Source organism: Manis pentadactyla, chromosome X, assembly GCF_030020395.1.
Source record: "Manis pentadactyla isolate mManPen7 chromosome X, mManPen7.hap1, whole genome shotgun sequence".
In the NCBI taxonomy this organism is placed as follows: domain Eukaryota; kingdom Metazoa; phylum Chordata; class Mammalia; order Pholidota; family Manidae; genus Manis; species Manis pentadactyla.
This window is the reverse complement of record NC_080038.1, coordinates 141,984,327-142,101,084: the sequence shown is the minus strand read 5'-3', so window position 1 is coordinate 142,101,084 and position 116,758 is coordinate 141,984,327. Positions and strand designations below refer to the sequence as shown.

Sequence of the window (116,758 nt, the reverse complement as noted above, 5' to 3'; positions counted from 1 at the left end):
TCAACCATAAGAAAGGAATGAAGTACTCATGCATGCTACAACACGGATGACTCCTGAATGCATCATGCTAACTGAAAGAAGCCAGACACAAAAGGTCACATACTGGATGACTTCATTTATATGAAATATTCAGATCAGGTAAGTCTGCACAGACAGAACACAGATCGTTGGTCGCCAGGGTTTGAGGGAGAGGAGATGGGGCGCAACTGCTTAAGGTGTACAGAGTTTCCTTTGGGGATGATGAAAATATTTTGGAACTAGATAGACATAGTGAAGGTACAACATTGTGAATGCACGAAATCCCACCAAATTATTGACTTTAAAATGGTTAATTTCATGTGAATTTTATCTCAATACAAAAGTTAAAAAAAATAGGAGTAGACCTGCAATGGCTTAAGAATTCCACCACATTTCTGGAAGCTGCCATAAGTGGAAACCGATGAAGCCACAGCCTAGAATACCTACAAAGGCACTTCAGCTCAAGAGTGAACAAGCTTACCCTGAACAGTCTCCCAACTCAGAGACAGCAGGTACGTATGACAGAAGCAGGAGCAGGAAATGGGGCGTACACATGACACGACACATTAGTTGAAGGTTTCCATATGGATATTAGTCTCCCCTAGAAAGCCCAAAAGCCAGTGTTTAACCCAAGAATAAAACAAAAATATATAAGGATTCTTCTCTCAATGAATCATAGAAGTTGTCTGCAGAGGACTAGGAAAGCTGGAATGGGCCTTGGAAGCACCAAAACAAACCCGACAAAAACCCCAAACTCTCCATATGATGACATTTTGAAGGGCCACCAACAAAACTATCGGCACACTGCCTCTCTGACCTAAAACAAAGCCTGCAAACCAAAGCACCTCCCGACACACACACACACACACACACACACACACACACACACACACACACACACACACACAATTGCCAGTCAGCTTCATTCCTACGTGCAATCAGGTCAAACAGAGAAAGGCCAAACATGTGAGGATGGTGTATAAGATGACAGAGAAATATCAAGAAAAACAAATCAAAGCGGGGCTGGCCCTGGAGGAAGGAGATGATTAAGAGACAGAAAAGAAGAATGTTCAGAGGATAAACAAAAATAACTTTATTAATACCCCCAGGAAGATTTGAGAAGGTATTGAATACATAAAATAAGAACAGATTGCCGTGAAAAAGCTACAACACAACGTGAACGATCACTTGGATATCAAAACTATGATTTCAAAATTAAAAATGCAGTGAAAGCACTGAAAAGTCAACTTGAGAGAAACTTTAAAATGTAGAACAGAAGAAATACAGGAAAGGACAACACCCAGTGCTGGCAAACATGCAGAGTGCTTCAAACTCTCAGACACTGCTTGTAGAGTGTTCACTGGCACGAGCACTTTGGAACGCTTTGTGGCAGTCTGTACTAGAGCTAAAGCCGAACATGTGCCTACCCTGTGAAGCAGCAGTTCTACTCCAGTGCCTACACCCAACAGTGCAAGTACTCATGGCCACCAAAAGACATGTCGAAGAATATTCGTAGTAGCATTATTCCGAAGAGCCCCAAACTGGAAGCAGCGCAAATGACCTTCAACAGTATCCAGTAACTTGGATAGGACAAACTGTGATAAAAATCCCAACATGGAAAACAACGCAGCAACAGAAAAGGAAAGACTCCTGACACAGGCAGCGACGTAGTAGGATTCCAAAACCAGAATGCTGACTGGAAGGAACCAGGCATGAAAGAGTAAGCAGCATGTAAAAGTACACAGTGTGTAATTATATGAACTTCTAAAACAGCAAAGCTTCTCTATGGTGGTAGGGTCAGAAGAGTGGTTACCTTTGGGGAAGGTACTGACCAGGATGGGGGCAGGCAGAAGGCCTCAGGAGTGCTGGAAATGTTCTTGTATTTTGCCTGGTGAGCGGTTAGGTAAGTACATATGAAAAAAAATTAAGCTCTACACCTAAGGCTTGTGCACTCTACTGTATATCTCAATAAAATAAATAGGTGACACCTAAGGCTTGTGCACTCTACTGTATATCTCAATAAATATATCTCAATAAAATAGGTGACACGAAATCTAAGAAATATGAGCCAAGAAATGAGTCGATTAGGAAGGGCAACATGTTACTACGTTACAGATACGAAAAAGAAAAAATGGAGGGAGGAAACTCGTAGAGACACATCACAAAATTACCTTCAGAGCTAAAGAGAAACACTGAGTTCAGACTGGCATGGCTTAGTCAGTGCCTAGCACAATGAATGAAAACATACCCATGCTTAGGCATAGCTTTGTGAACGTTCTGAACACCAAAGATAAAGAAGATGCTGAAAATGTTTCAGAGATTGAAAAATTACATAAAATGTCACCATGAAGCGTTACACATAGCCAAAGTGCCAAAAAGGATGAGAATAGAATAAAGATGTTCTCAGATGTGCAAGAATTCAAAAATGGACCTTCTACTTGACTGACCCTTTATTAGGAGGGTACTTGAGGATGTACTCTGGCAACAGAAGGAAGTACAGGAAAACACCATCGCCACTAGCGCCACCAGAGCTAATCTATGTGTATCGCATAGGGGAATTATATATACTAGTTATGTGAAATTATTTAATTGTTAATTATATGCACATATGTTTCTTTAGGAAATTCTCCAGCAGGACAAGCGTGCGGCAAGCCTACAGAGTAACCAGTCGAGACCGAAACGGCAAGTTGGAGACACTGGGAGGAAGACCTCCAGGAAGTAAGGGATTTCATGCAGTAGGTAGTACAAACCGGACCATGGGAGAACTCAAGTGCATGCAAACAGCAGAGAGTGCCGACAGAACAACAGAAGTCTCTCCAAGTCTCTGGCCACATCTGGGAAAAGAAAGAAAACAAAGAGGCCTAAGAGAGAGATTACACACTCAGTATAGGAAACTAAGTTAAAACTGAGAAAACAATCAACCATCATATGCAAACTGGACGAGTTAAAAGGCTGTGACCCTACAGTGTCTTCAAAATGGCCTGAGAAAGGGACATAAGCAATGAGAAAGTTTACATTAGTGTAAGACTGCCTTCCAGGCTAGCCAATGCCACCACTATATTCTTTATTTCTGAAACCACTCAATTAATCAACAAAAATATATTAAGCATCCAGTATATATGAATCATCTTGCTATGAGCTGAAAATACAATGATTAGTATGACACATCCATCAGACTCAAGGAAAAGATACAGAAAAGAAAAAAGACTTAATGATCTTTACGGAAAACACAATATATGCATAATCTAAAATCTTCCAGTGAAATATTTTGGTAACAATTCCTTTGGAACTCAAATACCACTTTATTATTTACTGGAATAAAAACATTAAAGATGCTTAATTCTCAAAAGACACCTTCTCTTTACTAGGGAATTAAGGAGGTACTCATTCTCAGGGTCACGCTAGCACTGGCTCCACACTTGCACACACCCGAGAACACACGCCTACTTAAATTCTGTGCCCCAAGGGCCTCATTCCCTTCACCCTGGCCCTGGCCCTGCTCTCCACCTCTACACTCACTGTCCTCCCGGTAGACAGCGAGCTACTTAAAAAAACAAAAAGCCTTAAAAGCATCATGCTAATAGCACACTGGGATTTTCTATAAAATGCTAAGAAGAAATCTGACACAAATGGCTTGAAGACAGAACAAGACTTTAAGACCCAATGGTAGATGACCATATACTAGACGCAGAACACTTCTAGACATCTTTCTGATTTGCAGTTAATAACCACCTCAACTCCATACACCCCCAGCCCACTGATTTATTTTTTCTTCTAATTAGGATTTTGTTGGATGAGAGAAAATGATTAGACTATGCAAGAGAAAGTCTTAAAATTATAGGAAAATATAATAACATGCTTCTTAAAAAACATTTTTAAAAAATTTTTAAATAATTCGCATTTTTAAAAAACCTCTACTTTAAGGTTTTTCCCAAGCTACCTTCTTTTAAATAAAAGAGATCCAAACATAATCCCCATGTTTCCGAAGCATACAAATAAATGTGTCTACTCAGAAATATCCAAGTACACTCAGCAATTAGCAAATAAGAGTTTATGTTTTCCTACCTCTTCTGGCAAAAATAACAGCAATAAATGGGCAGGCATCCCAGGATGATCATGCTGGTAACACTAAGCACAAACATCTGGAACATCTGGATAACCTCTCTTGGGGTAATCATATCCTGTTACTTTTATGACTTAAGCAAGAGAGGCAAATCTGAGCTCTTTCATACAGTCTTTATTTAAAAAACTATTAGTTAATAAAGTAAAATAAGGGGGTATACTTATATGACAGGTAAATATCACTGCTCCTCTGTAAGTAGCAGACGTTTATGACATGTTCTTGATTACACATCCTCCAATGGAAGTCTTGTTATCAGATTATTATGATTCATACTATACATTTCTTCCCATGGCCCAAATGTGTTTTCTTCTCTGCACATATGTTATACATCCTAGAGCACTCAAGGAGTGAATGTATCTATGAATAGTTAACTTGATGAAGGAATGGCTTCTTAACTGTTTATTTCCAAATTATAAAACACTAAATTAAACCAGTAATCAAAAATTTGCAGGTGAATAAGCATACTTTATTCTTATATTAATTTGGAAATACATTCTAATATGATGTGGGAATTGTAAGTCACGGTTCAATTTTTACCTCTACAAGAACCAAATGTGTCTTCACACATAACATAAAGACTACACTGATGAATGAATTATAAATACCATGTGACAGTGTTAACACTGTAATACTATATTCATGATCAGGTTTCAGTTTCCATTTTTAATACTAGATGCTCAACACAGAGCTGTAATTGAATAGGGACTTTATTAACCTAAGGCATTGTTTTGCATGCATCCTTTTGTAGTATTTGTTGGTGTTTAGTCATATCAAATAAGTCTATCATGGAACCAACCGGTAATACATCCCCACTATCCAAATGAAGGAGCCAAAACAGATGGTCTAGTTCTCAAAAATTTGTGGAGGAAAAAAGTTTTAAGAACCTAATTCAAAAACAATAGAAAAAAAGAGAAACTAATAAAGAGACTTCAAGAAGAAACATTCAAGTCTACAGTCCCATACTGACATGCTGAAGACAAGTTAAATAGGAAGACTTCTCCTCAGGAAGAGAAGATGGGATAAGTAGAAGATGAGATAAGGCATGCCCAATGCTGCCTTCTCCCAGGCGTTGAGAATTACATTTCCTAGAGCCTGGAATGTTTGGGAAAAGAGAGATGATAACCAAAGCAAGAGAAAAGAGACTAATTTCAAATTGCCCAAGTCACATTTAAGGGCTAAGCAAAAAGTGCTCATGAATAGCGGCCTAAGCACATCAGGACTTCCTACAGACAGCATTGCTGTAGGGCTGGTTGCCCCCTTTAAGTAACCTGGGAGGTAAACTGGGAGATATGAATTTAAACGTAAGCCACTGTGAGCTGTTCGTCAGATTTTCTTAAATAGAACGATAAGAAATGTAAGAGGATGAACTTATCATCTTTTAAAGGGGCAAAACATCTGAAGCTGCTGGTCTGGGATGATGAATAACGGCATTTCTCTCTCAAACAGTCACACTTATTAAGATCTTTTCTCTCCCTGCAAGGCTTCGCCGCCTGACTCCCCTTTGGAATGCATGCTTCTGGAAACAGAATCCAAGAAAGAGAATCAGCACAGTTAATAAGTACTTTCCCTAATGAAATAATTACTGCAGGACAAAACACAAAAGAAAGAAAAACATTTAAGCTGGGCACACTTAAAGAAGTGATTGAATGGCGTATACAAACAGTGACGAACGCTGAAAAAATACAAGCTAAACAAGAAATTACCACAAAGTTATTTAACATAACATTTTCAATTCTAGATGAACTGCAGAAAAATATAAATTGTTAACAGATCACTGGTAAGTTAGTTTTAAGTGAAGGGATGGAAAAAGATATTTCATGAAACTAATAGGGAGAAAAAAGCTTGTGTTGCAGTGTTTGTGTCAGACAAAATAGACTTCAAAACAAAGAAAGTCACAAAAGACAAAGAAGCACATTATATAATGATAAAGGGGTCAATCCAACAAGAGGATCTAACCATTAGAAATATCTATGCATCCAGCACAGGAGCACCTACATATGTGAAACAAACACTAACAGAATTAAAGGGGGAAATAGAATGCAGTGCATTCATTTTAGGAGACTTCAACACACCACTCACTGTAAAAGACAGATCAATCAGACAGAAAATAAGTAAGGAGACACAGGCACTGAGCAACACATTAGAACAAATGGACCTAACAGACTTCTACAGAACTGTACACCCAAAAGGACCAGGATACACATTCTTCTCAAGTGCACATGGAACATTTTCCAGCATAGACCACATACTACGCCACAAAAAGAGACTCAGTAAATTCAAAAAGATTGAAATTCTACCAACCAACTTCTCAGGCAAAAAGGCTCACAAACACATGGAGGCTTAACAACATGCTCATAAGTAATCAACAGATCAATGACTAAATTAAAATAGAGCTCAAACAATATATGGAAATAAATGATAACAACAACACAAAGACCCAACTTTTGTGGGACGCAGTGAAAGCAGTTTTAAGAGGAAAGTATATAGCAACCCAGGCATATTTAAAGAAGGAAGAATAATCCCAAATGAATAGTCTAAAGTCACAATTATCGAAATTGGAAAAAGAAGAACAAATGAGGCCTAAAGTCAGCAGAAGGAGGGACATAATAAAGATCAGAGAAGAAGTAAACAAAATTGAGAAGAATAAAACAATAGAAAAAAATCAATGAAACCAAGAGCTGGTTCTTTGAGAAAATAAACAAAATAGATAAGCCTCTAGCCAGATATTAAGAGAAAAAGAGAATCAACACACATCAACAGAATCAGAAAAGAGAAAGGAAAAATCACAACAGACCCCACAGAAATACAAAGAATTATTATAGAGAATACTATGAAAACCTATATGCTAACAAGATGGAAAACCTACAAGAAATGGACAACTTCCAAGAAAAATACAACCTTCCAAGACTGACCAAGGAAGAAACACAAAATCTAAACAGAACAATTACCAGCAACGAAATTGAAGCGGTAATCAAAAGACTTCCCAAGAGCAAAACCCCCGGGATAGATGGATTTACTGTGGACTTTTATCAGACATACACAGAAGACAGAATACCCATTCTCCTTAAAGTTTTCCAAAAAATAGAAGAGGAGGGAATACTCCCAAACTCATTCTATGAAGCCAACATCACCCTAATACCAAAACCAGGCAAAGAACCCAACAAAAAAGAAAATTACAGACCAATATACCTGATGAACATAGATGCAAAAACACTCAACAAAATATTAGCAAAACGAGTTCAAAAATACATTAAACGGATCATACACCATGACCAAGTGGAATTCATCCCAGGGATGCAAGGATGGTATAACATTAGAAAATCCATAAATATCATCCACCACATTAACAAAAAGGACAAAAACCACATGATCATCTCCATAGATGCTGAAAAAGCATTCGACAAAATTCAACATCCATTCATGATAAACACTCTCAACAAAATGGGTATAGAGGGCAAGTACCTCAACATAATAAAGGCCATATATGATAAGCCCACAGCCAACATCATACTGAACAGCGAGAAGCTGAAAGCTTTTCCTCTGAGATCGGGAACAAGACAGGGATGCCCACTCTTCCCACTGTTATTCAACATAGTACAGGAGGTCCTAGCAATGGCAATCAGACAAAACAAAGAAATACAAGGAATCCAGATTGGTAAAGAAGAAGTTAAAGTGTCACTACTTGCAGATGACATGATATTGTGCATAAAAAACCCTAAAGACTCCACTCCAAAACTACTAGAACTAATATCGGAATTCAGCAAAGTTGCCGGATACAAAATTAACACACAGAAATCTGTGGCTTTCCTATACACTAACAATGAACTAATAGAAAGACAAATCAGGAAAACAATTCCATTCACAATTGCGTAAAAAACAATAAAATACCTAGGAATAGACCTAACCTAGGAAGTGAAAGACCGATACCCTGAAAACTATAAGACACTCTTAAGAGAAATTAAAGAGGACACTAACAAATGGAAACTCATCCCATGCTCCTGGCTAGGAAGAATTAATATTGTCAAAATGGCCATCCTGCCCAAAGCAATATACAGATTCGATGCAATCCCTATCAAATTACCAACAGCATTCTTCAACGACCTGGAACAAATAGTTCAATAATTCATATGGAAACACCAAAGACCCGAATAGCCAAAGCAATCCTGAGAAGGAAGGATAAAATGCGGGGGATCTCGCTCCCCAACTTCAAGCTCTACTACACAGTGACAGTAATCAAGACAATTTGATACTGGCACAAGAACAGACCCACAGGCCAGAGGAACAGAATAGAGACTCCAGACATTAACCCAAACATATATGGTCAATTAATATACGATAAAGGAGCCATGCACATACAATGGGGAAATGACAGTCTCTTCAACAGATGGTGCTGGCAAAACTGGACAGCTACATGTAAGAGAATGAAACTGGATCACTGTCTAATCCATACACAAAAGTAAATTTGAAATGGATCAAAGACCTGAATGTAAGTCATGAAACCATAAAACTCTTAGAGAAAAATATAGGCAAAAATCTCTTGGACATAAACATGAGCGATTTCTTCATGAACATATCTCCCCCGGCAAGGGAAACAAAAGCAAAAATGAACAAGTGGGACTATATTAAGCTGAAAAGCTTCTGTACAGCAAAGGACACCATCAATAGAACAAAAAGGTACCCTACAGTATGGGAGAATATATTCATAAATGACAGATCTGATAAAGGGTTGACATCCAAAATATATAAAGAGCTCACTCACCTCCACAAACAAAAAGCAAATAATCCAATTAAAAAATGGGCAGAGGAGCTGACCAGACAGCTCTCCAAAGAAGAAATGCAGACAGCCAACAGACACATGAAAAGATGCTCCACATCGCTAGTTATCAGAGAAATGCAAATTAAAACCACAATGACTTATCACCTCACAGCACTAAGGATGGCTACCATTCAAAAGGGAGGGAAGACAGGGAGAGAAGGCCTTCCTGGGGGATCTGAGGGAGGAAAGGCCTTTCTGGGGTCACTCAGGGAGGGAAGGCCTTTCTGGGGGAGCTGAGGGAGGGAAGGCCTTTCTGGGGGAGCTGAGGGAGGGAAGGCCTTTCTGGAAGCGCGGAGGGGAGAGAGGGAGGGGCGGGGAGGACTGGGGGTGGCGCCCGGGCAGCTCGAGGCCCCCTTCCCCCCTTCCCGCAGAGGCCGCCCGCCATCTGTCCTGGGCCCACATCTGCGACAGATGGCGTCGCGCCGAAGCCCTGAGGCCCTGCCGTGCGGCAGCCAGGACGGCCTGGCGCCGGGGCCCCTTGCGCCCCACGTGCGGCCTGGGGCCGGGCTGCTCAGCACTGCCGATCGCCTCAGGGTTCATCTGCCTGGAGTGCACTTCTGCCTGGGCGTCCCACCAGGAGTTGCCCTTCCACAGCTCTCCGTCAGAAGGCATGGCTCAGGGGCCCCTGGGTGAGGTGCCGCCTCAACACTAACGGTCGACCTGTAACCCAGAAGCCCCCGCGGCTGGGACGCCTACGTGGCCCCACCTCAGCGGCACGTGCCAGCAGTCAGCCCAGGCCCCGCCCTTTTAAACTGTCACCTCGTTCTCATGCTCCCCCGCCCCCACTCAAGGCCCGGCCCTTCTAGTGCTTGTTAAATGTCGTTGAATGAATGAATGGGGCCTGAATGAATGAGCGGGCCAGTAGCCCAGTAGGGTGACTTCTTGTCACAGACCAATAAAAAGTGCTTACTGGAATTCAGATGTAAGCCATGGCTGCTAAATCCTCCTCAGATTCAATCCTACGACAGGAACTGTAGCGCTATGGTCACTGCAGTCAGTCACTGGGTGCTTCCCACAGGAGGCTCTAGCCAAATGTGGTTAGTTAGATGCAAATTTTTGGTATACTTAGACGGAGTTAAGGAATCAGTTCCTCAGTCACACATGTCAAGTCCTCAACAGCCATAAGTAGCTCATGGCACCACATTGGACAGTGCAAATAAGGAGCACTTCCACCGTGGCAGAAGGCTGTGCTGGGCAGCACCGGATGTGCACAGTGACTAGGAAATGTGGTAGATGCTCAAATGTTATGATGAAGTAGGAGCTTTTAAGTGGATCAAAATGGTATTTGCCTTCACCGACCTTAAGGTTGAGTTACAGTTAAATGAAACAATAGGACACTCTGAGAACAAAGAGCATGTGAGGAACACTCAAGAGTGACTCAGAACATTTAGGTTGTGTTCCCATCATTTGCCAACAATGAACTGGAGGGGCCTTCAGTGCTTTCCTCCTGTTGAGTGTTGGGGCTGCATGGGTGACATGAGAGTTAGCATTAGCTGACTACAGTTAACTAACTTTATTCTAGTGTTCTTTCCATGTTAATTCCACAGGGGGAAGGAGGAAGATTTCCTATGCAAATAATTCTTGAAACTTAGCACACTCCACCCCATGCCCACATCCAGAAGCAATTCATAATGCTCTTGAGTTTATTAAAGGATCTGACAGGAAAAGAACCTACTTTCCTTTCCTTTCCTTTTTTTAATCATTCCTTTTTTTTTTTTACCTCAGCTTTTTCAAAACTAATTAGACCGAGGACACCTGTCCCACAAAACACTAACAGCGTCGGAAACTACTGCTTGCCACCGTGAGAAACTGTGAGGTATTATCTGAGATTTTACTCTACTTGCTGGTGACAAAGTAGCCTGCTGCAGTTTCATAGATGCTGGCACTACTGGGTCAAATGCAGGACTACCAGGTCAGAGACAAAGGACAGAAGCTCCCTGGAGACATGCAAAAACTTGAGAGACCCATGAACAATTGCCTCCCCACAGCAACCTTGTTCATGTTCATAGCACATGTGGAAAATGCTCACGGTCGGACACCATGCAATCACCCCGAGGGCCCATGGAATTAAATCAGAGCACAGGAACTGGGGACTCAGCTTCCAACCACCTCATGGGTTGTACTCTCTGAGCCTTAGTTTCCCTTTCTGCAAATTGTGGACCGAAGAACCTGACAATGAAGGTTCCTTTCAGCTCTGGCTTTCTATGATTTATACTTAACTGTGGCATTTGGGGTTGCTGTAAACAGGCAAGACACGGCAGTCTACAGCAGTGCAATAGTCCTGAGCAAGCTACATTATGCCATTGGAAACCCAAAATACTAACAGGAACTCGGGGGCACAAAATCCCTAAGGTTAGACCTGAGCACTCCCTGGATTACACAACACTAATTTGAGATTGCGGCCGCCAAAAGCTCTGTGAAGTGTTCATTGGTAGATGAGCAGATGCAGATTTAAAATCCTGCACTGGCTGTCTTCTTTTATCCTATATCCTTTAAGGGAGCTAAATTTGACACTGACCAGCCTAGACCTAATTCGGGAGGAAAATCTGTTGCATGGGCATGAATGCAAGAACTGCTTCATGAGATGGTACATAGCACTGTTCAGAATGGAACTACTGTTTATGTGAAAAACTGGAAATTGACAAAATTTTTTACATATCGTTACAGACAGACATGAAAAGGTGCTCACCCTCAGGTAATAGGGGAATGCAAAGTAACCAAAAATGAGGTGTTTTATGCTTGTCAGATTGGCAGAAACTACTAAATATTTACAAGAATGTGCAGAAATAGGAATTCAATCACTGTTGGTGGATGTGCAAATGGGCGTAAACACTTTGGGGAGCAATTTGACAACACTTTGTAAAGTTAAATATCCACATACTCTGTGACACAGAAATTCCACTTTTAGGTATCTATCTTGTCACCCACGAGTACAGGGAGACATGCACAAGGATGCTCATTGTTCACCGTTATAGTGAAAGCAGTGTAAATGATGCCTCTGTACAGAAATGGAAACAAACTGTAGTTCATTCCTATACTGAACTAATACATGGTACTTAATCATGCTCAGGACCCATCACTCTAACCAACATAGTAACTCTTATTTTGTTGATTTGCGTGCAGCGGCATGAGGTGGCCGTCTCAGCTTCTAGTTCAGTTGTTGTGTCCCCTGAAAGAAATATTCTTCTCTTGGATAATAAGTTTCTAAAATAGCAGAAACCAGAGTTATAAGAATGAGAAGCAAAATGAAGGATGTCTGCAAGTGGGTCATTACTTATTATCCTCCCCATGGCCTCTTAGTTCTTAGCCCCATGTATCGTGGCATGGGAGAAATTAGTTTGACCAAAAGACACCTGTCCCACAGAACACTTTTTAACAGCTTTGCAAACTACTGCTTTTAACTGTGAGGAACTGTGAAGTGTCTGAGATTTTACTCTACTTGGTAGTCACAAGGTACCCTGATGCAGTTTTGTGGATGCTGGCGAAAATGCAAGACTTACATGCTTTATGCTGATTACTGACCCGAGTTCAGAGTGCACAACACATCTTGTGGGACAGTACCCCAAACTCATAGGGCGTTTTCTCCTTCGTGGTCTCATAACTAGGTTATCGACAGAGGGTTTCATCATTCTATTAAGTCAACCTCCTTTGAGTTTTGAGGTGTAATTGACAAATAAAATGGTAAGATATTTAATGTGTATATGTAGTGATTTGATATGTGTATACATGGTGAAAAGATTCCCCCCACCTCATTAGTTAAGACATCCTCCTTAATTAATAGATAAATATATTCATCTATCTTTTTTATGAAAACATTTAAATTCTACTCCGCTAACAAGTAACCATTATACAATACAGTGTTATCAGCTAGAGTCACTATGTTTTACATTAGATCCTCACACTTTATTCATCCCATAGCTGAAAGTTTATATCCTTTTACCAACCTCTCCCTGTGTCTCCCATCCCAAACTCTGGCAACCACTTTTCTATTCTGCTTCTATTTCTATGAGTTTGACTTAGTTTTTTTTTTTTAGGTTCCACATATAAGTGTATTTGTCTTTCTTGGTCTGGCTAATTTCACTCAGCATAATGCTTTCAAGGTCCATCCATGTTGCTGCCAATAGCAGGATGTCCTTCTTTCTAATGGCTGAATAATATTTCACTGTAGCATATATACACATCCTTTTACCCACTCATTCCTTCACGGATACTTCGGCTGTTGCCATGGCTTGGCTCTTATGTATAATGCTGCAATGAACACGGGGGCGCAAGTATCTTCACTTCCTTTGGATATGTACCCAGAGTTGGAATTGTTGGATCATATGTAGCTCTGTTTAGGCCAACTTTTTCTGGGTGCTGTGGCACATGGTAAAACCAGTGAAACCAGCTGGCCTCAGTCCCCTGTTTTACTTCTACTGGAGTAATGTGAGTCCCCTTCATGGAGGCCATGTTATGTGACATACAGTGGTGGCACATAAGGTATTCAACAAACCTATGGATAGTTAGGCTAGCAGAGGTGTGGGGGGCAGGAAAGCAAATCCAATCCAGAGGGAGAATCTATTCCAGTAAAGAAATAAAATCACTGCCCATTACACAATAGAAGGGATCCAATATGATCCGCCTGTCTCATGGCGTCTGGATGCTACCTGTAGGTCATGATACCATTTCAGGGACCAAGGGCTGGAGGCTGTTGCTGGCAAATTGGGTACTCACGCAGCAGTGATCATCAGTAGCCCGTATTATGGAGCCCTACATGGCTTTCATCACTGCCCCCGTGGCCAGGACACGTGGGCCCAGCAATCAAGCACAGGATGATGGGGAAAGTCTTACGGACCTAATTATTTAGCACCTCTTCTATGAAAAAGAGAAACTTTCAGTGAATATTCACATGCAAGACAGATGTTATCAAAAGCTATTTTATGTCAATTCACCTACTTCTTTCCCAAATTTCCTTGTTGTCAATCCTGCAAACCTGCTCCTTCCAAGACCCTGACCATCCAGCTCAACAGCAGCCTCTGCCAGGTATCAGCATAGAGCCTTGCCACAGCCTCCCTTTATTTCTGGGCAAATGGAACGACTTTCAGGCCAAGGGGACAATCAGTTCTGCTGCTCAAAGTTCTGCCCACTAAGAAGACTTCCCTTGCCTCCTATCCTGTTCATCACTTGTGAGTGAGCTAGAAAGCTGCAGCAGTCCCCTTACTCTGAAGAGAGAAATATTGTCTTCTTTTCCTCAGATCACTGATGCTTCTGGATGAGCTGCAGGCTTTTCGCTACCAGTATAACGATGAAGTCAATACAGGGGATGGCAGAAGAGGGGCACAGGAAAAACCTGGGTTCCCCAATGACATTACTGAGCCAACCACAAACTTGACCCATATTTGAACTTCCGATTATGCAAGATAATTACTTGCCTGATAGTTTTAACTGCTTTGCATTAGCGTTTCTGTTTCTAGTAGCAAAATGCCTCCTGACTAATACAGTTGTCCATCCTGTCTCACAATGAAGGATAACGCAACGTGTACCATTTGATCACATAGCCCAGATTCAATGCTAGCAATAGAAAAAGCCCTAAATTTGAACACAACACAGATATAACTATATTACAGAGATCCATGTTAAGCATTTGTTGAACGAATGAATGAGCAAATAGGTAAATAAATGTTTTCAACAGCTATTGCTTTAAGCACATATCTCTGTTCCTCACTGTGTTAGTTAGGGATTAGCTGTAGATAACTGGAACTCATTCTAGTCAATTCAAGCAAAAACGAATTAAATACAGGGGAACAGGTGAGTAGGAAAGGCTGGAGGAGCAGGATCTCAGCTGGGTCTGGTTGGGGGGGAAATATTTTCCTCTACCCATCAAGGTTCTACTAAGTGGGCCTAAAAATTAAATCGACGTGAGACAGATGAACCAGAGAAGGTCAAACTGAATTACGTAGAAGGGGGAGTCCACAGACAGTGGGGCACAAGGAGGCCTGGCTGCCACCCCGGGCTAAGGAGCAGGTGGTGGGGCCTGGCCCTTCACAGGGAAGGAGGGCAATTCACCGGAAGATGAGAAAGAGAAAGAGTAAAGGTGTGATGAGCAGGTGCTCGCGGGGCCACACGGCAACAACGGGACCTGTATACAAGAGGAATTTCAGCAGACTTTGCTGGACTCCTCCCTGTCTACCACCCCAGTGCTTCTTGTAATGGAGTCTTCTAGAGCAACAGCTCTCTTGCAGGGGCAGGTCCTCTAGCTAAACTCTTTTCAGGCACTCGGGGAAGGTCAAAGGTTCTTTCTGAATATTCTGGGCCTTCCTGTTTTCAGCTCCTAAATAATCTGCATGCCAAAGTGGCACATTTCAGGGCGGCCTGCCCTCGGCCACTCTGTGACTTCCTAGATCACCCCATTTGGTCACAGCAGCCCGAGGGACTAAGGGAGGGGGGCAAGGGCGCTGCCGGGAGGCGGACACTTGGAGAGGGTCTCCATGTCCAAGCGATGTCGCCCAGAAGCTTGGGGAGCGGCTTGTGCTCTCAGAAGCACAAGGCTGCACCTGACCTCATTGTGGCCGGCGTGGGGTGACGTTCGCTGGGGTACCCAGAGCAGGCAGGCTCTAGGTGGCCAAACATCTGCTAGTCTGTTTGGAACACTCAGACGTGGGAGAATGTGAGGTGGGTGCCGACGGTCTCTGATACAATAGGACTCAGCCTGCAGTGAAGCAGCCAATATATGCCGCAGAACAATATATGCCGAAGCCCAGAATCCAGTGATCAAAAGGGAAGGTGCCAGAGCAGACCGAATCAGGAGCGGGAGGTCAGAAACCCGAGGGAGCAGAAGCCAAACTACTCCGCCACAGGGAGGAAACTGGGCTCCGGGATGGAGGCAGGCCGCCAAGGGGGGGGCTGGAGCCGAGTGTCTGGGGCAGCTGATTGGAAAGGGCCAACGCAGGTGGTCCCCAGGCCAGCACGTCTTGGGCAGTGAGAAGAGGTTCTATGGGGAGGAAATGGCAACTAAAGACAAGCACGTTGTGATCTGCAGAGGGACGAGATCTGGAGGCAAGCAGAGCTCAAGGGGAGCGTGCTAAGCACAGCAGAGGCACGGGGCCACCCGAGCACACGTCGGCACTGGGGGCCACCATGGGTCTGAGGGGCTGTGGCTAGCACCGAGGTCGAGGAGCTGCAGGAGCTCTCCCGCCCTGCTCGGCACAGCCCAACTCTGCGGACAACGTGACCCCAGCCAGGGGAAAGACTACAGGACTCTCTGTTTGGGCCCAACTCTGGTGTGAGCAGCACCGACCAAGCAGCAGGAGCAGATGAGCCGATGGAAGAGACCAAGCGGGGTTGCTTGGCGGGGGAGGGGAACGCGGGGAGAACGGGCGAGAGTAGGCTGACCTGCTCGTTGGGACCGCCACCCCCGGGAGGCACAGGACCCCCAGGACTCAACCGCCGTGGGCGGTCTTGGTGGTAGCCACGCTAGGACTAAACAGGGCCTGGCCCTTGAGCAAATCAGAGAAGGCAGCAACAGTACTCCCCCACCTCTAGGGGTGGGAGTGGGCACGGGATCATGGATTCCCAGCCCAGCTGGGTCCCGGCCTGTGAATGAAACTGGGTGCCTGGCAGCACATGGGAGCCCCCTCTGGGAACGCCAACCACACCGCGCCAGGCTTCTCCCAAAGACTGAAGTGGGGCGCCCCACACCCCTCCCCTCCCCCACTCAGGGCCAGGGCTCCTCTACAGGCCGGCCGGGAGCCACCTTTGTGACATCACGTGGCAGCCAGAGGACGATGACCTAAGCAGCGGGTTGCCCCCCTACCAAGACTCTAGAATGTCGTGGGCAGTATTCACTGGGCATCCCCGCTCTGAGCCAAGGTATTTCTGACTCGAGCGTTCTGGGGTTAGGTCTCGGGTAGAAAATGCTCCTGATCTAGATTACTTCCATGGCTAGCCAGAGTACCGACGAGGTACACAAAGCCAAGCCGGCCCTGGTAGGTGACGGAGAGCCGGACACAGGGGTCCCCCGATTCATGCCCGGATCCACGTTTGGGTTCCAGGGACACTGTGGAGCAGCACGGCGACCAAGCCGTAGGCCCACACCCAGGCACCACCAGCATGGGAGGCAGCAAGGACATTCTCAGGCTGCCCTTGCCAAGAAAGCTGTGGCTGATAGTACAGGATGACGCCTTCACGTCTGTGCACTGGAACGACCATGGAGATGCTGTGATCATCGAGCAAGACCTCTTCCAGAGGGAGATCCCTCACCGGAGTGGCTCAGACAGAATTTTTGAAATGGACAGCCTGACGTCTTCCATCCGCCAAAAGAACCTGTATGGATTCAGCAAAATACGCCCCGACGACCCTTGTGCGTGCTCTCCAGGGAACAAGAGGATGATGGTAAAGTAGAAAGTCCTTCCGTTCCCCGTGTTGTGTCACTCCCACCCCTCCCGAGTAGACCCGGGGGACCGTCACGCTCAGAGGGTTTAGCTCCTGAGGGTGACTTTTTTTCCTCGTGAGACGTTACTTACCGAGAGATGAGACGGTATGGATGGATCCTCAGGTTACACTACAGCCCCCTTAGAGATGACCTGCAGGTGTGACCACAGGCTGAGGCCAGTTAACCCCAACTAGTGACAGTAACACCTTAACTGCTGCATTGCTGATCTTTAGCGTACTTAGGCCGTAAAGCCTAATCCAACTTGCCAGCAGTTTAAAAAAGATGTCTTCTCCAGAGTGAAATGAGACCATTTGGACCGGGGGTGTGGGGGAGGTGGTGGTGTGGGGGAGGTGGTGGTGTGGGGGTGGGGGGAAGGATGGGAGGAAGGTGGTGGTGGGGGGAGGCAGGGAGGGAGGGCAGAGGCTGGGGGCAGGTGGGGAAGGAGGGAGTGGAGGGAGGGGGTGGGGGAAGAAGGAACATTCTCTCCTGGAATGACTGAAATGATTTTGTTCCAGGTCTATCGCAACTCCAACTTTCAGAGAGAGAAGCCTCTGCTGGTGGAGAATACGGTCCAGAGAAGAGGTTACCTGAGGAGCGCCACTCAGGCAGGGAGATGCGCCGCAGCTCCAGAAAAGCCGGTAGCCACTGTAAGAAGCTGTCTGTGCGTCTGCGGCAGGGAGTCCGCCAGAGCAGCCTGTGCAGAAGCCCAGCACAAAGGCCCAAGTGCTCAGGGGCCCAGCACCAGCCCCTCTCCTACCTTCCCTGGCGCCTGGTCTATGCACACTGCAGCCCGCTGTCCCACGCAGAGTTGCTCCCCTAGGGAGCCACAGGGCCCAAGCTGGGAGAGCATGTCCAGGAATGGGATGTGTGCCCCCGGCCACTGCTGGAAGCAACAGCGCAGGGGAGCCGCCCAGCAGCCCCCCAGCTGACCCAGATTAAGGCAAGGGTGATGGCCTTGTGCAGTAGCTGTTATTCCATCCTGCTGGCCCCCCTTATGTTCATGGCCCCAAAGGAGGCCCCCTGAAGGGCGTGAGCAGGAAGAGAGCTCCTCGGATTACAAGTGTATTCTGTAAGCAGTTCGAGGATAAGCCGGGTCCCTAATCTCAGAGGCCACTGGTGGTACATTAAAAAGAAAAGCAAAGAAAAACCCCACCATTCTGTAGCCATGAATCTATTTTTGCCTTTCATAAATGACAGCAAACCCCTGTGGGATCAAATAAACAATCGAATGGGAAGCCTTTCAGTCTGTGGTTCTTTCTACCTTGCTGTCCCACACAGACCTCAGTGTAAGCCCGAGGTGGCTGGAAATCCTGGCCCGAGACGAGCCTTGCCTCCTGCCGTCCTCTTAGACTCGGATCACCATGTGCACACCAAGTCCTCAGCCGAGGACTGGGCTGGGGCGCACTGAGGCAAGCTCATGGAAACCCTGTCCCCTGAGCCTGGGCTGCTGCTCAGGTGACACAACAGCCTCGCTCCTGACCTCGGGGGCATCTCCTTACTTTAGTCCCATATCATGACACACGAGGGTCTCTCCCCACGGCTGCCCCTAAGTTGTGCCAGGGCGCTCCTGAACAGCAGCTGAGCATCTCCATCCCACGATCCAGGAGCCTGGCAGAGAGGCCCACCTAAAAGCAGGGCCACCCCTTCTGCCAAGGGCTGTCCAACCCCCGTGGTCTGGCTCAGAAGAGAGACGGGCCATGCCCCAGCCAGCACCGGGGGCAAAGCCCATTGTCCTCATGGGTGACGCATCCTACCAACTTTGCTAAGAAACCACCCTAAAGAAAAGATGAAAAGGACCCCCACAACAGAAAAACCACCACCACCGAACACCTTTTCGTCAGAGCTGTATTTAGGGCCCCTTCCTTGGACATCAAGTAGTTGTGGGGACAGGTCCAGCACGCATGCTTCATGAGCCAGCAGAAACTGTCACAATGGGGCAAGAGTCACGAGCAAGGACAGCAGGGGCTCGCGCCACTTCTAAGCGTGATTTCCTCTCGCTCGTGAACGAGGCTGTCCATGGCTGGCCTCTCTCGGGCCATCATTCAGCGCACGCTTGTCCCCCGGGTGATGGTCGAGCCTTCCACGAGTTTTGACCAGAGAGGGGAGCGCACGAAGCAGGTCTCTTAAAACACACTTCTTTGTACGCTCCAGGAATCAGCCGGACCAAAATCGGTGGCAGAGCAAAGCCATTCACTGGCAGCTTTCCCTCTGCCCTAAAGGTCAGAGTCCCTGAGCCTCTGTCGCCAGCCCAGGGGGTGTCCCGCAAGGACAGTCCCGCTCCCCGGTCCCCTGCAGCCAAGTGGGGACCTGCTTAGGGCAGCAGCACACTCTGGGCAGTGCTGTCCATGGCGCTGCCGATCCAGCTCGCAGCCGACTCGAGTGTGCGCGGCGCGGGGCTGGCTGACGGGTCGTGATCGGCCTGCTCTCTTGGCAACCTTCCTCTGAGGCGCCCATGCTCATCAGGCCTCCCGCCCGAGGGGATCAGGTGCTCCAGGATGTCTACCTGGAAGACGTCCTTCCCGCCTCTCCTGCGTATGGGCTCCAGTAGCCACCTGGGGTTGGCCAGGGTGGTCAGGTACTTGTGCTTCAGGTCGGCCAGCACGGCTTGGCTTTCCAGGTGTGCAGCCTCGTCAGGAGGTAGGTGTTCTGGGCACCGCACAGTGTCCCCAACGTCCACGAGCCCTGTGCACAAACGGAGAGGCACCTGAAAGATTTTCCTCCGTAAGCCCAGGGCTGCCTGGGAGAGAATGTGCTCACTCAACTCACGCTACCCCCTCCAGGAGACTGACGCGGTATCGCCAAGCGGGCACGGAGGAGTGACCGGGGTGCCTCCCAGTCAGCATTTCCCACGAGCCAAAGGCTGCTCGGGGAGCTCTGTTCGAGGCCGCAGGAGACATAGAAGCCGAGAGCAGAGGGCCTCGTCCTGCACGACCCCACCCAAGTCACGGGCAGGCCCCAGCGACACTGCTGAGGGATGGTGGCAGTACCGAGGGGCCCCTGCAGGGGACAGGCACTCAGGTCCCTGAGCACTTCCCCAGGTGACATGGAATCTCGGGGGGGCAGGGGACATGGTGCGGCAGGCTGTGGGGCTGGGGCAGGCATGTGGAGCCAGGCAGGAAGCAGCCTGGGCCAGGAGGCACCTGGATCCCCTCTGTGCCATGCTGCTGCACATGCACACACACAGAGACGGAGGCAAACGCCACGTGCACACACGGACCTGGCCCTGCTTCTCAGAGCTGCACTGAGTCCCAGAGCGGAGAAAGGGCTAACCCGAGCTCCCGAGCTCATGGAAGCCCAGCTGCACCACCCGCAGCCCGGGGCCAGGTGCATCGCCACTTGCCAGCTACCACTCCACGGCCGTACTTCTCCCCTTCCCGAAGCAAGGCCTCGAGCTGAGCGGGGGTCACCCCCAGCCTGTCCACCAGCAGCTTCCTCCAGGTGGCATCTTCCCAGTCCCGGACAGCAATGTGGATGGCGATGGTACAGCTGCGGTAGCCGCTCAGCAGCGGATGCCAGCGCGTCTCCACCGTCTTGACCCCGTTTAATACGAAACCTGCATAAGGCTGCCGGAAGGACAGGCAGCCGAACGTCATCTTCCCAGAGCTCCTCGGACCTTCCACGGCCTGCGGAAGCAGAGAACCGTGGATGTCAATGAGCATCGTCCAGCAGCCCTCCAAGCTCACGGCCCATGGGCCTGACCTCTCCCCAGTGTCCCCTGGGTGCCGAAACCCCAGTGACCAGGATGCTGGGCGAGTGGAGATGGTTGCCTCCTCTCTTCCAGTGCCACGCAGTCAGCTGACAGGAAGGGAGGGGGTGCGTCACTGGGGGGGACTCATCCAGCAGATGGAGTCTCTGGGGAGCTCGTGAAGGTGGGTGGGGACAGTGAGAGAAAGGCACGGGCCCCAGAAGGCATGTGCTCTCTTCGAGGACCAAGTTCACTGAGCCCCAGGGCAGCTCAGAGAATGGAGGGTGGGCCCCTTGTTTTCACAGCCCAGCGCACCAGCTCTAGCCCTCTCCCAGCACAGACAGCCACAGTCCTGAGGTTCGCGTCTTCTCCCACCACCATCGGTACCCCAAACCCTTGGCTCCCTGGGCCTGCCACCGCTGAGGCCCTGCAGACCCCAATCTCCCCAGCCACTACCCCCAAGGCTGACGAGCACACATCCTCGGGGTGCGACCTCAGCTCAGGCCTGGGGTCACCCTGTGATCTCAGATGGCCTCTGTCACCTCACCTGTCTCCTCCCCAGCCCTCTGGGCGCCACCCTCCTTCAACTGACTCCCACAGCACTGTTCTAGCAGATGTCCCACCCCACGCGAGCCTACAAGGAGAAGTTGAAAGAGAGCAGGGCCATGTGACACCAGTGCACATGCACCCTCTCTGGGCCAGGTGCTGGGATGGGCACGACCCACAGGTCACAGAGTTTGATCCTCAAATAACCCGGTAGGGGCAGTGCTACTGTCACCCACTCCACTGCTGAGAAGCAGCTGCCGAGGAAAAGAGAGACGGCCCACGATTCCAGGGCACTTGAGTGCACGCCCTGTCCTCCCCTCCTGTCCTGGTGCCTGGAGCAGGGGTGGTGGGGTTCCGCCTCCTGGCTGGAGGACAGAGCTGTGCAGTGGGAGGAGCGGGGCCCCAGGCCTGAACCTCAGCTGGGTGGTGGCACCTCTCGGAGCCTCTGTCTCCACGTGACTGTGAGGACGGGAGGCAAGGTGCTGAGGGCACCTACCCCAGTACCTGGCACCTAACAGGACAGTCATAGATGGTGACCTCCCATCGTCGTCATGGTGTCCCACCCACGAGCACCCGCACCCTGCCTCCTCCCTCCTCCCTATCTTTCTATAGGCCAACCTGACCTCAACCACATCCTCTTGTTTAGGAAAACTCGCCCACTCCCCAGAGCCGGCCCCAGGTGCACCAAAGCTGCCTTGTGTTCACCTCTTTGCCATCCCACTGTCTTGCTTGCTCAAGGACCTTGCTCTGGCCACTGTCTGTCCCCGCTCTGGCAGCCTCACTCCCCTTACCCTACCAGTAGATTATGATTCCATCTTTAGAGGGCCAAGCCCGCACCCCCTTCACCATGGGGACAGAGACACCCACCCCCTGAGCCTGTGCCTCCAGAGGCCTCCAGCGTCTGCCTCATTGTCTAAACCTCCATGCAGCAGTCCTCAGCAGAGCTGTCTATGCTTGCAGCCTCTCCCTCCCCTCCACGCACTGTCAACCCTCAACTCCGCTAGTACACCCGTCACCACAGGCACCAGTGGCCCGCCCCACACCTGCTGCCTCCTCCTCTCACTCACCGCTCTGCAGCCCCTACACGGCTGACTGCCCCTCCCGCCCTTCCTCCCAGGCTTTCATGTCGCACGCTTGCCTGCTCTGCCTACCTCCACATGGGCCACAGCTGCTCGGCCTCAACTTCCATGGCCAGCACAGACTCAGGTCCCCAAATCCACTTCCCCTCCACCTCCATAAGTGGCTTTGCCACCAACCTGGTTGTTCTTGTCCCCAACCAAGCGGCTGCCCGTGCTCCCTTTCCTGCACCCACCACTCACGTCACATTGCTGCTATCTCCACAGCCTATCCTGAACCTGACCCCTTTCCCTCGTCCGCAGAGTCCCACTGCCTCTCCTGCAGTCTCCCCGATGGCCCCTGCCTGTCAGTGCCCCCACTGTGGCCAGAGTGGTTCTGGTCCAGGGGCGATGTGATCACGTCGCTCCCTTGCTGAGAGCTTCCAGGGGCTCCGTCCCCAACCAGCACGGACGCACGTCTCACCAGGGCCCACGGAGCCCCACGAAATCTGACTCCCCCCCCCAACAGCAGCCTGCTCTCCTCTCTCCCTTATTCACCACCCCTCAGCCACCAAGGCCTTCCATCCACCCCCAGAACATCTAGAGTTTGTTCCTATCTCAGGGGCCCTGTAGGTTGTGCTGCATTGCACTGTACTCATGTTCTGCCCCCACATACACCCCAGCCCCGCCATCCATGTATTGAAGTCTCATTCCCCAGTATGTCCGAACATGACCATATATGGAAAGGAATGGTATTTCCAGAGGTAATCAAGTTAAAATGAGACCATGAGGGAGGACCTAAAGGTGCCCTCCTGTCTCTGGAGGCACAGAGTACCTGTTCTGTGGACTTGGGATGACGCGCTTTCCCACTTGTCTTGGCTTCTTCACCTGCACAAAGACAAGAGGGATCGTGAGAACAGGTGGTTAGGTACAAGACAGCAATGTTGGCTAATGACCAGAAAAGTCTGGTACTCAGCGAGGATTGCAGACCACCAGGACCCAGGAGGGTCCATCTGATGGGAAACACCTCACTTGGCTCACGGTTGGATCCTGCTAATCATGGCAGTGGGTATCCCCCCACCCTCACTGGGCCAGGGTCCACAGGGCTGCCAACCAGCAGGCACAGAAAATCATTTCTTCTAACTTCAAGTGGAGGGTGTCCTTACAGCCCAGCAGACCCGGAGTCCAATAGGAGAAAACTGTCAAGACCCCCGCACTGTCCCACGGGCAGGATTCGGGGACCCTACAAACAATCCCGTTCCCCTCAACATCATCCTGGGTGTGCCCAGCCGGGAGGGGTGCCACGGGCAAGCAGCTGAACACCGCACAGCCAGGGGCCTCTGTGAGGCCACAGACCAAGGGCCATGCGGGAGGCGCTGAGCACAGGAAGAGCAGCGCACCGGTGCGCGTGGTCCTGCACACTGGCGTTTCTAGGCACAGACGAACGTCGCTGCTCCACGCCCGTGGAAGGATGGTGGGTGCGTGACGGTGGTGGAGTCGGGGCCGGGGCCGAGAAGGATGGCCTCCGCCACTCTGCTGGTGCTCCCAGGCACAGGGCCCGGGAAACCCCAGCCCAGAGGTAACCTTGCGCGCGGAGGGCAGAGCTGCTGGCATGCGCCTGACGGGTTCCGACTTCCTTCGGACGGGCGGAGCGGGTCCCGAGGAGCGAGTCGAGGGCCCGCTCGCCTGACCAGAAGGCGGCCACATAGCAGGACAGTCCTCCGCCTCCCCGTGGTCTCATGAGGACACCCGCGGCAGGACCACCGCCTCCCACGCCCAGGCTAGGAGACGACGCGCTCCGCGGAGAGAGGACAGAGCGCCCGGCCCGCGTCGTGGCTGCCTCAGCGCCGTCGACACTCCCTCCGCCGCCTGGGCACCGAGCACAGGGAGCAGCCGACAGCTGTCCTTCACCCGGAGGAGCTGGCGGAGATGCTGACGCCCCTCTTGTGCGCAGACTCGTACACTCGTACGTACGTACGCACGTGCAGGTGCGCAACCCTCACTTACGCAGCCAGGCAGGCTCTCAGCCGGGCAATTAATAGTCACGCGCCCACGTACACGCGCCCGTACGCTAGCAGGCCCTGTTGCTAACCGGCGTTGATGGGCTCGCTAGGCTCTGAGGCGCGCGTGATGACCCGGCTGGATCCGGGGCCCGCGATCGGCGGGCGAGAGCGGAGCGGGAAGGAGGAAAAGGAACGGGGGCGGGCAGGGCAGGAAGGGGAGTAGAGAGGCCATCGTGTGGGTGGAGCTGGGCTGCGGGAAGCTGGACGGGGGTGGAGCCGAGGGAGGAGCTGTGCCGAGTAGGGGGAGGAGCCAAGCTCCGAAACGAGTCGGTCAGAGCCCCAGCCAAGTAGGTGAGCGAGGAGTGGAGCGTAGGTGGCACAAAGCTGAAGACCAGGAGGTAGGGGAGGAGCAGGGCGTGAGTGGGGAAGGCGAGGGAGAGGCGGGCCTGGAACAGGAGCGGGGCGCAGGTTGGGGAGGAGTAGGGTGGAGCTGGGGGAATGCTGGGGCGTAGCTGGGCGAGGTGGGGCCGGGGGAAATCACGGAAAGATAAGCTGAGGAAGAGTGTGGTATAGCAGGAGAGGAGCGGCTTGAAACTGGGGGAAAGTAGGGTAGCGAGAGCTCAGGGAGGAGTGGGGCGGGGCTGCGAGAAAGAGCTGTGGTAGAGGGAGGAGCCGAGTCGAGCCAGGGAAACGCAGGTGAGGGGGAGCTGACTGTGGGTTGGGCTGGGCTGGCGAGCGCGTGGCGCCGCTGAGGAGGAGCTGGTTCGGGGTTGGCCTACGGGAGGAACGGGGTGGGGCTTGGGGCGGAGCTTGGGGGAAAGCCGCCTGGAGCTGGGGAAAAGCGTTGGCAGGATGAGCTGGCGGAGTGGGTCGGGGCTCGAGAGGAGTTGAGTGGGTGTGGAGCCAAGGGAGGAGCAGGGTGAGGCTTGGAGTGGCTGGGCGGCGGTGGAAAGCACTGGCGGAGCCGGGCGGGGCTTATGAAGCGGGCTGGGGCGAGCTTAGGGGGCAGCGGGGTGCGCCCGAGGGGGAGGGCCGGGTAGGAGCTGCGCGGCGGGAGGAGGCGGGTGGAGCCCTGGAGCCTGGGACCTGCGCAGCGGGTGGGCTAGACCTGTGGGGAAAGGCTTATGTGATTTTTTCTGCTCCCTCGGGTGGAGTGGGTGCACTAGCTCTTTATGGGAAAGAGTGGGCTGCTGCCACAGACTCAGAAGTTTCAGAGACGTCCGGGGAGTCCAGCTCTTCCAGGGCCTTCTCCCAGATGTCCTTGGTCCTCACGTCAGGGATGCAGGTTTTTGCAAGTGGGCTTCTGCTGGCATGACGGACCTGCCTTGGTTGACCATTCAAACATCTGTGAAGTTCAGCCACGCCTATCAAATCCTGGGTTTGACCTTTGTCCACTGCCTGAGATGGGGCTACTTTGGCAGTGACAAGGGAGACTCTGGGGCTCCCCCTTAGTTTTCAGTTTGTTAATCACCCTGAGCTTCTCATCCCCCTGTAGGTCCTCAACCCAGAGAAGTCACCTCAGTCCATTGCCACCGTCGTCCTCAGAATTGTCACTCCCCTGTGTTCCACATACCTGGATCTTCTCACCTACCAGGAAATTCCTTTCCACCTGCCGGACTGATGAGAAGGTCTAACGTGAAAATCCTAGCAGCTGAACTGTTGCCTCATGCTCAGGGCTGTCTGCACACCAGGGGTCCCCCGGCACGGGATCCTCCTTACCAAGCAGGGCAGGTGACAAGCAATCCTGTGCCTCGACCTCATCTTCCCACCGGCTTTTTGGACCACTCTGGAACCCTCTAGGTTGGGTCCTTGAGGCAGCGGAGCCTGCGAGGGAATCAGTAGGAGTGCTAAAGGCTGATTGTGAGCTGACGCCCACTGATGGAGCGGGAGGAAGTGGGCTTGGGCAGGGTGTCCTTTCCGATGGGCTGCCAACCTGACAGTCCGTACCAGCCCATCAGGTTGCTGCAGAGTGAGGGCCATGTCATCGTGAGAGGGCCTGTGCTGGGCCTGGGTGGTCAGGCCCTTGCTGTGCAATCCACGTTGACTGACTGGAAGAATCAGCACCCAGAATTGGTGCCCTGAGTGTGTGCCAAGCGGCATGTGTAGGGCATCAGCTGCCTCTGCAAGCAGAAGTGTGCTCTACCCTGCAAGAGGCCTAGTGGGAGGTGGTTTGGCCTCTCATGCACCAGAGAGCTGCTGGGTTAGGAAGGGCATTTGCTAGCCAGGCATGTGTTAGCATTGGTGTAAGCCTAGCCTGAGGGGAGAGGACAGATGAGGGTACAGAGCATCGTAAGGCAAAGCCAGTTTAAGTCAGTGTAAACGTAAACCAGAGGCTCTTTGACAGCGCGTGCTTACCTCCACATTACTCAGGGCTGGTCGGGGCCTCTTCCAGGCAGACCTGTAAGAAAGTGCAGACTCTGAATTCTGAGGCAGAGTGAGGTTGGCTAGGCGTGAGGAGGAAGGAACTGCCGACTCAGAGCAAGGGGCTGCTGCAGGCTTCATGGAGGAGGAGCTGCTTCCAGAAGGTAAATGGGCCTCCTCAGGCGGAAAGTGGGGGAAGGGTGCCTCAAAAAGGCCAGATACATGCAGGGAACTGAGGGGAGGTTTGTGGCCGCAGCAGACATGTTTGTGGAGAGCCCCGATCCTGGCAGTTTGGGCCCACGCTGCAGCTGCTGGCATAGGAGCTTCAGCGATTTTCCTATGCTGTGGAGTTTTCATTCACTGCCCGCAGAGGGAAGTGTGCATGTACACAGGGCTACCCAGGTGAGGCTGGTGAGGCTCCTGTCCCCCACAGGATGAGCCGGGCAGGAAGCACAAGCTTTGTTCTATGCCTCCAAACCTGGGACTGGTCTGTGGCACCACTACTGCTGGAGTAGGAGTCTAAGCAAATCCCATTACCTCTCTGAGCCTCAATTTCCTCATTGGAAAGGCAGGCACAATGTAGTAATCTCCCCTTAAGGAGTAATACTCTTCAGCCTACCTCGTGGGAGTGAGGATGACATGAGGTGGTCCGTGTGAGACTCATCTGTAACCCCTAAAGCGCTTTACTATGGATAGTGGTTGAAGAGGCATCTCTTTTTCCGAGAAGGCTTTTTGATAAAAAAGAGGAGGTGCTGGCCTGCACCTTGAAGCCTGCAGCTGGGAGCTGGGCAGATAGAAGCCTCTAGTTTGCAGTGGAGAAAGAAGAGTGGTTGACGGCATTGGCCCTCAGTCCCAAAGGTCCTACAAGATGTGGACTGGCTGGGGACTCAGGTGTTGTCCATGGATATCGAGCAGAGTGGCCAGTGGGGAGATACTGTGAACTTCTTCAGACTGACAGGGTTTGAGAATTGGAGGCTGTCTCAGTGCTAGGGCTCCACAGAGCCGGGAGCCTCTCTGTGTGGGAGTCAGGCAGTGTCAGCCTGCTGCCTCGGGCCATGCAGGTCTGCGACTGGCTATCCACAATTCCATCATCAAGTTTAGGCAACCAAAAGTGTTTGCATAAGCTTAACTTAGCACTGGGTGGTAACCCCAAAAATGGATGACACGAAACTATTTTACGGCATTCCGAATTTTATTTGTCCCACTTGGCGTTAAGAGTCGTATGTTTCTGTGCGGAGATGTCGATGTGTTTGCCAGGCCCTGCCCTTTTGCAAGATGAGGCATTGTGCAAATGCGATACTAACACCAATAAGAGCCAACGTTTAGGGTAAGTTGAGGATTTACGGAGGGCTAGGGCTCCTGGACGTGTGTCCTTTCTGCAGCCTCCAGCTAGCAGGGATGTCCTTCCCAGGACAGGCGGGACCGAGGCCCTGCCCCAGGCCAACCTGGGTGGCCAGGTACCTCACCTCCTGCCGACCTGCACCAGTATGTGAAATCTCCTTTGGGGCCAAGCACAGTTTTCCGTGGTGGCAATGGGGTGAACATAGAGCTAAAATTAGGAAGGCCCCTTGGCAAGCGTGGGTGTATGCCAGTTGTTTATGTCACTGAAAATTCGCCCACTCTGTTGCAGGCAATGCCAAGGCCCAGTGGTCTCCCAGTGCAGTCACACAAAGCCTGGGCCCACCCACACAATTCTGGGATGTGGCGTGACCTAGGAGCCTCCGATTCTGAGATGTAGGTGATGCCACAGGAAGCTTGGCAGCATCAGAGTCACCCTACTTTCATAGCATGCTCTTCTCACCAGCGCAAAGGCAAAAGGCAGCTGGAGGAGATGGGCAGAAAGGGCACAGTGCCGTGGCTTGTGCTAGTCACTCTGCTGTGTGGGCTGGCTTGCTCCCTGAGAGGCCTGTTGGTTAACTCTGCCTGGGATGGCAAGATGCCTGAAAGCAGCTTTCCAAGGAAGGTCTTTAATTGCCACGTTTCTGTTCATTGTCTCCACTTTCTCTGGAGAGATGTTTCCCCCGTCACCTCGAGGAGTCTGACTGGAGAGCGCGTCATCGCCAGCAGCTGATGTGAGCCAAGTGAAGGAGGCAAGGTGGTCAGGCACGGCAGGTGGCCTCCGAGCCGAAGCAGTCCGCACAGGGCCGAGCCTGGAGCAAGTGGTCGCTGCAGGTTGGTTTCCTCGCGCTTGTCCTGGTGACGTGGGCGTGGTGTTCTTCTTTGCCAGATGAGTACTGCTGAGTCGTGGGGCGAAGTGAGTGGGCTGGGCTGGAGTCCTTTCTTTGCCAGTCGTTGTCACTGACGAGCTGTGTGACCTTCGCTTACCTCCATTCAGGGTGGTAGAAGCGACACCCAGCATTGCCGGGATGTAAACTTCAGGCAGTGGCACACGGGCCTCACTCCATACCCGGTAGCTAATGGTATTATCAGTAGACTTCATCTGGGCCCTAAATTGCAAAGTACATGTTGTCCCTGAGCAAAATTAGGGTTTTCTGCCAGCCCATGACCTGGAAGCTCTCTCTTGCCTGCCCACCCCTGCTTCTGTGCCTTAGTGACCTTCCATGCACACTGGCTGCCCACGAGGGCAGAGGGTGATCACCGTCACAGCACAGGGCTGAGCAGCCCAGACCAGTGCCCTGGCCTGGGGCTGTCTGTGGCCATATGGTGTTGTGGCTAAGAGGCCGGGGTTTAGGTTCCAGCTCAACAGGCTGTGAGAGCTTGAGTCAGTGGTGACCCTTCTCCAAGCCTCAGTCTGCACATTTGTATGCTGGATATAATAACAGTGCACAGTCCTTGGGGCAGTGGTGAGCATTCAAGGACTTGGAAAGGCTGGGATTAATTTGATGCACAAAGATGTTTCGGGAGAAAGAAGCAAGAAGAGTGGTGCTGAGGTCTTTTGTCTGACTTTGGGCCCCACCGTGGGCTGATCATGATGTGAGAAGCGTTAATGCCACCCTCCCTCCTGCTTTCATATCACTCTGGGGGTTTCTTCCTTAAGCCGCCTGTCGTCAATGTAGAAGACAAGTTACACCGAACATGGAAAACCAGAATTGCCCTGATCGTAGTGCCATGAAAGGGGCACCAGGAAAATGCCCTAGGTGTTCCCAAGAGCCTGTCGGGCAGCTGGGTCATGGGCATCACCTGGATGAAGGCTGCAGCCTTCCATGCCGCAGGCTGCAGCTTCATAGCTGGAAAGCTTTCACTGGCCCAGCTGGCATCTCTCTGAAGCTCACAAGCCGTGGCGTGGGGCCCAGGAGAGCTGGTGATCGCTGCAGCCGTGCCCCAGAGGGACTGGAGCTAGGGCAGGCTGGGCAGGCTAGGTAGGCTGGGATCTGGGACTCCATGAGCTCGAGTCCAGCCAGGCAGGCAGAACCTGCTACCGACAGCCCGTTTCTTGAGTGCCCACTGGAGGCTGGGAATGGCCCCTTACGTGGTCTGTCTGTGAGAGTCACATTTCCCGATGAGGCCCAGGGAGTTTTAGCGGTGGGCCAAGGCCACACTGGGGCGCATGCTCTTTCCCCGTCCTGTCACGTGATGGCTCAACACACCGCTGCTCAGAGAAGGGGGGGGCCCGGCAGCCAGCAGGGGCCAGTCAGGCTGTCAGGGATGATAAGGTTTTGCAGCTGGTGGTGTCTGCCCAGGGTACAAGGTACAAGGTCAAGGCTAGGACTGGGAGTTTCAAGGCTTTGCTCCTGCCCAGGGCTCCAAGGCAAGTCTTGGGCTCCAGTATTCAACAGGGAGAAATCCCAACTTTGAGGACTTTTAAAATCCTTTAAATGTGAACAACACGTGGCCTTGAGCAACAGTCCCCTCTCCTGTGCCTTCCACCCCTGAAAAGTTGTTACTGTTGCCTTAGAGATTCTTAGAGAGATTTCCCATGTTGGTAGACTTTTCACTAATGTTGCAGAAATATCACGTCACGCCTCTTCCACAAGGGGTGATATCCACGGCTGCCCAAATGCCACATACCTTCAAGTAAAAAGCGGATGGCAGCATGTGGTATTTAGGGACATACTATCTTGGTAAAGACAGAATTGAAATTCTTGGCAGAGCGTGCCATCCCTTTTGATACTTAACCCATCATATCATACCAAATGAAGACTGATTTTCCCCAGCATGCCAGCAACTTTGCCGTCCTTACTGCCTTTTTTGGTATGAGCTACTACCTTCATGCTCACCCCTGTCTGATGAGGTACATGGTAATTGGGTGCACATCCCAAGGTTCCTCCTACACTTGTGTTTCCTTCCCCACAAAGGTGTTATATTTCAGGCTGTCTTTAGTTGTTCCTTCTATCGGTGTGTGAGTTCATGCCTGAGGTGTGTTCCGTAGGACACCTAAGAGAGGCAGGGTGGGCAGTGGGGAGGGGGTCCCTGGAGGAACATCAGCAAAGCCTTGCAGTGTTTCCCAGTCTGACTTGTCTGCAGCTTTTACGTTAGAAGTGCAGAAGGCCATGGGAGTTTCCCCGGCAATCCTGCTGTGGGCTCCCTTTTGCAAGAAGCATCTGCTTGTCAGTGCCTGAGGGTGCAAGCAGGCAGTGCCTGGCCTACAGTGGCCTGGCACCATGGGACAGGCTCTTGGGCTGCGACTGCAGACCCAAGGGACCAGAAGCCCCTCACCTTGCACACGGGAGCCCCCAACTGTGGGAGTCCTCCTTTATTCCGAGGCAGCTGTCGTCGTTTCCCTTTCCTGAGGCTCTTTGTAAAGCTAGATGTGGGGGGATAAGCAGAATTACTAAGTCACAGAGGAACAGGGAAAACCAGGAGGAAGGCGGGGTGAGACAGAGTTCAGCGTCGTCATTCAGGTGAATGTAACGCAAATGGAAAAAGAACTAGTCATACCTCACTTGGTGACAGAGAAATAATTACAAAGACCTGGTTGTGCATTTCTGTTTTGTTTTTCGCTTATGCTTTATAAAATGATGTATTTTGTAAAGGAAGTGAGTCACCTGTGAAGCCATCCGAGCAAACATGGGCGCTCGCGCGACCCCTGGTGGAGGCTTTTAGAAATTCTCTACCTCCAGGCTGGAGGGCGTTAGGGCTGTCTGCTCCCAGCTCTGCCTGTCCGCCCATCTGGAGCTGAGCTGGCAGAAGCAGTGAATGGCAGGATGGCAAAGTCTGGGAAAGGAAAGGGAAGGGGAGGGGAGGGGAGTGGGAAGGAGGGGAGGGGGACGGGGGAGGGAAGGGAAGGGAAGGAAAGATTGGTCGCAGGGTGGTGCAGGATGTCCAGAGGCCAACAGGGCTTTGACTAACCTCTTCCATAGGAGAGAATCCTCTCACCTCGTAAAGTCCTGGGCACACTGTGCGACACAGGCAGATGTCAAGGCTGTCGTGATAGCCAGCCTGTCCTCTGCTCCCTCGTGATCCACAGGACTGTACTTCTGCTTCAGTAGAATCAGATTCTGGTTGTGATCCAAGTCACTTTCACAGCTGCATCAGAAGCCGCAGGGCAGCCCAGATTCAGGCAGTTGGAGAGCCGAGTCCCAGCACTGCCTCACAGGTCCTGAGACGGCCACTTCTGGGAGCAGAGCCCTCAGTGCCCAGCAAATTTGGCGGCGGTCGTAGGTCACACCAGGCACCTCCTCAGAACCAGTTCACGGCCCCACGGAGACCAGGCCCCTGCCTGCCTCTTCTGCAGAGTGAGAGAACCCTTCCTGGCAGCAGGCTGAGTACACAGCCTGGGCCACTCTGCCTTTGCATCCAGGTAATTTCCATCATGCTTCTCACCCCAGTGGCCCCTTGGAACCCAGCAAACAGTGCTAGCCCTGGGGACATAGCAGCAAACGGAAGGGTGAGAGCCTGCCCGCTAGGAGTGCCCCTCTGAGGACCCCAGATCCTGAGTGAGAGACGAGTCCTGAAGTCTTCCCCGAACCCTCATCCCTGTGATGTGGCAGGGTTTTGCGGAATAGTTACCAGTTTGCTGATGTGTGCTGCCCTCAGCCCCTGGAGTTCGGGCCAGAGGTGGGAGTGTGGTAGAAGTCCAAGGGCGAGGAGGCTTGTGCTGCCATGCAGGATGGTACCTCCCCTCGCACCAGCTCAGCATGGCTCAGCTTCAGAAGTAGCTGGGGCAGCCTCCTGAGCTTTCTATGGCACTAAAGTGATGTGGTGCAACAGCCCCAGGAGGGGCTTGCAAGGGGTGTGTGTGTGTGTGTGTGTGGAGAGAGAGAGAGAGAGAGATAGAGAGAGAGAGAGAGAGAGAGGGAGGGAGGGAGGGAGGGAGGGAGGGACTCTCCAAGGATGTCGCCGGGGAAAGAGGTATGGACTGTGCACCAGGTTAGGATGATGACACCTCGCTGGAGGCCAGCACAAAGGGGTGCTGTGTCGGAGGGCCAGGTGAGACTCCAGGCTGCAGTGGATGCTGGCATGCACACTTGTCAATTCCAAGGACCAATGCCCTGCTCCCCCACCTCTCTCTGTCTGTCTCTGTCTCTCTCCAGATGCTATAAAACTAAGTAAGCCTCACAGAATTTAGGTGATAGGTTGGGGCCAAGGATGAGAAAATCCTCAATTGCTTGATAATGATAATTAGTAATTAGTAAGAAACCCCTGATTAACTGGGAAAATATGGACTTGACTAGGTTAAGTTATTTGTCATCTGGTGGAACTGAGGCCCAAGACAGGGCTCAACTGTGCTGCGTAGAATTCCATATAGCCCCCATGTTTCCTATCCCCCAGCATACGTGTCCTCATATAATCCCCTCCCCTGGCCCGTGTATGGGCAAAACGGACTACTTGCTTGTCAGCACTAGGATATAGCAAGGGTGAAGAGGTTTTGCAGTGGAATTGAGGCCCCTAATCAGTTGACTTTGAGTTAATCAGAAGGAAGACTATCCTGGGTGGGCCTGACCTGATTCAGGTGAGCTTTCCAGAAGAGGGCCAGCCATTCCCTGAAGTTAAGAGATTCCCCTGCTATGTTTTGAGAGCACCTGTGAGAGGGCCACCTGGCAGGAAACTGTAAGCCATCTCTAGGCTGACGTTAGGTACAAGATGGGGACCTGAGTCATACACGCACAAGGAACTGAACTCTGCCAACAACCTGAATAAACCTGGACGAGAACCCAGAGCCTCAGCTGAGAACACAGCCCTGGCCAGTACATTGACCGTGGCCTTGTGAACCCCTGAGCAGGAGGCCTTGCTAAGCTGCCGCCAGACGTTTAACCTATGGAAACTATGCAGTAATAAATTGATGTTTACAGCCACTGAGATTGTGGTAATGGGCTCCACAGCACCTCCTGGTTCTACTCTCTCATTCACTGAAGACACAGGCACTTGGCTCACACACTTCCCCGGCACCATGAGTCCTGCCATCCCTGTGGGCGACTTCAGTGTCTGCCTGGGCAGCCGGTGCCACTCGCAGCCCCTTGCCTTCTTCCTCACCTCTGACAATATCTTTGCCTGTCCACCTCAGCCCCCCACCTTTTCATTATCAGGATCTGCTCCGCCTCACACATCTTAAACTTCAGGATCTCATTCTTTGGCCAAAAACAGTTCTTTCACAGCCTCACTCTTAACCCCTGTCACCCAAACTGCTTTCTTACTGGCCTTCACTTGGTTTCACACTTGTCCTGCTGCTATTGGCCAGCAAAAAAAAAAAAAAGAGAGAGAGAGAAAAAAAAACCAGAACAGAGCTCTGCCAACGCTGCGTGCAGTTTTCTCTCACAGCCCATCAGTCTCATTGCATCTTGAAATGTTCTGAAGTTGTATTAGTTTGCTAGGGCCTTTGTGACTGAGTAGCACAAACTAGGTGACTTAGAACAACAGAAATGTCTTGTCCACGGTTCTGCAGGCCAGAAGTCTGAAAGCAAGGTGTTGGAAAAGTCCCGTTCCCTGTGAAACTAGTAGGGGCAGGATGCTTCCTTGCCTCTTCCAGCTTCTGTGGGCTACTGGCACTTTCTGCCGTTCCTTGGCTTGTAGAGCCATCACTCCAGTCCTCCGTTTCCCGCAGACATCTTCCTTCAAGGTGTGCTTGTATCTTTATCCAAACTTCCCTTTCTTTACGGACATCAGTCAGATTAGGTTCGACTTCATGACCTCATGTTAACTTGAGCACCCTGTAAAGACCCTATTTCCAAATAAGGTCCTCTGATGAGGTACTGCGAGTTAGGACTGCACCAATCTTCTGTGTGTGGGGGGGTGGAGGGGCAGGGGACACATTCAACTCACAGCAAGTACAAGAGAACCAAAGGCACAGAATACACAGCAGAGGCCCGCGCCCTACCCTCAGCGATCCGATGCTCATTTGAAATGTCTCTGGTTCCAGTTTTTCTAACAGTTTGCCTTTATCTTTGTAATACTCTGCTTGTATTTATATCACCTTTTGTGTGTTGTCACCTTTAGGCATTAGCTGTTGACTTCCTGCTTCGATAGGTGAGATTGTACTTCACGCATCCTTTCCTCTTTATATGTTTATATTTTAAACTCTTGATTACAGTAATTGAGCAAACATACACAAAAATACAGAAAATGGTATAATAAAGCTCACATGCTCATCACCACAGTTCATCAGTTATCAGCTCGTGACCAACTACTTCTCTCCTACCATTTTCCCCTTCTCTTCATTTATCGATATATTGCTATTTTCAGGTTTCCTGTTGGCTATTTTTGTATCTTCAAATGATATCTATATACCTCCTTCTCTTTTCCCATCAACTAGGGACAATAGCTACAGATTTTCTACTTTGTGAAGATGATTTAATGTGCCTGCGTGTCCTTCCTTTCTCCCTTCCCTCCCTCCCAACTTTGTCAGTTGGTGTTGCAGGTCAGTCTCCCGGGGAAGCAGGCTCGCAGCTGGAGATTAATGTGCAGGAATTTCTTAGGGAGCGTGGAAGGGAAGGGAAAGGAAGGGAGGGAATCAGGACGGGGCAGATGGAGGTGGACTATGATGCAGCCTCAAAGGAGGCTGTCCTCAGCCCCACAGGGATCTCTGAGGCTGGGATGGCCTTTCAGAGATGTCCCAAGTTGGGGCAGGAGGGGGACCTCTACCGCTCCAAGTTGGATCGCCGGGAGTGAGCTTCCTGAGTTCAAGTGTGACCTTGGCTGAGGTGACTGTCTATATCCAAGACAATTCCTGAGGGGGACTCAAAGCCAGCTAGGGAAATAAGAATCTTGCTCTTACGAGAGTCCCGAGGGGTGCATCAGAGAGTCGTCATAGCTATACTTGTCCTCTTCCATTGTCCATTGTCCTTTAACCATAATAAAGTTTTCTGGGGTTTGTTGATGGAACGTTAAAAAGCAAACAACTGTTTGCAGTATTGTGACTGTGGTAATTTCATTCATTACAGTACAGCGCAGGGTCAGGATTCCATTTCTATAGTTGCAGTCATGACCCCCATGCTGCTCAGATGAGACTTCAAATGGAGTCTCCTTTTTTTATACCCTTTACTTTCTGTCCCAAACCTTACCATGTTCTACTTTGCTTTATATTAAACCATGACCTTCCTTTGTGGTTTGTGTTTTTTTCTGTAGTTTCTGATCACATTTTCTTCTTCCTCCCTCCCTCCCTCCCTTCATCCCTCCCTTCTTTCCTTCTTCCTTTCTTTTCCTTTTCCTTTCCTTCTTTCCTTTCTTTGTCTTTTCTTTCTTTCATATGCCTGCTTATGGCCGCAGCCCGAATATCTTTTAGTTCCTTATTCCACTTATGTCTGGGAATCCGCCCTATTCCTATTGAAGGCCCCTGACTTCTGCTCCAGTTTGAACTGGCTGCTTACTATGTGGCCAGAGACTTGGAGAGACTTCTGTTGTTCTGTCGGCACTCTCTGCTGTTTGCATGCACTTGAGTTCTCCCATGGTCCGGTTTGTACTACCTACTGCATGAAATCCCTTACTTCCTGGAGGTCTTCCTCCCAGTGTCTCCAACTTGCCGTTTCGGTCTCGACTGGTTACTCTGTAGGCTTGCCGCACGCTTGTCCTGCTGGAGAATTTCCTAAAGAAACATATGTGCATATAATTAACAATTAAATAATTTCACATAACTAGTATATATAATTCCCCTATGCGATACACATAGATTAGCTCTGGTGGCGCTAGTGGCGATGGTGTTTTCCTGTACTTCCTTCTGTTGCCAGAGTACATCCTCAAGTACCCTCCTAATAAAGGGTCAGTCAAGTAGAAGGTCCATTTTTGAATTCTTGCACATCTGAGAACATCTTTATTCTATTCTCATCCTTTTTGGCACTTTGGCTATGTGTAACGCTTCATGGTGACATTTTATGTAATTTTTCAATCTCTGAAACATTTTCAGCATCTTCTTTATCTTTGGTGTTCAGAACGTTCACAAAGCTATGCGTAAGCATGGGTATGTTTTCATTCATTGTGCTAGGCACTGACTAAGCCATGCCAGTCTGAACTCAGTGTTTCTCTTTAGCTCTGAAGGTAATTTTGTGATGTGTCTCTACGAGTTTCCTCCCTCTATTTTTTTCTTTTTCGTATCTGTAACGTAGTAACATGTTGCCCTTCCTAATCGACTCATATCTTGGCTCATATTTCTTGTCACCTATTTTATTGAGATATATTTATTGAGATATACAGTAGAGTGCACAAGCCTTAGGTGTCACCTATTTATTTTATTGAGATATACAGTAGAGTGCACAAGCCTTAGGTGTAGAGCTTAATTTTTTTTCATATGTACTCACGTAACCACTCACCAGGCAAAATACAAGAACATTTCCAGCACTCCTGAGGCCTTCTGCCTGCCCCCATCCTGGTCAGTACCTTCCCCAAAGGTAACCGCTCTTCTGACCCTACCACCATAGAGAAGCTTTGCTGTTTTAGAACTTCATATAATTACACACTGTGTACTTTTACATGCTGCGTACTCTTTCATGCCTGGTTCCTTCCAGTCAGCATTCTGGTTTTGGAATCCTACTACGTCGCTGCCTGTGTCAGGAGTCTGTCCTTTTCTACATGTATTTTGAAGCTTTGTTATTAGGTACACAAATATTTGGAGTTGTTAGATCCTCTTTGACAGATTAACCCTTTATCATTATGAATTCCCCCTCTTTGTTCCAGGTAATAATCCTTGTTCAAAAATACTCCTTTTATTGTGGTAGGCAGAATGGACCCCCCAAAATATCGAGGCCCTAATACCTAGAACCTGCGAATATGTTGTGTTTCATGGTAAAGGGGACTTTACAGATGTATTTAAGGTTACAGTATTAGTCTCTATTGCTTCCATGACAAATTCCCGCAGATTCAGTGTCTTAAAACTACACAGACTTATTTTCTCACAGTTCGGTAGGTCAGGGACGCAGGAACGGCATGGCTCAGTTGAATCTTCTGCTTAGAGTCTCATAAGGCCAAAGTCAAGGTGTTGGCCTGACTGAATTCCTTTCTGGGGGCTCTAGGGATTAATTCGCTTCCAAAGTCATGCAGATTGTTTTCAGAATTTAGTTCCTTGAAGTCGTCGGGTTAAGGACCTCATTTCCTTGATGGCTGTCACCCGGGAGTCATTGTCAACTTCTGGAGTCTGCCTGCATTTCTTGGCTCATGGCTCCCTTCCTCCATAGTCAGAGCCAGCAAAGGCAGGTTGTTGAGTCGTCAGGTTTGGAATGTCTCTGACTTCACCCCCTCTGCCTCATCTCTCCTCTTTGGTCACATCCCTCTTACTCATCTGCCTTCCTCATCTGCTTTTACAGGATCATGTGATTACATTGGACTCACCCGGATCATTCCCTATTTTAACCATCAGTTGGTTAGTAACCTTAATTCCATCTGCAAAGTCCTTTCATGGTCGTACCTAGGTTAATGTTTCACTGGAATAACCAGAGGACAGAAATCTTTGGGAACATCTTTAGAATTCTGCCTACCACAGTTACGGACTTTAAACTAGGAAAAGTATCCTGTGTTATCCAGGTGGACCCAGTCTAAGCACACGAGCTCTTAAAAGCAGAGAACTTTCTCTGGAGGAGGAGCAGTATGGCAGAAGGGGAAGTCAGAAGAACTCCCAAGCCTGAGAAAGACTCAACGTGCTGTTACTGGCTTTGAGATGTAAAGGGCTTTGTGCAGGGATCAGAGACCTCTAGGATCTAAGGGCAACCCCCAGCTGACAGCCCAAAAAGAAAACTGGGATCTCAGTTCTCCAACCACGAGAGACAGATTGCCAGCAACCTGAATGAATCTAGAAGCAGATTCTTCCCAGAGTCACTCATAAAATCCCAGCCAACTGACATCTCGATTTCAGCTTTATGAGACTCTGAGCAGAGAAAGCAACCAAGCCTGTCTGGACTTCTGAGATACATGACTGTGAGATAATAAGTTTCTATTGTTTTAAGCTGCAGGGTTTGTGGTAATTTGTTACAGCAGCCATAGAAGACTAACAGATATTAATATAGCCACTCCAACTTTCTTTTGGTCAGTGTTTGCATGGCTTTGCCTGCCCTTTTACTTTTAATCTCTGATTTTTATAGATAAAGAGTATTTCTTATAGATAGTCTATAGTTGTCTTGCTTTTTTTTATCCAGTCTGACAGTCTTTGTCTTTTAATTGGTATTTAGAACATTTGCATTTACTGTTATTGTCAGTAAGTTGGGTTTTAGCGACCTTCTTGCTGCAGCCTGGGAACTCCTGCAGCTCCAGGCAGTGAGCTGGGGAAATAGAGTTTACGTCCTTCGTTTTCTTTCTTTCTGCCATCATGGTTCTCCGCTGCCTGTTGCCTAGTGTCTGAAAAGTATTTCATGTCTTTTGCTGTTTCTTGTTTAAGATGGGAAGGAGAAAACCCCATTCCTCTTACTGCATCAAAGCTGGAAATAGATGTCCTCAGCAGTGTAATTTCTAATGAATGTGAACATCCTCTTCAGAAAGTCCCTTTTTCATGTGAAGTATGAGAGAGAGAGAGAGAGAAAGAGAGTGATTTATTCAGTCATGAAAAGTATAATACATGTACCAGAATGTGACTGTATTTGAACATGGCAGCTGCTGCCTTTTTAAAAACAGAATGAAATAATTAGTCACAGCCAGAACTTAACCATATCTTGGACACGTCAGCCTTTTTCAGTCTCCATGTCACGGTATGGCTAGTTCCTTCTGCTTGGAATGCTTCCTCGTCTCATGTCCTTTCCAGTCTGGCAGCTTCCCATGTATCCTCTGGAACCAGCTCCAGGGTCGTCAGCTCTCTGCTTCCCAGTGCCCTCACACAGAACCTGTGTTATTTCCTCCTCTGGCTTCCCATCTCCCTCTGCCCTAGCACCGTTCCAGCACATAACAGGCTCCATTGTGATTATGTTTCTGTGTGGACACCCTCCTACCAGGCAGCCCTGGAAAGCAGGGAACGGATGTTTCTCTTATCCCTAACACAGCGTTACTACATAGAACTTTTCAATAAATAACTGAACTGGTGCCTCATTTCATGTGCTGAAAAATTCTGCTGTTACTACTCCCCAACTCATTATCACATATTTATAAAAGTGAATCCTCTTTAACCGTTTTACTTTTCTCCTAGTAAATTCCTCATCTATGCCTGTTTGCTGCTGTTCTCTGTGCTACTGGCCCTTCGTCTGGATGGCATCATTCAGTGGAGTTACTGGGCTGTTTTTGCTCCAATATGGCTGTGGAAGTTAATGGTCATTGTCGGAGCCTCGGTTGGAACTGGAGTCTGGGCACGAAATCCCCAGTATCGGTAATAGTGCGTTATAAAACCCACTGGTCTCTTCCCCGAGGCAGTGATGCCTTGTTTTTGACTTTTGATAAAGTAAGAACTATTTTCATTTCTACCTAGCTGGGGTTTTATAAGAACTATAATATAGGCAAACTGAGTTCTGGTCTGAGTTTTTAAAAATTAGGTATTTGAGAGGCGTTCCACCTACCCCCCCCCCAAAAAAAAGTGTTCTTTTGGGTGCTTAAGTTCCTAGCCAGCCCACAAAAGCCTGTGTAATCCGAAAGGCATCCAAAATACGGAACTGTTCCACCATACTGGACTAGGAAGGATAGAACTGTCGTGTTTGTAGGAGCAATTTTACAAACCTGAGTTTTATTTCTGGTCTTCAGGGCTCTGCCCTTCTGTTCCAGCCCTGGAACTGGGGTTCCCCTTTCCCAGTCTCCTAGTCCTGGGTCTTAGGACTCTTAGCCGTGTGGGGGAGGTAGCTTGCCGCTGAGTCTCCGAGACAGGGAAAGATGGAGCCCAGATGCTCTGAAGGAGAGCAGAGCCTTCAGGGGCCAGGTAGCGGGGGGCAACTTGACCTTCAACTCCTCTGTGCCTTTCTTCTTGGATGCCTCAGCCGGTCCATGATCTTGGCGCTGGCTCCCTCCGCTGTGCAGCCTGGTGCTGCTGGGGCCTCTGAGATTCTCTCCTCTCTCCCTCGCAGAGACTGGAACTTCAGAAAGGAAACGGGGTGGTGGGGCAGAATTGAGCTTGGGGGACTATTCGAAACCTTCACTAGGAAGATGAGGAGTGTGCCCTAAACTCAGGTGTATTTGTCACCAAAAGGATACATCATACGTGTTCATCTTTATTTCAGTGAAACATCGTAGGCCTTCCAAATGCATTTTTAAATATTTTCCTGATAGTAGCCTTATTATTTTTCAGTTGCTGATCTCTTAAGTTCATGCTTATGATACCTAAACAGCTAATTAAACTGATTTAGTTTAAGAACAATTTTAACTGCTCTTTGATCTGCAGGCGTTAATTCATCCTAATGGAAAAGAAAGGAAATAGCACCTGACAATAGTTGCCATATATTCTTGAAGTATAACCCATGCTTGTTCATAAAGCTGGAGTTATAGTAGTGCATGGAATGTGATTTACGTGGTCTTTAATCCGTTAGGAGATGAGGATGAGGAGACTTAAGGGATGCTTGTCAGTTTTTAGCAGTAATGCAATCAGCTTGAATAATTGTGGAAGTAGTTGAATTTAAAGTTATGAGCAGAAGTAGAAGTGTTTATATGCCGTCAGGGAAACAGTTACTGGCTATTACCTCTGAGAATATCCTTATACACTTAACACTTTAAGTGTGGTTTGGTTGTAATGTTCATGTGTTGTCATGTAACAGTTCTTTGATATTTGAAAGCTTGTCTATGAAAGATTCAGGTTACCTTTCTACCTGGTTTCCCTTCACTTTTTGTCAAATTTACAAATGTAGTTCGTCATATCAACAGAAGTTGGTATTTGCCCTGGACTGCTTGCTTAGCATGGAAATTCGGAACTGAATGTGTCTTCTTCTTTTTCCATGTCCCTTTTTAGAGCAGAAGGAGAAACGTGTGTGGAGTTTAAAGCCATGTTAATCGCAGTGGGCATCCACTTGCTCCTGTTGATGTTCGAAGTCTTGGTCTGTGACAGGATCGAGAGAGGAAGCCACTTCTGGCTGCTGGTCCTCATGCCGCTCTTCTTTGTCTCCCCGGTTTCGGTTGCAGCTTGTGTTTGGGGCTTTTGACATGACAGGTCACTGGAGGTGAGAGTTCATATATTCAAGAATGTTGTAAAAAGTAAAATCTCTTGGTGGGTTATGGTATTGTCGATTTCTTGCCCTTTGTTAGATTGACCATTAACTCTAGGTCATGGTGTGTGAGGGGACAAAACACGATGGCAATAATCATGTTTCTCTTCCTTGACCAAGAACAGGGGCTTTTTACCCCGGCCGTCAGGCTTCCGCCGGCTCCGTGTCTTTCCTTACCCACCTGTACTAGCCCTCTCGCGAGGAACAGACTGATAGGATGGTGGGAGAAGTTTATCGTAGTGGAACTGGCTTGTGCAATCATGGGGGCTGGAAAGTCTGAAATTCCTAGGGCAGGCCGGCAGGCAGGAGCTGATGTTGCAGTCCTGAGGCAGAATTTCTTCTCCAGGAAACCTCATTTTTTGCTCTTAAGGCCTTTGAACTGATTGGATGAGACCCACCCATGTTGTCAAGGGTGACCTCCTTTACTTAAAGACGGTGCCTGAATCAGTGCTTGATTCGATGACTGGCTACTTTATAGCCCAGCCAAACTGACACAGAAAACTCACCCCCACACCACCTCAGACCCCAGATCCAGCAGCACTTCAGCTGCTCACTGGCTAGCTTTAAGCCCTTTTTGCTTAGATAAAGGGGATACATAGATGAATAAAAAAGACAGTACTGGCAATAGTAATACTAGTGATGCCAACAATTGCAGATCACATTTATTGAACACGTAGCACAGGCCAGGCATTGGGCTAGGCACTTCACGTACACTGGCATCTTATTAAAGATTCACAACCATCCTGAAAAGTAGGTGTAGTCGCCGTCCCTGTTTTCCAGAAGGTAATGTGTTCCTGTCCACTCCTGGAAGGCAGGGCCAGGAGCCCCTTTCAGCCAGCGTGACTCCAAAGCCTGGGCACCAAACCACGTAGAAGCTGAGGGCCCCCAGCCTAGACAGACAGGTGGAGTGGAGGACAGATGCTGGGATGTTTGGTTTGAGCTGTGCAGGTTCAAGTAGAGGAAGGAGCCCGCAGTTGGGCTAGGAGGCAGCATAGGAGCTGGGGAGTGGCTCATCGTATGGGAAGCTTGAGAGGAAGGCACTATAGACAGGGAGGGTGAGGGAGCAAGTTCCTATGGGAACCAGAGTGAACAGGACCCTGAGCACCAGGAAGGGCTTGGCCTTGACCAGGAGAGCAATCCCTCACCTCTGGCACGGCGGGGGAAAGGGCACAGGTGGGAATGGCTGCTAGGCCCCAGTGACTCTGGGCGGACAGTCGCCCTAAGGGCCCACTTCCCCTCCGCGCACTTCCCCAAGCCTTCCACAGTCAGCCACTTCTTGCATCCCCCCCGCCCGCCCTTACCAGAGGTATGCAGAAGTCAGGAGGGATGGTGATTCAGGAAAAGATGTGTGAGAAGACTCCTCTGGAGGAGGAGGATGGGAGCATGGTGGGAAGCACCGAGCTAGCCCCTCTTTGCCCCCATGTAGCCGGTAGCTGCCTGTCTGCGTGGCGTCCCTTCCCGCCCCTTCCTCTAGCAGTCACTGGGGCCCTTTGCCTGTCCTGGGCAGGTCAGCCACATGCTTGCCCCAGACCCTCTCCACTTCTGCATCCTCTGAGCATTTGCTCCCGAACTGATGCACACACTGTCTAGTAACTTCCATCTCTCATCTGAAAGGGAAAGCAAAAGGACAGCAGCAAAGCCCTCTCAGTCTCTGGCTGTTATCACAGAAAGGCTCCCTGACCCAGTGGTGTGCTGGCCCTGTGCTCCCTGCCTAGCTGCTGCACACCGTGGGGACTGGCACTGAGTGAGTGCCCTGTGGCCGAGTCCAGCCTCTCCAGGCCCCCTCTTTCCTGGCTACTCTGTAGCTCCTGACGCTCCTGGTCCTTTTCCCCCAGTCTGCGCACCTCAGCGTGGGCCTCTGTGGCTCTGCGACCTCACAACAGGTTCCTCAGGACTTCAGCTGCCGATTCCTGGAGCCGCTGGATGCTGGTGGTCATGGAAACCGGCTCCGACGCGCCAGCAGCCCTGAGGCTCCGGGATGGTCCTCCGGATACAGTCGTCAGGCTGGGCACCGAGGCAACCCAGCCCACCTCACTAGTAACCCTCTGCACCATCCCTTCCGCCCCACCTCCCACCAGCACGCCCCGACACCCGACCCCAAATACCCCCTCCCACTTAACTTCCCACCCCACACAGCCCTCCCCCGTCCCCCACCACCCCAACTCCCACACCCTCAGCTTCCCACCGCCTACCTTCCCGCACCCTCCCGCCTGCCCCACTTACCTCACTCCACCCCAACAACACCTCACTACTACACCTCCCACGGCCCCGTCCACCCCTCCTCTGACCACCGCGCCCATACACTGGTCCCCAACGCCCCCACCCATCCACTTCCCAGCCCCCAGCTCCCCCCACCCCTCCCCCCTCCCCGCAGCTCCCTCCAACCCACCCACTTGCCCTTGCTGACACCCCCCCAGAACTCTCCCAGCACCAAGATCCCACCCCACATATACCCCCACCGCTCCCCCCACTGCCGCACCTCCCCCACCCCATCACTCCACCTCACTACTACCCCTCTCCACTGCCTCTTTCCCCCCTCCCTCCACCCCGCATCGCCCCATCCACCGAAATCCCCATTCCCCAAAACCCTCGCCCTGCTGCACACCACCCCACCTCCTGTCCCCAAACTTTGCAACCCCTATTTTCCCGCACCCCTCCCTGACTCCCCCAACTATCACAACCCCACCTGGACACCGCCTCACTACTACATCCCTCCACAGACACTTGCCCACACCTCTCACTGTCGCGCCCCCAAACTTGCCCCCATCTCCCCCATCCACTGACTTCCCACCCCCAGCAAACCCCACTCCTCACCCCGCCTCACAGCTCCCTACAACCCCCAGCTCCCACAAGCCCCACCTCCACCCCCCCACCTCCCGACACCCGCACCCTCACCTCCCCCCATGTTCCCAACATCCGGCCCCCCACATCTCCCCTTCTTCCCCCCACTGCCCCACCTCCCCGCATCCGACCACCGCACCACATCCACTAGGGACCTGGGGAGGCAGAGCCCTGGGCCTCGTGAGCTGCAGCAGGTGGGAGAAGGCGGGGTTTAAGGGATGCCCAGAGGGAGGAGCGAGGATCCCCCACCCCGCCCCCGAATCCTTGTGCGCTCCACCCGGCAGCCTCCAGGGGGCGCTCCGACCCAGCTTCCGGATGTGATGTCATTAGTCTTCCGACTGGGAGGCCTGAGGGACGGGACGGCCTCAGTGTCTGACGCCGGATTCAGGTCACGCACAAGGACTCCAGGTAGAACCGCACGGGAGGCCTGAGGGCCCCCGCCCAAGAATTCAGGGGGCCCATGCTGTCGCCCAAGGAGGCCCCGGGAGGGTCCTCAGGCTGGGTTCCGCCTCCCACATGCCACACCCATGTCCCCTCCCGCCATTTTGAATCGTGAGCGTGAAGGCCTTGGTCTGAGGAGGGAACCCAGGTGGGCTGAGGGCGGGGGCACAGACCCACCGGGGGTCAACGGGAGGCCAGGAGGGAGGGCCGAGGGCGCCCCTGGAGCCGACCTCAGGCCCTGCCTTCCATCGCCCTGGGAACTCCTGGGCCTAGTGACCTGTTGGGACGGCCGCAGACGTCACCCAGGAGTGTCTCAGGGGCAGGGAGGGCCTTGGTCTGAGGGGACGGGCCCCCATCAACATTCACAGGATCACAGGCCGTGCGCGCGTTGTGGTGAGGACCCTGAGGGAGGAGGGGAAGGGGCCCCAGAGGAGCCGCCCCTGCCTGTCAGCCATGGGAGGCCCCGGGGCGGAGTGATTACACGCGGTGTGCCCTGACTTCCTCCTCCGGGCCTCAGAGGGACTGGGACTGGCTTTAAGGAGCAGGCCCTCGGGTCATCGGACAGGAGGGCCCAGGCCCTGCTGGGAAGTCATGATGAGGAGCCCGCGGCAGGACTGAGGGATCCTGGGCCCCCGAAAAGAGCCTGCCTGGGAAGCTCCAGGGTGCTCAGAACCTATGCAACTGGCCCTGACTTCCTCATCCGGGTATCACGGCACTGGGGACTTGCATAAGGAGCAGGTCCTGGGGTCGGCAGAGGGGAGGACCGGGTCCAAATGGGAGGCAAGGTGAGGACCCTGAGGAACACCTATGGACCGTAGACCCCAAACAGGTAGGGCGGCAGGGCCCCTGGGCGGGGTGTTGGAAGGCCCCAGAGCACGATAAGCACATGAGGTGTTCCCTGTCCCCTGCCGCGGGGACTCTTCCAGAGGTGAGGGCCGTGGTGTGAGGAGTGTGGCTTCAGGTGGACAGAGGGGTGCCCAGGAACGTGGGTGAGGACTGAACGGACCCTGTCTAGGAAATGGGGGACCCCAAGCGTATCTGCCCCTGAGGTCCATCCTGGGAGGCCAGGCCAGGTGTCAGGAGGAGTGATGGCGTCCCCACTTGCTCCTGACGGGTGTCAGCAGGAAGGTGGCCTTGGCCTGCAGGATGCGTCCTCACGTTAGCAGAAGGGATCTTTGCAGGCCCTGCCAGGGGTAAATAGGAAACCCTTGAAGACGCTGAGGGGACTCCCACTCCAGCCAGAGGGGTTGGACCGTGAAATCGGCCCTGCCGGCATGATCCCTGAAGACCCGGGACAGGGGTGGCCTAAAGGGGTGCGCTGGCACCTCTGTCTCTGCCTCTGAGGGAGGTGGGCCCTGTTCTGAGGGGCGACGTGAGGGGGCAGAGGGAGCTGAGCCAGGTCCCGCCAGAGAGGAGTCCCGGCATCTGCCGGGACTCAGGAAGAGTAGCCTTGGCAGGAGGGAGGGCATGAAGGTTGGCTCCCCGGAAAGGAGGAGGGACTGTGCAGAGACCGGGCAGGGCTGGCTGTCTGAGGCAGGCTCCCCCTTCCGCCGCATGGGCGGGGACGGTGAGTACCCTGGTGGTCTGGGATCCGTCATGTCAGCAGAGGGAGGAGTCCCAGGCTGTGCCGCGTGTCAGTGTGAGGACATCCCTGAGGACCGGCCATACCCCCATCCCCAACTCAGAAAGGAAAGGACTCCGGAGAGTCCAGCTGTCCTCTTTCCTCAGCCCTGGAATGAATAGTGAGCGGAAGGCCTAAGTCACACGCTCCTTCGTCGCATGGGCGGGAAGGGGGAGAGTCCCCCGGGTCGTGAGGTCTGAGTCTAAGCAGGAGATGCCCACTATGCCCGGTGGGGGCTGGGAGGAAGCGCAGGCCCCGGCACGGGTGAAGGGATGACCTACGGGAGGCCGACAGCCCCCCCACCAGGACAGGGGCCGGCCCTAATGGCAGCCTTTGGGATCCTGCTGGGGTTCACGGAGTGTGCATGTGGGGCCTCATGACACATCTCTGAGTTCTCAGGGAGGTGAGGACCTTGGTCTGAGTGCCCCGGGTCAGGAGGTCTAAAGAGGGGCAGCGGGGCCACAGAGGCAGGAGTCTGGGGTCCTGCCAATATCATGGTGAGGACCCTGAGGGAGCAGGGAGTGTACCCCGATGCCCAGAACCTAGAGAGGGCCGGCCCTGCTGTGAGGCCTGGGAAATCCCAGCAGTGCCTGTCAGGCTGAGCCCCTCCTCATGTCTGGGTCGGTGTTCTCAGGGAGGGGAGGGCCTGTAAGTGACGCCTGGACCCAGGCCAGCTGAGACAGCACCCCAGGCCCCGACAGGCTTCTCCATGCCAGGAGCATCGCCAGCCCTGGGCCGGGCCTGGGTACGCGTGGTCCCCACACTTCCTTCTGATCCCTTCTGGGCGTGTGTGCCCTGTTCCAAGAGCTTTGTCTCAGGCCAGCATCCGTGGGAGGTGTGGACCCTGAGCGAGCCAGGAGGGGGCAACCTTCCCTGGCCAGGCAGAGACCTCACAGAGGCAGGCCCACCCCTCCTGTCAGCACGGGGCGCCCAGGGCTGGGCTGGCGGACCTCACCCTGAGATGCCTGCTCGTGTCCTCTGGCAGGGACATCAGGAAACGGCAGCTGAAGTCCTGCGGCACCTGTCCTGAGGTCGCAGAGCCATGGAGGACCAGGCTGAGCCAGGAGACAAGGTGGGGCGCCCGACCTGTATGTGTCCTCAGGGCTCTTGCATACGGGACGGGTCCCCTCAGCCTCCAGTCCCTCATCCTCGGGCTCGGCTGGCACACCACCAGGGACCCATCATTTCATCCTTTGGGTTGTGCATGGACAGACTGCCCGCCCAGCAGGGGAGACCCCTGGGAGGCAGGAGCCCACCCCCAAAGCAGAGCCCCAGGGTCCCCGGTGCCCACTTCCCCCCATCACCCCTGCAGGTTGCCATTCCCCTGAGCAGCGTCAGCATGCCTCTGGGCGCGAGGAGTGTGCAGTGCCTGTTGGAGGAGGCCCAGCAGGAGGCGAGCGAAGCCCAGGGCCTGGAAGGGGCCCAGCCTTCGTCTCAGGATGGGCCAGCCACCCTGGGAAGTGAGCCCCACGCCCATAGCTCCAGCAGCCATGGGGACGAGGCCGCAGGGGATGCCAGGGCCTCTCTCCAAGATGCGCTGCGCAGGAAGGAGATCCAACTGGTGACCTTCCTGCTCCACAAGTACCGCGCCAAGGAGCCGACCACGAAGGCAGAGATGCTGGAGCTGGTCGCCCAGGATCACCAGGACCACTTCCCTGACATCCTCAGCCGTGCCTCCTTGTCCTTGGAGCTGACCTACGGCATTGATGTAAAGGAAGTAGATCCCAGCAGCCACTCCTATGTCCTGGTCCCCACCCTGGGCCTCACCTGGGATGGGGTGACCGAAGAGCAGCGCCTCCCCAAGACCGGCCTCCTGGCGCTGCTCCTGGGCAAGATTTTCCTGTGGGGGGGCCGGATCCCAGAGAAGTATATGTGGGAAATACTTAGTGCCAGGGGGGTGTACTCCGGGAGGGAGCACTGCATCTTCGGGGAGCCCAGGGAGCTCATCACCAGGGTCTGGGTGCAGGAGCAGTACCTGGAGTACCAGCAGGTTCCCGACAGCAATCCTGCTCGCTTCCATCTGCTCTGGGGCCCCAGGGCCCACGCAGAGGCCAGCAGGGTGCAGGTCCAGCAGTTTTTGCTCAGGCTCCTTAGCACACCTATAGGCCCTTTCCTGTGCCCATCTGAGGAGGCTAGGACCAATGAGGAACAGGGTCCCTGAGCAGAGGGGGGCCAGGCCCAGGCCAAGCCCCCGTCAGGCAGGCGCTTCTGCTGGGCATGCAGTCAGGCCCCTTCTCCCTCTGGCCTAGGAGAGAGAGCAGCCAGCACTCTAAGGAGCGCAGGTTCTGTGCCACGTGGGCTGGAGCCTCTGGGCTCCTGTTCTCCCCGACCCCATGGAAGTGGGTCTCTGTTACCTCTGGTGTGATTCCCCCTGTTGTTCCTTTTCATAGAAAGGGCGGTTAGCTTCATCGTCTGTTTCTGTATGACATGTATCCCATGTATGTTTGGACAGTTTACCAGTTCAGTGCGTTGCTGTTTTGTAGACACATGGGGACACCTTCCATCTGAGTTTGTGACCAGAGCTAGGTCACATGGCATCGGCCTCGCCACTCCCTCCCAAAAGTGATGGAAATTAGCAGTAAAATGGACGGTGTCCCGAAATGGAGAAATAAAAGTACAGTTGGTTAATTCTTGCTCCAGATTCCTTCTCATCTGTCACTTGACAGAACTAAAATACATGCAGGCACCCGAATGTGCTTGCTGTGTTCAAGAACCTGGGAGGCATGTAAGGCTGGCAGTTAAGACCCCTGCTCCCTGACAAATGATTCCCAGGCACTCCCTGGTCCTGTGCTCACTTGCAGGCCCTGTGTTAGCAGTGGGGTAAGGACGCCCCCCAGTCCCTGTAGAGTGATTGTCTTACTAGAGGATTGGTTTATTATAAACGGGTATAACTCAGGGACAACGGATGGCAGAGACGCATAGGGCACACTGTGGCCGAGGGTGTACAGCTTCTGTGCGCTCAGAGCATGCCACTCTCCCCAAATCGCCACATGTTCACTGACCTGGACGCTTTCTCAACTCCATCTTTGGGGGTTTTAAGGCTTCATTTCGTAGGCATGATTGATTAAATCATTGGCCTCTGTTGGTTGCACTCAACCTACAGCCCCTCCCTTCCCACAGAGATGGGGGTAGTGGTTTGGGACTGGAAGTTCCAACCCTCTCAATTACATGTTTGATTCCACTGGCAACCAGCTCCCATCCTTAGCTGCGGTACAAAGTCACCTGGTTAAGCAACAAAAGACACCTTTATTGTTCTCTTTACTTTGAAAATTCCAAGGGATTTAGGAGCTGTGTGCCAGGAACAGGGGTCACAAACCAAATATCTGTTTCCTATTATAGATCACATATCACTGGCACATATTTGTCATCACTGATGATGAGTCTCTAAGCTCCTCAGTGAACCGTATCACCAAGTTTCATGGCTTCACATATTCCTCTCATTGAGTGTCCATTGGCTTTGTGATTTTTTGGTAACTGATAGAATGAGGCATATGTGACCGTGTTTCTTCTGCTAGGCTTAAAGAAGCCTTGCAGCTTCTGACTTGGTTTCTTGGAATGCTGTCTTCAGAATGTTTGTTCCTTTGAAATGCTCCCTCTAGGCGTAGGCAGCCGCCACAAGAAGTCTGACTGAGACCTGCAACCTGTAAGGAAGCTCAGGTTAGCGGCTTGGTGAGAGATGCCTGGCTACCACCCAACCGTTCCGGCCATTCCAGCCCCCAGGAAACTGAGTATGAAGCCATGTTGGATATTTAACCAAACTGATACTGAACCTTCAGATGAAAATAAGTCCCACACAACATCTGACTGTAACTGTGTGGGCGATCTCAGCTGAGCCCACTCAATCTGCAGAACCATCAAACATAGTAATAAATTGTTTTAAGCCATTCCCTTTTGTAGAAGTTAGGCAACAATAGATAACGAGAATACTGACTTCAACACTGATCCCTTGGTTACGATAGTATCTGCCAGGTTTCTCCACTCTGCAGTTACTACTTTTTCCTTCTAATTGATAAATAATATGTGAGGAGATGATACTTTAAGATCTCCTTAATGTCTTTTCTTTCATCAAAGTTTGAGCTACTAGCTTTAGTAAGCCAGAATCAAATGTTACTGTTTGATGGTTGCAAAACCGTGATAAAAGTTTCATTTGGTTTTTCTATATGAATTGGCATTACGTAATTAGCGTTCTGCCGCAGGAAGAAGCTTTGTCTGATTTTCTTTTTTCTTTTCAGTATATATGCGTGAATTCTTATTTTAGTAAACGAGTTGTAGTCTGTTACTAGCATCGTTTATTCTGATGCCCAAACTGTCCCAGAGTTGTCCAGTGGGCGCCCATTTCAGCTGGCTCCTTGGTGCTCTGGTAGTTTCTGAAAGCTTCCTTGCTTTTTGCTATGGACTGATGTTTTAGGCTCATCTTACATATTTCCTGCCCCAGACCTGGTATGTTTTCTTCCCAAAGATGCTGGTTTCTTGTAATAGGAAATGGGATTTAGAGACCACAGTCTGTGCCAGCATGCCCATTGCTAATGGGTTGGTCATTGTTTATAGGCTTTTGTAATGGACAGAGCTAGGAAATCCTTTTTTTTTTTTTGGAGATAATTTATCAAGAGTTCATAGTGATATTTCTAATTCAAATTTAGGAGTATACTGCTTTTTTTCCCCTTGTTTAAAAATGTAAGTATCACTGATACACAATCTTTCAAATGTACAACACAGTGGTTCCAGTCACCCACATTATTAAATGCTCACCTCCTCTAGTGTGGTTACTATCTATCAACATAGAAAGATTTTGCAGAATCATTGACTATATTCTCCATGCTGTACTACAGTCCCGTGACCAACTTATACTGTGATTGGGAATTATCGTGCCCATTTATCCCCCTCAACTTCCTCACCCACCCACCCCAACCCCTCTCCCTTGGTCACCACTAGTCACTTCTCAAATGTCTGTGAGTGCACTCCTGCTTTGTTCATTTTATCTTGCTTTGTTTTTATAGTCCAGAAATAAGTGAAATCACATGGTATTTATCTTTCTCTGCCTGGCTTATTTCACTGAGCGTAATACCCTCTAGATCCATCCATATTGTTGCAAATGGCAGGATTAATTTTCTTTTTATGGCTGAGTAATACTCCATCGTGTCTATGTACCACCTCTTCTTTATCCATTCATCTATTAATGGGCATTTAGCTTGCTTCCATATCTTGGCTATTCCACATAGTGGTGATAAACCTAGAGGTGCATATGTCTTTTTGGATCGGGGATGTTGTTTTCTCTGGTTAAATTCCTAGGAGTGGAATTACTGGGTCAAATGGTATTTCAATTTTTAGTTTTTTGAGGAATCCCCATCATACTTCCCGCAGTGGTTGCACGAATTTAAATTCCTACCAACAGTGTAGGAAGGTTTCCATTTCTGTACATCCTCACCAGCACTTGCTATTTTTTGTCTTTTCAATAGTACACTGCCCTGTTTCATATGGTACATATTTGTTGCCTAAGCTGTTTGAAATTGAGGGTGGCCAATTATAAAATCTTTAAAATTAACTTGTTTGGAATCTTTGTGCTACTCAGTAATATACCTTGTTTTGGGATATTGGGAATATGAATATTAATTTATGTTAACAATTCTACATTATGACTCTTAATACATATTTGTGTGGGGCCAATTTGTAAATTTTTTGCATTTGTCTCCAAACTTAGCACTTGGCTCTGGTTGTCCACTTAGTTATTTGGCTTATTTGACTTGAAGGAACAGGGTGCAGTCAACAGCTTTGTTTGTCTGCTGCGGTTGAATAAAAAGGACAGAAACTAAGGAAGAATATGTGACGTTTTTACGTTGGAGAAATTTGGGGTCTTTTAAAGCGACCATTTTGGTGGGTTGGTCCAATAGAATTTCCACCTCAGGGGACTGCTGGGCTTCTGCATTTGTGTGGCTCTGAGACTGTCTTTGATTGGTATAGCTTAAACAATTACCTGTTACAAGCCATTTCTGAATGCTTTCCAGGATCTTTATTTAGAGATTTAATATTTTTGACTTATGTGTACATAATTTTGAACTAATAAGCCATGTCTCTGGTAGCTGCTGGAACCTCCTAGTTCTAGATTTTGAAGTGAGTTCACAATCTACCTAGGGTTAGAGCAGTGAAATATGTGTGGTTAAGAAACATCTCATGGTCAACAATTATGTAGTGCAGACATCCCAGTGTTCAGGCATTTGTACGTTGCATCAAACTTGCTGGGATGGGTATTGGAACGGGTGAGTATGGTGAGTGTACGGGGTTTGCTCACTAACTGTAATGTGTCTTCTTAGACGACCATGAGACTAAGTCTACACAGTGATCACTTCTGACCTGACCTGTTTGCCTTTTTTTTTTTTTGGTGGCATTTTTCAGAAGGTAAATACTCTTCTGATGAAAGTGGCAACAGCTTGAGATAATTAGTCCATCCTGAACTGTAATTATTATTATTATTTTGTTACCATTAATCTACAATTACATGCAGAACATTATGTTTACTAGCCTCACCCCTTCACCAAGTCCCCCCACAAACCCCATTACAGTCACTGTCCTTCAGCATCAGCATAGTAAGATGGTGTAGAATCACTACTTGTCTTCTGTGTGTTGCACAGCCCTCCCCATGCCCCCCCCCACATTATACATGCTAATCGTAATGCCCTCTTTCTTTTTCCCTGCCCCTATCCCTCCCTTCCCACCCATCCTCCCCAGTCCCTTTCCCTTTGGTACCTGTTAGTCCATTCTTGGATTCTGTGATTCTGCTGCAGTTTTGTTCCTTCAGGTTTTTCTTTGTTCTTCTACTCCACATATGAGTGAAATTATTTGGTAATTATCTTTCTCTGCCTGGCTTATTTCACTGAGCATAATACCCTCTAGCTCTATCCATGTTGCCGCAAATGGTAGGATTTCTTTTCTTCTTGTGGCTGAATAATTCCATTGTGTATATGCACCACATCTTCTTTATCCAGTCATCTACTGATGGACACTTAGGTTGCTTCCATTTCTTGGCTATTGTAAACAGTGCTGCGATAAACATAGGGGTGCATCTGTCTTTTTCAAACTGGAATGCTGCATTCTTAGGGTAAATTCCTAGAAGTGGAATTCCTGGGTCAAATGGTATGTCTATTTTGAGCATTTTGAGGAAACTCCATACTGCTTTCCACAATGGTTGACCTAATTTACATTCCCACCAGCAGTGTAGGAGAGTTTCCCTTTCTCGGCATCCTCGCCAACATTTGTTGTTGTTTGTCTTTTGGATGGTGGTGATCCTTACTGGTGTGAGGTGATATCTCATTGTGGTTTTAATTTGCATTTCTCTGAAGACAAGCGATGTGGAGCATCTTTTCATGTGTCTGTTGGCCACCTGAATTTCTTCTTTGGAGAACTGTCTGCTCAGCTCCTGTGCCCATTTTTTAATAGGAGTATTTGCTTTTTGTTTGTGGAGGTGAGTGAGCTCTTTATATATTTTGGATGTCAAGCCTTTATTGGATCTGTCATTTACGAATATATTCTCCCATACTGTAGGGTAACTTTTTGTTCTATTGATGGTGTCCTTTGTTGTACAGAAGCTTTTCAGCTTGATGTAGTCCCACTTGTTCATTTTTGCTTTTGTTTCCCTTGTCCGGGTAGATATGTTCATGAAGAAGTCGCTCATGTTTATGTCCAAGAGATTTTTGCCTATGGTTTTTTCTAAGAGTTTTATGGTTTCATGACTTTCATTCAGGTCTTTGATCCATTTTGAATTTACTTTTGTGTATGGTGTTAGACAGTGATCCAGTTTCATTCTCTTACATGTAGCTGTCCAGTTTTGCCAGCACCATCTGTTGAAGACACTGTCATTTCCCCATTGTATGTCCATGGCTCGTTTATCATATATCAATTGACCATATATGTTTGGGTTAATGTCTGGAGTCTCTATTCTGTTCCACTGGTCTGTGGCTCTGTTCTTGTGCCAGTACCAAATTGTCTTGACTACTATGGCTTTGTAGTAGAGCTTGAAGTTGGGGAGCGAGATCCCCCCCCTCTTTATTCTTCCTTCTCAGGATTACTTTCACTATTCGGGGTCTTTGTTGTTTCCATATGAATTTTTGAACTATTTGTTCCAGTTCGTTAAAGAATGTTGTTGGTAATTAGATAGGGATTGCATCAAATCTGTATATTGCTTTGGGCAGGATGGCCATTTTGACTATATTAATTCTTCCTAGCCAAGAGCATGGGATGAGTTTCCATTTGTTAGTGTCCTCTTTAATTTCTCTTAAGAGTGTCTTATAGTTTTCAGGGTATAGGTCTTTCACTTCCTTGGTTAGGCTTATTCCTAGATATTTTATTCTTTTTGATGCAGTTGTGAATGGAATTGTTTTCCTGATTTCTCTTTCTATTAGTTCATTGTTAGTGTATAGGAAAGCCACAGATTTCTGTGTGTTAATTTTGTATCGTGCCACTTTGCTGTATTCCTATATCAGTTCTAGTAGTTTTGGAGTGGAGTCTTTAGGGTTTTTTATGTACAGTATCATGTCATCTGTAAATAGTGACAGTTTAACTTCCTCTTTACCAATCTGGATTCCTTGTATTTCTTTGTTTTGTCTAGTTGCTGTGGCTAGGACCTCCAGTACTCTGTGAAATAACAGTGGGAAGAGTGGGCATCGCTGTCTTGTTCCTGATCTTGGAGGAAAAGCTTTCAGCTTCTTGCTGTTCATTATGATGTTAGCTGTGGGTTTATCATATATGGCATTTATTATGTTGAGGAACTTGCCCTCTCTACCCATTTTGCTGAGTTTTTATCATGAATGGATGTTGAATTTTGTCGCATGCTTTTTCAGCATCTCTAGACGTGATCTTGTGGTTTTTGTCTTTCTTTTTGTTTATGTGGTGTATGATGTTGATGGATTTTCGAATGTTGTACCATCCTTGCATCCCTGGGATTAATCCCACTTTTTACAGCGGCTACCGGCTTTTCTGGAGCTGCAGCGCATCTCCCTGACTGGGTGGCGCTCCTCGGGTAATCTCTTCTCTGGACCATATTCTCCACCAGCAGAGGCTTGTCTCTCTGAATGTTGGAGTTGCAATAGATCTGAAACAAAATTATTTCAGTCATTCCAGGAGAGAATGTTCCTTCTTCCCCAACCCCCTCCCTCCACTTCCTCTTCCCCACCTGCCCCCAGCATCTGCCCTCCCTCCCCACCTTCCCCCACCGTCACCTTCTCCCCATCCTTCCCACCATCCCCACAGCACCACCACCCCCACTCCCCTGGTCCAAATGGTCTCATTTCACTCTGGAGAAGACATCTTTTTTAAACTGCTGGCCAGTTGGATTAGGCTTTACGGCCTGAGTACGCTAAAGATCAGCAATGCAGCAGTTAAGGTGTTACTGTCACTAGTTGGGGTTACTGGCCTCAGCCTGTGGTCACACCTGCAGGTCATCTCTAAGGGGGCTGTAGTGTAACCTGAGGATCCATCCATACCGTCTCATCTCTCGGTAAGTAACGTCTCACGAGGAAAAAAAGTCACCCTCAGGAGCTAAACCCTCTGAGCGTGACGGTCCCCCGGGTCTACTCGGGAGGGGTGGGAGTGACACAACACGGGGAACGGAAGGACTTTCTACTTTACCATCATCCTCTTGTTCCCTGGAGAGCACGCACAAGGGTCGTCGGGGCGTATTTTGCTGAATCCATACAGGTTCTTTTGGCGGATGGAAGACGTCAGGCTGTCCATTTCAAAAATTCTGTCCGAGCCACTCCGGTGAGGGATCTCCCTCTGGAAGAGGTCTTGCTCGATGATCACAGCATCTCCATGGTCGTTCCAGTGCACAGACGTGAAGGCGTCATCCTGTACTATCAGCCACAGCTTTCTTGGCAAGGGCAGCCTGAGAATGTCCTTGCTGCCTCCCATGCTGGTGGTGCCTGGGTGTGGGCCTACGGCTTGGTCGCCGTGCTGCTCCACAGTGTCCCTGGAACCCAAACGTGGATCCGGGCATGAATCGGGGGACCCCTGTGTCCGGCTCTCCGTCACCTACCAGGGCCGGCTTGGCTTTGTGTACCTCGTCGGTACTCTGGCTAGCCATGGAAGTAATCTAGATCAGGAGCATTTTCTACCTGAGACCTAACCCCAGAACGCTTGAGTCAGAAATGCCTTGGCTCAGAGCGGGGATGCCCAGTGAATACTGCCCATGACATTCTAGAGTCTTGGTAGGGGGGCAACCCGCTGCTTAGGTCATCGTCCTCTGGCTGCCACGTGATGTCACAAAGGTGGCTCCCGGCCGGCCTGTAGAGGAGCCCTGGCCCTGAGTGGGGGAGGGGAGGGGTGTGGGGCACCCCACTTCAGTCTTTGGGAGAAGCCTGGTGCGGTGTGGTTGGCGTTCCCAGAGGGGGCTCCCATGTGCTGCCAGGCACCCAGTTTCATTCACAGGCCGGGACCCAGCTGGGCTGGGAATCCATGATCCCGTGCCCACTCCCACCCCTAGAGGTGGGGGAGTACTGTTGCTGCCTTCTCTGCTTTGCTCAAGGGCCAGGCCCTGTTTAGTCCTAGCGTGGCTACCACCAAGACCGCCCACGGCGGTTGGGTCCCGGGGGTCCTGTGCCTCCCGGGGGTGGCGGTCCCAACGAGCGGGTCAGCCTACTCTCACCCGTTCTCCCCGCGTGCCCCTCCCCCGCCAAGCCACCCCGCTTGGTCTCTTCCATCGGCTCATCTGCTCCTGCTGCTTGGTCGGTGTTGCTCACACCAGAGTTGGGCCCAAACAGAGAGTCCTGTAGTCTTGCCCCTGGGGTCACATTGTCCGCAGAGTTGGGCTGTGCCGAGCAGGGCGGGAGAGCTCCTGCAGCTCCTCGACCTCGGTGCTAGCCACAGCCCCTCAAGACCCACGGTGGCCCCCAGTGCCGACGTGTTCTCGGGTGACCCCGTGCCTCTGCTGTGCTTAGCACGCTCCCCTTGAGCTCTGCTTGCCTCCAGATCTCGTCCCTCTGCAGATGACAATGCACTTGTCTTTAGTTGCCATTTCCTCCCCATAGAGCCTCTTCTCACTGCCCAAGACGTGCTGGCCTGGGGACCACCTGCGTTGGCCCTTTCCATACAGCTGCCCCAGACACTCGGCTCCAGCCCCCCCACCCCTTGGCGGCCTGCCTCCATCCCGGAGCCCAGTTTCCTCCCTGTGGCGGAGTAGTTTGGCTTCTGCTCCCTCGGGTTTCTGACCTCCCGCTCCTGATTCGGTCTGCTCTGGCACCTTCCCTTTTGATCACTGGATTCTGGGCTTCGGCATATATTGTTCTGCGGCATATATTGGCTGCTTCACTGCAGGCTGAGTCCTATTGTATCAGAGACCGTCGGCACCCACCTCACATTCTCCCACGTCTGAGTGTTCCAAACAGACTAGCAGATGTTTGGCCACCTAGAGCCTGCCTGCTCTGGGTACCCCAGCGAACGTCACCCCACGCCGGCCACAATGAGGTCAGGTGCAGCCTTGTGCTTCTGAGAGCACAAGCCGCTCCCCAAGCTTCTGGGCGACATCGCTTGGACATGGAGACCCTCTCCAAGTGTCCGCCTCCCGGCAGCGCCCTTGCCCCCCTCCCTTAGTCCCTCGGGCTGCTGTGACCAAATGGGGTGATCTAGGAAGTCACAGAGTGGCCGAGGGCAGGCCGCCCTGAAATGTGCCACTTTGGCATGCAGATTATTTAGGAACTGAAAACAGGAAGGCCCAGAATATTCAGAAAGAACCTTTGACCTTCCCCGAGTGCCTGAAAAGAGTTTAGCTAGAGGACCTGCCCCTGCAAGAGAGCTGTTGCTCTAGAAGACTCCATTACAAGAAGCACTGGGGTGGTAGACAGGGAGGAGCCCAGCAAAGTCTGCTGAAATTCCTCTTGTATACAGGTCCCGTTGTTGCCGTGTGGCCCCGCGAGCACTTGCTCATCAGACCTTTACTCTTTCTCTTTCTCATCTTCCGGTGAATTGCCCTCCTTCCCTGTGAAGGGCCAGGCCCCGCCACCTGCTCCTTAGCCCGGGGTGACAGCCAGGCCTCCTTGTGCCCCACTGTCTGTGGACTCCCCCTTCTACGTAATTCAGTTTGACCTTCTCTGGTTCATCCGTCTCACGTCGATTTAATTTTTAGGCCCACTTAGTAGAACCTTGATGGGTAGAGGAAAATATTTCCCCCCCAACCAGACCCAGCTGAGATCCTGCTCCTCCAGCCTTTCCTACTCACCTGTTCCCCTGTATTTAATTCGTTTTTGCTTGAATTGACTAGAATGAGTTCCAGTTATCTACAGCTAATCCCTAACTAACACAGTGAGGAACAGAGATATGTGCTTAAAGCAATAGCTGTTGAAAACATTTATTTACCTATTTGCTCATTCATTCGTTCAACAAATGCTTAACATGGATCTCTGTAATATAGTTATATCTGTGTTGTGTTCAAATTTAGGGCTTTTTCTATTGCTAGCATTGAATCTGGGCTATGTGATCAAATGGTACACGTTGCGTTATCCTTCATTGTGAGACAGGATGGACAACTGTATTAGTCAGGAGGCATTTTGCTACTAGAAACAGAAACGCTAATGCAAAGCAGTTAAAACTATCAGGCAAGTAATTATCTTGCATAATCGGAAGTTCAAATATGGGTCAAGTTTGTGGTTGGCTCAGTGATGTCATTGGGGAACCCAGGTTTTTCCTGTGCCCCTCTTCTGCCGTCCTCTGTATTGACTTCATTGTTATACTGGTAGCGAAAAGCCTGCAGCTCATCCAGAAGCATCAGTGATCTGAGGAAAAGAAGACAATATTTCTCTCTTCAGAGTAAGGGGACTGCTGCAGCTTTCTAGCTCCACTCACAAGTGATGAACAGGATAGGAGGCAAGGGAAGTCTTCTTAGTGGGCAGAACTTTGAGCAGCAGAACTGATTGTCCCCTTGGCCTGAAAGTCGTTCCATTTGCCCAGAAATAAAGGGAGGCTGTGGCAAGGCTCTATGCTGATACCTGGCAGAGGCTGCTGTTGAGCTGGATGGTCAGGGTCTTGGAAGGAGCAGGTTTGCAGGATTGACAACAAGGAAATTTGGGAAAGAAGTAGGTGAATTGACATAAAATAGCTTTTGATAACATCTGTCTTGCATGTGAATATTCACTGAAAGTTTCTCTTTTTCATAGAAGAGGTGCTAAATAATTAGGTCCGTAAGACTTTCCCCATCATCCTGTGCTTGATTGCTGGGCCCACGTGTCCTGGCCACGGGGGCAGTGATGAAAGCCATGTAGAGCTCCATAATACGGGCTACTGATGATCACTGCTGCGTGAGTACCCAATTTGCCAGCAACAGCCTCCAGCCCTTGGTCCCTGAAATGGTATCATGACCTACAGGTAGCATCCAGACGCCATGAGACAGGCGGATCACATTGGATCCCTTCTATTGTGTAATGGGCAGTGATTTTATTTCTTTACTGGAACAGATTCTCCCTCTGGATTGGATTTGCTTTCCTGCCCCCCACACCTCTGCTAGCCTAACTATCCATAGGTTTGTTGAATACCTTATGTGCCACCACTGTATGTCACATAACATGGCCTCCATGAAGGGGACTCACATTACTCCAGTAGAAGTAAAACAGGGGACTGAGGCCAGCTGGTTTCACTGGTTTTACCATGCGCCACAGCACCCAGAAAAAGTTGGCCTAAACAGAGCTACATATGATCCAACAATCCCAACTCTGGGTACATATCCAAAGGAAGTGAAGATAGAGTATTGAGGAGATACTTGCGCCCCCGTGTTCATTGCAGCATTATACATAAGAGCCAAGCCATGGCAACAGCCGAAGTATCCGTCAAGGAATGAGTGGATAAAAGGATGTGTATATATGCTACAGTGAAATATTATTCAGCCATTAGAAAGAAGGACATCCTGCTATTGGCAGCAACATGGATGGACCTTGAAAGCATTATGCTGAGTGAAATTAGCCAGACCAAGAAAAACAAATACACTTATATGTGGAACCTAAAAAAAGAAAACTAAGTCAAACTCATAGAAATAGAAGCAGAATAGAAAAGTAGTTGCCAGAGTTTGGGATGGGAGACACAGGGAGAGGTTGGTAAAAGGATACAAACTTTCAGCTATGAGATGAATAAAGTGTGAGGATCTAATGTAAAACATAGTGACTCTAGCTGATAACACTGTATTGTATAATGGATACTTGTTAGCGGAGTAGAATTTAAATGTTTTCATAAAAAAGAGTGAATATATTTATCTATTAATTAAGGAGGATGTCTTAACTAATGAGGTGGGGGGAATCTTTTCACCATGTATACACATATCAAATCACTACATATACACATTAAATATCTTACCATTTTATTTGTCAATTACACCTCAAAACTCAAAGGAGGTTGACTTAATAGAATGATGAAACCCTCTGTCGATAACCTAGTTATGAGACCACGAAGGAGAAAACGCCCTATGAGTTTGGGGTACTGTCCCACAAGATGTGTTGTACACTCTGAACTCAGGTCAGTAATCAGCATAAAGCATGTAAAGTCTTGCATTTTCTGCCATCATCCACAAAACTGCATCAGGGTACCTTGTGACTACCAAGTAGAGTAAAATCTCAGACACTTCACAGTTCCTCACAGTTAAAAGCAGTAGTTTGCAAAGCTGTTAAAAAGTGTTCTGTGGGACAGGTGTCTTTTGGTCAAACTAATTTCTCCCATGCCACGATACATGGGGCTAAGAACTAAGAGGCCATGGGGAGGATGTTAGGTAATGACCCACTTGCAGACATCCTTCATTTTGCTTCTCATTCTTATAACTCTGGTTTCTGCTATTTTGGAAACTTATTATCCAAGAGAAGAATATTTCTTTCAGGGGACACAGCAACTGAACTAGAAGCTGAGACGGCCACCTCATGCCGCTGCATGCAAATCAACAAAATAAGAGTTATTATGTTGGTTAGAGTGATGGGTCCCGAGCATGATTAAGTACCATGTATTAGTTCACTATAGGAATGAACTACAGTTTGTTTCCATTTCTCTACGGAGGCATCATTTACACTGTTTTCACTATAATGGTGAACAATGAGCATCCTTGCACATGTCTCCCTGTACTCGTGGGTGACAAGATACCTAAAAGTGGAGTTTCTGTGTCACAGAGTATGTGGATATTTAACTTTACAAAGTGCTGTCAAATTGCTCCCCAAAGTGTTTACACCCATTTGCACATCCACCAACAGTGATTGAATTCCTATTTCTGCACATTCTTGTAAATATTTAGTAGTTTCTGCCAATCTGACAAGCATAAAACACCTCATTTTTGGTTACTTTGCATTCCCCTGATTACCTGAGGGTGAGCACCTTTTCATATCTGTCTGTAACGATATGTAAAAGATTTTGTCAATTCCCAGTTTTTCACATAAACAGTAGTTCCATTCTGAACAGTGCTATGTACCATCTCATGAAGCAGTTCTTGCATTCATGCCCATGCAACAGATTTTCCTCCCGAATTAGGTCTAGGCTGGTCAGTGTCAAATTTAGCTCCCTTAAAGGATATAGGATAAAAGAAGACAGCCAGTGCAGGATTTTAAATCTGCATCTGCTCATCTACCAATGAACACTTCACAGAGCTTTTGGCGGCCGCAATCTCAAATTAGTGTTGTGTAATCCAGGGAGTGCTCAGGTCTAACCTTAGGGATTTTGTGCCCCCGAGTTCCTGTTAGTATTTTGGGTTTCCAATGGCATAATGTAGCTTGCTCAGGACTATTGCACTGCTGTAGACTGCCGTGCCTTGCCTGTTTACAGCAACCCCAAATGCCACAGTTAAGTGTAAGTCATAGAAAGCCAGAGCTGAAAGGAACCTTCATTGTCAGGTTCTTCGGTCCACAATTTGCAGAAAGGGAAACTAAGGCTCAGAGAGTACAACCCATGAGGTGGTTGGAAGCTGAGTCCCCAGTTCCTGTGCTCTGGCTTAATTCCATGGGCCCTCGGGGTGATTGCATGGTGTCCGACCATGAACATTTTCCACATGTGCTATGAACATGAACAAGGTTGCTGTGGGGAGGCAATTGTTCATGGGTCTCTCAAGTTTTTGCATGTCTCCAGGGAGCTTCTGTCCTTTGTCTCTGACCTGGTAGTCCTGCATTTGACCCAGTAGTGCCAGCATCTATGAAACTGCAGCAGGCTACTTTGTCACCAGCAAGTAGAGTAAAATCTCAGATAATACCTCACAGTTTCTCACGGTGGCAAGCAGTAGTTTCCGACGCTGTTAGTGTTTTGTGGGACAGGTGTCCTCGGTCTAATTAGTTTGGAAAAGCTGAGGTAAAAAAAAAAAAGGAATGATTAAAAAAAGGAAAGGAAAGGGAAGTAGGTTCTTTTCCTGTCAGATCGTTTAATAAACTCAAGAGCATTATGAATTGCTTCTGGATGTGGGCATGGGGTGGAGTGTGCTAAGTTTCAAGAATTATTTGCATAGGAAATCTTCCTCCTTCCCCCTGTGGAATTAACATGGAAAGAACACTAGAATAAAGTTAGTTAACTGTAGTCAGCTAATGCTAACTCTCATGTCACCCATGCAGCCCCAACACTCAACAGGAGGAAAGCACTGAAGGCCCCTCCAGTTCATTGTTGGCAAATGATGGGAACACAACCTAAATGTTCTGAGTCACTCTTGAGTGTTCCTCACATGCTCTTTGTTCTCAGAGTGTCCTATTGTTTCATTTAACTGTAACTCAACCTTAAGGTCTGTGAAGGCAAATACCATTTTGATCCACTTAAAAGCTCCTACTTCATCATAACATTTGAGCATCTACCACATTTCCTAGTCACTGTGCACATCCGGTGCTGCCCAACACAGCCTTCTGCCGCGGTGGAAGTGCTCCTTATTTGCACTGTCCAATGTGGTGCCATGAGCTACTTATGGCTGTTGAGGACTTGACATGTGTGACTGAGGAACTGATTCCTTAACTCTGTCTAAGTATACCAAAAATTTGCATCTAACTAACCACATTTGGCTAGAGCCTCCTGTGGGAAGCACCCAGTGACTGACTGCAGTAACCATAGTGCTACAGTTCCTGTCGTAGGATTGAATCTGAGGAGGATTTAGCAGCCATGGCTTACATCTGAATTCCAGTAAGCACTTTTTATTGGTCTGTGACAAGAAGTCACCCTACTGGGCTACTGGCCCGCTCATTCATTCAGGCCCCATTCATTCATTCAACGACATTTAACAAGCACTAGAAGGGCCGGGCCTTGAGTGGGGGCGGGGGAGCATGAGAACGAGGTGACAGTTTAAAAGGGCGGGGCCTGGGCTGACTGCTGGCACGTGCCGCTGTGGTGGGGCCACGTAGGTGTCCCAGCCGCGGGGGCTTCTGGGTTACAGGTCGACCGTTAGTGTTGAGGCGGCACCTCACCCAGGGGCCCCTGAGCCATGCCTTCTGACGGAGAGCTGTGGAAGGGCAACTCCTGATGGGACGCCCAGGCAGAAGTGCACTCCAGGCAGATGAACCCTGAGGCGATCGGCAGTGCTGAGCAGCCCGGCCCCAGGCCGCACGTGGGGCGCAAGGGGCCCCGGCGCCAGGCCGTCCTGGCTGCCGCACGGCAGGGCCTCAGGGCTTCGGCGCGACGCCATCTGTTGCAGATGTGGGCCCGCAGGCGCCTCTGCCTGCTCGTGGCCGCCATCTGTGTCTCCCTGCTGGGCTACTCCCTGGGACCCGGTGAGTGTGGGCCCAGGACGGATGGCGGGCGGCCTCTGCAGGAAGGGGGGAGGGGGGCCTCGAGCTGCCCAGGCGCCACCCCCAGTCCTCCCCGCCCCTCCCTCTCTCCCCTCCGCGCTTCCAGGAAGGCCTTCCCTCCCTCAGCTCCCCCAGAAAGGCCTTCCCTCCCTCAGCTCCCCCAGAAAGGCCTTCCCTCCCTGAGTGACCCCAGAAAGGCCTTTCCTCCCTCAGATCCCCCAGGAAGGCCTTCTCTCCCTGTCTTCCCTCCCTTTTGAATGGTAGCCATCCTTAGTGCTGTGAGGTGATAAGTCATTGCGGTTTTAATTTGCATTTCTCTGATAACTAGCGATGTGGAGCATCTTTTCATGTGTCTGTTGGCTGTCTGCATTTCTTCTTTGGAGAGCTGTCTGGTCAGCTCCTCTGCCCATTTTTTAATTGGATTATTTGCTTTTTCTTTGTGGAGGTGAGTGAGCTCTTTATATATTTTGGATGTCAACCCTTTATCAGATCTGTCATTTATGAATATATTCTCCCATACTGTAGGGTACCTTTTTGTTCTACTGATGGTGTCCTTTGCTGTACAGAAGCTTTTCAGCTTAATATAGTCCCACTTGTTCATTTTTGCTTTTGTTTCCCTTGCCGGGGGAGATATGTTCATGAAGAAGTCGCTCATGTTTATGTCCAAGAGATTTTTGCCTATGGTTTTTTCTAAGAGTTTTATGGTTTCATGACTTACATTCAGGTCTTTGATCCATTTCAAATTTACTTTTGTGTATGGATTAGACAGTGATCCAGTTTCATTCTCTTACATGTAGCTGTCCAGTTTTGCCAGCACCATCTGTTGAAGAGACTGTCATTTCCCCATTGTATGTGCATGGCTCCTTTATCGTATATTAACTGACCATATATGTTTGGGTTAATGTCTGGAGTCTCTATTCTGTTCCACTGGCCTGTGGGTCTGTTCTTGTGCCAGTACCAAATTGTCTTGATTACTGTCACTGTGTAGTAGAGCTTGAAGTTGGGGAGCGAGATCCCCCGCATTTTATCCTTCCTTCTCAGGATTGCTTTGGCTATTCGGGTCTTTGGTGTTTCCATATGAATTATTGAACTATTTGTTCCAGGTCGTTGAAGAATGCTGTTGGTAATTTGATAGGGATTGCATCGAATCTGTATATTGCTTTGGGCAGGATGGCCATTTTGACAATATTAATTCTTCCTAGCCAGGAGCATGGGATGAGTTTCCATTTGTTAGTGTCCTCTTTAATTTCTCTTAAGAGTGTCTTATAGTTTTCAGGGTATCGGTCTTTCACTTCCTAGGTTAGGTCTATTCCTAGGTATTTTATTGTTTTTTATGCAGTTGTGAATGGAATTGTTTTCCCGATTTGTCTTTCTATTAGTTCATTGTTAGTGTATAGGAAAGCCACAGATTTCTGTGTGTTAATTTTGTATCCGGCAACTTTGCTGAATTCCGATATTAGTTCTAGTAGTTTTGGAGAGGAGTCTTTAGGGTTTTTTATGTATAATATCATGTCATCTGCAAGTAGTGACACTTTAACTTCTTCTTTACCAATCTGGATTCCTTGTATTTCTTTGTTTTGTCTGATTGCCATTGCTAGGACCTCCTGTACTATGTTGAATAACAGTGGGAAGAGTGGGCATCCCTGTCTTGTTCTCGATCTCAGAGGAAAAGCTTTCAGCTTCTCGCTGTTCAGTATGATGTTGGCTGTGGGCTTATCATATATGGCCTGTATTATGTTGAGGTACTTGCCCTCTATACCCATTTTGTTGAGAGTTTTTATCATGAATGGATGTTGAATTTTGTCGAATGCTTTTTCAGCATCTGTGGAGATGATCATGTGGTTTTTGTCCTTCTTTTTGTTGATGTGGTGGATGATATTTATGGATTTTCTAATGTTATACCATCCTTGCATCCCTGGGATGAATTCCACTTGGTCATGGTGTATGATCCGTTTAATGTATTTTTGAACTCGTTTTGCTAATATTTTGTTGAGTGTTTTTGCATCTATGTTCATCAGGGATATTGGTCTGTAATTTTCTTTTTTGTTGGGTTCTTTGCCTGGTTTTGGTATTAGGGTGATGTTGGCTTCATAGAATGAGTTTGGGAGTATTCCCTCCTCTTCTATTTTTTGGAAAACTTTAAGGAGAATGGGTATTATGTCTTCTCTGTATGTCTGATAAAAGTCCACGGTAAATCCATCTGGCCCGGGGGTTTTGCTCTTGGGAAGTTTTTTGATTACCGCTTCAATTTCGTTGCTAGTAATTGTTCTGTTTAGATTTTGTGTTTCTTCCTTGGTCAGTCTTGGAAGGTTGTATTTTTCTTGGAAGTTGTCCATTTCTTGTAGGTTTTCCATCTTGTTAGCATATAGGTTTTCATAGTATTCTCTATAATAATTCTTTGTATTTCTGTGGGGTCTGTTGTGATTTTTCCTTTCTCTTTTCTGATTCTGTTGATGTGTGTTGATTGTCTTTTTCTCTTAATATCTGGCTAGAGGCTTATCTATTTTGTTTATTTTCTCAAAGAACCAGCTCTTGGTTTCATTGATTTTTTTCTATTGTTTTCTTCTTCTCAATTTTGTTTACTTCTTCTCTGATCTTTATTATGTCCCTCCTTCTGCTGACTTTAGGCCTCATTTGTTCTTCTTTTTCCAATTTCGATAATTGTGACTTTAGACTATTCATTTGGGATTATTCTTCCTTTTTTAAATATGCCTGGGTTGCTATATACTTTCCTCTTAAAACTGCTTTCACTGTGTCCCACAGAAGTTGGGTCTTTGTGTTGTTGTTGTCATTTATTTCCGTATATTGTTTGAGCTCTATTTTAATTTAGTCATTGATCCGTTGATTACTTATGAGCATGTTGTTAAGCCTCCACATGTTTGTGAGCCTTTTTGCTTTCTTTGTGCAATTTATTTCTAGTGTTATACCTTTGTGGTCTGAGAAGTTGGTTGGTAGAATTTCAATCTTTTTGAATTTACTGAGTCTCTTTTTGTGGCGTAGTATGTGGTCTATGCTGGAAAATGTTCCATGTGCACTTGAGAAGAATGTGTATCCTGGTCCTTTTGGGTGTACAGTTCTGTAGAAGTCTGTTAGGTCCATTTGTTCTAATGTGTTGCTCAGTGCCTGTGTCTCCTTACTTATTTTCTGTCTGATTGATCTGTCTTTTACAGTGAGTGGTGTGTTGAAGTCTCCTAAAATGAATGCACTGCATTCTATTTCCCCCTTTAATTCTGTTAGTGTTTGTTTCACATATGTAGGTGCTCCTGTGTTGGATGCATAGATATTTCTAATGGTTAGATCCTCTTGTTGGATTGACCCCTTTATCATTATATAATGTGCTTCTTTGTCTTTTGTGACTTTCTTTGTTTTGAAGTCTATTTTGTCTGACACAAGCACTGCAACACAAGCTTTTTTCTCCCTATTAGTTTCATGAAATATCTTTTTCCATCCCTTCACTTAAAACTAACTTACCAGTGATCTGTTAACAATTTATATTTTTCTGCGGTTCATCTAGAATTGAAAATGTTATGTTAAATAACTTTGTGGTAATTTCTTGTTTAGCTTGTATTTTTTCAGCGTTCATCACTGTTTGTATACGCCGGTCAATCATTTCTTTAAGTGTGCCCAGCTTAAATGTTTTTCTTTCTTTTGTGTTTTGTCCTGCAGTAATTATTTCATTAGGGAAAGTACTTATTAACTGTGCTGATTCTCTTTCTTGGATTCTGTTTCCAAAAGCATGCATTCCAAAGGGGTGTCATGCGGCGAAGCCTTGCAGGGAGAGAAAAGATCTTAATAAGTGTGACTGTTTGAGAGAGAAATGCCGTTATTCATCATCCCAGACCAGCAGCTTCAGATGTTTTGCCCCTTTAAAAGATGATAAGTTCATCCTCTTACATTTGTTATCGTTCTATTTAAGAAAATCTGACGAACAGCTCACAGTGGCTTACGTTTAAATTCCTATCTCCCAGGTTACCACTTAAAGGGGGCAACCAGCCCTACAGCAATGCTGTCTGTAGGAAGTCCTGATGTGCTTAGGCCGCTATTCATGAGCACTTTTTGCTTAGCCCTTAAATGTGACTTGGGCAATTTGAAATTAGTCTCTTTTCTCTTGCTTTATTTATCATCTCTCTCATCCCAAAGATTCCAGGCTCTAGGAAATGTAATTCTCAACGCCTGGGAGAAGACAGCATTGGGCATGCCTTATGTCATCTTCTACTTATCCCATCTTGTCTTCCTGAGGAGAATTCTTCCTATTTAACTTGTCTTCAGCATGTCAGTATGTGACTGTAGACTTGAATGTTTCTTCTTGAAGTCTATTTATTAGTTTATCTTTTTTTCTATTGTTTTTGAATTAGGTTCTTAAAACTTTTTTCCTCCACAAATTTTTGAGAACTAGACCATCTGTTTTGGTTCCTTCATTTGGATAGTGGGGATGTATTACCGGTTGGTTCCATGATAGACTTAGTTGATATGATTAAACACTAACAAATATGAGAAAAGGATGCATGCAAAACAATGCCTTAGGTTAATAAAGTCCCTATTCAATTACAGCTCTGTGTTGAGCATCTAGTATTAAAAATGGAAACTGAAACCTGATCGTGAATATAGTATTACAGTGTTAACACTGTCACATGGTATTTATAATTCATTCATCAGTGTAGTCTTTATGTTATGTGTGAAGACACATTTGGTTCTTGTAGAGGTAAAAATTGAACCGTGACTTACAATTCCCACATCATATTAGAATGTATTTCCAAATTAATATAAGAATAAAGTATGCTTATTCACCTGCAAATTTTTGATTTCTGGTTTAATTTAATGTTTTATAATTTGGAAATGAACAGTTAAGAAGCCATTCCTTCATCAAGTTAACTATTCATAGATAAATTCACTCCTTGAGTGCTCTAGGATGTATAACATATGTGCAGAGAAGAAAACACATTTAGGCCATGGGAAGAAATGTATAGTATGAATCATAATAATCTGATAACAAAAACGGTAGGATCATTTCATTAAGACTTCCATTGGAGGATGTGTAATCAAGAACATGTCATAAACGCCTGCTACTTACAGAGTAGCAGTGATATTTACCTGTCATATAAGAATACCCCCTTATTTTACTTTATTAACTAATAGTTTTTTAAATAAAGACTGTATGAAAGAGCTCAGATTTGCCTCTCTTGCTTAAGTCATAAAAGTAACAGGATACAATTACCCCAACAGAGGATATCCAGATGTTCCAGATGTTTGTGCTTAGTGTGACCAGCATGATCATCCTGGGATGCCTGCCCATTTATTGCTGTTATTTTTGCCGGAAGAGGTAGGAAAACATAAACTCTTATTTGCTAATTGCTGAGTGTCCTTGGATATTTCTGAGTAGACACATTTATTTGTATGCTTCGGAAACATGGGGATTATGTTTGGATCTCTTTTATTTAAAAGAAGGTAGCTTGGGAAAAACCTTAAAGTAGAGGTTTTTTAAAAATGCGAATTATTTAAAAAATTTTTTAAAATGTTTTTTAAGAGGCATGTTATTATATTTTCCTATAATTTTAAAACTATCTCTTGCATAGTCTAATCATTTTCTCTCATCCAACAAAATCCTAATTAGAAGAAAAAATAAATCAGTGGGCTGGGGGTGTATGGAGTTGATGTGGTTATTAACTGCAAATCAGAAAGATGTCTAGAAGTGTTCTGCGTCTAGTATATGGTCATCTACCATTGGGTCTTAAAGTCTTGTTCTGTCTTCAAGCCATTTGTGTCAGATTTCTTCTTAGCATTTTATAGAAAATCCCAGTGTGCTATTAGCATGATGCTTTTAAGGTTTTTTGTTTTTTTAAGTAGCTCGCTGTCTACCGGGAGGACAGTGAGTGTAGAGGTGGAGAGCAGGGCCAGGGCCAGGGTGAAGGGAATGAGGCCCTTGGGGCACAGAATTTAAGGAGGCATGTGTTCTCAGGTGTGTGCAAGTGTGGAGCCAGTGCTAGTGTGACCCTGAGAATGAGTACCTCCTTAATTCCCTAGTAAAGAGAAGGTGTCTTTTGAGAATTAAGCATCTTTGATGTTTTTATTCCAGTAAATTATAAAGTGGTATTTGAGTTCCAAAGGAATTGTTACCAAAAAATTTCACTGGAATATTTTAGATTATGCATATATTGTGTTTTCCGTAAAGATCATTAAGTCTTTTTTCTTTTCTGTATCTTTTCCTTGAGTCTGATGGATGTGTCATACTAATCATTGTATTTTCAGCTCATAGCAAGATGCTTCATATATACTGGATGCTTAATATATTTTTGTTGATTAATTGAGTGGTTTCAGAAATAAAGAATATAGTGGTGGCATTGGCTAGCCTGGAAGGCAGTCTTACACTAATGTAAACTTTCTCATTGCTTATGTCCCTTTCTCAGGCCATTTTGAAGACACTGTAGGGTCACAGCCTTTTAACTCGTCCAGTTTGCATATGATGGTTGATTGTTTTCTCAGTTTTAACTTAGTTTCCTATACTGAGTGTGTAATCTCTCTCTTAGGCCTCTTTGTTTTCTTTCTTTTCCCAGATGTGGCCAGAGACTTGGAGAGACTTCTGTTGTTCTGTCGGCACTCTCTGCTGTTTGCATGCACTTGAGTTCTCCCATGGTCCGGTTTGTACTACCTACTGCATGAAATCCCTTACTTCCTGGAGGTCTTCCTCCCAGTGTCTCCAACTTGCCGTTTCGGTCTCGACTGGTTACTCTGTAGGCTTGCCGCACGCTTGTCCTGCTGGAGAATTTCCTAAAGAAACATATGTGCATATAATTAACAATTAAATAATTTCACATAACTAGTATATATAATTCCCCTATGCGATACACATAGATTAGCTCTGGTGGCGCTAGTGGCGATGGTGTTTTCCTGTACTTCCTTCTGTTGCCAGAGTACATCCTCAAGTACCCTCCTAATAAAGGGTCAGTCAAGTAGAAGGTCCATTTTTGAATTCTTGCACATCTGAGAACATCTTTATTCTATTCTCATCCTTTTTGGCACTTTGGCTATGTGTAACGCTTCATGGTGACATTTTATGTAATCTTTCAATCTCTGAAACATTTTCAGCATCTTCTTTATCTTTGGTGTTCAGAACGTTCACAAAGCTATGCCTAAGCATGGGTATGTTTTCATTCATTGTGCTAGGCACTGACTAAGCCATGCCAGTCTGAACTCAGTGTTTCTCTTTAGCTCTGAAGGTAATTTTGTGATGTGTCTCTACGAGTTTCCTCCCTCCATTTTTTCTTTTTCGTATCTGTAACGTAGTAACATGTTGCCCTTCCTAATCGACTCATTTCTTGGCTCATATTTCTTAGATTTCGTGTCACCTATTTTATTGAGATATATTTATTGAGATATACAGTAGAGTGCACAAGCCTTAGGTGTCACCTATTTATTTTATTGAGATATACAGTAGAGTGCACAAGCCTTAGGTGTAGAGCTTAATTTTTTTTCATATGTACTTACCTAACCGCTCACCAGGCAAAATACAAGAACATTTCCAGCACTCCTGAGGCCTTCTGCCTGCCCCCATCCTGGTCAGTACCTTCCCCAAAGGTAACCACTCTTCTGACCCTACCACCATAGAGAAGCTTTGCTGTTTTAGAAGTTCATATAATTACACACTGTGTACTTTTACATGCTGCTTACTCTTTCATGCCTGGTTCCTTCCAGTCAGCATTCTGGTTTTGGAATCCTACTACGTCGCTGCCTGTGTCAGGAGTCTTTCCTTTTCTGTTGCTGCGTTGTTTTCCATGTTGGGATTTTTATCACAGTTTGTCCTATCCAAGTTACTGGATACTGTTGAAGGTCATTTGCGCTGCTTCCAGTTTGGGGCTCTTCGGAATAATGCTACTACGAATATTCTTCGACATGTCTTTTGGTGGCCATGAGTACTTGCACTGTTGGGTGTAGGCACTGGAGTAGAACTGCTGCTTCACAGGGTAGGCACATGTTCGGCTTTAGCTCTAGTACAGACTGCCACAAAGCGTTCCAAAGTGCTCGTGCCAGTGAACACTCTACAAGCAGTGTCTGAGAGTTTGAAGCACTCTGCATGTTTGCCAGCACTGGGTGTTGTCCTTTCCTGTATTTCTTCTGTTCTACATTTTAAAGTTTCTCTCAAGTTGACTTTTCAGTGCTTTCACTGCATTTTTAATTTTGAAATCATAGTTTTGATATCCAAGTGATCGTTCACGTTGTGTTGTAGCTTTTTCACGGCAATCTGTTCTTATTTTATGTATTCAATACCTTCTCAAATCTTCCTGGGGGTATTAATAAAGTTATTTTTGTTTATCCTCTGAACATTCTTCTTTTCTGTCTCTTAATCATCTCCTTCCTCCAGGGCCAGCCCCGCTTTGATTTGTTTTTCTTGATATTTCTCTGTCATCTTATACACCATCCTCACATGTTTGGCCTTTCTCTGTTTGACCTGATTGCACGTAGGAATGAAGCTGACTGGCAATTGTGTGTGTGTGTGTGTGTGTGTGTGTGTGTGTGTGTGTGTGTGTGTGTGTGTGTGTCGGGAGGTGCTTTGGTTTGCAGGCTTTGTTTTAGGTCAGAGAGGCAGTGTGCCGATAGTTTTGTTGGTGGCCCTTCAAAATGTCATCATATGGAGAGTTTGGGGTTTTTGTCGGGTTTGTTTTGGTGCTTCCAAGGCCCATTCCAGCTTTCCTAGTCCTCTGCAGACAACTTCTATGATTCATTGAGAGAAGAATCCTTATATATTTTTGTTTTATTCTTGGGTTAAACACTGGCTTTTGGGCTTTCTAGGGGAGACTAATATCCATATGGAAACCTTCAACTAATGTGTCGTGTCATGTGTACGCCCCATTTCCTGCTCCTGCTTCTGTCATACGTACCTGCTGTCTCTGAGTTGGGAGACTGTTCAGGGTAAGCTTGTTCACTCTTGAGCTGAAGTGCCTTTGTAGGTATTCTAGGCTGTGGCTTCATCGGTTTCCACTTATGGCAGCTTCCAGAAATGTGGTGGAATTCTTAAGCCATTGCAGGTCTACTCCTATTTTTTTTAACTTTTGTATTGAGATAAAATTCACATGAAATTAACCATTTTAAAGTCAATAATTTGGTGGGATTTCGTGCATTCACAATGTTGTACCTTCACTATGTCTATCTAGTTCCAAAATATTTTCATCATCCCCAAAGGAAACTCTGTACACCTTAAGCAGTTGCGCCCCATCTCCTCTCCCTCAAACCCTGGCGACCAACGATCTGTGTTCTGTCTGTGCAGACTTACCTGATCTGAATATTTCATATAAATGAAGTCATCCAGTATGTGACCTTTTGTGTCTGGCTTCTTTCAGTTAGCATGATGCATTCAGGAGTCATCCGTGTTGTAGCATGCATGAGTACTTCATTCCTTTCTTATGGTTGAGTAATATTCCCTTCTGGGTAGACCACAGTTTGTCTAGTCATTCATCTGTTGGCAGACACTTTGGCTAGGTCCACTTTCGGCCATTGTGAATAGGGCTGCTGTGAACATTCATGTGCACACATTGGTTTGAGTGTCTCTTCAGATATTCTGGATTTTCAAATACCCAGTACCTAAGACTGGAACTGCTGACTCAGATGGCCATTCAATGTTTAACTTCTTGAGAGACTGCGCAGCTGTTTTCCACAGCAGCTGAATCACTTTACGTTCCTCCCAGCAATGCCTAAGGCTTCCAATTTCTCTACATCCTCACCGAGCCTTGCCATTCTTAATTTTTTTTTATAACAGCCATCCTAGTGGGTGTGAAGTGCTACTTCACTGTGGCTTTGATTTGCATTTGCCTAGTAACTAATGAATTTGCGTATGTTCTCTCATTCTTTTTTGCTCTCAGGTTACATTGTTTCTGTTTCTTTACGATTATTTGAAAGGAAGAGATTGGTGAATGTAGACATGTGCCGCCTAACCCAGGCCTTCTGGCTCCAGTTGCTGAGAGGGCACCCCCTTCAGGGCTGTCCACCCCTTTAGGACTTGCCTCAGTCTCAGAAAGCCACCGTGCCCAAGATCAGACCCCTCCTAGGGTAGCCACATTCAGTGGCTTATCAAGGTGATGTATAAATATCTGGCCGTGCCGGCCTAATGCGAGAGAAGTCCGAAGGGCTATTCTAGCTCTAGACTGCCATGTGGGGTTAGCCAAGGCCTGGATTACAGATCTGCTGCTCCTTCTGTCCACTCTTGCCCCCTTCCCCTCCTTTCCATGAGTAGTTTCCCCAAAGGCACTCCTTACTAAGTATCTTGCACACTTAACTCTGTTTTAGAGTTGGGTTTCTGAGGAACCCAAACCATAAGGAAAGAACTGCATGTGTCTGGTTCATTAACTTGAACTGGAATTGGAACCAATCGTAGTTTCTTTAATATTCCAGGAAGTTATTTAATATTTGCTCGTATATATTTTACATAGAAGATTAGGACTGTGTGCTTTGGTTGCTCTTGTTAAATTTCTGCAGGCACTGAGCTACAAAGTGGTGCCAGTCTTGAGATGTCGGAGGCCTGATTTTGTGATGCTCTCAGCTAAATATTTTAGCTTTTAGTGCAGTTAGTCTACTCTCTTAAAAACTGCTCAGTGAATCGAAGCTACTGTGTGAATGCAGCTGGTACTTAGGAGGGCTTTCACACTCTGGGCTGCCAGGGTGTTTAAGCACTTTGAAGAAACGTCAGCTTTGAACTTTCAGTGCTGGTGAACATTCAAGTCTAGGGGGTCTACAGCAGTCCGGGCTGCCTTGTGTTCCTGAAATTGTACTCTATGCCCAACAAAGCCCAGCTTCAGCTTTCACCTTTACTTCTTCTGCATCATCTCCCTCTACTGCATTTCATCATCATCTTTCAAGCCTCTTCGTTGCCCTGCAAGTTCAGTCTCCACTGTGTCTGTACCTCCTAGTCTTTGTGGGAGCATGGAAGACACCCCGGTTTTCCTCAGTCTTTTCTTGGGTTATGGCCATAGTGAGATTGAGGACAGGGAGGCCATCTTTTCTGTCCAGAATTGCGTAGCCACCACATACGCTGACAGAGCTGGTGGATTGGTCTTTACGGGCATGGTTTCTGTGGAACAATTCAAGTCCGCTTTCAGGGACTGTGTTATGGCATCGACGCCTTCATAACCCTAAGAAGCCACTTCTGCATCTGCTTGAGTCTTGTGGGTCACGCTAGCAAGGGATCTGCCCTTGGGGTGGGTCAAATGTCTACTCGTGTGAGGAGTGAAGAATGTTGCCTTCGGTTTCTACTGCTGCACAATAAGTCACCACAAATTTAGCGGATTATAGCAACAAACATTTACTAGTCCCCAGTTTCTGCAGGCCAGGAGTCCAGGCATGGCTTAGCTGGATCCTCCTCCCAGGCTCTCACAAGGCTGCCCATCGAGGGTCAACCAGGCTGCATTCCCCTCTGGAGTTTGGGGTCCTCTGTCAAGCTCATGTGGTTGCTGGCCAAGTCCACTTCCTTGTGGTTCTGGGACCGAGTTCTTGGCTTCTTACTGGCTGTTGGCCAGAGTCCATCCTCAGGTCCTAAAGGATGCCCACAGTTCCCTGCCCTGTGGCTCTTTCTAGGGGCAGTTACAATATGGCTTTTGCAAGACTAGCAGGAGGCTCTGTGAGTGTCAGCAAGATGGACTCGTCTTACGAAGTTACAGGCGTGACATCCCTTGTCCCCTCACCATATTCTGCTGGCTAGAAGCAAGGTTCCACCCACACCCAAAGGGAGGGGACTACACGAGGGCTTCACTCATTGGCTGGTCACCTTAGAGCGTGTCCACCACAGCTGTTGATGTGTGGCAGCTGTTCACCTTCATTCAAGTCTCAGCTCTCCAGGAGAGATGCAGACGAACCGGGCACTCCAGTGCAGCTGTGGCCCTGCGCCTGGTCTCTCGTACCTTTTGGGAGGCCTGGCTGTCTCTCCAGACAGGCTCTCTGGCTGCCCCTGCTTGGTGTACTCCAACACCTGGGCGACCTGTCAGAGGGGACCTGCATCCATGTTGAGTCCTGCCTTCACATGTGATTGTTCCCTCGGGAGAAACTCTTTGGAGAATTTGACACCTCGCAAGTCCACCTGGGGGTTTGGAGGTTGGGTTAAGCTGCCGCCCCTCCTCCCCCACAGGTCTTGCACTCCTAGGGGCCGGGAACAGGCAAGGAGCAGTCTGCCTCCTTATTCCTCACAGGCCCCTGCCCCTGGGGCTGGCCTGGCCTGGATGGTGCTCAGGAAATGGGTGCATCTTGAAAGGAGTCCACAAGAAGATGCAGACATCTGCAGAGGCAGGGACTCCGTGCCACTTGGGTCTCATTCCCTTCTTTAGTCAACCCTGGGATTTACTGAAGTGCTTTCTACTAGTGGCTTTATAATCGGGTCCTCATATCAGCTCATAGGAGGCCCGTACTGCTAGGAGAAAACACTACAGATGCCAAGGATAGAGGAAATAAGGGTGAGAGCAATTTTCTAAACATATACTGGGCTCAGAGTTTCCTGAAACATCAAGGCCATACTTTTGGGAGGGAGAGGGTCAGAGCCTGAGCAGCCAGCAATATAAGAAAAGGGTCAGGAGGCCAGGTGACAGCAGAGGCTCCACCTGAATCCCGGCAGCTTGGGCCCTTGGCTCGGGCTGGCCCACCCTGAGGGACTCAGTATCCTCTGGCCTGGGAGTCCAGGCAGAGCCTGGCCCTTCCCAGGAGGAGGCCAGCCAGGCTCCAGTGTGAACAGCCACCTGTGCTGGGGCCTGAGGAAACAGCAAAGCAGGTGGGGCAGCAATGGCACAGGCCACATGCCATGACCCTGCTCTGGCTGTCTCCCGAGCAGGCATGCCTCATGGAGAGCCACCCCGCTCCTCCGTGTGCCCTGGGTCAAGTGATTCCAGCCTCTCTGAGTTTTAATTTCTGGATCTGTAAACTGGGAATGGTCGTAGCATCTACCTCACGGTGCTGTTCCGAGGAGAAAAGTAGCCTGTTGACGGTGCTCCAGGGGACGGACCCCTGCTAACAATACTAATACTTAATGGATTCCTGCTTCCAAAAAGAACATCTCCAGTCTGCCTGGTACTGTGTGAGGTCATTTCATTGGGAGATGGGGGATGAATCAGAGACTGGGGGAGAGAGAGAGGACTGTGGTGTCCTTCCCCGCCTTCAGCCGCAGGCAGACAGTCAATGAGAGATTCTGGTCATGGAAGGAGTCATGATCCTCACTCCTTCCTGTCTCCTGCCCCACGACCCCCCACCTCTGGGACACCCTCCCAAACTGTCAGGCATGCTCTCCACGATGGCTGTCGCCTCTGCCTGGAGCACCTTCTTGCAGACATCCACGTGGCTCTCTTCCACCCCTCCTTTAAAGTTTGTTCAGGTATCACCGGTGAGGCTTTGCCTGGCCACCCTGTAGGGATCATGCGATTCTCCCCAGCCCGCCCTATTTGTCTTCTGAGTGTGCAAGCCCAGTGCCGTTCTATGTTCATTTGGTTATTTAGTGTCTGCAAGCGCCATCAGGGCAGGGCAGGGTCTTAGAACTCTGAGCCGCCAACGGGGCTTGGCGTACACATCTGTGGGACTTAAATTATTTGTTGAACGAATGCATAGAAAAGGCATCCTTTAAGATGGAGGACGGCGGGTTCTCAAAAGGGCCTCACTGAAGGGGAACGGCACTTGGTCTGGTCTGCGAGGAAAAGTGTGACTTTATATATAGAGAGATGAGGAGGGGAAGGGTTTCCAGGTGAAAGGCATGACGCAAACAAATGCAGAGGGGCGGGGAATTGCTGCTTAAGGACAGTGGTCGCATCTCAAATCTTCGGAAACAACCGGGAAAGACTCCTGCAGCAGCTCCCCAGCGAGGGAGGTGGCAGCAGGCCGGCGGGTTCGGCGAGGAGGGCGGGGCCGCTGGGGGGTGCGGGCTCTGCGCTCCAACCGCGGCCCCGCCCGCTGCGGCCGATCCCGCGCGAGGGCCTCGTTCGCCATCAGGCCCCGCCCTCGGGGGGGCGTGGCGTGGCAGCGGCAGACGGGGCGCGCAGGCGCCCTCGCGTTCGGGCCGGCGCCCCCGGGCCTGTGGGGCCGGCGGCTGGCTCCGTCCGGCCGCTGCGCGCTTTCTCCTCGGGTTACCGACGCGGAGCCGGGGACCCGGCCCTCCCGTCGCAGACTGTCAGCAGCCGTCCCGCAGCGGCCGCGCAGGGGCAGAGAGAATGCCAACCGGCCGGGGCCTACTGTGGCTTGGCCTGGTCCTGGGCTCCGTCTGCGCCATCCTGGGGACCGGAGCGCCTGGCAGCTCGGCCACAGGTGCTGCCCTCGCCCAGATCTCGGGCTTCCCTCCCTTCTCCCCTGCCTTCCCTCCCTGCCTCCATTCCTCACTGCTTCTTTCCCTCCCGCCCGCCCGCCCTCATCATTTCTTCCTTTGACCCATCTTTCCCTCCGTCCCTAATGCTTTCCCTCTGACCTTCCCTCCCACCGCCCTTGCCTTCTCGGTTCTCCTTTCGTGTCGTCCCCCTCTCCCTCTCTCATCCAGGCTTGAGGCCACGGCCAAAGCCCAACCCTGTCGCCCAGGACCGGGGCTTTCTCTTTGCACCCCCTCGCTTCCTCTGTGAGGCACGGCCTTGAGGAGCCCCCTCCCTGGCTCTGCTGGCTGGGCCGCTGTTAAGGTGCAGGGGCCTCTGCGTGCCCTAACACGGGCATACTGTGGGCGGGTGGTTTTGGGTAGGGTTCGATGTCAGTGCAGGTGGTCTCACTGAAGCCTCTCTCCCCGCCGGGCAGATGCTCTGAATGTCCTTCTAATCATCGTGGATGACCTGCGCCCCTCCCTCGGCTGTTATGGGGACACGCTTCTAAGGACCCCAAACATCGACCAACTGGCGTCTCACAGCCTCCTCTTCCAGAATGCGTTTGCCCAGGTATGTCTGGGGACTTCTCGGTGTGGATGTGTGCCTTGTGCATTGAGGGTGGGGGGGGGGGCTCCCTTCAGCTGTTGGTAGATGACAGATTGTGCCAGGCATCTCCTTATTAGAGGGAGGCCTAATTTGGAAAGTGGCCGTTGAGAAAATCCACTTGTCCGCTGGCAAGGAAGCTTGTGCGTTCAAGGGCGCCCTTCCTCCTTGGACGGAGGGTGAGTCCTGGCCCCGGTGTGCTCAGCATGCCCTGCCTAGCTTTTTCCCTAGAGAGAGGATGGTCTAATGCTGACTGACATGGCGGTACTCCTCCCTGAGCCCCCTCCTGGGGCTGCCCCCAGGAGCCTTGGTTGTTCTGTGTACCTGTGAGACGCCATCACACACGAGGACACAGTCAACTGCTGGCTCGAGGGCCTGAGTCCTTCCCTCCCTCTCTCCAGACAGACTCATTTCTAGCATCTGGGTGAGGCCCCGGTCCCACTGGTTGGCTTTGAGATCTGCGTGACTCAGCTGCCAGGCTGTTTGCTGAGGGCTCTGGAGGTTGCCTGGTTACCTTTTGGCTCCCAGACTCTCTTGTCTTCTGAGGAGGTCTCCCTGTGCTTGTGCTTCCCCACAGCAAGCAGTGTGTGCCCCGAGCCGCGTGTCCTTCCTCACCGGGAGGAGACCAGACACCACCCGCCTGTATGACTTCAACTCCTACTGGAGAGTGCATGCTGGAAACTTCTCCACCCTCCCCCAGTACTTCAAGGAGAATGGCTACGTGACCATGTCGGTTGGAAAAGTCTTTCACCCTGGTACTGCTTCCTCTCCAAAGTCTGGTTCTGTCCTGTTTTGTGTCTGAGTACTGGGCTCCCCTCCTGGGGTTGGGGCTGTCCTTGCAGAGGCCTTTTGAGGCTGGGGGGACATCTCTTCAGTCACTGTTGAGTTTGCACAAAATGTTACTTCTCAACTTGGCTACATGTCCTCACCAGAAGTGAAGAAGGGTAGCAGGATTCTTTCTTCCTTTGGGAAACTAGTCATGGTGCCGTTTGGTTCCCTCTGCTCCAGTGGAAGGCAGGGCGCTGGCTGGGCAGGTGGCAGTGTTGGGAGTGAGTCCAGCCCAGCTCCTGACCCTCTGTACCCAGGGGGGTGGTCCCTGTCAGTCACGTGAGACCAGGGCAGCTGTGCTGACGTGCCTAATGAAGAGGCCGTGATTTGCTGGCGGCTATTGCCACCCTGTGAATCAGGTCAAAGAGGCGTGCAGGCTGGTGCCAGGGGCCACCAGTGTTGACTTTCAACACTGCCTGTTAAACTGGCTCTCTGTAATGCCAAAATGAGAATGCTGAAGCACCAGACAAGCTTCAAAACTTTTCTCTCTCTCTCTTTTTTTTTTACTTATTCAAATAATGCATGATTATTGGACCAAAAGTTGGGGGAGGGAGGAAAAGGAAAGGATGTATTAGTTGTAATCGCACCATGCTGAGGAGAACTGTATTTTGATGACCCCTTGTTCTGGGTACAATATTTTCCAGATTTGAGGTTTTCCTATATGTATGATTTTAAATTGAATGTTTTAAACACTGGCATTTCCCATGTAGTTACTTTTCTTGCAAAGTCAGTTTTAATGACAACATAGTAGTCTAACACGCGGATGCACTGTCCTTGAGTCCAAGATGTTCTCAGGTGTTCAAGAGTGTGGAAGTCTGTTGAAAACCTGAGCTCTCTGGACGGTGGAGAGAGAAGAGAAATCTGAGAGGGAGCACCGGACATAGCAGGACTGGAGGGAAAGAAGGGGGCGCTGGGTGGAGGGCTCATCACCACAGCACGCGTGGTGGAAAGAGCAGAGGAGGCTGACAGCCCTGGGTTCATATCCTGGCGCTGTCCCTGAATCTGTGCAACCCTGAGCAAGCTACTTGGCCCCTGGCAGCCTCTATTTCCTCCTCAGGAACTGATGATGATGAGAAAAATGCACCTCCCTTGCTGTTGAGGAGAGGATTAAAGGTGGTCAACACAGCAGCCGGCTTGTGCCTGGGCTCGGTCAGTGGTGGCTGCTGCTGTCCTCAAACAGGTCGTTCTCTGACAGGACAAGGTCTTGAGAGCAAAGACCTGGCTGACAAATGTGTTTGCATTAAGGACTGAGGGCAAAGCTTTTGTTCTCTGGCTAAGACCCAGCACTTAGAGCCTGATCTAATCAAATTATCAGGGGGAAGGAGGCCAAGCAACCCAACTCAGGTTCACCTTCAAAACTGGGCCCTACCAGCCCAGCCAAACATTGCCCTCAACCTGAGCTGGCCAGCTGGGTTCCAGAAGGAGGCCTCGGAGCCTGCCGGCATAACCGGTGAACCAAGGGAGAGCTACTGAAAACATTCAAGTCACAGCCCCTAACATAAGCAGTACCGTCCATAGAGAGCTCGGGTTTTCAACACGCTTTCACACTCCTGAACTACCTGGATTGGGGTGCTCCCCTGGGAGGTAACCATGGCAGCTGCAGCTCCAGCCTCCCCGAGAAGGAATCTGAGGCTCAGAGAGGATGAATGATTTGCTCAAGGTCCACTGCACGGCTAAGCAGCAGCAGAGCTGGGACTGGAGCCCAGGGGCCCGGATTCCTGGTGCCGCTGCCCGTGAGCTGTTCCCTCTGCCTGCAGGGATGTCCATCCTGGTGGTAACGTGTGACAGGGAACACCTGAGGGCAACCTGGACTAGGGTCCGGCACACAGAGCCCTGACGTGTCACTGTGCTGGTGACGCTCTTTCTCCCGTGGTTCTGCCTACGCTTCCCTCTCTGCTCCTCCTGGCTCATCCCCACAGGCAGCACCTCCCTTCACGTCCCTCACAAGCCTCCCCCAGCCCTGGAAGCGCCGCTGCCGACCCTCTCGGGACCACCTCATGCCTGTGTCTGCCCCCCACGCCCCACTCACACAGCACCCTCTGCTACTGCCTAGACAGGTGGCAGTCCTTCCTCAGAGTCCCATGTCATTTTCTCTTCCCCAGTAGTTGGTAAATGAGGGCTGGGGTTCTGCTTCATGAGGGGAGGGAATAAGCACTGAACCTGGAGGCCTGAGGCACGGGGTTGAGTCCTAGCTCACTCGTCTAATAATCTGGTTGGCATTGCGCAAGGCACTGACCTTCTCTGAGCCTCCCCGCCCCACCCAGCCCTTGGGGGCGCTGATGCCTCTGCCGTCTCCTTCCCAGGGCAGGTGAGGGGTTCCAGCAAGAGCTCTGCAGGGCTGCATTGCACTCACAGGCTGGCTGATGTCGCCCTTCTGGGTTCCTTCCTCAAAGCCTAGCACCTGCGGTCAGGGCTTCGGGGATGGGAGGTCAGATGCTCGGTCCTGAAGTAAGAGACCTAGAGAGGTGGCTGTAGTGGGGACTTCCAACTGGCCTAAGCTCCTGACTTTGTCGATGAGGAATCTGAGGCCAAGGAGAGGAGGTGATGCTTCCCCAGTTCACGAGAGTGTTAATTTTGGGTGGGGAGGGCATGAAGGAACCCTTGTGTTTTATTTAATGATTTTCTTTATTTTCCCCTCAAGGAGTATCTTCCAATCATAGTGATGATTCTCCATACAGCTGGTCTGTTCCGCCTTATCATCCCTCCTCTGAAAAGTATGAAAACACCAAGGTGAGGATGTGAATGGGGTCCTCCGCCTGCTCTGCGGAGGAGCCGCATTTCCCATCCAGCAAACCCAGGCTGACTGTTGTGTGTACTGCCTGTGCTTTCACGCTGGCTGTGCAGTGAGGTTTGTGGATTTTGCTTGTGATGAGAACTTGATGGAAACAAGTGTTAGGATCTTTAGCATTAGGTGCAGTGGGAGAGGTGGCTTCATTTTCGAAGCTGGTGGGTATGCCTTGTTCTAGAACCTTATGCTCTGTAGTGTGTTAGACGTATTTAATGGTTCCTTGGTGCTCACTCTGGATGAGGCCCTGTGCTGAGGGTTATAGGAGATGCCAACACCTAGAAGGGAGAAGAGAGACCCATGCTTCCAGAGCCTCGGCCCGGACTGGGAGAAAGGCACTGTTTCCATCTGTCAGTCTGTCTTGTCTTGTGCCTAATGATATGTCTAGCTACTGAGCCCCCTGATTGTGGTTTTAAAATTTTAGAGCATCAGGAAAAATAAGGGCTCTACAAAGCAACTTAATCTTGGTTCAGAGGAACCCTCAGTATATCAGTCAAACTAAATTCCATGTTTAAGAAACTCAGAAAACCAGCAGGAGAACTGAGAAATGGCATCTTCTTTGGAGGTTTTAGAGATATCATGTGGAGAACGGTGCCGACTTGGGTAGGCTTGGAAAGGTGGAGAGAGGCACTCTGAATTCATGACCACTTACCCTTTGTGAATGTAGTGAATGTTGAGGGCTCTGGCCTTTGGCTTGTGGCTTTAGTATTAACAGAATGAGATGGAAAGAGCCCATCTCAGGCCCTCCATTCCCTGAAGCCATCTTGCTGCTTTTTAGTGGGCTCGCTGGCAAATGCCAGGCCCCTGTTCCCATCCACCGCATCCATCTTCAAGGCCACCAAGTCCCCTGTTCAGTGCTGCACCTCATGGCATGTTCAGGGTGAGCAGGTGGTGGGCTGCCCTAGGCAGGGGAAGGACCAGAAAGGCATGCGCATGGAAGGATGCTCCTCCTTGAGATGGAGCAACAGCCACCGCTGCACTTGGGTTTTGTGAGGTAGAAATCGTCAAAACCGATTTGACCTTGTGGCCAGCATGGCCGCGCCTTGGGAAGTAAAGCAGCAGGTTTCCTTCTGTGCATGGCATAGTTGAGGATCTGGAAATTCCATGGACTGTCATCTTATCGAGTTGACTGTGACCCTGTCACTTACAAGCGTTATTAGTCTGCCTTTGAAATTAAAAACAGATTTTTTCCTTTTGTTTAAAGATTATTTTGAGATATAATTCACATACCATTATATTAAAAAATCACCCATTAGAGTGTATAGTTCAATAACTTTTAGTATATTCACAGTTGTGCAAACATCACCAAATTTATTTTAAGACCATTTTCATTACCCCAGAATGTAACCTTGTACCCGTTACCATTCGCTCCCCATTCCTCCTCACTCCAGGCCCTGCAGCTAGTAATCTTTCTATCTCCCTGAATTTGCCTATTTGAGACATTTCATGTCAATGGGCTCATACAATATATGACCCTTTGATGTCTGGCTTTGCTCACTTAGTAAATGAGGTTCATTTGTGTTGTAGCATGTGTCACAACTTCATTACTTTTTTATAGCCAAATAGTGCCCCACTGGGTGGGTATAGCACATTTTATTTATCCATTCATCAGTTGATGGACATTTGGGTTGTTTCCACTTTTTGGCTCTTGTGCATAATGCTGCTATTCACATTCATGTACGGGTTTTTGTGTGAACTGAAGCTTTCATTTCTCTTGGGGAAAATTCCTTGGGCACGTGTTTGTGTGGCTTTAGCGTTTTATTTTTTTGTGGTAATGTATCTCGGAATGGAATTGCTGGGTCATATAATAACCCCGTGTTTCACTGTTGTGTGAGGACCAGCCAGAGGGTTTGCCAAAGCAGCTGTGCCACTCTATATTCCCACCAGCAACACTGAGGATTCCAATTTCTCCACATCCTTGTCAGTGCTTACTTTCCATTTTTAAGAATCGTAGCTATCCTAAAGGGTATGAAGCGGTAGCTCATTGTGGTTTTGATTTGCTTTTCCATGATGACAAATGACATTAATTATCTCCTCATGTGTTTGTTGGCTATTTGGATACCTCCTCTGGAGAAACGTCTACTCAAATCCTTTGCCCACTTTTTAATTGGCTTACTCTTTTTGTTGTTGAGTTGGGGACACATATTTTTTTGGCTCGTCAGTTGACTTGGGTTTCCTTTAATCAACTGTGATCTCGTAAACACTGGTGGATTCCGGGCTTCTGCCTGGATGAGAAGCAGCACTTCTCTGCTTCAGCTCTATTTCCTGTGTGCCTGTGCAGTCTGAGTGGCTGATACTTAATGGGCTGGTAATAGGAATGTTAAAGCCGCTGTGCGTGTCACCTTCAACTTCTATGTCTCGCATCTGAACAGCTGACTTTGTATGTTTTTGTTTTGAAAGACATGTAGGGGGCCCGATGGACAGCTCCATGCCAACCTGCTTTGCCCCGTGGATGTGGCAGAGGTGCCTGAGGGCACCTTGCCTGACAAGCAGAGCACCGAGCAAGCCGTACGGTTGTTGGAAAAGATGAAAACGTCAGCGAGTCCTTTCTTCCTGGCCATTGGGTATCATAAGCCACACATCCCCTTCAGATACCCCAAGGTGAAGAGCTGGCTTAGGGCTCATCCGTCCAACACAGCCATGACAGCTGTGTTAGTGGTGGGAGGAGGGATTTGTGTAGTGAAGGCGGCCACCTCCTGCTGTCCCTGGTCACCGGAGATGCCTGATGGCGCTAGCGGACTCAGTGGTGTAAAGATGGGATTGAGAGATCAAGGCTAAGAAGTAGGCTCAGGACATGAAAGAATCTTTGTTAGAAACGCTTGGCTCTCTACTTCCCTCTGCTGGAGGGTTTTATTTCCTTTCCTTGACCTTTTTTTGTGAGCAAATGTTGGGTTGGACGGTGAGGTCATCATAGAGAAGTGAGGCAGAGCGGGCGGAAGTAAGGTATGGTCCTCGGGACACAATTGCAGGAAATGTGGAGCCCTCTTCTGTGATAGTCTTTTCCCCGACCCTGTCAGGTGAGACCCCGTAAAGCCAGGGCACTGCTGTGCTTGTTGGACGCTCAAATCCTGTGCCTGCATATATATCGTTCAGAGCACATAGTCACGTCCCTTTGAAAAATCTTCAGTTTTCCCCTGTCATGCTTTCCCTGGTCACGTGTAGTCCATTCTTTTGACATCACAAAGAATGCCTGTCATGTGAGATGAGGCTGGAGACTGGAAGGTAAGCTCTTTGACGCAGGAGGCATCTTGTTTGATTGGCCCAGGGGAATCTCACCTTCCTAACATGAGCTGTCAGCCTCCGGGACAGAGTGAGACTCACTTCTCCTGCCTCTTGTACAGAAGAGAGTCATCCTAGCGTGCCTGACTTGTCTCCTTTGGAAGGCTGGCTTACAAGGGGAGCCCTTGGCTGGCCTCTGGGAATCTGGATCTCGGGAGTGTTCCCACCATTTCCACAACTGCTGAGTGGCTCACTGTGCCTGGATTGCTTATGTAAACCCCTGCGTTCCTGCTGGGAGTCAGGGATTTGGGTGTGTGCAGGCAGAGGGTGCCTGGGTGACCAGCACCATTTAAAAACCCTGGGTGCTGAGTCTCTAATGAGCTTTCCCTTGGTGGTTGCTAATGTGTCCGCAGTATTGTTGCAACTTGCTGCTGTAGGAATTAAGCACATCCTGTGTGACTTCAATGGGAGGGGATGCAGGAAGTGGCTGCCTGGATCCCCCCAGGCTTCACCTCATGCACCTTTTCCTTTGCTGATGGTGTTTGGTATCCTCTCGCTGTAAGTAGTACAGCTGTGGGGATGACTGTGCCGCGTCCCGTGAGCTCTCCCGGTGAATTGCTGATCCTGAGAGTAGTTTTGGGAAGCGGCAGCACCTCTCTACACCTTCTCTAGTTGGACGGGGAGGTGCGGACAGGCACAGGAGGGCGTCAGTTTGCATGAGGGAAGAGAGCTGTTGCTGCCCAGTGTGTAGGAAACAAGATTGCGTGATGTCATTACCATTGGCGTCTCGTGAGAGTGGCCTCTCAGGGGGGGTGAGTTACCTGGGGAGTGTTAGTGAGGCACTGGGGGATGTGTCACAGACTTAGAGTAAAGGCAGTGTGAACACCGGTAGGGTCCCAGCCCTGTGCCTTTGCCAAAAGAGTGACATCCTGGTGGCTTCGTGTGCTTTTCCCCCCCAAGGAGTTCCAGAAGTTGTATCCTTTGGAAAGCATCCCGCTGGCTCCCGATCCCCAGGTCCCTGCTGGCCTCCCTCCTGTGGCCTACAACCCCTGGATGGATATCAGGCAGCGGGAGGATGTCCAGGCCTTAAACCTCAGTGTGCCCTATGGCCCAGTTCCTGTGGACTTTCAGGTACCAAGGATACACTTTAGGGTAGTATTGGGCTTGAATGGCATGATGTCGTTGGTGATGCCACTACTCCCTCTGTCATGTCTCACTCAGAACCTTCTCCGTGCAAGGTATCTTGTGAAGTGCTGGGACGGGGGTGGTCAGGAGGAGGTTAGGACATGGGAAGTGCTGGTCAGGTAAAGAGTCTCCCAGTCACCTGTCTGCACTTGCAGAGATTTGGTGACTTTCCTAGATGTGGGCATAGGGGTGGGGAAGAGGCCTGGGTGACTGTCACTAACTCATGTGGGATGGTATCTACTCCAGGTGTCAGTCTGTCAGCTAGAGTGGGGGGACACCTCCTGCGCAGCCCAGAATGCTGGGTTTGCTGGTACCTGAAGGTCCCCTCTGTGGGAAAGCCTCACGGGCAGCCATCACTCTCGGGGTGGCTTAGTGAGCAGAGCCTTGGTTGGTACACAGGGAGCTGGGGCTGTCCCTTTGCCGTGACGTGGGGGTGGAGCAGCCGCAGAGTCCAAATCTTCATGCTGACTCATCATCCACCCTCACCCTGGAGTACAGAAGACATATCGACCAACGCTATTTCCAGAATATTCCACATGCATCCCTGTCCTTCTGTTACCATGTCACCGCCAACAACATGGTCTGTAGTAGTAGGAAGAGGGCAGGATTTTCAGTGTGCTTCCCGGACCATCTGCACCAGAATATCCACAAGGGCTTGTTAGAAGCACAGAATGCTGGCTCCACTCAAACTTAGAGAATTGGAAGCTGGAGGTAGGGCCCCAGAAACTGTTTTTCTGAAAGCACAGCTGGTGGTTCTGAGGCATGCATGAAGTTTGAGAATCACCGCTTTTGGGTTAGAGTTTAAAACAAAACAGAACAGATGTCTCTGGCTATCCACACGTACATGGTCTCTGGGTTTGGATGGGAGGAGTTTAGCTGGTGAGGTGTGTGCATCCCTAACATCGCTTCGGTTCCTGAGTTTCGGGTGGCGGCGGTAAGAATTGACAAAGCGGTGCCTTTATCAGGCTGTCGCTTCTGAACTTCCCATCGCAGGGCTTCCGGGAGCCAGGTTGTGTGAACTGCAGCTCCGAGGCTGCACCTGGATGCCTTGCAAATGAGGCCGCTTAAAATGACCCTTTGAAATGGAGTGTGTGCCACGAAGGGTGCTGCTCAGTGTCCCGTGTGTGTGATCTCTTTTGGTCCCAGTGGGACCCTAGAGAGGCATCTGCTCTCTCTAGTGCCAGGTGAGGAAGCTAAAGGCACAGAGGTGCGGTGACTTGCCTCACATCGCACAGGTAGTGCCGGGGCAGCCAGGACGCACACCCCGGGACATGCAGTGCTGAAGCCCTGTGGTCTGTTTGGTTCGTCCTGAGCGGTCTGGGTTTGAATTCCTGTTGTGTTCCATCCCTGCTGCACAGCCTCTGTCAAGTCATTGTACCTCTCTGAGCGTCAGTTTCCTGATCGGTAAAATGGAAATGAGCTGCAGAAAGTCTTTCTGCGATGACATCTGCGTCAGAGGTTTCCAGTGGATATGATAGCAAACTTGAGAGCGTGTTTAGGGTGGTGTCAGCTGCGTGGTGAGGGCTCCTTCAGGTTCTCTTGTCCGCTCCTCACACCCTGCCTGTCGGTGGTACAGTTGCCTCGTCGGACACACAGAGTTGACAGTGTGGCCCAGAGGGCCTCCCTGGTGCTTGTGTGCTGGCTCCCTGTCCTACGTTCGCCTTGAATTTGGACCCTGCTTACCATCCTCTTGCAGCTTTGCCTATTTGTGCCCAGGTCTCCTCTCACTCCACTCTTGAGCCTTTCAGTTCTGTGCCCTCTTCAGTCCCCAGCCCTCTCACTGAGCTCCATGTGAGCCAGCGACTTCAGGGGCCATGCTGGGTAGTCTGTCACCTCCCAGGCCTGCCCCTCCTCCTTGATCACCACCCCGACCACAGTCTCTTTGTGCAGCTCCCTCACTCGTGCCCTCGTTCCCCACACTCCAGGGCAGGGTGTGGATGCCGACTCTTTCCCTGTGTCCAGGTCACTGCTGGGCTTTACCCCTTCCCCGGGGAGCTGAGGGCTCGGGGTAGATTACTTAACTGTGCTCAGCAGCCCCTCAGTGCCGATGCTTGCCCCCACCTGCAATGCCCTGACCACAGGATGATCCAGCCGCCCCCTCTCACAGCCCGAGTCCTGAGGCTGCTGGACGGAGTCCGTGTAGCTCTGAGATGGAGACGTGCTCACATGCCCAGCGTCCAGCCCCGGCAGCCCGTGTGGGCTCTCCACTTGGCTTCCTTCTGCCCTCCGCAGCTGCTCTGAACCCTTGCCACCCCTCTCCGGCCCCTTACACCCCTCTGCCCATCTCAGCGGATGACTGCGCTCCTATCTCAGAAACGGGCTGACGGAGGGCCCGCGGGAGTGCAACGCACAGGACGGACGTGGGCACAGACCCTCGTTGTGCCCCTTGCCATCTCTGTGTCTCTAGGCAGGTTAGTGAACCTATCTGCGCCTCAGAGTCCTCCCGTGTAAGATGAGAATGGGCGTGTCCACCTCAGAGGGTGGTTTAGGAGGAGCAGAGGGCACCCAGCAAGTCTTGAGCGAATGAGCACTCTTAGTCATCTCCCTCACTGCTGGCCCGAATTGTGCTTGCGTGTGCTGGGCTCGTGGCCTTCTCCCTAGTCTCCGAAAGAGAACAGCAGGGACTTGCCCTGACCCTGTGTGCCCCCATTCCTCCCCCTTCCCATATCTGTGGGCCAGGACACCCCCCTCCACTTCCATCCAGCTTCTCCGGCGGCTCACGGCCCCCCTGCCCCCGTCCTCAGAAGTACTGCTCTGCTGCCCCTGCCTGCTTCTCCTCCCTTCCCACTCCCTTGCCTGCCTCTCCAGGGAGAAAGAGTGAAGTGTGGTCTGCTCTAGCTGCATCCATGGCCTCACCACCCACGTGTTCTTCACCCACCTGTGCCCCGCCTTCTGCGTCCCCAGCCTACTCGCAGTTCTCTCGCCCGGGTCGGCGCTGACCTTGCTGACAAATAAAACCCACTCTTTGGGTCCTGACCTTCCCTGAGTCCCTACTGCTTTCTCGCTGTTGACCAGCACCACCCCTTCTGGAAATGTCCATCTCCTGGGAGTCCTTGCCAGCCCTCCTGGGTCCTCTCTGCTCCAGTCCTCATGGCAGGCCCCTCTTTCTGCCTCAGGAGGTGCTGCTCCCCAGGGTCAACCCCAGGGCCCCCACTGTGTCCTTTTGGCCCCTGCTCCCCAGCTGCATTCACCTGAGCCCTGCCGACGCTGACTCCTGGAATGACCCTTCCGGCCACAGCCCTGCTCCTGGTTTGCAGACATTCGTCCACTTGGCTGCAAGAGCCATCCCCAGGCCAGTGCCCACGGAGACCTCCGTTGCATAGGCCCCGTGTGACCGTACCAGCACGCCTGCTCTTCCTCTTGTCCTGCCTGCCTTGCCTCCTCCTCTTGTGGCCCCCCACCCCATGCCGTTGAATTGTGCCACCAGCGGAATGAGAAACCTAGGCTCGCTGTTGGAGCCCTCATCTTTTTCCCTGTGTCTGCTTCTTCCCTCTCCCCACTCCTACTTGATCTCCCTAGGTTCCTCTGAAATCCTCACTGTCTCTTGCTCCTTTGACACATTGTTCTGGAACATGCAGTGGGTCTGGGGTTGGCGTGCTCATTCAGCAGGTGTCTGTTGAGCGCCTCCTCTGTGTGCCTGCCAGTGCAGTGATGCAGTGCTGCTTCACGCTGAGCCCCTGGAGCTGGCTCTGGGCTGTTGCCGGAGGGCTCTTACTCAGCTGCACTCACGTTGCCTTGGCTCCTTGCCTTGAACAGCCTCAGTGCCTCCTTGGCCCAGCCTGGACCTCCACTCCTGAGATGGGCCCGGCAGGCCCATACTGTTGGGCCCTGCTCTGACTTTTCAGCAACTTCTCCCATACCTTGACCCTCCCGTTTGATTGTCCAGCCCCGCTCGCTGGCTGGCTCACTCGCCCCAAACACGCCCTGCTGTGTGCTGACTCCACGCCTTTCCATGAACTGCAGCCCCTGTTTACAGTGTCCCACCCTCACCTCTCCTGACTGCCAGCGTCTCTTCTCAAATGCCGACTCCTCTGTGAAGCCTTCCCTGATTCCCCAGGCCGGCTCTGAGGGCTCATTGTCCTGTGTCGTCCCTGGGCCCCGTCTGTGATACGTGTGTTTTCTTGTCTCCGTGTCGGTGTCCTCAGTGGGCAGGTGGCTCACTGAGGGTGAGGACCACACTTGTTTCTTGCCCTCTCTCCAGAGGCCAGGGGCACATGGTGGCAGCTGGGGCTGGTCTGATAGACCTGGGGCTTCTCTGCTGCTCAACGTTGGTAGGAGTGGGGGAGTCTTCTTTTTCTTTCACATCTGTGAGCAAGGCTGGGAGTAGAGTCAGCCCAGAAGGGGCCACGGCTCTTCCTGTCAGTCCTTAGCCTGGCTGCTCCCGAAGGCCTTCTGGGGTTTAGGGACAGTGGAGGGTACACTGATTTCCCATCCCTCCATTGCTCTTCTCCTGCCTGCTGGGAATTTGTTAGAAATGAGCTTCACGTGGCAGCCGCAGTCTGTGGGGATACGCAGCTACCACCTTCTGCTGGGCTAGAACGTGGGCAGAGGAGAGACCCACCAGTGGCCATTTTCATAAATGATACCGGAGCCCAAGTTCTTAGTGTAGAATCTTTCCTTTATACTCACTTAGCTTTCACGCATATGGTCAATAAACCATTATCTGTGGAGAGCAAGGCCCTGTGCTGGGCATAGGCAACACAAAAGTCAGCCAGCACATGGGTGCCCATTATCCTGCAGTACCACTTGGTAACACTTCAGTGAGGGAGTTAGCAAGTTGTTTCTTTTCAGAAGGCCAGATAGAAAGTACCGTACACAGAGGGCCCGTACCTCATTGGGTGTGGGGTTGTTGCAGATGTAATTAGTTAAGTGATGGAGTAGGGGGTTCCTAATCCAGTGTGGTTGGCGTCCTTACAAGAAGAAGAAGAGACACACACATAGAAAGGAGGCCGTGTGACCACGGAGGTGGAGATTGAAGTGGAGGCGCCTGCAAACCAAGGGATACCAAGGACTGATAGCCAGCACCAGGAGCCGGGAAGAGGCAGGACTCTCCCTGAGCACCTTCAGAGACAGTGTGGCCCTGCCAACACCTTGATTTCGGACATCTTGCCCCCAGAACTGGGAGACAGGACTTTGCGGTTGTTCAAGGCCCCCAGTTTGTGGTACTTTGTTACAGCTGCCCCAGGCCGTGAATACAGCTGTGTGGGGTCTTTGGCATGATCCTCAGCAGGGTTTGGAGGGACTGAGGGATGAGTACGTGGCCATCTCCTGAGACCCGTAGGAACGTGTGAAAGAAGCAGGAAGGAATAGTACATGGCCCGTCCATCCGCTGTGGTCTGTGTCCAGATTTCACTGTGAACGTGTGGGCGCGGGGACCCCGAGGTCGGGAAACACGTATGCTGTGTCAGCTGAGAGAACCGTCAAGGGCATCGGCGGAGGCGCAGGCTTGCGGTGTGTCTGCGTGGGCCACTCCACAGCCACGCACATCGCAGCCACCCTCATTGAGTTTTCTTCATTCGCAGCGGAAACTCCGCCAGAGCTACTTTGCCTGCGTGTCGTACTTGGATACACAGGTCGGCCTCCTTCTGAGCGCTTTGGATGCTCATCAGCTGGCCGACAGCACGATCGTTGTGTTTACCTCGGATCATGGTGAGCATTTTGAAATGCCCTGGAAAGGCACCCAGAAGGAGTTGGACTTTCCGGTGAAACATGCATTTCTAGATTGCCTTGAACCCAGGCGTGTCCTCTTTGGGGAATGGCCAGTGCTCTGAGTCTGGGGTTTTGGGGTGCTTTTACGATCACCTTGTTAGTTCTGGGCCCTCTCGGCGTGGAGGAGGGGCCTCTTTCGGGTCAGAGGAGCGTTTGGATGCGTGGGTGGAGGTGGATGGGCAGGTGGGGGGGACCTCGGAGCAACCTCCCTTCCCTCAGTGAACTCAGCAGGAACCCTCCATTTGTGTGTGGGGCCCTTTTGACCCCCAGTTCTAACCTAGAGGGGGGACCGAGGACAGCCCTGGCAGAGCTCACCAAGGCCCTCAGACCTGGCTCCTCCCCTGCACCCTAGCCCCACTGTCCTCTCTGCCAAGAGCCTAGAGTCCGCATCTCTTTGTCTCTTCTAAGGCAGCTTTCTCCTTTCTCCAACAATGGGAATGTCTTCTTAAAAAAATTCTTTGCTTGAAAAATTTTAAACACGCCCAAGAGTAGAGAATGAACAGCACCCGCCACCTGGTCCCCATCTCCCTGCTCTCTCCCGTGACCCACTCATGGCGGTCTTGTTCGTCTCACCCTCACCCGTTCCCCTGCCCTGAATTGTTTCGAAGCAAATCTCAGGTGGTTCAGTTTTCTGAACAGTATCTCTAAAAAATCTGGCTCTTTGGGTTTATAACCATACTACTGTTACCATACCTGGAAAGAGGAAAAGAATTCTTTGCTATCAAGTATGAAATGGGACAATATTAGATCAGAGCATGTACTTATTGTAAAGGTTTCCTCACTTGGGACAAAACTCTAACTTCAAATAAAGCAGTGTTCAAGTGAAGTCAACCCTTTTGTGGTAATTCTGGAGGAATTTCTTCTAGCAGATGAGTTTTTGCTTCTCCTGGTTTTTACAACAGGAAATGAAATGGTGTCTAGAATGAACAAGCTGTGATGTGGTTATTCATTTTCTGTCATTCTGTCCTTCTTTATGAACCAGGGTGGGCTCTAGGTGAACATGGAGAATGGGCCAAATACAGCAATTTTGATGTCACTACTCGTGTGCCACTGATGTTCTATGTTCCTGGAAGGACAGCTCCACTTCCTGAGGCAGGAGAGAAGTTTTTCTCTTACATCGACCCATTTGAGTCCATCTCGGAATTGGTGGAACCAGGTATTAAAATATTCTGGGCTGATGTTGCTTGACACTCATAGGCCCTTTAGTTTATGTGTAATCCGCCTCGCCTAGTCAGCGTGGGGGCTTACCCAGTGCACCTGGGTCAGGGAGGAGCGTCAGGGCCAGAGCTGACGAGTCCGGTGCCTGTCCACGAGGAGCCTTGGAGAGGGGACGCCAAGGCGGCATTCCCAGGGTTAGGGGGGCTATCACATGGTGGGTGTAACAACAGTATGCTCTGGAGCGCAGGAGAGGCAGCGGACTCTGCCTGGCAGGCGCAGCCCCCCTGCACGTGAGCAGAACCCCATTAGCCGCACGTCCTGGCAGGGCCTCGGTCCTTTGTGAGGCGGGCACATGCCATTTTGGCAGCTCAGCCATCTCGTGAACCACTAGATCTGTAAAGCTTACCTGGGGGCGCTGCTCCTGTCCTCCCCGATAGTGCAGGGCAAATTTACTTGGACATGTGCCAGTCCTTCCAGGCTTTGCAAACAACACTGACGCCTTCTCTTGTCTACGCTGAAAACCCGGTCTTGCAGCCATTCCTCCAAGGGAGTGTTAGACCCCTGGGTGTCCTGGTCTCTGCCTTCCAGAAAGCTCTAGTTTGAGAGAACGTTTCCAGAGTGTCCCTTGGACAGGAAGACCCTCCGTGCCATGTGGGCGGCCTGTGTAGGTTCTTTGTGAGTTATCTCCTGACTCCATCTGCTCACTGCAGAGATGAGTCATATATTTCAGGTGACGTTCGTACTTTTGGGGGCACTTTTTCCAGAACTCTGCTAACCCCAGTTGAGCCCTTTCTGGACTTCTGCACTTAATCCATCTTTAACATCTAATCTTGCCTTTTATATTGATTCTCGGCTTACATTTTTTAAATAAAAAAAAAGCTGTCTTCTTTGTTTAATTTTCCTTGGTTCTGGCCCATCCTTCTGGCCTTTCTGGATCTTTCTGGGTTTGCTTTGCACTACCCAACTTTATTTTCTGCACACTTGATTTTTGTGTGCTGCGTGCTCCGACTTCTTTCATGTCGTCGATGAAAAGGTTAAGCAGTTTCGAGTCATGATGAGCGCCCTTTGTCTGTCTTCTGACAGGTTGAGAATCTTTTTTGAAACTTCTGTTGGGAAGTGTTAAACAAGCTGTAAATTCATGTAATTGCACTGTCGTCATCCCGGTCATTTCCAAGTTTTATCTCTAGCCTGCGTCTCTTCCCTGAACTCTGGGCTTGGACCACCAACCGCCCACTCCCCTTGGCCAGTCTGACATGCTCATAGCTGAGCTTCATACCTTTCACAGTAAGCATTTCTTTTGACCCTCCTCCCCTTCTCAGGAAATGGCAAAGTAATGCAGGCCACAGAACTGTGGAGCCATCTCGACCCGTCATTCTCTGGTGCTCCATGTGCACTGTGCAGGCTGTCAGCAGGCCTTGCGCTCTCCCTTCACCGTCTGTCCGTACCACTTCTCATCACCTCGTGCCGCCATCTCGGACCACGCCACGACCATCTCCTGCTGGGTCATTATAACGGCTTGCTTATGGTGTCCTTGGTCCCCTGCTTTTTCCTCTTCCCGGTAGCCAAAGTGATCTTGTGAAAGCCTAAGTCAGGTCATGTCACAGCCCTGCTCTGCTTCCTATGCTCCCCTCTCAGTCTTGAGTAAAAGTTCTTTCAGGGGTTGACAAGGCTCAGTGTGATCTGGGGCCCCATTGTCTCCCTGACCTCATCTTTTCACAAGCATCCAGGGCAGATGTCTTGTGCAAGGGCCCACAACCCGGATTGGTCCAATTGCTTCTTCATTACTAGATTCAGGGTAAGCATTTTTGACTACATGTGAGGTGGTACGTGTGAGGTGGTATGCCCTCAACCAGGAGCACCTCATCATACCCCATTGGGGGCACTGTATGCCGGCCTGTGCCAGTATTAGTGATGCCAAATTTGATCACCTGGTTAAGGTGGTCATGCCCTACAGGCCTTGCCATTGTAAACATATCTTTTTAGAACTTTCTTTGCTTTTTTCTTTTTTACTTTACTTACAAATCACATGTATGGGAAATAAAATCAGGTAGTATAAAGCACAAACTCCTAAAGATCCAGGAAAGCTAGAATGATGGTCTGAAGCCAAGATAGATTTTAACAGGGATCAATATAAACTGCAGGATTTAGACTTTAAATGGATCAACCACAGTGAGGTATCATTTCACACACTTTAGGATGGCCGTTATCAAAATACACAGTAGACAGTAGCACTGGCGAGGATGTGAGGACATTGGAACCCTGGCACATTGCTGGTAGGGGTGGAAAACTGTGTATCCACGGTTGGAAACGGTTTGGTGGCTCCCCATAAAGTTAAATGTAGAATTACCATGTGAGTCAGCAATCCCACTCCTAGGTGTATATCCCACGGAATCGAAAACGGATCCTGAAACAAAAACTTGTACCTGGATGTTCATAGGTGATTCACAATAGCTACAAGGTGGGGGCAACCCAAGTGTACATTGACAGATGAGTTGGTGAGCAGAATAGGGTCTCTCCATACAATGCAGTATTATTCAGCCTTAAAAAGGAAAGAAATTCTGGTACGTGCTAGAACGTTTATGAACCTTAAGGACGTGCTCAGTGAAAGCAGGCAGACACCAAAGGACAAGTACTCTGTCTGATTTGTTTCTGTGTGGTCCCTAGAGGAGTCAGAGTCATAGAAACAGAAGTGGAGTGGGGGCTGCCAGGGCCCGGGGGGAGGAGGACACGGGGTGCTAGTGTTTAAGGGACAGAGCTTCAGTTTTACAAGATGAAAAGAGTACTGGAGACAGATGGTGGGGATGGTAGCACAACAGTCTGAGTGCCCTTCATGCCACTGCGCTGGACACTAAAAATGGTTGACCTGGGAAATTCTATGCTTGTATTTTATCATCACAGTAAAAAGGAGAGGGGTCAACGCAGACGTCGGAAAAGAGTAATCTGTGGGGCGATCTGGGAGAGTCAGAGTATCCCGTTCCTCAACAGACTTTCACCCAGTGCTGTGGACCTCCATTGGTGATCCTGACCTGGATCAGTGATTACCGGAGTGGTTCCAAATATCAAATCATATTTTAAGTGTCCAGGCTGAGGGCACCTTCTTTTTACATCCTCCTGCTGGGTGAGGTGCTGTGTTGGCGTCATTCCTAAAATTTGCTAAAATTAAATGTTGTAAAAGGAAAAAGTCCTGTGGAGCCTAGCCAGGCTCCTCTACTCCTCCTGCCCAGTTGCAGCGGGTTTCTGTAACATAACCTGTTCTGCTGGGTCGCTTCCTGTTTCAGGCCGGCAAGTTGTGGACCTCGTAGAACTTCTCTCTCTCTTCCCCACGCTCGCAGCACTGACGGGACTGCACGTTCCACCTCGCTGCCCTGTTCCCTCCTTTCACGTCGAGCTGTGCCGAGAAGGCCAGAACCTTTGGAAGCATTTTCAATTCGATGACCTGGAAGAGGACACGTATCCCCATGGTAACCCCCGTGAGTCGATTGCATATAGCCAGTACCCCCGGCCTGCAGACTTTCCTCAGTGGAATTCTGATAAGCCGAGCTTAAAAGATATAAAGATCATGGGCTATTCCATTCGCACAATAGACTACAGGTACACTGTGTGGGTTGGCTTCAGTCCCCATGAATTTCTGGCTAACTTTTCTGACATCCATGCAGGGGAACTGTATTTTGTAGCTTCTGACCCTTTGCAGGATCACAACATGTATAATTACTCCCAGGGCAGAGACCTTCCTGGACCACCGAGGCCTTGAGTTTTGCCAACTACCCAGAGCGTATATTACGCACTCCCTTCCAGCTGGTGAGAGAAGGCGTTAGAGCTGGTTGTTTTGTGATTACACATAATAATGGAAGCAACCTGAGGGGTAGGCAGTCAAAACATGCATCAACAATTTGGTCCAGAGTACGTAACCGCCGAACCTCTTGATTTTTGTCTTTATTAATTTCTGATTGGTCTAATTGCAGTGGGGCCGGGCTGAACCTTTCTTTCCTTTTGATAAAACCGTCATAGCTTACGTACTGAATGAGTGAGTACAAAGTGAGCACGGTGAAATTGTCGTACCTTTATGACATGTTAAGACCGTAATAGCCAGACATAGCCCTGTACTCAAGAAAGACTTGGATTATTTGTGGTACTTAGTGCATGTCAAAAAGTGATCATCTATCAAACTAGAGTGAACACTAAGTTCCTGGTTCTTTTGCTTATGATTTAATAATTGAGCCCAATATATTCAACACATGTCAACATTTATAATTCACGTTTCTTTTAACATGTAAAGTTAAATAATAATGCTAGATATCAAGGTCTTAACGTTTTATCTTCAGTTTTTGTTTCTAAGATTGCAAAGTTTCAAAATCCTAAGCAGGATTATGCATGAAGTGACTCATGTGGAATTTCCACATCAAATAATAAATAATGTAAACTAGTGAACTAGGGGCATGTGATGTATGGGACATGTAGGTAAAATTTTCCAGAGATTTTTTTGACCCAAATCATAATTTGTTATAATATGATCGTTGAACCCAAAGGCCACCTAAGAAAAGGCACTGTTATTCACAATGGCAAACATTCAGAGAATTGAGCCACTCAAAACCTTGTGAGTGTTCCGTAGCGATGGTTGGCTGCAGACATTCATTTATCTAGGGGGCAAGAAATACTCTTTCAGTTGATGATTAAAGACAACATCAATTTCAAGAAAGTCTAAATTATTTTGAGCCCTGTGAAAGCTTTTCATGAGTATAATATTTGGTTATTTCTAATGCCCCAGAATGTAGTTCTGTAGTGCCCGGATATGAAAGTATCCAGAAAGGTAGGTGGTAGTAATAAGCTTAGCTTATGTTATCTTAAAACTGGTGGAATAGTCACAGCTCATTTTGACATGTTGAAGCCAGTCAGTTATCAGTAGTCGTCAGAAGGGTCAGCTGCTTTCTAAATAAACATTTAATGCAGTCCTGCATCAAAGTAAGTTTTAGGAATTCTCTCTTTATGAGTGCTTCAGTCTTTAAAGGTAAATGTTTGTAAAACAAAAATATAGCAAATGAGGTTAAGTTACTGCAGTGTTTTAAGGTGGAACCAAAAAAGACAAGATAATGTATTAGAAGATTCCTTCAAATCAGTAAAATTTCAGATTGTTTTTTTTTTAATCCCCCGCTGGTTAGCCCGCAATCGGGGTACATATAGTAACCCTTGATCTTCTAAGTGATGAAGTGATTTAGTAGTGTGGCAACAACAATTTCTGCTTGAGACCCCCTTCGTCTTTCCTCATCCTGAAGCTTGTCTCTCTTCCAGAAGCCTCAGCTTTGCTTGTAGCTGGCTTCCCTCTGTCTTTTCTTTCTCCTTTCTACTCGTTATCACTCTCATCATTTCCACTAAGACTTTAACAATCCTGTCTGTAAAGTCCTCATGACGTATTTTCAGTGTATTTAGCTTTATCTCCTACTGCACAGTTAAAGTTTTACCACAGGCTCTTATTTCACATCCATTTGTTGCTCCTGTTGGCTCTGATATGTATACTTGATCATTTTTTTCTCGCTTTATTTCTTGAAGCACAGTTTTAGTATCAAAAATCTCCAAGTTCTTCACTTGCTGAAGTTGTAAGCTGAGAGCTGTGCCAGAGGAGGCTGAAGTGACATGCACGTCAGATATGCAGCTGCCACGTTGGCAGTGGTTCACCAGAGCCACAACGGGTCCGGGTCTACACGGGGCACTACCGTGCGTTGGTGTGTCTCTACTGGAAGCGCTCCTGTCTCTTCTTTTCTGTGTGAGAACACAGCCTCAGAGCACTTCCAGCGCTCCTTAGGTTTCAGTTTTGCTCAGCCCCCCCTTACAAACCTCTCCTTTTAGAAGCAAGGGCTGTATTTCACACCTGATGGCATGCTCTTCTAAATCATCTTACGGGTTATGGCTTCTTTTTGTGTGTTTGACACTGAACCCAATTTGGAGCCCCTTTTTGTGTCCTTTGGCATGTCTGCAACCCGTTGGGATGAACAGCCTCTTTGTAGTTTTCAGATGTCAGAGCTGACTACCTTCCTTATCTTGACTTGGCTTAGAGAGAAACCGCATCCTCGTTGCTTCGCATAACCTTTCTCCAGTACCGCTTAGCTGGAAATGTTTTATGAATAGCTCTCCATTCACTGATTGTGGAAAACTCACCCATTTCACTTGAGCAGGGGTGCTTTTATGCAGTTCAGTTGAAACCAGAACTAGTGATCCCAGACATTTTGAGTAGCCCTAATGCAGAGACCCGCAGCTGTCAGGTTCACTGGAACCACCTCACCGGCTTGTTAAAACCCAGTGTGCTGGACCCTCCGCTCAGAGGTGCTGATTCAGTACCGCTGGGGTGGACCTGACAATTTGCATTTCTTGTCACTGTGCCCGCAAAGACCACACTTTGAGAACCACTGTCCCTAGGTGTGTGCCAATTTTCGCATTGACTAAATTAATTAAAATGAAATAAACATTTCAAAAGCAGAGTCTCAGTGCTCTTGCCATATTTCAAGTTCTTAATAGCTGCATGTGGTTAGTGGCTGCCATACTGGGCAGCACAGGTCTAGCATCTTTCTGTCAGGGCAGAAGGTTGGTTGAACAGAGCTGTCCTAGACTGACTGAACTTGAGCTGGATCCGCCTGACTATTGGCGAGTTTTTCCTGTGGGCTGACCTTCTACCCTGTGTCTGCCCAGAAAGACTGGTCTGGAGGTGAGTGAAGGATCCTTGGTTTAAGCAGAGCGTAGGGCATTCACTCTGGCAATCAGCCTCTTCCTCTCCACTCCGTGGCCATCACCCCAGCCCTTCTTACCTCCTTCCCCAGTAGCTTACCTCCCCTCCTCTTTCCTCCCTTGACCCTCCAGAATCCACGTGTCTTCCTGAAAATCCCCTTTGATCCTGCCCTTTGAGAACACCGTCAGTGCCTACTACCAGGTCCACACAGACCTTCACTGAGCAGTCAGAGTCTTCCCTGACTCCACAAGTCCCCTTTCCTTGGCTGACCAGTTTGAGTACTGGTCCCTGACTCTCCCTTGCCAGTTCCTGCCTCCCCACTCACCTTCCTTGTCCCCACCCCCGTCGTCATCCATTCATGACCATCCTTCACACTCTGCTCCCAGGCCCCCACCTTCCAGAGGCTGAGGGCTTGTGAACCTAGACTATATGGTGGGATGAAATGAACATCACTAAAGGACCTTGTGGTCACCTTACTTGAAAAGCATATTTTTTTTCTGATCATAAAATTAATGTGCCAATTATAGAAAAACTGGAAGACGGAAATGTAGTAAATGCTGAGAGAACGCATCCGTCTTTTTTACCCCAAGGCAGTCACTTAATATCTTGTCTTTTTTGGGGCGTGAAATTTTTACGTTGCTGTGATCATACTCTATGCTTCCTCGTGAATTTTTTTATTCTTACTTCTTCAGTAAGTATTGTATGTGATAGATTTTTGCAGAGATACTTTATGCTGTTACTAATACATTTTGTTGTGCAGTTTTATCGTAATTTACTTGACCTTCTTTCAATTAGTAGGAATTTAGATTATTTCCAAATTTTCAATATTGTAAATAATGCTATGACGAACAACTTTGTGAATAAAGTGTTTTTATGTATTTCACATTACTCCCTTAGGCTGGCCTCTCAGTACCAAATTGTCAAAAGCTTCTCTATTTTGACCCCTTTCCCCATTCTCCTGCTACCGTCAGAGAGTCAAATTAAAAATAAAGCACATACATATTTGATATCTTGATCTGGACAGTGGAAAAAATAAAGCAAACAAGCGTACAAATAATTAAAATCTTCAAACCAAGCCCAAACCAACCACCCCTGATGAGAACAGGTGAACAAGTGGCATCCTGCTATCCCTTCGAATGCTTTGCTTATTTGTTAGTGACCTTGATCATCGTTGTCGCTGTATGGTTGTTGGGCATTTGTACTTCCAGTTGTGTGAATCTGCCTTGAAGTTTTGCTTATGGGTTTTACTCTTTAAGTCATGAAAACAAATGACTCTTTTCCTATTAAACATGGGGACCCCTCCCAGTCTGGAGATCAAATAAATCCTCACTTCCCTTTGCTTTTTTGTGGTTTGGTTTTACACTTAATTTGCCCTGCTTTTCACCCCACTATCAGTCCTAGATGCTCCTGAAGTAAGATTTGGAAAATGTGGAAAATGCTGAGGATTGTTATGGAGGGGCTGCGTTTGTTCTTGGTTCTTGTCCCTGCAACAACAAAGAATTGAAGGGCACAGACACAATAGTGAAGCAGAGTCAGAGTTTTTTTTCTTTGAATACCTTCCAAGGGAGGAGCGGTAGCCAGAGTCAAGGTAGACAAAGGCAGGTTTCTTGAATAAATCAGAATGGAAGGAAACACCGAGGGAGGAAAGGGAAGCTCATGGAACTGCCGCTCGGCATAGGGCATCACCCCAGCCGACTCCTAAGGCCAGTGTCACGTGGCGTCTAGTGTCTGCTTGGGTCTGCACGGCGTGGGAGCCAGGCCCCCACCACCCCAGGTTTTGAGAGCTCCGCAGAGCACTGGACGGAGTGAGATTATGTTCTGGAAAGTTCCCAAAGGCAAAGAAAAGAGATTTTCAGGCAGGCTACTAAAGAGTATGATCGTAACAGCTGCAGTTCTGTCCGGGTCACCCAGGCGACAGGAATTTGCAAGCCCAAATCAGCTCTCAGTAGCCCCTCCCTACTTATCCGAAGTAGGACAGGGAAAGCGACACAGTCCAAGAAAGGCGAGGGTGGGCAACCGCAGAGAGGAGATGCGCTTAAGGATTTAGGGTCGGGTTTTACAGGGCTTTTTGGGGGAGGGGTCAGCATAAGGCTTGATGTGTATGGGTGATTCATAATTCCTTTGGAGTTTTTGTCTCAAGAATAGGGTTATTTAGGTGACTGTGTTGATTTGGGACTTCGGTATTCTTTGTCCACATAGGTTTATTTACACTTCCTAGGTCTGTCTCCTGCCCTGGTTACAAAGTTACTCGATTAGGGGCTGGAGGAAGAGGAAAAAACAGCAATAGGTTAAGTTAGAGAATAAGCTGGGCCTTTTAGCAGGCTAAAGTAAATGTTACAATGGCACGATCTAACTGATACAACGAAGATGCGGGGCTGTGCTGGGATGCTTTTCTTTATCTGGGGAATATCCGGGCGTTCTAAGGTACTCCTGGCCTTTGGAGCGTCAACTCATTAACTCATGAACTCTGTAAGTCCTTTCTGGCTCTCTGGTTTTATCTGGTTAACTCTTTGAGTCCCTTTCAGTGGACTTTCCTGGCCTTATTCTCCCTCCACCTGCTCATATCTATTTTTCTGCCTAACAGGATGAAAAGATGCCCGCCCTCCAGAGTATAGCCACTATTGACATTTGTGTATCTTCTCCTGCTCTTTTTCATGCCTGCATATATATGCGCACATATGGACGTTTTTATCTTTACACAGCTGAAATCTACCACAGAGAATCTTGTGTCCTGCTTTTTCAGTCTCAACGTCAGCATGACTGTCCAAGCCACTGATGGTGCTTGCGTAGCAGTTGTAATGGCTGTACCACCCTTTCCCACGTTAACCTTTTTTTTTTTTACTGAAATTCTCAAATTTTTGTATGCATTTAAAAAGATTGTGGTATGATAGGTGTAACATCTTAACTGTTAGTTCAGTGGCACTGACTCCATCCCCGTTGTGCTACTGTCACATTCATCCATCCACAGAACTCTTTTCCTCTTGCAAAACTGAAGCTCTGTCCCCATTAAATATTAGTTCCCCGTTCTTGCCCTCCCCCAGCCCCTGGCGATCAGTTTGACTTTCTGTTCCTATGAATATGACTACTCTAGGGACCTCACAGAAGGACAGTCCTACAGCACTTGTCCTTTTGTGACTGGCTCCTTTCACTTAGAATAATGCCCTCAAGGTGCATCTGTACTGTAGCCGGTATCAGAATCTCCTTCCTTTTTAAGGCTGAATAATCCATTGTATGGAAAGACCACATTTTGTTTATCCATTCATCCATCAGTGGACACTGGGGTTGTTTCTACCTTTTGGCTACGAAAATAATGTGGCTGTGGACATGGGTGTACACATATTGGTTTGAATTTCTGCCTTTAAGTCTTTGGGGTGGATCCCCAGCCTACATTCATCTTTAATCTCTTAAAAATTTGTGCTCAGAGATGAGCAAGGTGACTGAAGGAGGACAAGATTTTTCTGAATTGATGGCAAGGGCCCAACCCCACTGATGCCTGCCAGGTTTCCAAGCTGTCTCACTTCACTGTGCGGTGCTTTGGGTATAAATTCCCAAGTGGGGCTCAGCCCCTTCTCCTTGGCCAAGTCCAAGCTGCAGATTACAGCTCCTCTGAGGAGAGTCTCAAGTTCCGGCCTGGGATCCTGTGATGAACTGGAACCCAGCTGCTCCCCTCGGCTCCACCCACCGTCTTTATTGGCCTTGGGTATAGCCCATTGGGGCTGAACCTGTGGTCAGCATAGCCCCTTCCCACCCCAGTGTACCTGGTGCCCCCTTGGCTTTCCCGGGCACTCTCTCTTTCTGTGCACGAGAGCTTGAAGCTGAGAGGGCTGTCACTAATTGGTGCCCTTGGGTCACCCATCGTGTTGCCCTCACTGCTCTTGGGACTGTCACGGAGAACACTGGAAAACCTGGACTGGATCACTGACGGAAGAACCAAGCGGCACTCAGAGGTCTTGGGGTGCTGAGGTTTATTTCACCCCAGCGGGCCCAGAGGGGAGTCATCTCCCAAGGTCTGAGCCCTGAGTACAAGCAAGGGGAGCAATTTATATTATTATTATTTATTTTATTTTATTTTTGCTGTCATTAATATACAGTTACATGAAGAACACTATGTTTACCAGGCTCCCCCCCTCACCACAGTTTATATTATTTTCATATGTGTGATTTCGGCCTGCACAGGGCAGAAGAGGAGCCCAGAGGAGGGAGCTGGGTGCTGGGAGTGCTTTGCCAACTGGAGGGAAAAAGCAGTTTGCTGACCTTGAAGGCCGTTTGAATATTTTCCTTATCCAGACTTGCCTTCCACATCCTACTGAAGCCCCTGCTGGTGTCCCTGTCCGTTTACCCACCTGGTGGGGCCGATGCTGCCTTCCTTTCAAGTGTCTGTGGAAATACAGGCAGTTTGTTGTGGTGGGGAGCCCACCCTCAAGGGCTTTTCTTGGGGATCAGAGTTTCCTGGCTGTAATTCCATGTCCTGCCCAAGATTGCTGACAGCCACTGGTGCTAATCACCAAAGGATGCCCTTGTTTGAGTCTGGATTCCAGCCAATGGTGGTGGGGGCAAGTCCAGCCTGGAGAAAACAAACGTAGCTTGGTTGGCTCTGGATGAGGTGTCTGGAAGCCGATCTGTGGATGCACGCACAGGGCAATGTGGCACAGCCCAGTCAGGGGAGAGCAGAGCCCTGCTGCCGGCAGGGCACAAAGCCTGGGGGTCTAATGGGTTTGGCACCCACTAGGAAGCAAAAGGTAGTATGTGGACAAGGAAAAGAGCAAAGGCCATGGGTTAACTGCTTTTTCATTTTCCTATCTGTAAAAGCCAGGGACCGTGATTTATGTGGGTAAGATGGTTTGGAGCAGGACCGAGGCTGACATTTATGAAACCCTTGCCCTAATTTATTGTCATCTCGGGTGTGTTATGGAAAGAATCTATTGCAGGTGATTTATATTCAAAACTCATTATTTACTTAACAGGTTTTATGAATTCATCTCTTCCACACTAGGTACCCTTGTATTTGTGTTAAGTGCAGCATGAGTTATTGTATGAATAAATCATATTAAATTTGCCGTTATCATTGTGTGTGTAATTCTTGCTGCCGTTTGGGGACTGCTTGATGCTGCCTTAAAATAAATGAAGCCATTTAACAGATCTGCATACCGGGGTACAGGTGTGAGGCCAGGATGGGTGTGGTGTGGGTTTTGTGAAGAAGCTGAATTTCTGGTGGTAGGCCATGAGTTGCACTTAAGTGCAGAAGCTCCTTCCTGGGCAATGGTGTTTCTCTCAGCTAGCCCTGCAGTTAGAGACTCCCCAGAAAGGAGGAAGTGGGGTGGCCAATCAGGCGGGCCTCTGTTGAGGGAAACCCGATAAGCAATAACAACCACTTACAGGGGGGCTGACTCACATTCTTGAAGTGGGTGGCTTCCTAGGGTGTCAACTGGAGAAGTCCCCACTTGGCACCTCTACTTAAAAGTGCCTTGATGAGCCTTGGCTTGTCTTTTTCCACCTTTTCTTATCAATGGCTTTGAATGAAGATTTGGAAGGCGTGCTTATCATATTTCAGCATCCAAGTGCAGACATTGGAAGACATCATAAATTTCCAAGTGGATCAGGGCAGGCTGGAAGGATTGGGTGAATCTAAGCAGGTGACATATGCCCAACGTATTTGTTGGCTTATTTATTGTGTCTAGCTGATATCCTGTTTATTGATACACAGTTTAAAAGGCATATGTATACAATGAAGAGTCATTTTATCTTTCATCCCATCCCCAGCTATTCTGCTGTCCTCAGAGACAAACATGGCTACCAATTTCTTATGAATTGGTGAAGTTTGAGAAGGATAAATGTACACCTAACAGTAGGGCCCCAGAACCACGGTGCTAGGGAAGGGTGACCCAAGGAGCAGAGTCATGTCACCTGAGTCATGTGAGCAACACCTAGGCCAGTTCTTGACCTGCGTGAGGGTGATTCTGGCCTCAGAGGACATTTGGCGATATCTGGACTCACTTTGCATTGTCATACTTGAAGAAGGGGTGCGATTGGCACTGAGTGGACAGAGGCCAAGGCAATATAGGAAGCGTCCACAGCACAGCCCCCACAGCAAAGAGCCGTCCAGCCCCAAATGGCAGTAGTGCCGGCCTGACCCTGATGTGGGCAGTCATTTGCCAGAGCAAGACTAACTACTAAAACCCCTCCTGTCTCCGAGACTTGTATGACTTGGAGAATACACATTCAGTTATTAAAGGGGTGAGTGGCCCTTTGCATATAGCCTTGGCAACATCTTTAAAGAGGGCAAGGAGCTTTCAGATAAAGGTGAAGAACTTAAAGTTTCTGTAGTGGTTGTTGATTGGATTTTTCCTTTCTTCCTGTTCAGAGACTCTCCTGTCTCTATGGTTTCTTCCCCCTGTAGAAGAGGAGTTAAATATACAAGGTAATTTCTTTGAAAAATTATATTTGATTCCTCCTTTATTGTGAAAGTATTTACATATTCACAGAAAAACTAGGAAAATACACAAAAGGAAGGACAATAATACCAATGTCACTTGGCATCACCCTTCCTATGCATAATATATTAAAGATCTGGATCCTATTCTGCATCCTATGTATTCATCTACATCCTCTTCTACAAACTGCTTTTCATGCTGCATAACTTCTAAGGGCTTTCCCAACTCCAGCTTTCTATGACACACAAATCTGAAGCATTTCCATGTGAGCATGTGACACTGTTTCCTGGAGGACAAACCCAGAAACCTCAGGCTTGTCCTTCACGACTGCTGGCCATGGGACCTGGAGAGCCCTGAACTCCAAGGGTTACAAACACCCACCAACAGACCATCTGGGTTTGACTAAGTATACCCTGAACGCATCCAAGGGCTCTGTCCCTACCCACACCTACTGGGCCACCAACCTGTCAGTCACTCAGGCAGCCACTTCCTGAGTGATCTCCCACCCCTGCTGTGCTACAGCCCGGTTCACAGTTCTGAGGATGATCTCACAGTGCAAATCTCATCGCCTCACACTGCCCACCTCTTGCACCCACCCCCAAATATTTCAGTGTGAGGACAAGCAGAAAGCACTTGAACCTGGCCTTTGTGTAGACCAGTCACGGTTTGGCCCTTACCTGTCCCACCTCCTTGTCCCGACTCCTACTCTTTGTGGGCAGCTCGATCCTCCCTTCCCTGATGCCTTTTATGTCTGCTAAATGAATGAATGAGAATAACTTTTTTAAAGAGTTTGAAGAAGATCAAAGACATCATAGCTAGAAGCAGAGACTCGGAGTTGGGAGTTTGCCCCCTCTGCAACTTATTCCAGGAGGGTAGCTATCGTTGAAGGAAAGGCACTCAGCCCAGCGAGCCTAGTGAACACAGGCCTCAGATCCAAGTCCACCAAGTCTATTCGATGGCCACATCCAGGTCCGGTTCTCCGAGGCCCTGGTGCAAGGGCTGCTGCATGGGAAACCTTCCTCTCCTTGACTGCCACCCCCCCAAGAGGTAGACTTCTGCTGAAGTGATGAGCAAATGTGCCAGCTGAAAGCTGGGGAGCTGCCAGAAAAAACAGCTTGTGAAAGGGGAGAGGCTGGGGTTGGCCCGTTTGGAAATTTGCCTTTGTGTGTAACTAAGTGAAGGTGTGTAGTGGGTATGTGTACGTGTACAGATCAAGCACCAGCCTCTCTATGGCCATATTTTTCATTTCCCTTTTTTCTTTGTATTACTTTCAAATCAAAGGGAAGCCGTGGCAGAGAACCTCTTGCTCCAAGCTACATATATGAGAATGAACAAGGTTATGGGAGTCGTGGGTTTTCAGTAATGGATCAGTGGTCACCTTTCTCGGAAATGAAGCAAGACTGTTAACTAGGTTGGAGGTAAGAGGCATTGGGGGTGGGGGTGGGGGTCCTAACCCCAGCCGTTTTACCTTTCCCACCCCACCAACTGGTAGAATTAAGGATTCTGAGCCCAATCGCCTCTCATTCTATCTAAAGTGTTTTTTTTTTACCTTTCCATCACCACAGCTTGATAGTTATAAAAGAGAAATATTCACAAAGCCGAGTCTGTTTAGAAGAAAACAGAAGTAAAATTGGGTCAGCAGGTATGTTACACGTTGGCACGCAGATGCAATGTAACCCTGGTCTGGTCGGAGCTTCACAGCGACAGGGACGAGCTTTGTTTCCATGTGGCGCACTTGGATCTGTGTCCCTGGGCTGCGGTCCTGGTCCTGCGATCCTTCAACTCCTCCCGGGACCCCGGGGTGGGGTGGCCGGGCTGCCGGCCCTCGCCCCTGTCGTGGCGACAGCGTGAGGTGCCCCGCGCGACCACTGGAGGCCGCTGTGTCACTAAGAACGCGCTGTGAGGGCGTCTCCAAGAGTAGTAATGACTGTCACACTCGTACGCCTCCGACTGTTCTGGAATTCTAGTCCAGAATTTAAAAGAAACTGTTATGAATTAACGAGAGTAAAAGATTCGACAGATGAAGCGCAAGTCTCGGATCCCCTGGGCTGTTTTCGAACTGCTTTCTCATTTCCCCCCTCTGGGACTGGGTCTTATTTGCATCCCATGAGAGGCAGGCTTTAAATATGGTGAAAACGTCCTCCAAAAATGACACAAGAGGAAGAAATGCCATGGCTGCCGCCTGTAGTATTTATTCCCAGATACTTTTGCAAAACAGGATATGACACTGTTTTCTCCATCGTTAACCAGTATTGGTGACAGGTACCAGCCACCAAGTGGGCTGCAGGAACAGGGCTGCCTGACATAATCCAGGATGCCCGTTAGCTATGAATTTCAGATACACAATGAATGATCGCTTATAATTGGGTCCTGAATGTCTCATGGGTCATACATAACTGAACAACAGTTCCTTGTTTATCATAAATTCCAATTTAACTTTGTGTCCTGGATTTTTATTAGCAAACTCTGGTCACCCTACGGTGGAAGGGTGACCCGGGTTGGGTGGCAGTGAGCTGCCCTGAGGGATCTCTGAGGCTTGGGGTGGTCAGGGCTGAAGCCCTGCACGATTTCTGACCCAAGGCTCTTAGACCTGCCTAGTGGTTAGAGGTCTTAGAGGAAGGGATTTGCTCACTTAGAAGCAACTGCAGGTAATGTTCTACTTTTCCTTTGTTGTTTACCACCCTTGCCCTGACACACCAGCTTTGGGGGACTTTATTCAGAGCCCAACTGAACAGAGGATGTGGGGCTGTGGGTGAGACCAGCAGCAGATTTAACTCTGGGCAGCCAGAGGAGATGAAGCCCACAGAGTGGCGTGGGCGCTGTAGTGTAGGTGGCACACCAGGCAGTTTGCACGTGGGGCTCCTGATGTCCCAGAGGTCCCAACACATTAATGGCTACTTCCTCTGACTCTTCACAAGGCTTCCCCATCTGGTTGGATGTCTCTAGCACTCAGTGGGGATGTGTAGCTCCAGATTTTCTGTTATCTGGTTTTGGTGACTCAATCAGGTTTCCTGAGGAGCCCGCCATCTCCGGTCCCTGCTTTTGGGTCTGCGAGCTGCTCTTGCATGAGGTTGGGAGCCTTCAGCTTCTGCATCTGCCACGGAAGTGTGTCTTCTCTTTTTCCAAACTCCATGAAGTCAGGGGAAAGGTGGGACCCTCTTGAAAGTGATTAATCTGCACACCCCAGGCCACTACTGCTGGAGTAGACATGTTTAAGAGAGAAGTGGGTCTCTGGTTGGGGGATACTTTTTGGGAAACAGCTAGTTAATAGAATGATTACTTCATAAGTGTCAAGGTTTGTGGCAATTATTTGGACCATGTCTTCATTGTCTGCCTAGGCTGTGAGCACCTGGAGTACCGCTTTGAGCCTGACCCTGACCCTGACCATGACCCATGGGGTGACCTGGGACAGATCTCTGTCCCAGGCCTGGGTCTCCCCATCTAAGGGCTATCCTTCCCAGCTCTCATACTGCAGAGTCCTGTGAACCTCAAACCAAACACACACATACCTTGACACATCTCTCTATCACCTGGCTTCGTTTTCTTTGTAGCACTTCCAGTTTCTGAACCGGAGTTACGCTCTTGTTAATGGGTCATTGTACATTTCCCCCATTGGAATGTCAGGTCCAGAGAACAGGGACCTTGTGATAGCTTACTTACCTCCTTGGCACTCAGAACAGGGCCTTACCAGTGTTTGAAAAGTATTGTTCATCTCACTTTCTGATCACTGAGAGCTTGTGAGAAGAACCATGGCAAGTGAGAATGGGCCTTGATTTTGGAGTATGAATTCTGACTCCACCCTGGACTCACTGTGTGGCCTTAGGTAAGTGTCTTAACCTTAACCAGTCTCCTTGTATCTATCCCACTGGGTAGTTTCTAGGATTTGATCTGACCGTGTGAACTATACAGACTGTAAGCCCAGAGCATCAGAGTGGTAATGGTACTGCAATGTCACCTTGCATTTGGACAGCCCTTGACCTTGGGTGTGTCATACTGCTGGGGGACACTAGGACCCTTACCTCCTAATTCTTGGTGTAGATGGCTTTGGGCTCACTGCCCAGGGCCTCATGAAAGGGACCTTGGCAAACTATGTACTCACATGGCAGAACAGTTTGGTTTTTCCCACTGGGAGTTGGTGCCCCAGGATTTGTTGGCTGCCAGCAGACCCATTTCCCCAGCAGGCCTGTGCTGATCTTCTGACAGGATGGCAGGTCAATGCGGGGGTGAGGACGCAGCTGCCCAGCTCTGTTTGCCAACTCATTGCCTCTGGAAGGCTCCAGCTGTCTCCGTCGTGCGTCCACTGAATCTGCAGCCTAGAGCCCTTCCCTTCCCTTCCTTCCCTCTCGGTGTGCCGCTGCTGGGTGTGCGCAGACCGGCAGCCCAGACTGGGGAGGGGCCGCCTTTTTCAAGGCTGAGTGCAGAGCGTATCCAGGGCTCCACCTTCCAGCGGCTGCCAGATCAAGTTCCACAGCTTTGTCTGCAGAGAGCTGGAAGATTCTGGCTGGGCCTCGGGTCTCTGCACCACCTGCTGCTAACCTCCTAGGGTTTGCCATCCTGCCCAGTTTATCTTGCAGATCCACTTTCCCAGATCCATTGTCTTAGGTTCTATAACAAGAGAAGGTGCAACATCTGTAAGCACTTTGGCAAATAGTGAATGAGCTCTAAGCTCATGTGTGGGCACTCAAGACCAACAGGACCAGCTTTGTGACTCTTTTTTCATTCTTTTCTTAGCCAGCAGCCCTAAAAGCCATTGTGGTGAGAGACTTGGAAGTACCTCACTGTGCCTAGAGGTGGCCATCCACTCATGTGTTCCTTTTCTCTCAGTCTGTCAACTCAGAATGCCACCTACTCTTGGCCACATCCAAGCCAGCCTCAGCTATGGAGGGGTTGTCAGCTCTGGGCTCTGGGAATGACACTTGGGTGTGGGTTTTTTGGGGGTTGGAGAGTCTCTGCAGCCTCTGTCAGAAGATAGAGTAGGCTTGAATCAGCAGCAAGTGCGTGGTGGGGGCAGGCGGGGTGGGGTGGCGCTGGAAGGCACAACTGAGTCCAGCCGGAGGAGTTGGTAAGGCACCAGAGGTGGGAAGAGCAAGGCAGCCACTCCTGACCACTACCAAAATCAGAAAGCATGATTATGTGTTCCAGAAACATTCTGAATACAGAGCAGAGACGGCAAATAGGTCATTTCTTGCATGCCATGCCTTATGGACTGCAAAAGGCTGCTTGGAGTGTGCCCCAAGAAAGTTTCTTAGGATGCGACCGAGCCCAGAGGAAAGAAAGATCAGTTCAAGAGCTCTACCATAAACAGAGGAAGGGGAGTGCTAAGCAAGTGCTTGCCAAGTCTTCATAGGTGGAAACAGTGCCAGTGAGGTGAAGGGCTTCTAGGCTGAGGTTTCCACCTACACAGTTTTGTGACCTCAGCAAGTCACTTGGTTATATATGTGTGTGTGTGTACATATGGTGTATATCTACATTATATCTGTGTTCATGCATGTATATGCTTGTGTGTGTGTTTATAGATAGATAGGGAGGGAGAGAGAAAGAGAGTGTGTGAGAGGGAGATACTTGTCATTTGTTTTAAGGAATTGGGGGCTGGCAGGTCTGAAACCTGCAGGGTGGGCCTGCAGGCTCGAGACCCAGGGAAGAGTTGATGTTGTAGCTTGAGTCTGAAGGCTGTCTGGAGCAGAATTCTTTCCTCTTCAGGGGACCTCAGTCTTTTTTTCTTAGGGCCTTTGACGGATTAGATGAGGCCCACCCACATAAGGAAGATAATCTGCTTTATTCAAAGTCTGCTGATTTAAATGTCAAACATATCTTAAAATTACCTTCACAGAACATATAGGCTGATGTTTGACCAAACAACTGGGCACCATGGTCCAGACAAGTTGACACATAAAATTAACCATCACAGAAATGATCTCAGAAAATACTTATAGAGAATTGAAGAAATGATACAGGAAAGGAAAGTAGCCAGTAAAGGGTGTGTTATCAAGTCAATTACCACTGTGGGCAGCAAGAGCTTAATCCTCCTGGTGATCTCTCCATATCAGAGTAGAGCATGTGCCTCTGAGTTGTCCTGCCCAAGGGGGAAGGAACTAGATCATTCATGCTGTAACTCCCATCAGTCATTTGTGCAGAGCTGCTTCTAGTATAGAGGCTAATTTCTCATCCTTCAGGGCTGCCATGTGGGCAGGGGGAGCAGACACTAGCAGTCAGACACAGCACATAGGCAACGAGACCCAGATACTGCAAGTTGGAAGTTGGGTCAATGTGTATAGAAGTGGTAAGGGCTCAGGGACATGGGTGGCGCACAGAAAATGTCTACAGAAGCGAAATACATTTTCAGTCTCCTTCATTGAGGGTTTGTAACAGTAAAATGAGCAAGTAGATATGGAAGTACTGGAATTTTAGTCTTTATAAATGAGATACAATTATTTAATTAAAAAGTTAGAACTTATAAATTATCCTTAATACCCTATTTCTTGAATATTCCATTAAATCAAGGTTGTACTGATGGATGCCATGTCAGGCTAATTCCTGTTCATCTTAGTAAGAATGTTACTTTTTCCAGGAGGCCTCCTCTGTCCCCTCTGGCTTGATCAGGTCCCATGCTGTATACTCTCAAAGCACTGTGTTCTTTTCCTTCAGAACATTTCCCAGCTCCCTGAAGGAAGGAATCATATCATATCTTTCTTATTTACTCTTGATACCCCCAAACCTAGCAGAGTACCTGAAACATAGTAGGTGCTCATAAATATTTGACCAGAAAAATTAAGGAGATGTGGCAAAAAACCTTTATTATAATCCATTACAAACTGATGAATGCTACAAAACCAACGCATACAACTCAAACCAGGATCAGAAAGTATCTTTGGGGAACCAACCTTAATGAAGAGACAATAATGACTTTCATCCATGTGGCAGTTGTTGATAAATGGGTGCTGTTAAAGTACTTGAGGTAAATTACTTCCTTAAGTAGATTCACCCCTGAAAGTATGTTTACACTACTAATTTCCTTGGAAAACTCTTTCATCAAAGATAGGCTGTATTGGTCAGTATGGGCTGGGTTATGCTGTGGTAACAAACAACTCCACACATCTTAGTGGTATAACACAACAAAGTTCAAGCTTCTACCCAAAAGTGACATGGTCATATATCTGATAAAATGTTAACATCTAAAATATAGAAACAACTCATTCAGCTCCATAGCATTTTATACTATGGAGTGTAAAATAGATGTTGCATGAAATTTGCATGTTGGTGGGCATGCAAATTGGTATAGTCATTATGGAAAGCAGTATGGAGGTTTCTCAAGAAAGTAAAAATGTAACTACCATATGAGTCAGCAATCCTGCAACTGAGCATATATCTAAAGGAAGTGAAATCACTATCTCAAAGAGAAATCCACACTCCCATGTTCATTGTAGCATTATTCATAATAGCGAAGATGTGGAAGCAACCTAAATGTTCGCTGATGGATGAATGGATTAAAAAAATGTGGTATATATATATATCCTGCCACTTGCAGCAACATGGATAAGCCTGAAGACATTATGCTAAGTGAAATAAACCAGACACAGAAAGAAAAATATTGCATGATCTCACTGATATGTGGAATAAAAAAAAAACTCACTTGTAGTAAGAGAGAGTAGAATGATGGTTTCCAGAGGCTAGGGCATGGGGGAAAAGGGGAGATTTAAAAAACTTTTAAAAAGAAAGTAGGATGGTATTTTCCAGGAGCTGAGGGGCGGGGGTAATGGAGAATTAGTGTTTAATGGGCACAGAGTATTCATTTTACAAGATGAAAAGAGTTTTGGAAATAGATGGTGGTGAAGACTGCACAACTATATGAATGTGCTTAATATCACTGAACTGCACACTAACAAATGGCTAGGATAGTAAGTTTGATGTTATGTGTATTTTAGCACAATAAAAAAATTAGGAAAAAAAATAAATATAAAGATTTTCCAGGGAAAGGTGTTCATTTTAAAATTGAAAGAAAAAGGAAGATATTTTGTTATGGAAATGGAACCAAGGATGGGAAAAATGAGTTGAACAATGGTATAGGTATCTGTATTTGGGAACTTGTTCCTATGAGGAGAACAGATGCTGCATTAGGTTGCTGTTGTCCATACTATTAACATGTTCGGAAACAAAAACTAATTAAATACTCTTTTTTTTTTAAGTTAAGGCCCAAAGAAATTAAGGTCCAAAATTGAAATCTCTTCTCCTTGTAACTGAAATCCAAAGCTTAGAATTCTTAGCTCCAAAGAAATAAAGCCCCAGATGTATTGTGATTTCTTATTCTGCTCAGTCTCAGCCACAGGTGCCCTTGAGTCTGGGTAGAGTGGGGCTTTCTTCAGCAGCTACCGTCCGGGCTGCCTTCCCTGGCTGGGTGCTGTTCCTCGCAAGTTGAATTAGCATCTCTTGTGTCCTGCTTTGAAGCTCCCCTGACTGTGCCTTGCAGGTCTTTTACTTTCCTACAGCTTAGACTCTGCAGACATCTTTTTTTTTTTTTTTACTTCTTATACATTTTATTCAATAGTATTTAGAGCACATCCTAAATGATACTGTTTTAAGGTAGCCAAGAAGGGAAAAACAGTGAGGTGTTTGTTTTTCTTTTTTCAAAGATAGCAGGGGAACCAGAGCTGTAGGCTCCTCATTAGCAAGGCACAGGCCTCTTTGCTCCCATGAACTTTTTGGGCTGTGAATTCCACTTTTATCCCATTTTGTCACAGTTTGTTTTTTTCATATACATGAATTGCCTCTGTCCTTGCATATTTTTTTAATTATTATTAT

At 49.0% G+C, this 116,758-nt stretch overlaps 3 protein-coding genes and 1 pseudogene across 13 annotated transcripts; 3 read left to right on the top strand and 1 right to left on the bottom strand.

Moving 5' to 3' along the window:
- The first annotated feature begins 9,368 nt into the window (after positions 1-9,368).
- On the top strand, positions 9,369-18,468 carry LOC130681828 (uncharacterized; annotated as a pseudogene).
- A 726-nt stretch (positions 18,469-19,194) lies between these two features.
- LOC118925682 (protein EOLA1-like) lies at positions 19,195-24,858 on the bottom strand. 8 transcript variants are annotated; one of them, XM_057495687.1, is made up of 4 exons: positions 24,746-24,764; positions 23,489-23,541; positions 20,708-20,990; positions 19,195-20,049 (listed from the first exon to the last, which is right to left on the bottom strand). In XM_057495687.1, the coding sequence occupies exons 3-4, from the start codon at positions 20,958-20,960 to the stop codon at positions 19,679-19,681; spliced, it is 624 nt and encodes a 207-aa protein (XP_057351670.1). In that variant the 5' UTR covers positions 20,961-20,990; positions 23,489-23,541; positions 24,746-24,764; the 3' UTR covers positions 19,195-19,678. The 8 variants fall into 8 exon arrangements, 5 of the variants coding, with proteins under 5 accessions (XP_057351670.1, XP_057351669.1, XP_057351667.1 ...); XM_057495686.1 differs by lacking the exon at positions 24,746-24,764 and adding an exon at positions 24,661-24,679; XM_057495684.1 differs by lacking the exon at positions 24,746-24,764 and adding an exon at positions 24,010-24,631.
- Positions 24,859-24,986: 128 nt separating this feature from the next.
- On the top strand, positions 24,987-102,873 carry LOC130681892 (iduronate 2-sulfatase). Of its 3 annotated transcripts, none has more exons than XM_057495655.1 (9): positions 24,987-25,007; positions 79,763-79,899; positions 80,510-80,687; positions 83,402-83,490; positions 85,946-86,146; positions 87,725-87,895; positions 93,472-93,598; positions 94,641-94,814; positions 98,095-102,873. In XM_057495655.1, the coding sequence occupies exons 3-9, from the start codon at positions 80,660-80,662 to the stop codon at positions 98,565-98,567; spliced, it is 1,263 nt and encodes a 420-aa protein (XP_057351638.1). In that variant the 5' UTR covers positions 24,987-25,007; positions 79,763-79,899; positions 80,510-80,659; the 3' UTR covers positions 98,568-102,873. The 3 variants fall into 3 exon arrangements, with proteins under 3 accessions (XP_057351638.1, XP_057351637.1, XP_057351636.1); XM_057495654.1 differs by lacking the exon at positions 24,987-25,007 and adding an exon at positions 79,016-79,291 and having other exon boundaries at positions 98,149-102,873; XM_057495653.1 differs by lacking the exon at positions 24,987-25,007 and adding an exon at positions 79,017-79,291.
- LOC130681900 (melanoma-associated antigen 11-like) lies at positions 28,128-49,970 on the top strand. 2 transcript variants are annotated; one of them, XM_057495690.1, is made up of 8 exons: positions 28,128-29,189; positions 32,279-32,718; positions 40,450-40,626; positions 42,187-42,394; positions 44,275-45,688; positions 47,977-48,087; positions 48,328-48,414; positions 48,655-49,970. In XM_057495690.1, exons 7-8 carry the CDS (start codon positions 48,385-48,387, stop codon positions 49,501-49,503), a joined length of 879 nt encoding a protein of 292 aa, XP_057351673.1. In that variant the 5' UTR covers positions 28,128-29,189; positions 32,279-32,718; positions 40,450-40,626; positions 42,187-42,394; positions 44,275-45,688; positions 47,977-48,087; positions 48,328-48,384; the 3' UTR covers positions 49,504-49,970. The 2 variants fall into 2 exon arrangements, with proteins under 2 accessions (XP_057351673.1, XP_057351672.1); XM_057495689.1 differs by lacking the exons at positions 28,128-29,189; positions 32,279-32,718; positions 47,977-48,087 and adding an exon at positions 38,173-39,254.
- Positions 102,874-116,758: the final 13,885 nt, after the last annotated feature.

What these genes read in the sequence shown, in the direction of transcription:
- LOC130681892 (XM_057495653.1), top strand. Translation starts at nt 79,198, where the DNA reads ATGCCAACCGGCCGGGGCCTACTGTGGCTTGGCCTGGTCCTGGGCTCC. An exon ending in GCCTGGCAGCTCGGCCACAG is followed by an intron (nt 79,292 to 79,762) that starts GTGCTGCCCTCG and finishes CCCGCCGGGCAG; the next exon opens with ATGCTCTGAATGTCCTTCTA. An exon ending in TGGAAAAGTCTTTCACCCTG is followed by an intron (nt 80,688 to 83,401) that starts GTACTGCTTCCT and finishes TTTCCCCTCAAG; the next exon opens with GAGTATCTTCCAATCATAGT.
- LOC130681900 (XM_057495690.1), top strand. Translation starts at nt 48,385, where the DNA reads ATGGAGGACCAGGCTGAGCCAGGAGACAAG. An exon ending in AGGCTGAGCCAGGAGACAAG is followed by an intron (nt 48,415 to 48,654) that starts GTGGGGCGCCCG and finishes TCACCCCTGCAG; the next exon opens with GTTGCCATTCCCCTGAGCAG.
- LOC118925682 (XM_057495684.1), bottom strand. Translation starts at nt 24,394, where the DNA reads ATGAGACCACGGGGAGGCGGAGGACTGTCCTGCTATGTGGCCGCCTTC. An exon ending in ATCCCAAGTCCACAGAACAG is followed by an intron (nt 20,991 to 23,488) that starts GTACTCTGTGCC and finishes CTGCTTCCGCAG; the next exon opens with GCCGTGGAAGGTCCGAGGAG. An exon ending in CGGCCGTGGAGTGGTAGCTG is followed by an intron (nt 20,050 to 20,707) that starts GCAAGTGGCGAT and finishes GTTTGTGCACAG; the next exon opens with GGCTCGTGGACGTTGGGGAC.